This window comes from Tachysurus fulvidraco, chromosome 6, assembly GCF_022655615.1.
Source record: "Tachysurus fulvidraco isolate hzauxx_2018 chromosome 6, HZAU_PFXX_2.0, whole genome shotgun sequence".
Lineage (NCBI taxonomy): Eukaryota > Metazoa > Chordata > Actinopteri > Siluriformes > Bagridae > Tachysurus > Tachysurus fulvidraco.
Window position 1 is genome coordinate 4,692,272 of NC_062523.1, and position 144,179 is coordinate 4,836,450.

A 144,179-nucleotide genomic window follows, 5' to 3' on the forward strand; every position below is an offset into this window, starting at 1 on the left:
TCCCACCGGGGTTGTCCTCCCCGTGCCTCTGGGGTTTCCTCCGGGTACTCTGGTTTCCTCCCCTGGTCCAAAGACATGCATGTTGGCATCTCTGGAAAATTGCCTGTAGTGTGTGTGGTTGCGTGAGTAAATGAAAGTGTATGTGTGTGCCCTGCAATGGAGTGTCCAGGGTGTATCCTGCCTTGATGCCTGAGATAGGCACAGGCTCCCCGTGACCCAAGTAGTTCGGATAAAGTGGTAGAAAGTGAGTGAGTGAGAGAGAGTAATTTCATATGTTTTTCTTATCAAGCCATTTCATTTTCATTCTTTTATATGGCACAAGAAAAATGTACTTTGTAAAAAATGAGATTACATTGGAGTGACGTGACTTAGAGGCGCTGTCGTGTCTGACTCTCTCAGTTCTACATGTTACTGAAGATAATCAGACAGACTGTTGGTGAGAGGATGTGTGTGTGATCCCGTGTCTTTTATTTATTAAACTGCAGACGTGATTCACTAAAGAGCTTGGAGTCGGTGTGTCATTTGTGGTGCTGGGTGAAATCCGCTACAAATTTGGTGCTGTGACCCGGATTTCAAAAGATCAGCCATTGCAGATCGCCGGTGGAGACCATCACTGACACCTTCTTCGACAAGATCTTTGGAAAATAGATAAGCAGTACAATTTAAAACATGGACAATCGTAGTTTTGCACACATTAGAACACACAAGACATTGCCAGATGCAAATGTAGGAAATAGTGATGTTACCCCTGTGATTACTGTTCCAATGTTACAGAGGACTTCTACTGGGTTGGGGCAGGGTGTTCTGTTGAATAGTATGTTAGAGCAGAGCATGATATCTAGCCCGATAGACTGATGGGCCTAAAGATGTTGTAAGAACATGCATTCATAACAATCCCCTGATTAATGTGACTAGAGACCCACATATTACTGTATCTTCTCTATTTTGAGACAACACTTCGTAGATGCAGTTTCTTCCACTACTCCTCAGAGAGATTTTTATGAGACCTTGCCCAGACGGTCAGAGAGTGGCTTAGATTACTGGATCAGACTTAATAAGGCTGTAGACCTGGCAAATGAGTGCCTAAAAAGACAAGGAAAAAGAGTTGAAGAACCTGGTCATGAGGTTACAATGATGTTTGTACGGCACTGTCCAGAACCGACCTTGTACTCAGCCCTTTGAAGTAAACCACTAGAGACCTGGACTGCTAATGAAGTGCAAGCACTGATAGATAGTCATCATATGGATAAGCAATCAGCCAATGTGGAGAGAGCACAAAGGGTTGAAGAGAAGCCTTCTGGCGCTTGGTGTATGACACAGCAGCAGGTTACCAACAGTAGTCAGTCCGGTGGGCTTGATTCAGCTCTCCTTGGTAGGGCAGTGTCTCTTCTAGAGCAGCTTATCATCTCACAGAAGGAAATCGTGTCTAAAGCAGAGCATGTAAAAAAAACATCTGGAGAGGCAAGTTTACATTCAGGCACCTGTAGAGTTTGTAAGGCTTCTGATCAAACAACAAAGACACACTGCTTTGAAGAGGGCCTGTGTTTCAAATGTTACAAGACTGGGCACAGAGAATTTGAATGTCCCAAATGAAAGCCAATGAAACCAGAAACAATCAGAGGTTCCTCTGATCCTGAGTGCCCTTTAAACTATTTCAAGTTCCAATACTAGTTGAGGGACAAGTAGAACTCAAAGCCCTTATAGACAGTGGATCTTTAACCTGTACATTGAGTGAAGCAGCTGAACGCAGGTGAGAAAACCCACAACACAAGTACTCACTGGATGCGGAGGCAGCAAGGCTAAGACAAAATGTACCTATGAACTAAATGTAGATCTGCTTGGATTAGTTGTCCCAGGCCAAGATGATGACATAATCGTAGGCTCAAATGTTTTAAGACATGTGATGCAAGAAGCAAAGAGAACAAATTGGTACTGGGAGAATATTTCTCAGCCTGTTAAGGAAAACAGTCATGATCCCCTTCTCAGTCTGTTTTCCAATGTGGACCGTTGGCATGGAGATAAGATCCCAAAAAGGGTTGGCATTGTGATGTTAAAACAATATGTGACACTGGAGCCACAGCATGAGCATCTGATATTGTGAAGGCTAAAAGAAGAGGTTCCTCTGTCTGTTGGGAGTACAATAATGGTAGAGTCCTCAGCTTCTCATTCTGAAGGTGATAAACATGCTGGACCACCATATCGTACTTAGTCGGAATGCGAAGATTGTTCAAGTGCATCCGTGTCTTGCCCTTGAAGAGTTACGGCTAACAGGGGACATAAAGCATGAATCAAGAGGGGTCCCTCAGAATGTCCATAAAGAAAGTGAGATATTGCAACAGACTTCAGAGTTAAGTTGAGAGAGTTGGGACTGAATGAAATCGATATTAACTCCTGTGAAGTTAATGATTTCTGGAAAAGACAATTGGTGGACCTCATTGTGGAGTATGAGAGCACTTTCTCCCGTGATAAACTGGACTGTGGTGAGGTCAAAAACACTATCCACAGGATACACCTAAAAGCCTTTCCGCCTTCCCTATAAGAGAGTCCCGCCAGCTCAATACCAGAAATTAAGACAGACACTAAATGAAATGGAGGAGTGCAGCATCATCCGGAAGTCCAACAGCAAATGGGCCTCACCTTTAGTTTTAATCTGGAAACCCTCTGGAGAATTACGAGTGTGTACAGACTTCAGGTGGCTCAACCAAAGAACCAAAAAAGATGCATACCCACTGCCCCACCAAGCTGATGCTCTTGCGTCCTTGGGGGGAAACTGTTATTTCAGTATCATGGATTTAACATCGGGTTATTATAATAACCCAATCCATGAAGAAGATTGTAAATACACAGCATGCACCACCCCGGTAGGGCTATATGAATACAACCGGATGGCTCAGGGCTTGTGCAACAGTCCAGCGATGTTCTCTCGCATGATTACTGCAATCTTCGGGGACCAGAACTTTCTATCCCTCCTTTGTTACTTAGATGACTTGCTGGTGTTTGGAAAAACTGAGAAGGAGGCACTCGACCGCCTTGAAATGGTGTTTTCTCGGCTCAAAGGCCACAACCTCAAATTGTCCCCAATGAAATGTTACTTTCTGAAGAAAACTGTCAAGTTCTTGGGACATATTGTATCGGAAAGTGGCATCACAACTGATCTGGCAAAAGTGTCTGCAATCAGTGAGCTCAGCGTGGTGGAGCTGATGGAAGAAGATGGTAAGATTCCATCACCCACAAAAATCAAATATTTTCTTGGGATGGCAAACTATTATTCACAAGTTTTTCATCATTAGCCAAACCTCTGTATAAACTGACGCTGGACAAAAGATCAAAGGTGGAAAAGTTGGCCCCAGAGCTGTCAAACCCAAGCATCTAAAACCTGAGGACTGGACTGCAGTGTGTGATTTAGCTGTGGAAAAAATTAAACATGCACTTGGTAACACAGTTACTTTGGCTCATCCAGACTTTCAGAGACCTTTCTTGTCCACTGATGCATCTACGGTTCTGAATCAAACACCAGAGGGAGAGAAAAAAACCAAGACCATCGGCCTTTGCGAGTAAATCCCTGTCAAGGGCTCAGTCCCGTACCCCGCCCATAGAGTGGAATTCTATGCTTTAAAATGGGCAGTTTGTGATAAATTTGCCCATTGGCTGAAGTTGACTAAGTTCACGGTATTAACAGACAACAATCCTCTGACATATATTATGTCAAAACCAAGGTTAAATGCCTGTGAACAAAAATGGGTGTCGAAGTTAGTGCCCTTCGATTTTGACCTGAGATACATACCTGGCACCCAGAATGTTCCCGCTGATCTGTTAAGTCGACGCCCTTTTGCAAAAACTCTAGAAGTTTGTGAAGCTCTTAACCTCTTACGGACCTCCGCCTATATCCATTGTCCATCAAAAAGTGGTACAGCTCCCACATACTTTGACACAGAGGGGTGAGCCTGATCTCATTTGAAAGAAGAGATTCTCTAGTTTCAGAAACTAGTTTCAGATTGATTCTCGGCCTTACTGGCACAAAGTTACAGGGGTTTGAATGCAGATTTTCCTGTCCGCCTGGGTTGTTTTTCTGATAAACTGATTAATCTTATTTTTCTGGAACATGTTAGGGACAAACCAACAACTGTCAGTCATAGCCACATGTCTTGGCTTTCACCAAAAAAAATTCAAGTCAAAAGACCCAAAAATGGATTTTATATGAATATTTTTCTACGGCCCTGGTCGTCGGGTGCAGCGTTTTTGTGTACTTGTTTACTATATAACTTTGAAATAAAAGGCTGCAGGCTCAGTCTGACAAGCCATAAATAAGCCTAGACTCTCTCTCTATCACTCTGGTGTGAAAACAGGCCTGTAACTTGACACCCTGAGCTGTGAGAGGGACAAAAGGTCAGGGATTACGCAAGAATTCTTCTGCGCATCCAGTTCACGCAGACACAGGCAAAGAATGTAAAGCATGTCGCATACCGTTGGAATCGTCTGCTTATTGGCTAAACGGCTGTATAGGTCCCGGCCCATTTCATTGCTATTGGAAGGAGTAATTGTCAGTCAAACGCGGGTTCCCAAAAAATGAGGTCATGCCACCATTGGCTTCCCAGCCGTCTATCTCTGTTATACAAGCACCGATTGGCTCAAATGAGGGCTTATTTGATTCGTTAGGACCTGGGCTATAAATATGACGTAGGCTTTGAATTTTTGAATATCCCAATTAGGAGTTAGAGCGGCAAAACTAGATGATAGCACACTTCTGTTTCCAGTTTTCAGAACACTAACGGAATATTTGCGGCGCGACCAGAGTGTTTTGGATTAAAAGGTTTACAGATTTCAATTCCTTGGACCTGTGTGGATTTTTGTGGATTATTTGTGTTGGAATATATTACCCCAGTGAAGAAAGAGATGCGTCTAAAGGTAAGGGAAAAACCGGTCTAGCACCACCTAGGTCAGTTTTGTCCGAAATTTTTTTCTAATTGTATGAAGGCTGTGAATCATATTGTGCTTTGTGTGTGGGCTTAAAAAATTAATGAGAGTATAAACTTTACTAGGTAAATAGGTTTTTTTTGTGTTTTTGGAGGATTTGATGCTTTAAAGTTGAATTGAAGCACAATATGATTCACAGCCTTCATCCCTGTGTGTCAAAGTATGTGGGAGCTGTACCACTTTTTGTTGGACAATGGATATAGGCGGAGGTCCGTAAGAGGTTAATGGTAAAGCTCAACTTGTAACATCTGAAGCAGTTCAAGAAGCTTTCCAGTTGTCAGTGAATGTACTCCATCAGACATGTGAGAATAGTGTTCAAAGTGTTGAAGCTGGGAGTTTGCACCATATTGAAAACGAGGGAGTGAAAGCTATTTTAGAGTCCTCCCTTGACTGGGAATTTACCAGACCGGTTTGTGGTGCTCAGCTTTCCCACTGCACTCACAGTTTAATTCAAGGATGTGTGGACGCACTCCCTGTCTTTTCACTGGAGGAAATACGGGTGAAACAGAGAACAGATTCCACTCTTGCACATTCATTCATTCATTCATTTTCTACCGCTTATCCAAACTTCTCGGGTCATGGGGAGCCTGTGCCTATCTCAGGCGTCATCGGGCATCGAGGCAGGATACACCCTGGATGGAGTGCCAACCCATCGCAGACTCTTGCACATGTTATATTCTTTATTGACAGGAAAAGGAGACCATCATGAAGAGAGAGACAAAGAGACCGCATCAGTACTGAGAATACTGAAACATTGGGAAAAACTAGTGATCAGAGATTGTGTTCTGTATCGCAGGTCCAAAGATAGGGTAGGAAAAGTCAGGTACCAGCTATTACTTCCTCCTTCACTTTGAATTGCTGCTCTGAAATTAACTCACGATGACGCCGGTCATCAAGGGCAAAGTAGGACTCTTCACTTAGTATGGCAGAGGTTTTTTTGGACTGGAATGGACACAGATGTCAAAAAGTATGTTTCACACTGTAAACGCTGTGTCGTGGGAAAGACTCTGAAGTCCATCAAGACGAGCGCACCATTAGAACTTGTGTGTATCAATTTCTGGTCTGCAAAAGAGAGACATGGAGAGAATGTTGATGTTCTCATAATAACGGACCATTTTATGAAATTGGCCCATGCGTTCCCCTGCCCGAATCAAACGGCAAAAGAGGTGGCTCAGAAGCTGTGGAATCAGTTTTTCTGTCTATATGGCTTTCCGCAAAGAATACATTTTGACAAAGGAGCCGATTTAGAAAGCAGACTGATTGCTGAGTTGCTACAGGGTTCTGGTGTCCGTAAGTCCCATACTACACCCTATCACCCAATGGGTAATGGGCAAACCGAAAGATTCAACCGTACTCTTGCGAACATGATACGTTCTTTGCCTCCACAATCAAAAGAGAGATGGCCCCAAGTGATACAGACAATCAAATTTTCATATTATTGCACCACTCCTGAAACTACAGGGTTTTGTACACTTCTACTTGATGTTTGGCAGGGTACCGAGGCTGCCTGTAGATATCATGTTTGGAAATGCCCTGAAAAATGATGAAATGCAGACTTACGATGAGTATGTGGACCGTCTTCAGAAAGATTTCAGAGAAGCTGTAAAAATTGCTCAGGAAAGTACAACTGAAGCCCAAAGGAAGTAGGCGAGAGAGTATAACAAGAGATCCAGAGGTGTGGCTTTAGAAATCGGAGACCGTGTGCTTCTGGTAAACAAAAAAGAGCGAGGAAAAGGAAAGTTAGCTGATATGTGGGACTCTGTGGTTCATGTGATGACTTGGAAAGACCCAACAGTGCACATCTATAGGGTAGAAGAAACAGCTACAAAGAAAAGTAGAGTTGTTCACCGAAACTTTCTCTTACCCGTCAACTTCCTTCCCTTGGAGAAACCGGAATCCAACACTACAGTGTTCTCCACAATCTCTGAGGAAGGAACACATGAGGTGAAAGACCAAAAGAGAGCACAAGTCTCTGTTCAGTTCTGAAAGAGGATCTAGGAGTGGCAGAATTGCCACTTGGATATTGGAGAGCCGAGGCCCAAAAGAATGTCATCCTTTAAAGACACATTCTGTTCAGGGACAAAGCACTAGACAAGCCACAGAGATTGACACATTGGCTTCAGCAGATCACACAAGAGATCATGACCTTTCAGTAGTAAATGGGGGAAGCAACCACAGTGAGTTTTCTTGTGGCAGTTGTGATATTGATGTGAGTCTAAATGGCCAGAATACAGATGGGAGCAGTGTGACTAATTCAGACTCACCTGGAATGAGTATTGATGAAGAAATGGTTGAAGAGTCTGTGACCAGTCAAAGTGTTCAAACAGAACTGAATACTGTCCAGAGTAGAGCCAGTTCTGAAAGCAGATCAGACAGTAGATGTACTGTTCTCCTTGCATCTACCAATGCAATTTAACAGCCAGCGAAACTCCATCCATAAAGTACAGACGAGTCAGAATTCATCTTAGTCTTTGCCTTTTAATAAGATGCCAGGTACATTATGAATTAAGAGTAAAACTGCAACAAACAACAAATAAACAACAATCAGAAAAATCAACTAATGACTAATTAGCATTCATGCAAATATATCTGAAAATATCAATCATTAAATCAATGTCATCAGTTTTCTTAAATGGGATTATCAAATAACCAAGAAATTAACAACAAATGCAAATACTGTCTCATACAGAAGTTATCTTATCAAAATAGATTAAGATTAGCACATTGAAAACCGTCAAACAAAGGCTAGGCTAATAGCTAAAGCCGTCATTACAAAATCAAAGCTCCGAATAAACTGATCACAAATATATGAAAATATGTATCATTAAGTATTATATAAAGAAGAATTAACTTACAGATGATACTTTTACAAACACAAAACAAAGGATGGCATCTGAAGATCAAGAATCTGACGGCACGGGAAATATGACTAGGGGGCACCAAAACTACATAACTACACATACAATATAAACGACAAGTAAACTTGGAGCAGGACACTCCCCGCCAGACATCCTAAGGATGTCTCATTTAAGTCTTAATTTTCGTTAGACAACAGAAGAATAACCTCTGTAATTGGTCTAAGATACTTTACATCCTTTTCAGATCCACTTTTGGTAAGTTTCAACTGAACTTTGCGTACTCTCCCATCAGTGCTTGGAAAAACTTTGGACACAAGAGCCATAGGCCACTCGTTTCGAGGGCTCAGATAGTCTTTAAGAAGTACGAGATCACCTTCTTTAATGTCAGGTTGAGTACTAATCCACTTGCGACGACTTTGTAGTGTTGGGAGATACTCGCGTTTCCAGCGATACCAAAAGTTGTCAGCGAGGCTCTGCACCTGCTTCCACTGTTGCCTGAACATGTCACTACCTGAGAAATTTCCAGGAGATGGAGGAACACCGACCTTCTGTGTCAGAAGCATTGCAGGAGTTAGAATGAGAGGTGAGTCAGGGTCTGAGGAAATTGGAAATAAGGGCCTTGCATTAATTTTTGCAGAAATTTCAGCCATGAAAGTGCATAAGACTTCATGTGAAAGGGGACGAGATCTGTACTGCAGCAACATTGAGTCCAGAATCCTCTTTACTACACCTATCAAACAGTGCTCACTTGGGGTGAAGGATGAACCTCTGAATCTGTCTCTGGATTCACCAGCTCAAAGGTCTCTTTCAAGATTAGCTCACTTTCCAAAAGTCTATAAAGAAAGTCTGGTCCTGTCAACCACATGGAATCTGTAAGAAGAGAAGCTAGAACAGACCTGGATGCACAGTCGGCTGAATTGTGCTCGGTAGGCACATAATGCCATTGCTCAGGATTTGATGATTGCCTGATTCTTTGAACGCGATTGTGCACATACACATAGAACCTCCTACTTTCATTGTGTATGTAACCCAATACAACTTTGCTGTCACAGAAAAACTTTACAGAGTCTGGTTCGAAATCAATCTCGTCCAAAATTAGATCTAATATCTCAACAGCTAATACAGCTGCACAAAGTTCCAATCTAGGAATTGTAGGTTCGTCTGGAGGTGTCAATTTAGCTTTACCCAAGACGAAACCAATGTTGATCTGTCCATCTTCATAGATTGTCTTAAGATATGCTACTGCTCCAATAGCCTTGAAGGGGGCATCTGAAAATATGCACAGCTCCGTACATTTTGCCTTGGAGAGTGACTTCAAGCTATATGTCCTTCGAACATGAATTCTTTCCAGATCTTGCAATGAATTTCTCCACATTTCCCACTCCCTGCATTTCTCTTCAGGGAGGGGCTCATCCCAGTTTTCTATTCCTTTTGATAGCTCTCTTAACAAGGATCGTCCTTGAATTGTGACAGGTGCTGCAAAGCCCAAAGGGTCATACAAGCTGTTAACAGTGGAGAGAATGCCACGACGAGTCAGAGGTTTGCTGTTGTCTGGTGAGTGAAATGTAAAGGTGTCCATTGATATTTCCCAGTTCAGGCCAAGACTATGTTGAGCTGGTACGGTTTCATCTCCAAAATCAAGATCTTTGACACCTTTAGCGCAGTCTTCGGGTGGAAAGGCTGACAAGACTAATGGGCTGTTTGACATTATCTTGTGGAGCCTTAAATTCGATTCTGCCAGGGATGCTTGTGTCCTGCGAAGTAAATCAACAGCTTCAGCAGCAGTTGGAAATGACCTCAGACCGTCATCCACATAAAAATCTCTCTTCACAAAGTTGTAGGTGTCGGTTCCATGCATAAGCTCTCCTTCTTTGGCAGCCCGATGAAGTCTGTAAATCTCCACTGCTGGGGAGGGGCTATTTCCGAACACATGGACTTTCATCCTACATTCAATCACATCCTTTTCGAGATCGTGGTCACGGAACCACAGGAACCTCAAATAGTCTCTGTGATCTTCTCTCACTGTGAAACAGTGGAACATTTGCTGTATATCGGCAGTCACGGCAACAGGCTCCTTTCAGAACCGGATCAGCACACCTAACAAACTGTTGTTCAAGTCTGGTCCTGTCAAAAGGACGCTATTCAGTGAGAGACCCTGATATTGAGCGCTGGAATCAAACACCACTCTAATTTGGTAAGGCTTTTTTGGGTGATAAACCCCAAAGTATGGTAAATACCAGCGTTCCTGGTCAATGCTTAGAGGAGCAGCATACTCTGCATGATCGTTTTCAAACAACCTTTGCATGAAGTCTGTGAACTGCTGATTCATCTCTGGTCTTTTCAGCAAAGTCCGACGAAGAGAGTAGAGACGAGTAAGAGCATGCTCTCTGTTATTGGGAAGAAGAGGTCTAGGGTGTCTGAAGGGGAGAGGACCCACCCAGCTATTGTCACTATCTCTAAAGAACTCGTTGTCCATAATGTCCAGGAAGATATCAACAGACAGAGCAGGCTTGTCATCATCCCTTGTGTGCTTGAACACCGAACAGCCAAGGAGATTTTCTTTGCTTGCACATGCACCCTTGTAGACATGAGGGATACCTTGTGCTTCAGCTGTGAGACATAAGCTATCTTTCAGATGATTCTTTGCCGAGCCATCTAATAAGCAGGTCCAGCTCTTCACCGGCTGTCAGTCCCAAACCCTCTGTGGCTCCAACAGTGGCTGATTTCCATGCTCTAAAACTCTCAGGTCTGTCATCAAACTTCACGAGACTTGTATTTACAAGCTCACGACATGCTAAATGTTTTGCTAAGTCTAACATACCTGAGGATTCTGGCTGGTGAAACGGAACTGAATGTGGCCATGCTGGGATAAGTGTCCTCGAAGAGAAACATGATGCATGAGGATTATATGTTTCTTGTTTAACTTCATCTCTAAATGACTGATCAAGTGGCTGAGATGGCAGTTCAGTGAAGGCATCCTGTTCACGATTCGTTTTATTGAGACTATGAGCAGAACAGTTGGGGTCTGAGGTCTCAGGGTATAGTTTGTTGCTGTAATTCGAATTCTGAATGTCTGTTTCTTTTGGCTTATTTAGTTCCACCCCACTTTTCATCTCAACTTAGTCTTTGGTGCGCTCCACTTTGCTATGTGAAGACACAGAGAAGCTAGCACTTGAAATATTGTCCTCAATTGATGCTACAGCTGCTTCTAACACTTCTGCCGGGCCAAAGCAGCAGATTGTTCTCTTTCATGTTGGAGTACCTCCAAATCTGCCTCCATTCTGGCTTTGTCCAGTTTGTGGGACATTTCTAATTTAATCTTGTCCAGTTTGATTGCATTTTCTTTCTTTACAAACAATACACAAGTTTGTGCCGCTTCTGCTTGAGCCCGTGCAGTGGCTGCTGCCATGCTGGCTGACATTCTTGATGACCGCGATGATCGTGATGAATGAGAGCGTTTTGAGCCTGCCTCAGAAGCCCGTCTACTGTGCTCATGGTTTCCTCTGCGTCTTCCTCTGCAGAGGCTGTAAGCTTCTTGTCGTGGTTCATGGTACAATTGTGACTACAATCTTCTGCCATGTAACTTGATTTGCTTGTAGGATTATCATCTTTTTACTGTACTGTTCTCCTTGCATCTACCAATGCAATTTAACAGCCAGCCAAACTCCATCCATAAAGTACAGACGAGTCAGGATTCATCTTAGTCTTTGCCTTTTAATAAGATGCCAGGTACATTATGAATTAAGAGTAAAACTGCAACAAACAACAAATAAACAACAATCAGAAAAATCAACTAATGACTAATTAGCATTCATGCAAATATATCTGAAAATATCAATCATTAAATCAATGTCATCAGTTTTCTTAAATGGGATTATCAAATAACCAAGAAATTAACAACAAATGCAAATACTGTCTCATACAGAAGTTATCTTATCAAAATAGATTAAGATTAGCACATTGAAAACCGTCAAACAAAGGCTAGGCTAATAGCTAAAGCCGTCATTACAAAAATCAAAGCTCCGAATAAACTGATCACAAATATATGAAAATATGTATCATTAAGTATTATACAAAGAAGAATTAACTTACAGATGATGCTTTTACAAACACAAAACAAAGGATGGCATCTGAAGATCAAGGATCTGACGGCACGGGAAATATGACCACTTATTTTTTCTGGAGAACTGCAACTAGGGGGCACCAAAACTACATAACTACACATACAATATAAACGACAAGTAAACTTGGAGCAGAACAGTAGACACAAGTTTAAAGTCCCAAGTAGTAAAACTTGAGCCACAAAGAAACTGTCCCCAAGAAAAGTAATTGTGTCAGACACGGTTTTGAAACCAAATGAAGGGATTGTGAAGACTAGATTTTGAGTGTATGAGCATGGTAATAAGTGAGCTACATCATACGGATCCATTAGCAGAATTGCTCAGAATCCTTTCCAGTCTTGTTGGATGTTAAATTTCGTTTTATAATGTTGAAAAGTGTTCTGAATAATGTCAAAGAGTAAGCATGTAAAACTTTAAGAGCATTTGAGAAGTTTATTGAGGGATGTATGGTTGTATGTATAAGGGCATATTTCTTCCAAGCAAGGTTTATTACTATTCATTTGAATGACTGAAGTCTGGATATCCCCTTTAAAATGAAATTATCTCACATACAGCCTTAAAGTTTGCTGAAATTTGGGAGGGGAGAGTGCAATGTTCTGGGTTTTGTGTTCCAGCAAACTTTAGTGTCTTTTATTTTGAAACAGATTTCATTTGAAGGTATTTAATTATTTTTGTAATTTCATATGTTTTTCTTATCAATCTCTCTCATCTCATTGTTATTCTTTTATATGGCACAAGAAAAATGTACTTTGTAAAAAATGAGTTTACGGGCGATTCTTCAACTAGGGGCACTTTTAGCCTTGTGAAGTTAGATTCTTAGATCATCTTTTCTCTTCTTATATACAATTCAATTCAATTCAAATTTATTTGTACAGCACTTTTAACAATGGACATTGTATCAAAGCAGCTTTACAGAACATAAGAAATATTGCAAAAAGTACAAAAACGTTTATACAAAGATTCAACATTAATATTATACTTATACTATATATAAATATTTAAATAAGTATGCAGGCAGTTCTTTTTCATTTGTTGTGATGTAGCTGAGTCAGTGCTTCACTGAAAGTGAATTTTGAAGGTGCTAAAACTTTCAGCTGCATACAGCAAAATTTTTAGCATGCGGCATGAGCTATGGTACCACACCCAAATGACAAGTAAATAAATGTTCTCATGTTTGTTCCTGTAATGGATAATTCACAGAGAATACACAAAGTCAAAAATAAATGGGTTTAAATAAATATTGTTATGTGACAAAAACAAAGCATAATAACTTACTAAAAATGTATAATTTATATAAAAATTTATAATTGTTGAAAATATCTCTCCTTGATCTTTCTTTTTTTTTTAACAGTATAACTCCACCCCTAAGTACTTAGGTTAAAAACGTCAGGGAGACAAAGGTCTTTTGATGTCTTTAAATGCTGTTTCAAATCTTATTTCAAATCTTATATCAAATTTTATTTATCACATACAAATACATACAGAGTACGACAAGCAGTGAAATGTCACTTTTTACATCTGTTCGGGATTTAAGCATAGAGAGATGGAATTAAGAATAAAAATATAACCAAAAGGTAGATAAATAAAAATTATAAACTATATAAAATACATGAAAATATATGTGAAAATATATGTATATACATAAATGAGTATGTTGGATATTGGCAGTACAAATTAAAATGATTTAGTGATTGTCCTTAAAGTGTAAATGGTTACCCCAAGGTTTGCGAGCTGTGGCTGAAGGGGCGATCAGATTGTTATGCAGGGATAGTGCAAGATCAAGATCTGGAGATGAATCACCTGGGATGAGGCATCCAGAAATTGTACCAGCTCCGATCATCTGAGTCTGGTTCCTCTCAAGGTTTCTTCCATTCAATGGAGTTTTTCCTTGCCACTGCTGCCTGAGTCAGACTTGCTCATTGGGTAAAAATACAAGCACATTTAAATATATCTAATATTGATCTTGAATTTTGTATTATATTATCTTTATATTATTCTTTATAAAAACCTTTTGTTCTATGTTTTTGTTCTGTAAATCTGGCTATACAAATAAAATTGAATTGAATTGAATTGAATGATCATCAGTTCAGTTATGTTAGGATTGAGCTTTAATTGATGAGCAGTCATCCATGACAATATTTCTGCCAGACATGCTGAGATCTGATCAGAAGCTGTGGTATCTATGGGTGGGAAAGAGAAGGTAATTTGTGCATCATCAGCATAGCAGTAGTAACAGAACCCATGTGAGGAAATAACTTATCCAAGGGAGTGAGTATATAACGTGAAAAGAAGAAGGCCAAGTACTGAACCCTGTGGGACACCAGTGGAGAGTCTGCGAGGTGAAATGTTGCTCCCCTCGATGTTACCAGATGTGACCGTCCTTCCAGGTAGGAAGCAAACCATTCCCAAGTTGATCCGCAAATCCAAAGACTCCTAAGGGTGGACAAGACAGCCTTGTGGTTGAAAATATCAAACGCTGCTGAAAGGTCTAGAGGTATAAGGACTACAGTTTGGCTGATCTAGCAATATGTAGATTCTCAGAGACATCCAAATTTGCTGTCTCTGTGGAATGAGCTTCTTTAAAGCCAACTGGTTGGGATCTTGGAGGTTGTTCTGTGAGAGATAGACAGACATTCATTCATTCATTTTCTACAGCTTATCCAAACTACCTCGGGTAATGGGGAGCCTGTGCATCATCGGGCATCAAGGCAGGGCACACACACACTCTCATTTACTCATGCAATCACACACTACAGACAATTTTCCAGAGATGCCAATCAACCTACCATGCATGTCCTTGGACCGGGGGAGGAAACCGGAGTACCCGGAGGAAACCCCTGAGGCACGTGAAGTGATACCGTACGGTAGCCACTGATTTCTGATTGATCCAGAGCAGGTTTATTTAGGATGGGAATATCCCTTGCTCTTTTGAAAATAGTTGATACCTGACCAGATGCTATGCATCTATTGATGATAGACCTATTGCTTTCCTAACAGAGGAAGCTGAATGGTTTTGAGGGTGCTAAAAAATTTCATGAACATCAAAATTTTCAGCTGTGGTATCATACCAAATGACAATTAAATAAATGTTAATTTAAGACAAAATGTCTGTTGATTACAATATTATACTGTGGTTATATAAAATTACACCAGATCCTGGGTGATTTTTCATTCATTCATTCATTTTCTACCGCTTATCCGAACTTCTCGGGTCACGGGGAGCCTGTGCTTATCTCAGGGCATCAAGGCAGGATACACCCTGGATGGAGTGCCAACCCATCGCAGGGCACACACACTCTCATTCACGCACGCAATCACACACTACGGACAATTTTCCAGAGATGCCAATCAACCTACCATGCATGTCTTTGGACCAGAGAGGAAACCGGAGTACCTGGAGGAAACCCCCGAGGCACGGGGAGAACATGCAAACTCCACACACACAAGGCAAAGGCGGGAATCGAACCCCCAACCCTGAGGCGAACGTGCTAACCACTAAGCCACCGTGCCCCCAGGTGATTTTTCAACTTTTGTCAATTAATTTTCTAAAGCAACAGCATGAAGATAAACCTTACACTAACTCTTAAATGATGGGTTATAATTAATGTACTTATTCTAAGGCATGATCATTCCTATTATGGATCATTGACAGGAGAATCTGCAAATCCTTAAAATAAGTGACAAAAATATTGTCAAATGACAAAAACAGATGACAGAATTGTTTAAATTCTGTAATTATTGACAATATCTCTTGTCCATTAAAATCTAACCACTAAAAAAGTGATTTTCTTGCTGTATTACCTCTGCAACAGAGTTTTTAGGGTAACAGTACTCTTGCTGTATAGCCTAGTGAACCAAAATAATTTCAAATTACAGCATTTGGCAGACCCCCTTATCTAGAACACCAGTACCGGGAATGTAACAAAATCATTTGATTTTTCAGGAAGAGAAAGATCTTTTGATGCTATATGTGGTGTACCCTCAACTTCCTTATTTGAGCACAGAGGGGGATTTTCTGAGCTGTAGGCTGCACTGAAGATTGTAGAGACCTACACGTTAAGAACATATTGCAGCAGCAGAGTCTTTACAGAAGAATGAATAATTCAGTTTCCTCAAACAACACAGATGTCTATGAAAATATCCGTGTGACTGAATATGCTACAAAAACGCAGGAGACCAAAAGCAATAAAGGAACTTCAGGTAATCTCACACACACATTTAAACACAGACTACTTCACCCAATTTAAATAAATATTGTGTCCTATGTAAATAATACATACAGTATGTATAACATTCTGGCTTTAGAACACAACACCTCAGGACACAGAGGTTACAGACTGGGTGTGGTGTGTCTGCTGGTGATGCTTGTTCTCATGCTGGTTGCCATCGCAATGCTGTGGGTCAAGCTGACTACAGAAAGGGACAGGATACAGACCAGTTACAACAACATGACTAATCAGAGAGACCTGTTAGTGACCAGTTACAACAATGTTACTGCTGAGAAGGATCAGTTAGAGATCAGATACAAAAAATTGGCTGAAGAAAGAGACCAGTTTCAGAGGAAGACTGATGAACTCCAGAAGAAGATTTCTCAAAACAGTATGCCATTTTTTTGTACAAGGATAATATGTATTAATAATAAGCAACAGGGTCCAAAAGCCAATGGTCCAGGGTTCATTAGACTGATTTAAATGTAAAGCTCACTGTAAATTATGGGTTAAAAAAAGTTCAGTAACAATGCAGATCTTTTATGAAGGTGCTTGTGCTTTTATCCGTTCTCTGTACAGTGAGGGACATTAACACACCAGGATGGAAATACTTCAGCTCTAGTATTTACTTCATTTCTACTGAGAAGAAAAGCTGGAGTGAGAGCAGACATGACTGTATGAGAAGAGGGGCAGATCTGGTGATCATAAACAGCAGAGAGGAACAGGTAAAGGAAAGAAGAATATGAAGAGACAAATAAACATTTGAGACAGAATTTTAAATTCTATGCAGGCTTAGATCTTTTTTGACAGATTGAATCATTTGTTTACATAATGTATAATATCCTAGAACATTTATAAAACCCTAAACAATATATAATAAAATACAACCTGAGATCAAAGATATAATGACAGGTTTCAATGTTTTTTTGTTTGAATTCATTCAGTCTAAAAATATACTTGAATACAGTCAGACATCGGATGGTGATTACATGTGTGAGGATTATACATAAATTCTTCAATTATAATATAATACTGTGAAGACTTTCCATGAAACTTTCCATTTTGTTCTGAAGTCTGAACAGTGAACAAAACATTCTGAGAATGTGATCCCTCTTAAATTTCTGTCTAAATCAACAGTGCAGTAATTTCCGACCAATCAGATTGGATAAATCAAGAGTATAAAAGGGTTTATAACATTTTTCACAACAGTTTAATTGTCTTTCTGTGCAGGGATTCAGTGTGTGCATGGATGGTGTGTTTCTTGGAATGTTGAATTAGTTGTTATTCCTCACCAGGACTTTGTTGAGGTGTGGAGAAGAGGTGAAGGTGCTTGGATCGGTGCAAATGACAGGGACATTGAGGGGGTCTGGAAATGGGTGGATGGCACAGCAGTGTCCAATGGGTAAGAGATCACTAAAATCTACACTGGTCAGCAAGTTCACTGAGAGGTTTTGTTACCAAGGATTATTACAACATCACTGTTGGCTGATGCTGTCGGCTGTTTATTAAAGACGTTGCATTATCTAGTTGTTAAGATGATACACAAATCTAATGTTAACTGCATGCATTGATACAATGATCTTCTGGCAGATGTCCTTTTATTGCACCTGGTAATTTAACCTGCTACTAATTCAGAGAAATGTATTGTTTAATCATGTTACCCAAATTCTCTATGTGTTTTTATTATAATGTTGTTTGTGAGTCTGAGATTTCAGTCCATTTACTCAGATCCAACTGAGGTGTTTAGATAATTTTTTTTTTATTACAACCAATTGTTAGATTTTTAGGTTTCATGTTGACATATCTTCTTCTTCTTCTTCTTCTTCTTCTTCTTCTTCTTCTTCTTCTTCTTCTTCTTCTTCTTCTTACTATTGCTGTTTGATTTCTTTGAAGGTTTTGGAGTAATGGGGAACCCAACAACAAAGGTGATGAGGACTGTGCTGTATCTGGCTATCGGGCTGAACCTGTACCAAATTGGGTTGATGTTCACTGTAGTAATGAGTATATCTGGATCTGTGAGAAAAGAGTTAACAGCTGAAATGTTTTATATTAATATTTTTTGTTTGATTTGACCAATATATTGTCAGGGAGAGAAAATAAATCCGCAAAAGAAATTGTAAAGAAACTGTAACTTGATCAGGGTTTTTGTTTTTTTGACTTTCACTGATGTTGTAATTTTGTTGATTTTGTCCTGAGTGTCCATGTTTGAGCCAAAGGTCTTTCTACTTACTATTAATCTAGGGGGCGAATACTTATCCAGTGCAACCAAATTTTTCTTCCTTTGTGCAAACCAAAATGTTTTATTTTTAATTAACTTTAATTATCTTTTCCAATAAAAATACAGCTTTTATGCAACCTCTTTAATTAGAAGTATTGTTTTTTTTCTAATGATAAATATCCCAATGAAGCTTAAAAATATAGAGATGTTCAGAAAGCGCATGGGTCACTCCCATCATCATACTTGGGATAAATAGATAAGAAGAGTTTTTTTAGTTGGCTTTTAAATGAACATACCCTTAGCTTAAGAGACGAGCCGAGAGCAGGCCATCCTCTAAAGCAGGGGTATTCAATTAAAATTCAAAGAGGTCTAGTTACTAAAATTTCCTCCCAGCAAAGGTCTGAATCTTATATTGTCACTTAAAATAGTGTACCCTCATGTTAATAAAATCAATAAAACACATACATTTCTATATAATTTATTGTTAAATTTCAAGGGTCCACCATTTGGTGATGCCCGCTCTAAAGCATCCTCTTCTGCCATTCAGGATAGTGTGAGGAGTTTACCAGTGAAATCTTTTCTCTTATATTCAATTCATTTCAATCCAAATTTCTTTGTACAGCACTTTTAACAATGGATATTGTATCAAAGCAGCTTTACAGAACATAAGAAATATTGCAAAAATACAAAAAAGTTAACATTATACAAGGATTTATACAAAGATTCAACATTAATATTGTACTTATATACTATATATAAATATTTAAATAAGTATGCATGCAGTTCGTTTTCATTTGTTGTGCTGTAGCTAAGTCAGTGCTTCACAGACACAGGAAACTATACATGTTTGAAGGTGCTAATATTTTTAGCTTGTGGCATGAGCTATGGTACCACAACTACAGTAAATGACACGTAAATAAATGCAGGGCTGTTAAGTGTCACGCATTGAGAGTGACAGTCACTCATTTTGGTCCTTTCTCACGCTCTGCCTCCACACATTGTATTTCTCACACAGAAAAACATTTTGACTATTTATCATATATTTAATATGCCGCAGCACCCAATATGTATCTGTCCGCACCGCTGTCTCTATGGAACCGGGCAGGAATCAAGTGCATCTCCCCTGAAGTTCTTAGTCGAGCCTGACACTTACTGTATCAGCCAATCAAAAAAAGAGGCTACACAATAGCCAATCAGAAAATAGCACTATCTGGGTAACATTTAACGCAACAACTAATGAAATAAAAAACAAACATATTCATTAGAGAGGGTATTTTTGATGTTCGGTTTGAACAAAACCTCAACACGAAACAGCTTGTCTCTGGACAGGACATTGTCCTCGATCATGACTCTAAAAATGGCTGGGCTTGAGCTGATTTAAATGGGAGCAACATTACAAATGATAAAGGAGTCTAAAAAGGCAACAAATATTTACAATAAACAACACCAGTCATAATCTCTCTCTCGCTCTCTCTCGCTCTCTTTCACAAACACACACACACACTCAAATTAATAAATGGAAATTGAACAAATACTTTGTATTTGGTTAAAATGTGAAATCTGGTCAGTGATCCTAGTGAAACTTTTTTTTTATAATTAAAAAATTATAATTGTTGAAAATATCTCTTCTTGATCTTTCTTTGTTATTTCTTAAACAGTATAACCCAACCCCTAACTACTTAGAAAAACGTCAGGAGACGAAGGTCTTTTGATGTCTTTAAATGCTGTTTCAAATCAAATCAACTTTTATTTGGCACATACAAATACATACAGAGTACGACATGCAGTGAAATGCTTTTTACAGTTTTTTTTTTTTTTTCAGTCCATTTACTCAGATCCAACTGAGGTGTTTAGATAATTTTTTTTTTATTACAACCAATTGTTAGATTTTTAGGTTTCATGTTGACATATCTTCTTCTTCTTCCTCTTCTTCTTCTTCTTCTTCTTCTTCTTCTTCTTCTTCTTCTTCTTCTTCTTCTTCTTCTTACTATTGCTGTTTGATTTCTTTGAAGGTTTTGGAGTAATGGGGAAATACGTCCGGAGGTTTTGGAGTAATGGGGAAATGGAGTAATACGTCTGTCCAGTATTCAAGCGTAGAAAGGTTAAGGATGAAATTAAGGATGAAAATAAAACCAAAAGGAGGTAGATAAATAAAAAGTATAAACTATATAAAATACATAAAAATAAATATATACATAATATGAATACATGAATATATGAATATATACATAGTATATAGGTGTCTACCAGTTGTATGGGTGCTCTTTGTCTTATGTAGCATTGCAGCAGGCCTTTTTCTCTAGAGGGCAGCAGGAGCGGGAGACCCTATTGGAATTTTCCCTCTCCCTGATGGGCCTCCTAGAGAAAGTGAAGCGCAGGCACCCCATGCCATACCAAATGCAGAAGTTCTGTTACGTGATCAGTTTGTCGAGCATGTTCTGGATATTAGTCTTCGCTGTGAGCAGAAGGTATTTCTCAAGTGAGATTGTTGGGAAAAATCTTGCTACGTGCTCTTCTTATATGAACTATTACAATTGATGTCGTAGGACATATGGGGGTAGGCCAGATGTTGTAATAGTGTTGGGCTATATGAGTTTTATATATATATATATATATATATATATATATATATATATATATATATATATATATATATATATATATATATATATAATACTAGACACTTGAGACAAGTGTTAACAGAGATAAGGTGGTTTATTGGGTTTATTGAAGTTATAAAACTCAGTACTCAGAACTTGCTGACTCTGAGAATCTGAGAAAAACAAGAAAAAGGGAACCTGTCTTTAGGAGAGAACAGAGGAACTAAGGCTTAAAAATAAAAATGCATGTGCAGGCCCAGTCTCTACAAACAAGACAGACTGAGATCATAAGTCTTGCAAACTTAAGTTTAGTCAGCATAAACAGACCTCCACATATATACAAAACAATATTATAAAATTCAAAGCTTAGCTTAGTAATAGTGCAGTACACTTATACTAATCAAACAAAACGTAATCATAAGTCAAATACCACTAATATATGATCCAGTTGATTCTGAACCAGAAGGTTATTTTAATCAAAACCCATAATCCTAACCTATGATCATAAACTTATGTCATAATCATATTCTAAATCAGAACTTCTATAACATAGGTGATAGCATATCTTCATCGATCACTTTATATGTAGGGAGAGATGGGATTGATATAGTATATGTATGTGTGTGCGAATATCTCATACATAGGTTTATGTGTATGTCATGGTTATCGTATTCACACACACACACACACACACACATATATATATATATTGTATCAATTATAGTGTAACAGTAAAGTTTGGTTTAGATAAATTGTTTGTTAAATAGTTAATGTAAATAGTTAATTTTATAGTAAATACTTAAATAGTTCATTTAAATAGTATTCAATATTCGGCTAAAACTCTAAAAGTGCGATTCACCCTGCGATGTGTCCACTCGGAGTCGGGCTCTGAGTTCCGACAAGATCAATGACAGCAACTGTTAGTTCCCATGCTTCTTCGACAGGTTCTATGGTGCAGGAGCAGATTAGCTCTATTGATCTGTCAGTTTTGTCAGGGGAAGATCAAGCTCGGGTTCAGGCCCTGCTTCAGAAGTACCAGTTTGTGTTTGCAGCTCATGATGCAGATTTGGGGTGTACTAATCTCCTGTCACACGATATTCCCCTCTTAGATAATGCCCCTGTCTGACAACGTTATAGGCGGATACCCCCCTCAGTTGCAGTCCTTATGCCTCTCCCATTGTTTTGGTTAAAAAGAAAGATGTTAGTCTACGAATGTGTGTAGACTATCATCAACTGAACTCCAAAACTAGGAAGGACTCTTTCCCTTTGCCTTGCATCGATGAGTCGTTGGATGCCTTGGCAGGGGCCTGCTGGTTTTCCACTATGGATTTGGCCAGTGGATACAATCAGGTCACTGTCACAGAGGTTGACCGGCCTAAGATTGCTTTTTGGTGGATGCCAGTTACAGTGGGTTAGGGGCAGTTCTTTCCCAAGAACAAGGAGGTAAGGTGCGGCCTATCGCCTATGCTAGCCGCAGACTTAGGCCCACTGAGCGCAATATGTCCAACTATAGCTCGATGAAATTAGAGTTTCTGGTGCTCAAGTGGGCCATGACTGAGAAATTTCGGGATTATTTGCTAGGACATAAATGCGTGGTCTTTACTGACAACAACCCTCTCAGTCACTTAAAGACAGCAAAACTTGGGGCAACTGAGCAGCGCTGGGCAGCGCAACTTGCTGCCTTTGATTTTGAGGTGAAATATCGCTCCGGCAGAAGTAACAGAAATGCAGATGCCCTGTCGAGGCAGCACCCAACGGACCATAGCGTGGTGGACAGTTTGCTTTCTGGTACTGAAATTCCCCTCTCTGTTAAGCAAGCTGGAGGGGTGGAGTCCATCTTTCAAGCGACACAAGCTGTGGTTACTGTTTTGCCAAGTCACTCTGCAACAGATTTAAGTATGCTGCAAAAAGCAGACCGAGTTATTGAGGAGGTTTGGTCATGTTGGAAGAAAAAGGCATATCCTGGCGTGGAAGAACGTAGACGGTTGTACAAGCCTAGTTTAATCTTGCTCCGTCAGTGGGATCGCTTGGTAGAGAGGGATGGGTTGCTCTACGGCCGTGTGTTCCGCTCTGATGGGGGTGAGGAGGTCCTCCAGTTGGTTTTGCCTGCTGTCTTAAAATCTGAGGTTCTGACACAGCTTCATCAAGAGCATGGGCACCAGGGTATTGACCGCACCACAGAGCTGGTACATCAGCGATGTGACTGGCCAGGTATGTCCACTGAGATAATGCAGTGGTGTCAAGAGTGCAAAAAGTGTCAGTCCGCTAAAACTGTACAGCCCATTGCACGTAGTTTTATGGGCCATTTAATGGCCTCAAGGCCAAATGTAATACTGGCAATTGATTTTACTGTGCTTGAGCCTTCTCTTGCAGGGTTGGAAAATATTCTGGTCATGACTGATGTTTTTACAAAATACACTCTGGCTATTCCTACTCGGGACCAACTGGCTGAGACAGTGGCCTAGGTGCTTGTTGTGGAGTGGTTTTATAAGTTTGGGGACCCTGGTCGGATTCATTCCGATCAGGGTCGCAATTTTGAGTCCTCCCTTATTCTGCAGCTCTGTAACCTGTACAAGGTTGAAAAGTCTCGCACTACTCCGTATCATCCAGCTGGCAACGGCCAGTGTGAGCATTTTAATAGAACTCTGCATAAAGTCCTCTGCACTTTGCCCATTTCTAGGAAGAGGGACTGGGTGTCCTGTCTCCCTCAGGTGCTCTTCTTTTATAACACCACTCTACATCAAGCGACTGGGGAGTCTCCACATTTTTTAATGTTTGGACAAGAATCATGGCTCCCAGTTGACTTCCTGCTGGGTAGGGTACAGGAGACCATGTTGGGTAATACCCAAGAGTGGGTTCTGGTGCATTAAAGGAGGCTCCATGTTGCGTTTGAGGGTGCACGTGAGATGTTGAAGACTGCTGCAGAACGACGTAAGTTCAATCATGATCAGCACGTTCGGTCTACTCCACTGGAGGAGGGGCAGTTGGTTTACCTCCGTGAGCTTGGCATGAGGGGTCGCCATAAGATCCAGGACCTGTGGAGCCCTGTGGTGTACCAAGTGCTGAAGGCACCTAATGAGGTTGGTGCTGTTTATACGATTGCCTCAGTTGATGAACTGGGTAAGGTAAAGCATGTACATCGTTCGCTGTTAAAAAGTTGTGTATATATATATATATATATATATATATATATATATATATATATATATATATATATATATATATATATATATATAGTGTGTGTGTGTGTATGTATGTATAAAGCTATGTAAATGATAGGAATATCCAGAATGTTTTTCTTTGTTAAAAAGTGAATTGCAATTCTCTAGAAAATTGTCTTGGTCTTTATTTAACTATGAATATGCACTAGGAAATGTGATATGTAACAAATGGGTTTTGTTGTGGTCTTGCTGGGATTATACTAGCATCCAAAAGACAACATATGTTAACCAGCACACCAGCATCCCAGGCTGGTCAGCCAGCACACAGGCATCCCAGGCTGGTCAGCCAGCACACCAGCATCCCAGGCTGGACGGCCAGCACACCAGCATCCCAGGCTGGACGGCCAGCACACCAGCATCCCAGGCTGGTCGGCCAGCACACCGGCAACCAGCACCTAATGCTGGACCAGCATACCACCATCCCAAGCTGGACCCAGCATGCAAAACATACCTTATGCTGGATCAGCAATGCTGTTTTTTTTTAGCAGGGACATATTGTTTTTTTTCTGTTTTGTGTACTCTGTGCAGGAGCTGTAGGCCAAAAGGCCGAGAGGCCTGACTTTCCTTCACTTTTCAAGTGTGTTTCTGTGCACCGTGTGCTGTGTGACCACCGACAGAAATACACTGAGCACTGAGAGTGAGTTTGTTGTGATTGTGCACATGCATGGTGTGGATATTTAAAACTATTTCTGTTTCAGCCTGGGGGTCACGGTGGCTTAGTGGTTAGCACGTTTGCCTCACACCTCCAGGGTTGGGGGTTCGATTCCTGCCTCCGCCTTGTGTGTGCGGAGTTTGCATGTTCTCCCCGTGCCTCGGGGGTTTCCTCCGGGTACTCCGGTTTCCTCCCCCGGTCCAACGAATGCATAGTGGGTTTTTAAGATTTCACTGCAAGAAACATAATCATTCAAGTTTACAGTCAAAATAAGCAATATTAATCTTATCAATTCTATTATAAGAGAATACATGAACATAAGAAAAAGGAAAGCAATTCAGAGTTCTCCAGAACTTCTGAAAATAAAATCATCTAATCATGCCATTGCACAGGCAGGGCAACGGTCACAAAGTTCTTATCTTTTAATCTTAGTGTGAAGTTTGGAAACCAGTTCAGTTCCCCTTTGTTATCTTTGCTGTTCCTAATTTCAGGTGTGTGTGTGTATTGATAAAGAATGTTCAAAGTTCATTTTTGTTATTCACAACATTTTTCTACAGTATTACAGTTTGTTGGCTGAGAACCAGTATTGGAGCCTAGAAAACTTCCTGTAACTCCATCCTGTACCTGCCAGCATCAACACTGAGTGCCTTATCTGCCATTTAGAGTTTTTGTAGACTTTATTGTAAGGAAGCAAATGCTAAAAATGACCCTAGTTTTCAGTTCACCTTGCACCCTGATGCTCCACTTAAAGCAGACAAACTACCATGGAGATCAAACAGACAAAGAGAAATATCAGTGCACAAAACCAATGTGGTTCCCGGCTCCAATACAGACATACAAACAGCAGACTTTGATAAACTCTGCCCACCCCACAAAAAAGCTTATCCTCTCCCAAAATGTACAAGGTTTCACATGAAATCACCGAATGAAAGGAAGGCATTCCTAAAAGAGAACATTTGCTTCAAATGCTGTGCCTCATCTACGCACATGGTGAAGTATTGCGAAATCAAAGTTCAGTGTTCTGAGTGTGGCAATGAAAAACATTGAAAAACATCCACCCTGGTTCAGCCCCATGGCAAAAAGTCACTGAAGCAGCAGCAGAGCACAGTGGGGAGCCAAACACAGCTGAGCCAGAAGAGATAACCTACAAATGCACTCGGGTTTGTGGTGAAAGTGAGGCAGGTAGATCATGCTCTAAATTTTGTCTCATAAAAGTATACCTGCAGGCAGTCCATACAAAGCAGTATGACTCTATGCCATTCATGATGAACAGAGTAAGAGGTCATTGGTCCACCCAGAGTTTTTTAAGTTTTTTAATAACTGTGGCCCTAGCTCCCCCTTACTCACTAAGAACATGTGCAATTATCAAAGAGACTATGAGTAGGAGAGCCACTTGTTACTTAGTGGAAGATTTAGATGGTACAGTGCACATCCCACAGCCTAGCCTTGGATGTAAAAATATTAAAAATGACAGAGCGGAGATACCCACACCTAGTGTAGCCACCCATCGCAATCATCTAAAGTCTGTGGCTCATTTCATGCCCCAGTTGGACACTAACACTCAAATACTCATACTGTAATCCTTGTTTGGGACATCGTGAAAGTTCACAAAGTCCACAAGCAGATAAGTGGCCCTCATAACACACCCTACACACAGAAATTGGACCTGGGGTGGATCATAAAAGCAAACGTGTGACAGCACCACATGTGAGCCTGACCAGGGTGTAATGTGTTCAAACAAACCAGACTTGACAATTACATCCCAGCGTCCATTCAGGACAATGCTTTTTAAAAATCATGACCAAAGGACTAACAAGAGACAAAGACAGTAACAGGACAGCTGCATTACCATTCAAATCACCATGAGAAAAACTGCCAAACAATAGGCCACAAACACAAAACCGCCTCTTGTCTGCAACTTTGAAAAGAAAAGGACATGAAAGAACATTTTATCACTTTCATGGACAAAATATGAAAAAATAGACATGCAGAAATCACCCCTCCAATAAAAAAGGAAGAGGAATGTTGGTATTTGCACCGGTGTATACCATCCCAGAAAACCCAAACATATTAGGGTCATCTTTGACAGCAGCACAGAGTACAAGGCCATATCATTTGAATGACATGATATCAACCGAACCAGATCATAACAACTCACTGCTCAGAGTGCTTATACTATTCTTCAGAAAGGTAGCACTTGCCCTCACAGCAGACATTGAACCGTTTTATTGTTTCAGTGTTTGAGAAGAAGACAGGAATTACTTGTGCTTCTTGTGGTTCTGCAACAGTCACATTTCCAAAGACATTGTAGAATACAGAATGACCGTTCACATCTTTGGGAATCTCGAGCGGTTGCTATATACGGCTTACATCATTCTGTCCTACAATATGAACCAGATTGAGATCCAGATGTCAAGCAGTTTATCACATGCGTCTTTTATGTGGACGACGGGCACATATCCCTTCCTACTGTCAAAAAGTCCATTTTGCAAATAACCCGTGACCCTCTTAAGACTGCATAAAATCGCAACCAACAGAACGGAAGTCTTGAAAGCTTTCCCATCCCATAGCTACGCAAAAGACCTAAAAGACAAACTTAGAAGCCTACTCAGTCACACAAAGTTATGTTTCAGTTAATTCAAATGGTTTAGCTAGAGCTCACAAAGTTATCATAAGGATTAGAATTATCATTAGCATGGCATCACTTTCTATAACTGATTATACATCAGGACATTGAAAAGCTTTAAACACACACAGGATTAAAACACACACCATTCAACAAATACTGAGCTTATCCAGGTTATTCCAGGTACTCTGATTGTTACAGCAAAATACCTGATGTTAGCATTTTAGTTTTTCTACCTGATGTTAGCATTTTAGATTCATGCAATCGAAAGTCAAGTTACATCACCAAAAACACGATAAACTCATAACTTATACATCACTGAAGTAACTCAGAACTCAGTATAAAATACTAGCTGATGTTAGCATTTGTCTGATATTTCATTCATAACAAGAAAAAACTAAAATGTGAGAATGTTTTACCACATTAAAAAAAAACATAAAAAAAAACATGAGGAAAAGAGAGGTTTTCTTTTTTTTATTGTGTACTAAGAAAATTAAACACAAAACAAAGAATCATGGGAATCAAAATAAAAGAAAATTCTAATATTTTCGAAAATATACCGGATCACTTTAACACCATGGAGATAAAATACAGTTACAGTAGATAAGAAAATAACGTTGCTGTTTAACTAAAACCAACACTGTCGGATCTTTTCCACCTGTTCCACATGTACCCTGAAACTGCCTGGAAATTTTGTAACACATCACAAAGGTATTATTTTATTAAACATAATAAAATAAAACTTTCATTTAAAGAGAAAAAAATAATCATTCACCATTTTCATAATTCACTTTTAAAGAATTCCTAAATGTGATTAAATCTAAAACAAACAATCTTTTAAATCTTAAAGACTGAAATAAAAGATTTTATTAAAGACTTATCTGAAATAAAATAATTAAACCTATTAGACCCCCTAATCAGTTTAGCTTTAAACATTAAATTAGATTTCAGCACCACCAAGTAGCTGTGTGCAAAAGTTTGTGCACCTTTAGAACACAATGAAGGAAACAAAAACGTTAAAAAAAATTATGGATTACACAAAAGTCACAGAAAATGCTCAGTGTGTCTGTTCAAATATTAATAATTAAGAAATAAAACATTTGTTTTTAACATTTGTTTGTGTGAAAATAATGTGTCATGGATTGTTTTTATGCCACAGCTGTAAATGTTTTTTTGTTTATTTTATAAAAGAACACTTCATACTTCATTTTCCTACAGTGAATGTTGCGGTAGCTATAAACAGTCATTCCATCTACAGCCTCTACTGTACAAAATTCTACAAACCAACAAAAAAATGCAGCTTGTCACGTTAGTGAGAAGTCACTGTTACTATAGAAACGATAGTGTATTAAAGCAAAATGAAGGTCAACACATTTTGACCATTTAGAATGTAGAACTAAAGTGTATTTGATACTTGTTAATATGTTGTTGCATGTATGTGTTAGCTCTTTCAAATGTTATGTTACATTCAGATAGTCATTTAGCTACTCTACTGAAGTCAGATAGTCAGATAGCTAGCGCTAGCTAACAGCTTTTCGACGCTGCACTTGTGCTAAAGCTGCTTAATAAACTAAAACATCTTATTTACTCAGTAAAATGCCAAGGATTAAACACTCACTTCAGATTAAAAGGAAACATGCCCAGAGTTACATCCATCCAATGTAAGGTTAAACGTAAACCGTTTGTAACATTCAAGGCCCGTAGGCAGGAGGTAGCGATCTTTTTAGAGGTAGAACAGCACCATAAATTCACGGTGCGATAAATCGTCCGACCCACTACACCGGTTCTGACTGTTTAAACAGAAGGAAATTAAGTGTGAGGTTTAAAGAGATTATGGTTTAATGTGGCTTTTTGAAAAGCAGCACCGATACTTAGACTTATCTCTTTATCTCTTTACAAATTAAGCACAGATGTTCTTCCAAAATCCTTTAGCATATTCAGAGATGCTACCATTACTGAAAAACATATCAACACTCCTAAAAGCTTATTGTCTTTCTAAACCCCTCTTTTACCCCGACTAGAGGAATGTTTCACATGGCTCCCACGTGGGGCCAGACATGAAGAGTGCGAAACGATGCAGTGTTCGAATGTTAGAGATAGTTGCTTAGCAACCTACACCCATTCAGAACCTGAACAGTGCTTTTTATCAGGTGATTTGTACAATCACAGAAACTGCAAAGTTTGAGGGAAAAACAGAAAAGTTTAAAGAAGGTTAATCCAGGGTTACTACGTAAATACTTTTTTTTTACCATCTTGGTAAAAGCGTATGTTAATATTAGGTGTGTGCTGGATCTGGAGGGTGAGAAAGTAGAGTAGAATGTTTAATTCATCAGGAGACAATTAGAAAAAAGAAAAAACAAAGAAGCAAACATTTAGTGTGTGATACTTAACAATATTTTCTTGACAATCACAGGCTTGTTAATCTGCAGGTCAATGTTGACCTAGATCGGGGTCTCCAATCTTATCAAAGGGCTGGTGTGGGTGCAGGTTTTCATTCCAACCAAGCAGAAGCCACACCAGAGTCTACTAAAAGCCAAGAACAGCTGATTAAACAGGTGGAATCAGGTGTGGCTTCTGCTTGGTTGGATTGAAAACCTGCACCCACACCGGCCCTTTGGAGACCGCTGACCTAGATGAAAGTAAGTAGATCTATCACATCCTGTGTCCTTTCCCCTTGGGTGAATTTGACCAGCGTTCGAGTGATGAATTCGCTGGAAATGTTAAGAATCATCGATTTTTTTATGTCACCATAGAAATGGGTTCTGACTAAGGCTAAAGCATAAATGTTGGCACCTCTGGATATTAAAAAGAAAACAATGATGACGACGGTGTATCTGTTTCAGACGATCACAGTATAAAGTCTTATGTGTCGATCTCCATTAGTTTCCTGAACATTCTCTGACCTCCTCACTCCTTTTTGCTCTTCAGAGTCCTTCTGAAGCACTTCCTGAAACAGAACATGCAAGTTTTGACGGAGATAAAAACAACAGTGGTGAGAACAAGCAGGAGGAAGCCGAAGACGTCGAGACTGTGGTACTGAACCCAGTTGAGTTGCTGAGCAGCCGGGCTCAGGTGCTGGGCTCCTCCGTGTCTCATTACGAATTCACTCCAGAATGCAGCCAAATCCAGCGGCTCGATTGGCCGGTCTTTATGGATCATAGACAGCTTTGTTATCTTCTCTTTATAGCTGTGAATCAAAAACAGTGTAGTCTTCATCATTATGAAGCACAGCAATGACTGTTTCATATAAAAAACCTCTGAGTCGTGTTGCTATGGGAAAAATAATCATCTGGAAGAGAATCTCTCTCTTATCTCTCTATCTTTAAGTTAATAAGACAAATAAATGCAGCTAGTCATGTTACAGAAGAAACTGCTGTTACTATAGAAACAAAAAAAAATACTAGATGGAGAGCATCAATACAAACACCCTCTCTCCAATCAGATTCAAGAAATAAAGTGCGTATCATTAAATAAAAGCATATCAGGATAATTAGTAGCATGTGGCTGCGTGTGCATCTGTCCAACTGATCTTTTAGCTGAAGTCGGGTAGTTAGCTAGTTAGCAACTTGGTAAAAAACGCAACCCATCAAAGAGTGTAAACTCCTCTGTCCTTTAGATAGGTTACAGATTTACCTCTGATGTAACAAAGCCATGATGCTGGAGACTGCTTCCATACTTTAAAAAAAACATACTTTTACAGGACCATGTCTAAGATTACACACGTTTATATAATTTTAATCCACCGTGTTCCAGATGTTACAATGTTTTCTGTCATTACCTCTTGTCGTTGAGAACTTTCCTGATTGCTATCAGCAGGTTCTCTGTGATCAGGTCGTACATGTTCAGTCTCTCAGCAACTCCACGCACCACCATGCGGTTAACGTTGTCTCTCTGATCTCCAAACAGTGGGATCATCACCATGGGAACGGCATTACAGATTCCCTCGTAGATCCCGTGAGATCCTCCGTGTGTGATGAACACCTTGGCTTTGGGGTGTGCTGTTTAACAGAAAAAAAACAGACCAGAAAAAACTTTACTTTATAGAGCAAAACAGGAAGCAGATAAATATTTATGAATAAGCTGAATAGCAATATTTACAAAAATGTCATTTTTCATGTTTTCTTTTTTTTTTTTTTACAGAGTATTACAGGATTAAACTAAGCCCTGATTTAGAGCTTTAATCAATTTCTCTTGAATTATTCACTAATTTCTTTGTAGTAAATATTTAGGAGTGGTGATGTGGGCAACATGGCTGTGTCTGTTTCTCTTAATAAATGAATTAATGATCAGATTTATTACTTCAATATCACTAATAATTATTTTTAAACATGTAAAACTTTCGAAACAGAGATATACTGTTAGAGATCTACAGGGTTTGACCTTAACATCACTGGAAACTTACACTCAGTAATAAAATAGAGGGGGTTATTTGTATGTGTGTGTGTCTGTGTGTGTGTGTTTGTGTGTGTGTGTGTGTGTGTGTGTGTGAGTGAGAGAGAGAGAGAGAGAGAGAGAGAGAGAGAGAGAGATAAGTGTGTGTTTTATGAGTGTTTTGTGTGTGAGGTTTTGCGTGTGTATGTTGGGGGGTTGTGTGTGTGATAGGTGTGTATGAGCATTTGCTGTGTGTATGTTGGGGGGTTGTGTGTGTGTTTTCTGTGTGTGTGTGTTAAATTGGTTTGTATATGATATCTGTGTGTGTGGTTTATAAGTGTTCTATATGTTTCTGTGTACATGTGGGATGGGTTGTATGTTGTGGGATGGTGTGTAAATGTTGTGTGTGTGTTATATGTGGTGTGTGTGTAAATGTGTTTGTTGAGTTGTGTGTGTGTGTGTGTGTAGACTTGTTTGTGTGTGTGTGTGTGTGTGGGGGGGGCACATGCATATAAACAAACCTAAGAGGTCATTCTGTGGAAGCCATTTTAACAGTTTGACGTTTTCAGGAACATCTTTAGGAATGACTCCAATGTATCGCCACAGAACCTGAAAATCAAATCAAATCATCATCATCATCCTCATCCTCATCAGCAGCAGTGAGTCCGCTTCATTACACCGAACACTTGTTGATTATTTTCCTATAACTACACAACAGGAAGCGTGTTGTTTTGTTTGTTTTTAAGTGTAATGTTTCCACCACAAGTGTGATGATGTAGAAGATGTATTTCCTCCTCACCCTCTGAGGAATCTGTCTGAAAGCCTTGAAAAACTCTTGGGTTTTGGACTCTGGCAGCTCAGACACGAAGGTTCCCAAAGTGAACACGATGAAGCCGTGATCTCCAGAGCCGTCCACGAACTCCTCCAGATCCTGCACAGGAAACACAAATCAGTGTAACTTTCATCAGCTGAGGGTCAAGATCATCAACCTCACTGTCAGGATCACACGGGTCTCATCACAGACCACTGCCACGTGTTCCTGTAAGCTCAGGAGAGGAAAGTAATAAATAAATAAATACATAAATAATATTCATGTCCTTGCTTTTAAACATTATCGCTTCTACAGTAACAGGAATAACGTGTTGAGTAACGGGGTGAGTAATGAGGTGAGTAACAAGGTGAGTAACTGGGGTGAATAATGTGTTGAGTAATGGGGTGAGTAACGAGGTGAGTAATGGGGTGAGTAACGTGGTGAGTAACGGGGTGAGTAACAAGGTGAGTAACAAGATGAGTAACGGGGTGAGTAACGGGGTGAGTAACAAGGTGAGTAACTGGGGTGAATAATGTGTTGAGTAATGGGGTGAGTAACGAGGTGAGTAATGGGGTGAGTAACGTGGTGAGTAACGGGGTGAGTAACAAGGTGAGTAATGAGGTGAGTAATGAGGTGAGTAACGGGGTGAGTAACGGGGTGAGTAACAAGGTGAGTAACTGGGGTGAATAATGTGTTGAGTAATGGGGTGAGTAACGTGGTGAGTAATGGGGTGAGTAACAAGGTGAGTAACAAGGTGAGTAATGAGGTGAGTAACAAGGTGAGTAACGGGGTGAGTAACGGGGTGAGTAATGGGTTGAATAACCGGGTGAGTAATGGGGTGAGTAACTGTGTGAGTAACGGGGTGAGTAACGTGTTGAGTAACGGGGGGAGTAAGAGGGGGAGTAACGTGGTGAATAATGGGTTGAGTAACGGGGTGAATAACGGGTTGAGTAACGGGGTGAATAATGTGTTGAGTAATGGGGTGAGTAACGAGGTGAGTAATGAGGTAAGTAACGGGGTGAATAACTGGGTGAGTAACGAGGTGAGTAACGGGGTGAGTAATGGGGTGAATAACCGGGTGAGTAACGGGGTGAGTAATGGGGTGAGTAACGGGGTGAGTAACCGGGTGAGTAACCGGGTGAGTAACGTGTTGAGTGATGTTTGAGCAGCGGTGTGAGTAACGTGGTGAGTAACGGTGAGTAACGGGGTGAGTAACAGGGTGAGTAACGGGGTGAGTAACCGGGTGAGTAACGTGTTGAGTGATGTGTTGAGCAGCGGTGTGAGTAACGTGGTGAGTAACGGGGTGAGTAACGGGGTGAGTAACGGGGTGAGTAACAGGGTGAGTAGCGGGGTGAGTAACCGGGTGAGTACCCGGGTGAGTAACGTGTTGAGTGATGTGTTGACAGCGGTGTGAGTAACGGGGTGAGTAACGTGGTGAGTAACAGAGTGAGTAACGGGGTGAGTAACGGGGTGAGTAACGGGGTGAGTAACGGGGTGAGTGAACTGATTTATAGTAATTCAGTCTGCGTTTATTTGTCTTCTATCAGCTTAACAAACTGCTGATAAACACACAAGCGCTCCCTGGTTACCTGTGTAAAGGTCAGGAGGAGAAAACTGCATAATCCTGATTATATCACAGAACTCACATGTACAAACTGTATCTACACCTCAGATATAACACCAGAGACCTGATCAGATCTCTTTCATATCCTCATTACATCATTTAACTCTCTGTATAACAGTCATCTGAGACAGTCAGGTTTATCAACTAGCTCATGATTATTAAACCTTGTTGTGTTTAGGTTTTAGGTGTTAATCGCTTTTTTATCCTTTTCTAGTAAGAGATTAGCTGAGCAACGTAGCAAAGAACAGAATCATAATAATTAATAGGTTTAAACTAGGTTTAAAAATCACAGATTTCTATTTTTATAAGTAATGAAATCAGACTAAATTCAAGCTATTTGAACTTTTGCATTCAGGTATCTGATTTTTTTATCATGATCTCCCACACACACACACACACACACACACACACACACACACACACACACACACACACACACGTTCAGAATCAGATTACTTTGACAATTTAACCTTCACCCTGATTTTTTACTGATGGTTTACTGAAAGTTTAAATGTTATCAGGAGATTTCAAGCTCAGAGTGATTCAGCAACAGTGACTCCTGCTTCATGTGGCATGAATCCTATAACTCTCTCTCTCTCTCTCTCTCTCTCTCTCTCTCTCTCTCGACTCTGATAGCTCATCAGGTGTTGATTAATTCTCTCTAACAGCAGCTCTGACTGTAGCGCTGGTTTATATGAACGCACTCGCTCTGATACCTTATCATTTCCATAACAACAGCATAATAGCAGAAACGGGTACAATGGTGCTACAGGTGAACAGAAATAAACAAAACTTGACATTATAAACCTCAACTGTAAGAATAAATAGATAAAAAGTATGTGATGTTTTGTTCTTAATAAATACACAGTTGTGATCAGTATGGGTTTGCTGTGGAGTGTAACAGAGGAATAAAGCACTTAGTTATGTTTTGTTATATTTTACAAAAATAATGTTGCTAAAATGTATGATTTCTTGTTCAAGTAGATGAAGCAGGTTAAGAGGATGAATTCATACCAAACACTAGCTAAAGTTTGGTCAAACTGGTGAACAGGAAAACAAAAGCAGTGCTATAGCAGGATCAAATATGTCAGTTTTGTGAAGAAAATCATTTAAAGTCAAATGGTACTAAAAAAAAAGTGAAATTGATCGTAGCTCACCGCAGGAAGTGGTTTCCTGTTGGCACAATTGATGCCCCCAATTGTCACCATGTTGGGCATTCCAGGTCTCGGGTGCTCAAAGGTGAAGTCAAATCGATTAAGCCAGATGGCAGCATGTGCGAGAACATCTCTATATGAAACATCCTTCTTCAGATATCTGCTGGTAAGTTCGTCAAAGCTGGAATAAATCACTTTGCAGAGGATTCCCTCGAGGCCCGTCATGAGCACGTTCTTGACCCTTTGAGAAAACGTCATGACATCTGTGTTGTCTGTGAAAAGACGAGGGACGTAGGACGGAGGCGACGGACACTGAGTGGCATCCAGGTCCAATCCGCAGGGGAGTCCACGCAGGAAATAAACCACAGGGAGAGAGAAGGCCTCGCTGATGATGGGGCCACACGGCAGGAAGGGATCAGTGAGCATGAGATCGAAGCGTTTTTCACGCAGCTCCTGCATCAGAGCCTCGTCATATAGCAGCGACTCACATCCTTTCACCTGCATGTTCGTGAAGCTGAGAAGCCCATTGATGTTCTCATACAGGTCAGAGAACGCCGGAGCTTTTATGATGCGCTCCTGCAGCATTTTCATGCTGCCATCCAGTTCAGCTTTGGTGTACGGAACCTTAAAGCTCTGAGTCGTGTATTTGTCAGAGCCCTGGATCAAAACACTGGTATCAGGAACCAGAACCACCATTTTGTGTCCTCTACGAGACAATTCTTCCACCAGGATCTTCATACTTAACCAGTGGCTTCCATCCACGGGCATCACCAGGACCTTCCCTCCTTCCACCGGACCTAAAAAGCTGCAGAGAAAAAGCTGCAGCCATAAAGAAGCTACAAGAAGACAAGGAACCTTCAGCATAGTGTGTTTCAAAGGTTTCTGACTCAGTCTAGAAGAAAGTGTAGAAGAATGTACAAAAAAATCAACAGGCTTGTGAGAAGAACAAGCTCAGAACTCAAGTGTTTAACATTCTTACTGAAGCTTTCACAGGCACAACAGGAAATATGAGACTCTGGGATAAAGGAGGGGCCTCGTGGGGGGAGTACGTGGATGCGTGCCTGTGTGTTTGTGTATGTGGTTGCGTGCAAAGAGTGTTCGTGTGAGTGTGTGTGTGTGTGTGTGGTTGCGTGCAAAGAGTGTGCGTGTTTGTGTGGTTGCGTGCAAAGAGTGTGTGTGTGTGTGTGTGTGTGTGTGTGTGTGTGTGTGTGTGTGTGTGCGCGCGCGCGCGCGTGTGTGGTTGCGTGCAAAGAGTGCGTGTGTGTGGTTGCGTGCAAAGAGTGTGTATGTGTGTGTGTGTGTGGTTGCGTGCAAAGAGTGTGTGTGTGCGTGTGTGTGGTCTCACATTACGGGCTGTAATCCAGTGGTCTAACGTTACAAAGTCCACAAAGTGTTAAAGATTTTCAAAGCGTGTTTGAGGCATTGACACAAAAACACACAGGACTTCAGTCTCCATTCAAAACTGCTCACTTATTCTTCTCCTTCTCTTCACCAGATCTCTGAACTAATGATTACATGGATTTTATTCCTACTGTGTAAACAAAACAACACTCAGGCTGCTCAGGGATCTCTTTTTTCCCTTTAGGGTGCGGGGAGGAAAAGCATTACCTCACATTTCCTGCTGTGTGGACAGGAAAAGGGAAAAAAAGGGAAAGAAATGAAAAGAAAACGAGGCGTTCAGCTTAGATCCAGACTGAATAAATAATAAACATATAAATCTGTACTAGTTTAAACTGCACCAACTTCACTGACTGATAAGAATCTTTTTATCATTAGTAATGTCATGTCTCACTCCACAGTGGTGTGAATATGAAGCTCATATGAAAGTATAAGATTCGGTGTAAACACGTCTAAAACACACTGAAAGAACAACAGAGATTTAATATAAAATAAACCTGAAAAACAGAGATTTAATATAGAAATAAACCCGGTTTATTTTAGAACAGACACAACATCAGATGCTTCTTTATACTGAGAGAAAACATCGCATCCAAAGTGGACAGGTGAAGGTCAGAAAAAGAAAAAGGTGATATATAGATTTTTTTTCTCATCTTTAACTTTGTTTAATATTTTAAAATATCTTCAACAAGTTTTAGAGACTTTTAAAGAGCTTTTATTTTTGCATTAACAGTAAGGAAGTTTACCTTGTGGTATAATAATAATAATAATAATAATAATAATAATAATAATAATAATAATAATAATAATAATAATAAATCAGTTGTAGTGGTGGTGGTAAAGAGGATTTTAACTGTAGTGCTGATTTCAGCCACAAGGTAGTGCTGTTCACACATTAAATATAACGCGGCCGAGTATCAACAAATATATTAACAACAAATCGGTAACTAATGTATTTTAAAATACTTTTTTTTTTTTTTACTATTTACTGAAATGTTAATTAAAGTGTTTATTTCTAATCTTGTTGAATTGATTTTTAGGATTTTTTTGTCAACTGTAAAAAATTAATATTAAGAAACTGGTTAATGATCTTTTATTAATTTATATATTAACATCTACAGGGTCACATTAACACTACAGTCACATTAACACTAAAGAGTCACATTAACATCTACATAGTAACATTAACACTATGTTTACATTACCATTACATTGTCACATTAACATATTCAGAGTCACATTAATATCTTCAGAGTCACTTTAACACTACAAGGTCACATTAACACTACAAGGTCACATTAACACTATGTTTACATTAACACTACAAGGTCACATTAACACTACAGAGTCACACTAACACTACAGGGTGGCATTAACACTACAGGGTCACATTAACACTATGTTCACATTAACACTACAGAGTCACATTAACACTACAGTCACATTAACATCTACAGTCACATTAACGTCTACAGAGTCACATTAACATCTACGAAGGCACATTAACACTACAGTCACATTAACAATACAGAATCCCATTAACACTACAGTCACATTAACACTACAGAATCACATTAAAACTACAGAATCACATTAACACTACAGTCACATTAACATCGACAGAGTGACATTAACACTACAGTCACATTAACATCTACAGAGTCACATTAACATCTACAGAGTCCCATTAACAGTACAGTCCCATTAACATCTACAGAGTCACATTAACATTGACAGAGTGACATTAACACTACAGTCACATTAACATATACAGTCACATTAACATCTACAGAGTCACATCAACACTACAGAGTCATATTAACATGTACAGTCACATTAACACTACAGTCACATTAACACTAAGTTCACATTAACACTAGTCACATTACATATACAGAGTCACATTAACACTACAGTCACATTAACACTACAGTCACATTAACACTACAGAGTCACATTAACATCTACAGAGTCACATTAACACTACAGAATCGCATTAACCCTACAAAGTCGCATTAACATCTACAATCACATTAACATCTACAGTGTCACATTGCCAACTACAGAGTCACATTAACACCTACAAAGTCACATTAATACTTCCAAAGTCACATTAACACTACAGTCAAATTAACATCTACAGAGTCACTAACACTACAGAGTCACATTAACATCTACGGAGTCACATCAACACTACAGTCACCTTAACACCTCCAAAGTCACACTAACACTACGGAGTCACATAACCACCTACTGAGTCACATTTGTTTTGTGGCTGTTCTGTAACATTAAATGTAACTATAAATGGATAAAATCTATGATGTTGAATATATTTGTATTGTAGTGGTTGATCTCAGGGAGTTTTTCACCTCCCTCTTGCTCATTAGGGATAGGGATAGACATATAGTTATTATAAGTTAATCTTTTTAAATTAATTTTAAACTTTAATTGTATATATTAATTTATTTATTTTAGTCCTTATTTCTTCTTCTTCCTCTTCTTCTTCTTCTTCTTCTTCTTCTTCTTCTTCTTCTTCTTCTTATTATTATTATTATTATTATTATTATTATTATTATTAATAATAATAATAATAATAATAATAATAACTCATTTCTTTTTCTCTCTCTTCTGTTCCTATACTTCTGTAGAGCTGCTTTGAGACAATGGGAAATTGTTAAAAGCGCTATACAAATAAATTGAATTGAAAATTGAATTGAGTTGATTAACACAGCTCTATAAGTCACAGGAGATGCTGAAATAAGAAACAAATTAAACCGTAGCTCTCTAACATTTTTTTTCACACTCACTTTTTTATTTCTTCCTCAGACAGTCAGAGTGTGGGACAGAAGCATCAAGTCCAATCTGGCAACCTGGGATGGAGGTTTGTAAAGAGTTAAACGCTTGAACAGAGCTGCTGAGCTCCAAATCTGCTGTGTGAGTGAGAAGACTTCACAGAGGAAAGCTTGCAGCTCTCCACCGAGCACCACGGAGCTCTAGCAGCACATGATGGCACGTTTTCACCTCTGACTCCTTCAGGAACAGTGAAGAGAACTCACATTACATCATCTCACATCACCTCCACAGCACTCTGTAACAAAATGCCACCACGCTGAAACTCAGTCAGCTGACTGAAGACAGACTCACTGTCCCGGGGTTTTACTCTTGCTCATCATCGCTAATTCTTCAGGTTTATTTCTTTCTTTTTCTTCAGAGGAACCAGTGTGAGGGATCAGGAACTCTTCTTTCACATCTTCACTGCTCTGAAGGTGAGGTCTGCTTTACACTACACCTGATACAGAAGATAGGAATTAGTGTTTCTTCTATTATTATTTATAAAAAAAAAACAAAAAAAAAACAAAAAACAATATTTTATGTTTTCTTTATCTTATACGCAACATTGTAGTAAAGCTCCAGTGACTTTATTTCAACATTTGACCTGATCTCACCTTCTCACATCACTTTACATGTAAATGGTCTTTTTCTGCGCTACAGAGTGCTACAGAGCTTTAAAATATTATTTAGTATTTTTTTCTGTGTGAGTGTAAAGTCATATATTTTAACCCTAAATCCATTTTGTCCACCAAAAATGAGTCGGTTCATTTTTAGCTCTGTTTATTTCTGGACATTTTCATTATTTCATTTGAAATCCACAGTATGCTTAAAAATAATAATAATAAAAAATAAATAAATAAATAAAAATTAAAAAAGACACAAATATTAAAGAATTTCTTTTTTCTGGGTTTTATTTATGGTTTACTTTTACTTTTCTTTTTTGATGCCCTTTTTATTTTGTTTTATAAGACAATATAAAAGAATATTAATTTTATTTATTTATTTATTTATTTATTTGTTTGTTTGTTTGTTTGTTTGTTTGTTTGTTTGTTTGTTTTTACTTATAAGAGATGTTTCATTTAGTAATTATGTCTTTTATTTTTAATTTGCAGTGTTGTGTGTTTTTCTATCTCATGTTATATCCCATCACTGGAATAAACAAAAACTTTTTTTTGTTATTTGTCTTCCTGTAGATATTTCAGTGTCTTGGTTGTTTCACAAAATTATAAAATTTAATAAATTACATAAGTCATATTTCCTGGGGGAAAAAATGTATGCTAGATGAAGCAACATAATAATTTTGTGAATTCTTCTACATTTGAAAGCTTTAATTCTTTGAGATCTGCCTTTGTTTGGATTAGTTGATGGATTGTTGGCTCTTGGAGTTGATTTTCTTGCTTTGCTCTGAAATGTTGCCGTACGCTGAGCCGCTAAACATGTTGATGTCATAAGGAATCAACCAGCAGGAAGTCAAAGCTTTTACATGTTTCTTTCACAAAAATGTCAGTGCTTTAATAATATGACACTATTTATATTTAACTAATGTGTATTTATTTAAATATTTATTTATTCACCCAATTCATTGATTTCATGTTACTTAATGTTCCACTTTTTTTTCCAATGTCCTTTTTTTCTCAGATTTTTCTCTAATTTAAAGTGTTTAAAGTTCAGAAGTGTTTTTTTTTTTTTCAGAAAAAAAAACATCCGTATTGGAGAAAGTGTGTTTTATTTAGTTTTTACGTCAAAAAATTCCATCTCAATGCCTGAAATATCATTTTCCATTTTTTATTTATTTTCCACTAAATCTTGTTATATTTGTTCCTGCAGTGATTACACACATTTTAAACGATGTACGTCTGCGTCCAAGCGTGTTGTCAGTGTTAGTTGTGTTCGGCTCGAAGATTTATGTTGATAATGATCCGGTCAGTTAAGGGTTAATGTGATGTAGTTGTTTTAATGCTAATGCTGATTATTGTTATCTTTAATCTTTCCTGTTTCACTCTTTTAAAGTACATTACTTTAGAAATGCTGTTTCACAAATGACAAATACACAATTCAGGTGTGTGTGCTCAGTGTGTGTGTGTGTGTGTGTGTGTGTGTGTGTGTGTGTGTGTGTAGTCAGTGCTTTATGTTTTAACTCATCATACAAATACACAAATGTCAACACTTTCAGGAATGTGAATCGTTCCCATGGACTGTGTTTGTGTATTAAATTGCTTCAACATTTTTCCAGCTTGTGCAGTAGTGTGTTATTGTTTTAATGCTTTTTCTTAGTCTAGATTCTTTCCTACATTCAGTTAAATACCGGCACTCTTTTCCCATGCAGGTTCTTCCAGTAATGGCGTTTCCCAGTGGCTGTGTAAGAAATCTGGATTTTCTCCTCCTTGTCTGAGACTCTGGAGAAAAACAAAAGCATCCAAAATGCGAAAACTCCAAACCATCTTGCTGCTGCTGTGTTTGCATAAGGTGAGAGCGTTGTGAGGATTTCTGCAGTTAAATTTAATCAAGGCGGGTTTTTATTAACGTTATGTCTCGATATGGAATAACATTTTTTTTCATTGATTTATGGCTTGTAATGTGACACAATGATGATTAGTTGAAAAATATGAAATATATGTGAAATATCACTTTACAGATCCAAACGATAATTAGCGTGTAATTAGACGGACAGTTATGGTGGATCGTAGTCTCAGTCCAGTTGAAAGACCTTGGTTTTATTGGAGCATGCAGCGAGGACGATGCCACGGTCTAAATTAACACGCAGAATGCAATTAAATTTCTTAATTGTATCTAAATGAAGCATGTCACACTGAGTTTAATGGTGGCAGGGGTAACAAAGAGCCCTTTTTCACACAGCAAACTGGGCATTTTTTACTTAGACATTGTTTGAAAGGCAGAAATATATCTATTTATTCAATCATTTACTGTTTTTTATATTGAACGATCATGCACACTCTAAATAATGGACAGTTTTCTACACTTTTACATCTTTTGTACTTTGTAGGTAATTCTTCAAACACTCTTAAATTTGTCCTCCAAATTCATTTTGTACTCCTAAAGAACCATCTTCATTTATCTTCCATTCGCTTCATCATCATCATCATCATCATCATCATCATCATCATCATCATCATCATCATCATCATCATCCTGGAATCTAAAGGGACTATTATTATCCATTTCTTCTAATCTGAAAGATCCATCCTCACTCACAAACCCGGGGGTTCATCATTTTCCTTATACCACAATATTGGCGGAACCACTCTCATCTCCTTCTCACAGTACTGGAGGAACCACCCTCATCCCGTCCCACAATCTGAAGAGTCTATCCTCATTTCTCTCTCACTATCAAAAGAGTCTTTCCTCATTCATTCTCTCGCTATCTGAAAATTCTATCCTCATTCCTCTCTCAGACCCTGAAGAAACTATCCTTATCCCTCTCTCACAATCTGAAGAGTCTAACCTTATATGTCTTTCACATCTTAAAGGATCCATTCTCATCTTTCTGACAAAATCCCTCTCTCTGGTTCATCCCCTCATTTACACTATCCTCATCCCATTTTTTACAGTCCACTGGAATTGTCCTCATGACCTTCGAGGACAAAACCACCCTGAACTCATTTTCTACACATTAAAGGGGCAATAATTATCCATGATAATGGGTAACCCTTGAAGGGACTGTCCTTATAGCTATTTCACAAGTGTAAGGAAAAGTTCTGGTTCCACATCTCTACTAAACTCACAAATAACAATTCTTCTGCTTCTTGTATACTGACAACCGACCATCCCAGATCAACAGACACAATACAGCCAGATCTTCCTTGTCTCAGACACCAGTGGGACTACCGCCATACCTAACATACACTAAAGGGACCTGTCCTCATTCATCTTTCACATTCAGAAGGGTCTGTCTACTTGTCTTGTCTTGCTGGATCCATCCTCCAGCTACTTTGATAATTTGAATGGTCTATTGTTAACCCTTGCTACTGCACCATTTAAAGGCTTCATTCTAATGCCACACTTGTACTATAAAATACTTTACCCATATCCTCTGGCACACTCAAAGACCACCCATATCTCTCTCTTACTCTCTGCAGGGTCCCATCATTATCTCTCATCACAATAATGATGGATCGCCCACATCCCTTTTTCTCCACCTAAGGAGCCCATCCTCATCTCTCTCTTCTGATGCTCTTTCCTCTCTCGCAATATAAAGGCTACATCCATATATTTCTCTAATAAGCTGAAGTTCTCCTCCTCATCATTACTCTTTCACAGTCTGATTTTGTCTATCCTTATTTCATTTTTCTCCACCAAACGCTGTGAGGATGCTACCTTCAAAGGGACCATTCTCATACCTCTTTCACCCTCAAAGTGGCTGTGCAAATCTCTCTTTCTCACTTTGAAGGGACCATCCTCAGTTCATTTCCCTACCACACTTTTTCCTTCCTTTTCTTTCCTTACTCACAACAGAACATCCCCACTCATCACTTAGACTGTACTGGGACCATATTTATACTTCAAATCTACTCTAAATGGATCATCATCCTTCTTCAAAAAGGATCATACTCATTCCTGTCTCACAATCTAAAGGGTCCATCCTCATCCCTCGTTCACAATCTGCAAAGTCCATCCTTATCCCTCGCTCACAATCTGAAAGGTCCATCCTCATCCCTCGCTCTCAACCTGAAAGGTCCATCCTCATCCCTCGCTCTCAACCTGAAAGGTCCATCCTCATCCCTCGCTCTCAACCTGAAAGGTCCATCCTCATCCCACGCTCACAATCTGAAAGGTCCATCCTCATCCCTTGCTCTCAGTCTGAAAGGTCCATCCTCATCCCTCGCTCTCAACCTGAAAGGTCCATCCTTATCCCACGCTCACAATCTGAAGGGTCCATCCTCATCCCTCGCTCTCAACCTGAAAGGTCCATCCTCATCCCTTGCTCTCAGTCTGAAGGGTCCATCCTCATCCCTCACTCTCAACCTGAAAGGTCCATCCTCATCCCACGCTCACAATCTGAAGGGTCCATCCTCATCCCTCACTCTCAACCTGAAAGGTCCATCCTCATCCCTCACTCTCAACCTGAAAGGTCCATCCTCATTCCTCTCTTGCAATATAAAGAGTTCTTCCTCATCTCTCTCTCACTCTAAAGCTTGTATACTTATTCCTTTTTTCTATGCACCAAAATCTTCTTTCAAAAGGATTATCCTCATGCCTCTTTCACACTTGAAGGGACTGTCCTCATCCCACTTTTGCTCTCTTATTGAACCATCCTCATTTCACTCCCTTACCACACTCACCATCCTTCTTCCACATTCTTCCCCTATGCAGACAACAAACCATCTTTATCCCTCCCTCCCTCACACTCCAGTGTGTCCTTCTCCTCCCTATTCCGTGTCACCTTTATCCCTCACCAAAGGGACCAACCGTTCTGATGTTTCTTCCACACTCAGAAGAGCCATCCAAATCCCTTTTCCACAGTCTTAAAGGAATCATCCATTGCTTCATTCCACGGTCCAAACAGATCATCCTCTTGCCTCTTCTATACTCACAAGGAACCATCTTCATTCCTCTTTCACACTCCAAAGAGACCTCTGTCCTTATTATTCCACTTATTCTCCAAGGGGACTTCCAGCTGGCCATTATTTCTGTATGGATCCTGCAGGGGACACACACATCTGCTCAGATACACAAATACATACACACCCTGATACACTGATGCATGTACATACGTACACACAGCCACACACACACACACACACACACACACACACACACACACACACACACACACACACACACACACACACACACACACACACTCATTTACATACACAAATATACTGTTTACTTTTGCAAACAGATAAATGTCATGTTAAATAGATATTAATCAAATGTAATAGCCCCCAGGTGGTCCAGCGGCAGGATCCTGCTCTCTCATAGCCGCGGCTCGGGTTAGATTCCCAGGGAGCTAAGCCAATCACTGAAGAGTTAACTCTCCCCCGAACAGGGAGCAGCCGAAAGAAGAAAAAAACATTAAATACATGTTATAAATCGCTGCTATATTTGACTGTATTTTGTGAGATTTTTGATCTGGAGCACATTATGGTCATGTAAACCTGCATGATTTCTGTTTGCACTCTTTCGCTAAGATATAAAGCTCCACCTCTGATGATTATACACACACACACACACACACACACACACACACACACACACACACACACACACACACACACACACACAAACACACACATGTGCTGTACATTTTACCAGCGTAATAAATAGTCCAGTGTCAGGATTAAAAGGAGTGGTTTAATCTCACAGCTCTCATAACGCCGGCCTGATTGATTAGTTTTCTTTTTTCCAGGAAGCTTATGTCAACAAGGGGAAAAAATAAACCTAATCCTTCTTCGGAGCGTGCCAGCCTTGTAAGGTTTTCCCGCCATGCCACTTTATCATGGCGCTGAATTCCAGAGCTGCTGGGCGCCGATAAGAGGCTCACTGCTTTTCACACTCTCGTCCCGCTGGACAATGCGATGCTTGTGTGTATTCTTCAGACTCGGAGCGTTTCCATCAAAAAGCGCTCTCGCTGGATTTGCCTTTTTTGTGAAACAAACTCAAAACCTACAGACTGAAGCCAAGGAGCATGACAAGAAAAAACAGAGGAAAGGAAACAGGAGTAAAATTGTTAAAAGTGTTAGCATGAGCCCACACACTCTTCTGGGAAAGATTACACAAGGATTTAAGAGAGTGGTAAACGTGTGCATGCTGTTCTACACTGGCATTATCAGCGCTAAGCTTTGTACACCAATGATGTGTATCTGGTCCTATATTGAGGTCATTTTGTGTTGCCAGAGGCTTCGATAATCCCTCATAAACGATGTTGGGTGCAACATTTGCTGTCTCATACAGTACATTGATGCTTTACAGCCTGAGGTTATACTGTAAGTTTGCTCTTCATCAGACACCTTTCACTTTCCCATCCCAAGACATCCTGCTTTTCCTTTCCCATCATGTATCCACTCATAATTCCACTCTGATCTGTTTCTTACAGCAGAAGTTCCTGGCTGTTGGGGTTTCGTTGTGTTTTGATATTAGCTTGCTAATAAACTGTTAGCTTTATACTTATGCTAGTGCACACGTGATGTTCATGTGATAAGTACATTATAAACTCTTTGTCAGTGTTGGAAGATGTTCCTTCATTAATAAAGTCTAAAACAAGGTTTGTAGCCTCCGAACTTATACAGAAACTGCTTAGGTTTAAAAACAAAGTGGAGTAAAAATGGCTTTTTAGCTCATGAGCTTGAAGAAAACGTTCACGAGTCATCAGAACTTATCTTTTAAAATGACAACATTTATTCTGACACACTAAGACCAACACCAACACCACTAACACCATGTCAACATCAACACCACCACCATCGTCAACATCAATAACACCACCCTATCACCAACATCTACACTAGCATCAACACTAACACCATCAACATCACCACTAGGACCAACCCGAACACTAACACCAGCACCAACACCACCACTAACACCAACGTCTACAACAACTAACACCAGCACCAACATCAACACAAACACCAACACTAACACCAAAAACAACACCACCACCAACACCATCATCAACATCAATAACACCACCCCTATCACCAACATGTACACTAGCATCAACACTAACACCATCAACATCACCACTAGGACCAACCCGAACACTAACACCAACATCAACGCCAAAACTAAAACAAACACCAACACCACCACCATCGTCAACATCAATAACACCCCCTATCACCAACATCTACACTAGCATCAACACTAACACCATCAACATCACCACTAGGACCAACCCGAACACTAACACCAGCACCAACACCACCACTAACACCAATGTTTACAACAACTATCACTAACACCAGCACCAACATCAACACCACCACCAACACCATCGTCAACATCAATAACACCACCCCTAACACCAACATCTACACTAGCATCAACACTAACAAGATCAACACAACCACTAGGACCAACCCGAACACTAACACCAACATCAACGCTAACACTAACACCAACACCAGCACCAACACCACCACTAACGCCAATGTCTACAACAACTAACACTAACACCAGCACCAACACCACCACTAATATTAAAACCAACACCAGCATCAACACTAACTCCAACACCAACACTAAAACCAACGTCAACATCAATACCACCACTAGCACACTAACATCAGCACCACAACTAAGACCAACCGTAACACTAACATCACCACCACTAATACTAACACCAACACCATGCACACCAACACTAACACCACCACTAACACCTAAGTCAACACCAGCATCAACACCAACACACCACTAACACTAACACAATCATCATCAACAACAACATCTTGACTCAACAACTAACAACACCAACACTAACACCAGAGCCAGAGCAGGTAAAGGCAGCTGAACTTAATGATAATGAACATCACTAATAAATATGGCAAACTTTAACATCGCATGTTAGTGTTGACATTTAGAAATGTTTTGTTGTTCTGTTTGTTCAGTGTTGTTTACTGCATTGTACTGTTTAGCTTAAAGTAGCTTTGTGTTCACATTTGGACGTGCCTGAATGTTCAGTTCATGTTGAATGCACTTTATTAGTTGCTAGGTAACCAGGTTTTATTACCTATTACCAGGTTTTTTCTTAACCTGAGATTAGTTAAAATATATTTCCTAAACCAAGCATTCTGGGTTCTGTTCTGTCACACAGTCTTGGTACATAGATATAAATAATATATAATAGTGCATTGCTAATGAAACTCTATAGTAACACTCCTAACAGAAATATGCCAACAAACTAAAATTCTACAACGTTTTATTATTTTAAAGTTAAAAAGTTGTCTGTAAAATCCAGTGAGCTGCAGATGATTCTTCAGAATAAACACTATTTACACAATAAAACAGATTACACGAGCGGTTCTCATGTGAGCGCCGTGTCTGAGCCTGGAGTACACGACTCTTCTCCCTTTTACCTTCTAAATCTGATTCATTCTATATTTCACACACAGCAGGAAATATTCCTCACCGCATTGATCTCGGTGTCTAAAAGCGTGTCACTGTCAATGACCTTCATCTCCGTTAATATGAAATCGATACGTATAACACCTGATTGATGACCTGAAAGGCGTCTGAGGAGCTGAAATGGACACAGCACAGTTATAAATCTGTAGCAAAAATACAGCTACGGTGTGTCGGGTCAGGTGGGTCATATGATCAGGCTGAGAGCATTGTGGGATTGTTTAACGTTGCTAACGATGCTTATTAGAATGTTAATAACTATTGTTGTGATAGCTGCAGAATTGGGGTAGGGAAAATCTTTGGGGATTAACATTTACTCCTTTAGTGCTTAATAAAACAAAATCCTGATAAAAATGTTTATTAGTAAATTGAGTGTTGAGAGGGAATAATACTAATCTGGCAACCTCAATTTTAGTCACACTTACAATGTAAACTGTCATCAATTATCAGTGCAGTGCTTCTACTCCCGTCTCACAAAGAGCGATATTCCTGTAGTGCTCAGCTCACCCTGAGTGTGTGTGTGTGTGTGTGTGTGTGTGTGTGTGTGTGTGTGTGTGTGTGTGTGTGTGTGTGTGTGTGTGTGTGTGTGTGTGTGTTTGTGTGTGTGTGTGTGTGTGTGTGTGTGTGGTGTGTGGTGTGTGTGTGTGTGTGTGTGTGTGTGTGTGTGTGTGTGTGTGTGTGTGTGTGTGTGTGTAGAGGCTGATAAGACCAAAGCATCTTTCCTCCTTAATTAGATCTCCAGCACTCGTAACTGGAGGAGCAGGAGTGGAGATAACAGTGGAATAAATGCTGCATGCTTTCCTTAATCATCTGCTGTCTTCTGGACATAATCATCATCTCTTTTTCCACACGTCTCCTCCATTCACACCTCGTTCCTTTCTTACACACACTCTCTCACACACTCAGTCCTCAAGCGCTGGTCCTCACACTAGAAAGTGTCTTCCTCCCGATGTTCTGCAACAGAAACACACACTGACGCTTCACACTCTTTCAGAACAAGCAAATTCTAATTATACTCCAAAATGTGATGCGAAAAGGTCCAGAAATATCAGAGACTCATCTGTGGAGTCATTTGAACATTTTTTTTTAAAACACCTGAAATCTGCTTTCATACTTTTATGTTTATTTATTAATTTATTATTATTATTTCTGATTTTTTTCTAACACACACACACATCTCTATAGGACGCTTTTTTTGTTTTTGTTTTTGTTTTTCCATCTCAGTTCAATTTCATTTCAGAAACACGTTAAGTGACACAAAAGCTTTTTCACCTCTAGAGTGATGAGGTCACAAGTGTGGGGGAAAAACAAACGCTGAGTGCTTGACAGCAGGAGTTCTAACAACTGGACAGTTCAGATGTACCAGATATTTCATAGAAAACGTTTCTGGCTATTAAACTGTTGTATGGTATTGGGAACAGATTCAGAGATCTCCATATCCATCTAATCATTGCTTAGGAATCAATGATGTCATCAAATATCCTCGTCTTTTTTCCCTGTCGTATCGTGAGGAGATCCAGTGTCATGGTGAAATATGGAATATTCAGTGGTTCCGAGAGATAATATTCGCCGTCTTAAGAGCTCTTAACCCTGAGTTCTCGTCATTCTAATCCCCACTTTAACCTCATTTAGAAGCCAAACAAGATAATCCAGGATTCTGTTTAGTCTGAGTTTCGTGAAAAGCCTTTTATTGTGGCACCTCATGTTCATCGCTATCGTTTAATGTCGTTTTGTTGAAACGGAAATTGTATCGTAGCAACATGGAGTCTGCAGCAGTGTCACATCACAGTCCCAATCTTACTGAATCCTATTGTAGCGGATCCGGTGGTTTCAGCAGATATCGTGTGCTAGATGAGAAAAAAATTCTCAAGATGGCCGACGCTATCCGGCGTCTTATATCTCTTTTAAATTAGCTTTAAATAATTTATACATTCACGGTTATTCTGCTAAAGCCACCGTAGCTGAAAAACAGCTTCTACTCCCTGTTAGTAAAAGAAATGGCGCTAGTGTTCATATGAGATGATATGAAACTTTAATTCAAACATTTATACACTACTGCATAGTGTAAATGTATAGTGTGTGGGATGTCATTTTTGACACAGCCATCACATATAAAAGTTAAAGAAATAATAAATAAAATAAATACAAATGTTCATGTAGGTCTCGAACCTGATGAAACATCTGCCGTGATGTTCTCGACCCTTCAGATCCAGAGTCATTTTATATATCAATGTATATATCAATTTATATATTGATATCAATTTATATATTTTATACATCACCTGGAGTCGGGGACTTTCTTTTCCGCTGCATCGTCACATTTCTGGCGGCTGTTATTCTGTCTAAGAGCGAGTCAAACACCTCAGCCACAGATCTTAGTAATGGGATTATGGAGGTGTTGACGTGCTGATAGCTTCAACCTGCTGAGTGAGGATAGAGCTGGAACATCACACACACACACACACACACACACACACACACACACACACACACACACACACACACACACACACACACACACACACAAGCCTTCAGCATACAGCCTTTGTTAACTGGTTGTCACACGCAGTATAATCACGTCAGATCCTCCGAAGCTCAGCACTTTAACATGCAGTTATTTAACGACCCCACAAGCAGGTTCTCACTCTGATTGTTAACACACCGAGACACGATTCTCAGACACTGTGCTCATAAATCGTTCCTCTGTCCTCACTGCACCCTCACAGAGATCCAGCAGGGCGATATACGTGATAAACCTGGACAGAGTATTAAATAGAAAAAAAATCATCATTTGACTGTTAATATATTTAGATGAATTCCAAAATGAATGGACAGCGTCTGCTCCTTTTATAAAGTGTCATGGACACGCTGTGAGGTCTGTGGGTGTGTTTGTGTGACACGCCTCAGGTGTGTGATGTCCCTGTGTCATGCTATAGGTTGATCCGTGTTGGGTTTCATGATAGGAATGATTTAAAGGGAAGAGTTTCTCAGCTGAGTTTCTAGCAGGAATAAAGTTTCAGAAATAATCCGATTTCATTCAGTTTCAATCACACAGAACTTTTAATAACGGAGATTTTCACGACAAATGATTCGGATGCAGATTTAGAGCTATGCAGAAAAAACTCATAATGGAAGTTTAATGCAGTAATCACACATGCCTCACAGTCATCATCATCATCATCATCATCATCATCACTAGGATCATCATCATCATCATCATCATTGTTGTTGGGGTTTAAGTTGTCATTATCATCATCGGTGTTGTCAACATTTACATTCACCATCATCATCACTAGGATCATCATCATCATCATCATCATCATCATCATTGTTGTTGGGGTTTAAGTTGTCATTATCATCATCGGTGTTGTCAACATTTGCATTCACCATCATCATCACTAGGATCATCATCATCATCATCATCATCATCATCATCACTAGGATCATCATCAGCATCATCATCGTTGTTGTTGGGTTTAAGTTGTCATTATCATCATCGGTGTTGTCAACATTTACATTCACCATCATCATCATCATCATCATCATCACTTGGATCATCATCATCATCATCATCATCATCATCATTGTTGTTGGGGTTTAAGTTGTCATTATCATCATTGGTGTTGTCAACATTTACATTCCCCATCATCATCATCATCATCATCATCATCATCATCATCATCATCATCATCATCATCATCTAGTGTTGGCAGCATGACAAAGCCACACAGGCAGACAGCAGTGTTATTGACTGTATTCAGTGGAATGATTAATAAATTAATTTAAGTCGAGCAAAAGTGTGTGTATGTTTGTGTGTGTGTGTGTTTGTGTGTGTGTGTGTGTGTGTGTGTGTGTGTGTGTGTGTGTGTGTGTGTGTGTGTGTGTGTGTGTGTGTGTGTGTGTGATCTGAGCGAAACACTGAGAACTGCACAATGAAGTGTGTCATGTAAATGTCAGAAGTCTTTATAATAACAGCAGCAGCTCTCAGGTAACAAATCTGTCTGTGTTCAAAAAATCAAATCTTCACAGGACTCTTCCTCACCTCACTGAGAGGTATTTAACGCTTCAGCTCATGTGTGTTAGTTGCTGTTTCTGCCCTGAAACACTACAACAGGACTATTTTTATTTGTTGAGCAATCGCGTTAGTTGGTAAGTTGATGCTCGGTTACTGTAAGTGTCTAGTGACGGGGCGTGACTCAGGTGCTGCTGCTTCATTACAATGTTCTCTGAGTTCTTCTCCCATCATGACGGGGCGTGACTCAGGTGCTGCTGCTTCATTACAATGTTCTCTGAGTTCTTCTCCCATCATGACGGGGCGTGACTCAGGTGCTGCTGCTTCATTACAATGTTCTCTGAGTTCTTCTCCCATCATGACGGGGCGTGACTCAGGTGCTGCTGCTTCATTACAATGTTCTCCATAATGAAGAGGAAATTTTATCTGATGGTAAATATTACAGCTGTAAAATGTAAAGAGGGATCGAGGGATGATGGGACAGAGCAATCATCGTTAAGTAGTGAAAGCTACAGGAGGGTTAATGGTGTGTCAGCTGGGACTTCTTACACACTCACTCTCACACACACACACACACACACACACACACACACACACACACACTGCAGTCCACTGAGCTCAGTCGGTGTGTCAGGCCGCTGATGATGAGTGATGATGATGGTTTTGGTGCGTGATCCTTCTCTCAGCCGTCAAAGCTCCAATTAATTACTGACGCCTCGTTTTCCTCGTGTTCCTCCGACACCTGAACCTCATCCCAATCCCACTGCTGAAAGAACATGGCCTCCAATACAGACATGAGTGAGAGAGAGAGACACAGAGAGAGAGAGAGAGAGAGAGAGAGAGAGAGAGAGAGAGAGAGACACAGAGAGAGAGAGAGAGAGAGAGAGAGAGAGAGAGAGAGAGAGAGAGAGAGAGAGAGAGAATGAGTGCAGTATGAATGAGGAAATAAGCATAAGAGAAGGTGAGAGGTGTTAGTCATTGAAAATTTTGAACCCAGTAATAAATTCATGTTTATTTCAATTTGGGGACGAGTGCAGGGACATGGACAAGAGCGGAGATGAAGATCCTGATTCTAAAGAGCTTCTGATTAATGACCATCAAAAATGAAGGAAAAAGTGTGAACATTGCTTCTGAATGTAGCAGTCGCACCAATTGCAGGTGATGTTTATGATGGTGTTGATGAGGATGGTCTTGATGATGATGATGTTAATGATGATGGTGATGATGATAATAATGATGATGAATGGTGATGATGATGATGATGAATATGATGATGATGTTTCCAGAGCATTTGCTAATCACAAGCCGCTCTCTCTTCACTTGTGTAAATAGTGAACATGGGAATGATTTAAGGCCCAGTGAGTATTATGGGATGTCCAGGACAACATGGCTCCAGTCCCGCAGTTCAGCTGTGCGACACAAGGAAGTACAAACACTTTCAGCGTCATAGGAGGTTTATTGTGCAGTTCCACATCAAATCAATCTGTATTAAAATAATAAAAATAAAGTCACAGAAAGTGAGTGTGTCCTAATCACATGGCATCTAGCATGTTAGTTACGTTAGCCTCGTTGTCGATTTGTGTAGGGACAGTAGGGACATGTCAGGGAACTATAACAACAACACAACATATAGCAATATCCAGGGTACACTGAATTGTCCCTAACGATTAATTTATAGTTATATATAACCACTGATGCCCATCTGTGTCTTGCATTTTTTTTTACTTATTACTTATTTTATTTTGTATTTATTTAATCTAAGAATCTTTTAAATTAGATTAAACAATCGTGTTCTGTAGTCTGCAGCCATATTCTATTGTTTAAAGCGCCAAAGCTCTGTGTTTCGAGACGAGACGTTAATGATTATACAGGCTACTGGTAATACCGGGGCGAGCCGGCACACTGTCCTGTCACCGCTGGTACATTTACAGGGTTCTATAAAAAAAAATCTGTATTCAGTCAATGAGATATAGATGTTCTGCAGAAGTTAGAGGAAACTGACTGGAGAAGTGAGTGACACTGGTGATCAGTATTCACAACTGAACAGGGACAATCTAAAAGTCCAGCTAGCCATGTTTCGCTCCAGAAACACTTTTAGATCTAGTAATGAATTTATCTATCATATTCTCATTCTGATGTTGAAGCTGGCTGATATCCTTAGAGGAATGTTTGGTCAAGTTTGTATGGCTATTTGTATAGTGCTTTACAGTATGGAAACAGAAGAGAGAGAAAAAAAATAAATAAATATAATAATAATAATAATAATAATAATAATAATAATAATAATAATAATAATAATAATAATAATAATAATAATAATAGGGGGGCATGGTGGCTTAGTGGTTAGCACGTTCTCCAGGGTTGGGGGTTCGATTCCCGCCTCCGCCTTGTGTGTGTGGAGTTTGCATGTTCTCTCTGTGACTCGGGGGTTTCCTCCGAGAACTCCGGTTTACTCCCCCGGTCCAAAGACATGCATGGTAGGTTGATTGGCATCTCTGGAAAATTGTCCGTAGTGTGTGAGTGTGTGAGTGAATGAGAGTGTGTGTGTGCCCTGCGATGGGTTGGCACTCCGTCCAGGGTGTATCCTGCCTCGATGCCCGATGACGCCTGAGATAGGCACAGGCTCCCCGTGACTCAAGAAGTTCGGATAAGCGGTAGAAAATGAATGAATGAATGAATGAATGAATAATAATAATACGAAGAAGAAAAATAAGGATTCAAATTAATTTAAAAAAGAAAAATGTTAAGTATGATTGTAATCAGGTGATGGACAATGTAAATTATGTGCAAAGTGCAGACAGGGACTCCAGCAGGACTAGCTATGACAGCATAACTAAAAGACGAGGGCCAGAAGGTGTGACAGACATGAGGGCTTCCTGGGATGTAAAGCATCCCACCACTCCACAGTCTGCAAACCTGAGCGACTTGCGAGGGTGGTAAGCCGACAGCATCCAGACATCTCAGTTCACCAAACATTCTGTGCCCATGAACTCTCCAGATCTGCTCCTTTACCTAAGGAAAGCTATTCATAAAAGGCTAAACTAAACAAATGTGTTTTTAGCCTGGACTTAAACACTGACACTGTGTCTGAGTCCCAAACACAAATTGGAAGTCTGTTCCATAACTGTGGGACTCTGTGATAAAAAGCTCTGTCCCCTGCTGTCAGCTTTTTGTACTTGATATACTACCAAACCGTTGTCAGGTTGCTTTTAACCGTCCGAGTGATGCTGAGAGAAGTCTTAGTGCTCTCCGAAGACTAATATCATGGCTCAGAACAACGATGACACAAGTGAGACTGAACAGTATCGCTGTGTGTCATGTCCACCAGGATAAACTGGATAAAACTGATGTGAAGCCAATATGCCAGCAGTTTATTTCTGATAATGACAGAAGTAGACATTTTCTTTCTGGAGCAGATCTGGAGGAAATGTTTTGTACTTTCCCTGCCAGAATCCTTACTGGCATCAGAAAAGTATAATAGAGCTGCTGCTGTTATCATAAAGACTTCTGACATTTACATTACACACTTGAAAGTGACGTGACATACCGCTAAGTACGGTGACCCATACTCAGAATTCATTCTCTGCAGTTAACCATCCAAAGTGCACACACACAGCACCGAACACAAACACACACACACACACACACACACACACACACACACACACACACACACACACACACACACACACACACACACCGTGAACACACACCTGGAGCAGTGGCCAGCCATTTAGTGTATGCTGCGGTGCCCGGGGTGCAGTTGGGGGGGGTCGGTGCCTTGCTCGAGGGTACGTCAGTCGTATTGCCGGCCCGAGACTCGAACCCACAAGCTTAGGGTTAGGAGTCAAACTCTCTAACCATTAGGGCACGACTTCATTATGCAAAAATAAGTACGTTTACATAGACCTATTGTATATTAGTTGTTTTTGACCTGTGTAACTTTAATAAACAATGTTATGACACTAAAATATTATTTTAAATAATAAATAAATAATACATAATAAACTTTTGTACTTTTGTGACAATGCGGCTCTGCAGACCTACTTTATTTATGTCCCCACCAATGTCAAAATCAAACTTACGCCCTTGCGTAGCTCACAACCCAAACACGTGCTGACGGACAAAACATTCTTTAAACAATAAGAATTTCCCATCATGAGGCAAACACTCTTACAGGAAGTCAGCGGAGAGAAAGACAAGAAGTGAGAGAAATGAGAGAGTCCGAGAGAAATGGTGCTGATCTGATCACAGAACACAGATTGTAGCTGGAGGGTGAAATAAAACAAACTGCACTGAGAACACATCCTTCTGTCAGCCCAAGGGACCTCACCCACTTATAATAACTGCCTCCTGGGCTTGGACAGGGTGCCATGACTTCTCGCATCGAGGCTGTAAAATAACCTGTCTACATGAGCTACAGATTTACAGAACGTATACCGATAAGTTACCTGTAGAGCTTATAAAGAATGTTCCAATTATTCGAGACTGTATAATTAAATATATTAAAGTTCTGTTAAATATTAAAGTTCTGTTAAATTTTCACTTTCATACTGTTAAATACAGCAGTGCAGAGTTTGGGTTGCCAGATCACACAAATGATCTCATTAATGATATTTCATAATCATTATGATTTACACAATTATTCAGGAGAAATCAAGCCAAAAGTGCGTTTGGATTCGGATGGGAAAATCTCTCTTTCTCTCTCTCTCTCTCTCTCTCTCTCTCTCTCTCTCTCTCTCTCTCTCTCTCTCTCTCTCTCTCTCTCACATGCAGACGCAAACACACACACAATCTCTCTTTCTCTCTCTCTCTCTCTCTCTCTCTCACACACACACACACACACACACACACACACACACACACACACTTTCTATCTCTCACACACACACACTCTCTCTCCCTCTCGTTCTCTCTCTCTCTTTCACACACACACACACACACACACACACACACACACACACACACACACACACACACACACACACACTTTCTATCTCTCTCAAGTACACACACAGACACACAGTGAGAGAGAGAGAGAGAGAGAGAGAGAGAGAGAGAGAGAGAGAGAGAGAGAGAGAGAGAGAGAGAGAGAGAGTGTGTTGCCTAGAGCTGGAATCCTGCAGTTTCTATTATAATCTGTGATATTAAAATACTGTCTGAGACTGAATTCCAGACAATACACACCTCTAGTCTCTATATCAGAATCTGAGAAAACCCGTTAACCTGGCAAAACATAAACAAACAAACAAACAAATAAATAAATAAATAGTATTCGTAGAACACATGATTTTTCTGAATGTAATGAATTTATTAATAAATATTTGGTTACATTTCTACACTTCAGGTTCATTTGTAACCTGCTGTTCATTTATTTAAATTTAATTTATGTATTTAATTTTTTAAAACAAATTTCCTGTAGTTTAAAATGATATATAAATTATTTGTAACAATATTAAATTAAAATCCTGTGCTATGTGCAGGCATTTTTCTGTGATAAAAGTAAAATTTAAATAAAATATATTTTTTAAATAAATACAGTCTCTATACGTATAATCATTATACTGAACTAATTATTTTCAAGTTAATTACACAAGTTAATTAACAGATATAAACAAGCTTAAACAATCTGCACCACCTGAGAGTGATGAGCTCCTCACACAGTCCTCCCAGTTCTCTGATCATTAGTTTGGTCAGGATCGTGCTTGCGCAGTGGAAATGTCATGAGCTGGGATTTTTTTTGCTGAAAATTTCAAGGTTATTGTTGAAATGTTCTCTGATTTGAGGAAAGTCGAATCCGCCCGAAGCCCAGCGCTGCAGATTAACTAAAGCCGTCTTAATTAATCTTTCTTGCTGTTCTCCTCTAACAGACCTTGCCGAGCTTTACCTTTTTATCCAAACAAGCTGCGTCAGTGTGTGTGTGTGTGTGTGTGTGTGTGTGTGTGTGTGTGTGTGTGTGTGTGTGTGTGTGTGTGTGTGTGTGTGTGTGTGTGTTTTAACAAAAACTTTGGTTTCTCTCTCTTTCTCTCTCTCTCACACACACACACACACACACACACACACACACACACACACACACACACACACACACACACACACACACACAGATACCTTTGTGCTCACCTTTGTGACAAGGTGAGAGAGTTTTCTTTCCCTCTCCTCTCACCACGCTGTGTCAACTGGGAACTAAAGACTGGCACAGAGACTCGAGGGATTCTGCAGCATTTGACAGACGTATTCAGAAATTCCCGACACGCCAGAGTAACATAACACCCCATCTGTATGCTGATGGCTCCGGTCACAATTCCTCGCCTTACAGCAACATCAGCACCACTCAGCTGGGGCAATTAATATAATCCAAGCACAGGACCCCGAGTGTACACAAACACACACAGCAGAAATGTAAATCGAGTCAAATTCAGACAGATACGTTGTGGAAAGGTGAGATGTTTAAAGGTAAACTATAGAAATCTGTGAATAAATATTAATATGGAGACACACAGTTATTGCATAACCAAATATGAAGTGGTATTTATTTAAAGACAATCTGTTCCAATACTTTTACTATAACAACTATATTTTAGGTGATTTATACTAAAAGCACACTGATCGAAGGAGTTTAACACGTCTGGAGGCAAATATGAGGAAATGAATCAAAATAAATAATTAAATGGATAAATTCCAATCAAAATCTCTGGGTGGGGGGATGGGGGGATGGGCGTGTCTTGTGCTAGTGTAGGAGCTCTGTGTGTTTTTCCACCGTCCTTTATTCCATCAGTATGAAACAGTAAAATGATTTTTATCTCCCACCAGACACATCAGATGTGAAGGTGGTGTAGCTCCAAATAAATAAATAAACAGAAACACAGCGTCGTCTAGTCGACCCTACACCGTCACGTGTATCAGGTGTCTCTCACGCCGTCTCCTGTAATGTAAAGCACCTCAACATCACGACTTCCTGTTTCAAATCACGTCTCTCCGGCCCCCGGTTCTAACGTTAGAAACAGAAAAGTGTTAACATTTTCATTATCTTCTCTCTCTCTCTTTATTTCCACAAACACGCTGTGATAATTCGGTTGCGTGTTTGAACTGATAAACGACGCGACCCTTCAGTTCATCGATTTCACATTAAACACAGAGCTCTCAATTTCCCGGGTCATTATGGTCTGTTCGCATCACTTGTGCAGGTGTGTGTGTGTGAGGTGAACAAGCTTTCTGATATAAAACCACAACATATAAACGAATACAGGCTTGCACACACACTCGTACACACACATGGTATATGCTAACGTTTTGTTATCTTGCTTCTGCAGAGCTCTGCCCTGTTCCGATGATTTTACAGGGTAATGTTTGCGACGAGCGGACGGCTTTGCAGACTGAATTCGCATATGACTCAATTAAGCTTACAGCAAAATGTGTAATTAGCGAAGCACTGTGTGTGTGTGTGTGTGTGTGTGTGTGTGTGTGTGTGTGTGTGTGTGTGTGTGTGTGTGTGTGTGTGTGTGTGTGTGTGTGTTTTCAAACAGCCCTACTTAAAGCTTTCACATCTGCCGCAGCAAATGATCCCCTCCGCTGTGCCTTAGGACGACAGCCGCTGCTAATTACCAATAAAACTAAGTTTGGATTATTTCTACAAATTATTAAGACTTTATCTTAAGTGGACCAGAACTTGACGTCCCAAAGCAAAAAAAGAAAGAAAAAAAAAGAAAAAGAACAGAAAGAAATGGTGATTTGGTGTGTGGGATGGCTGCGGCTCGGCGGCGGGGATTATGATCCGACTATTTGTGTTTTGCAGACTTTCTGTAATGAGTTTTGAGGCAGTTATTCACACAGTGAGGAATATTGAAATCCGGGAAAGATTCGTTCTTAAGGAAAGAATTTCAGCTAGCAATGTTTCCTAATGTATTACGTATGAATTATTATACAGGTAATAAACATTCATATGTTTCTGATTAGCTGGCTGATTGGATCAGGATGATGTCGTGTAGATCCGGTGATGAATTTCGTGCTGTTCAATCAGACTCTTTCCAGATTTCGGAAATTTTCAGTCACACTGACTTTCCTTATTTGTTTAAAATCTGGACACTTTGCAGAATTTAGCCACATCCTCAAATCTCAGTGAAAGGCAAGAAAGTCTTCCACTAACACAGCATATCCACCACGGCACATAAGTATTAGTAACTCAACAACAGATCGTCTGTACCCGAGGCACAACCTCGTTCTCAAAAACCAGAAATAACAGAACTTTATTTAAACTTCTTGTTATTTCTTTCTTGAATGTTGAGTAACTTGAGTCAGCAGGGGCATGAAACACTTGAGTGATTGTACTTCTAATCAAAATCTTTACTTTAACTCTTAACTCCTTGCATTTTTATGTCGTCTCCTAGAAATCTCTCTCGCTGTGGGTTCTGGAGCATTTGGTTCGAACATCGACTCAAATTCTTAAGTGTAGAAACAAAACCGTATTGTTTTCGTCAGCCAAATATAGTTAAATAGTTCTTTTTTCCCTTAAGTATAAACATATCTGAAGCCACCCGTTTCCTGTTCTAGATGTGTGCTGATTTCATATCACTCCTTTAGAAGAGAATACAAAATATTGAGCTAAGGTTTGCTATAGCAGCATATCAGAAAATAACAACCTTCTTTGTGTTTTTTATTTTTTATTATTTTGAGTCTTATTTTGATTCGTTATTTTTGAAAAAGTCTTTTTCTACCACAAAACCTGAAGGCTGGGTTTTCCTTCTCCGTACCCTTTATTATGTTAATTTCATGCTTGATTCAAAAATAAATAGCTTCTTCTGGGAGTTCATGCTCTAACGCTTGCTGTGTCTTGTTTTTTCTTTTCTTTCTCTTTCTGTGAAGGTCACATGCAGGCGTCTGCAGATTCCCGAGCTGGGCATTATGGACTGGGGAGAGAGCGATAACGAGGGCAACCATTCCCCCAAAGGACCAAGCAGTCGCATGCCAAACCCTCTGCGCTTGTTCTCCAGAGGATATCGTGCTCTCAAGAGCAGCATGAGACAGATGACATATTTGGAAAAAATGGAGGACTCGTGGGACTGGTTATCTAACCAGACAGCTGTTGGGGAAGTGCAAAGCAGGACTAAACGCAGACCCATTGTGAAGACGGGAAAGTTCAAGAAAATGTTTGGCTGGGGTGATTTCAACTCCAACATCAAAACCGTTAAGTTGAACCTCTTGATCACCGGGAAGATCGTGGACCACGGAAACGGGACCTTCAGCGTCTACTTCCGACACAACTCTACCGGCTCAGGGAACGTCTCGGTGAGTTTGGTTCCTCCATCCAAAGTGGTGGAGTTTGAAATGACACAGCAGAGCACAATGGAAACCAAGGACACTAAATCCTTCAACTGTCGAGTCGAGTACGAAAAAACGGACCGGAACAAGAAATCTGGGATGTGTGGCTTAGACATGTCGAAAACGTGTTACCAGGAGCAGACGCAGAGTCACGTCTCGTGGCTGTGCTCCAAACCATTTAAGGTCATATGTATCTATATCTCTTTTAACAGCACCGACTATAAACTGGTGCAGAAAATATGTCCTGACTATAATTACCACAGTGAGACTCCGTACGCCTCCACAGGATAATCTCAGAACCTGAATGAGACTCGAACCTACCTGGGTCAAACACACAGCCCAGACCAGACCAGATCAGACCCATTTCTCACAACCAAACCATCTCCTGGATCACAACTACTGTACAGCTCCTCCACGGTGTAAAGCCTCACCCCAAACCTGACAGGTCTATCACTTCAATCCTGTGTGTTTACCTGGAATCCAGATCATGGTCCAAAAACACAAACAATCTTGGCCCAAACTCACAGGCTGACACGCTCCTTACTTTGACCCAAAATCAGCTCAAATTTTTTTCCGTATTTCAAAAAACAAACTCTGATCAAACGTGGAAGTACTCGCTCCTCACCTCAGCCCGAATCGTCTTTCAGCCCAAACTTACTGTCATGACTTTATCAAAACATCTCAAAGACCAATCTGACCCAAACTCATGGACAATCCCAGCCCAAACTTTAAGTTTCTCAGACAGCAGTGTTATGTAAACCCCTGGGGTGTGTCGGTCCTAAGCTTTCCTGAAAACTCTTCTGAGGAAACCAAACTTCTTCCACAGTTTCTGGCCCAAACTGACTCGCCCTGCAGCGATGAGCTCCTCCACATGTTCTGCATATTTAATGCCAATTAAAAAGCAGTCCAGATGTTCCACATCAGGCAACACCGTTAGCATTTGCTTCGGACAAAAGTCTGTTTTTCACGGGAGTGAAACGGTGGACACGTCCTGTGATCTAATTAAGTTTGAGATTTGTTTACATCCAAGGCGTCATGTGAAACACCGAGGCGCTTCCTCGGGACTATAAAGAGCCTCCCAGCTACAGAGGACAAAACACACATGGAATATAAATAGAACTGTTTAGGTCTGTATGTGTCTGTGTAAGTGTTCTAACCCTATCAGTACTTCTGATTCTCATTGTAGTGATGTCGTAATTCACACCAACACGTGACATTGTTGGCGAAGCTGTCAGGATTAGCATTGTGATCTGGATCAAGCATCTTTCAGGGGGAAAAAAAAAAAAAGTAAAAAACAAAACTCCAGGTTGCCCCACGAGAGCTCTATTCATCGGACAGGTTGGTTTAGTGAATCTGGCAGCCAATTAACGACACTTTGTCATGGTCTTGCCACAGTGCTCCGCATTTCCAGGCTCTAATTATCATTAATTACACTGGGAAATTTCACTCGCTCATGCTAAATGAAGGGACTGAAGCCAAAAAATGAAATTTAACCTGTCAGTCATGTCAGCAGTCTGGGAGAAAAAGAAAAAAATAGAAATAAGTTTCAAACTTACAAACAACACCCGCTTTTCTCCTCTGGAGTTTCTCTTCTCTTTTCTTCTCTGAAGATCTGTTATTTACCAGAAAACCAAGTACCACAATCGCTACACAACAATTCAGTTCATGTTGTTTAGAGCAGGGAATCAAACCGGTTATTTAGAAATCATTAAAATTTCAGAGACGTTCATGTATGCTGAAGAGCTAGAACCTCACATGCACAGTATAATCATCATATACTCATCTGGAATTTATTTTAAACGCTTTTGAAATTTCTCATTTTATTGTGATTACACGAGCAATGAAACACTCAAACTTCAAATTCACCCAACCAAAAATTTAGATTTGGAAATTTGCAGCCGAAAAACAATTAACGAAAAAAAAATAAATAAAAAAATTCTGTTTTACATAATATTCTACTTCCCCTGGTGTGTTTTTAGTGAGTTATTTACAACGGAGCTGTACTTTTCTTTAACTTGTACTGAAATTTCTATTCCTTCTCCTAGTCTAGATATAACGAGGATCTTTACCTCATTTTGGTGTGGACTGTAAAAGAAATCGATACGGATTCAGCCTCGATATGGACTTCCTCTTACTGCAGTATTATTTTCTGAGACGTTCCTCCTGTACCGTCTGATTTCTCTGTAAAAAAATAAAAATGTCATCGATGTTCATGTAGATGTTCGGGTGCCGTTACGACGAATCAAATTCCTATGCGTTGTGTTTGTTTTTAATACCATCACAAACAGGACAGATATCATGACTGCATTCATGATGATGATGATGATGATGATGATGATGATGATTTACTCCACAGGCTCCTCAGCAAGCTAAAGAAAATAAAATCTTCCTCTGTGTGCACACACACTGTTAATTGCTCTTGTTGTCTCAGGATTTTTGAAATGTATTATTCTGAACCTCAGACTGAAAACTGCTGAAAAATCATCTTCAGTTCAGCAAATTTCTAAAACGTTTTTAAGATTAAGACCTAATTCATTTTTCGGATCATTTAGCAACAACTTTGTGCTCATATGTGACGAGACAAGAAATCATATGTTTAAAAAAAGAGTTTTAATACTTTTTTCTTTTTTGTGTTAAGAGAATTCCCTTTCTGATGAGATCTGGACTCTGATTGGTCAGAATCTGTTAAAATCTAGATTACTGCAGATGCATGACGCACACTTTGAGGATTTATTTTTTTTTTTTTAAACTCTGTAAACGTTGACGTGCATTTTTTCTTAAAGTACGCACGTGTTTATGTGTCGAGTGTGGAAGGAGTCTTCAGTGCCAGTTTTCCACATGTTCAGGACAGAGGAATTTATTCTTCTTTGCGATTTCTCAGGAACATGACAAGCTGTTCTACTAGGAGAAATAACTTCACTGTATTCAAAAAGAGATTTTTTTTTTGTATTTATAACCTGTTAAATATTTGTTAATTATTTTTAACTAATAGCAACACCAGTCTTTTAAAAGTGACCTTCCATCCAGGAGGAAGTGACGGCGTATTAACAGAGTGAATCAGTGGAGGTGGAAATGCACTGAAAATTTTAACACACATTTATCTTCAGATAAACAGATAGTCAATAACTTACAGGACTTAATAAACAAGTAAATAAATAAATCCTGCTTCCTATGGTGAGATACTGTACAAGACGTAACAACCAGCTGTTTACAGACAAAATATTTTAAGACACAGATTTTTCACCTAATTTACATAATAATAATAATAATAATAATAATAATAATAATAATAATAATAATAATAAAATTATTATTATATTCATTGACCTTTTCTCTGGACCATTAATCTGAATAATTGTGCCATTTAGCAGCTTATAATAAAAGAGGTGTAATGATAAATAGAGCATTTGTTTCTGGTCTTCGTGAAAAACACAGAAAACTTTTATTCATCAAATATCTTATGAAGTAATTTATAAATCAATATTACATCTGCTCTGGAGTAAATCTGCTCTTTCCACCCCAACGCCCATGATGTACTGGTCCTGTATTGGTTCTGACCGATGCAGTGCTGTGGTTCCTTCATTATAATCTATTTCCTGCTGGAATAAATGCTCTCTCATGCTCAAACCCTTAGGCCAAAAAAAAAAAAAAAAGAAAAAAGAAAAAAGCAGGGCTGAGGTTTCTAGCAGCTTCCCTCATGAGGCTGTATTTCCTCACTGGCTGTAAAAGTGGAGAGCAGTGTGCTGATAGGGAGACGCTCCGAGGGAAACGAGTGTCTCGTATCTGGGATTAGTGCCTGCTGTTCGCTTTAATCAGCCCTGGCATTAGGGAGCACATGAAAGCGCCGTGTTTTAATAGAGCAAAGTGCTGCAGCTGTAGTGCTAATTCAGGACCAAAGGAAACATGGAAACACACACACACACACACAAATTTACACACTGCTTTTATTCAGGATTAATGAGAATACGTTACATTCCTGCAGTCGACTTTCATTTTTTTTCACTTATATAAAAAGCCAATATTTTTATACTAATGAACTAATTGCACTGATCATAAAACTTCTTAATTGGATTTTTTTTTTAAAGAAAATAGAAGTGAATAAGATATTCAGGCTGGAAACTATGCCTTACAGGAGTTTGATAATGCTCTGATGACCAAATGGAGGGTTTGGTAATGAGAAAACATTTCTACAGTTCTGTGAATCTCCGGTATCTACTCAGTAATTTACTCACTCTTAATATGAGCAACAGAGTTAGCAAAGAGGGGGGAAAATCAGATCCTTTGTTCCACCGATAATCTTCAGCACTATGAGCCGGTGTGAAATAAATGCCGGTCAGATAAATAAGTTTCCTGATCTGTCACGATGAACCTAGACACCTGAAGTCATCAGTTCTGTAGTCCAGACCAGCAGCATGTTAAAGAAAATGATCCAATTTGTGAAAATGTGTAGCAGTTTAAAATCAGGTAACAAATCATTGTAATGTTGCTATAAATGAGTGCTGAGTAGAAAACGGGAGTCGGAGAGATGACAAAACTTGGTTTATGATCAGGGATGAGTGAACTGGCTAGACTATCAGAGTCGGGTGTATGTGAGACAGCTAGTCTACAAGAGATAGGTGGATGTGAGACGGCTTGATGATGAGACAGGTGGATGTGAGACAGGTGGAGGTGAGAAAGGTGGATGATAAAATTCATCTATACAAGAGTCCACTGAAGATGGCCTGATGACTATGTGCTGGATGATGAGCGAGTCTGTTGGATGAGACTCGGCCAAACACCACTAGGCTACAAGAATCGGCTGGACGTGCGTCAGCTGGAAAAAAGCCTCCAAGATAAAGGCTTCTATGTGAATGAGCCAGCGGAGAACCTGCAAACTGGGAAAAACCAAGATCTCTAAGCTAGAGTCTAAATGCGAGTGAGCTAGATACCAGACAGACAGATAAATAATGTCAATGAACCCAGAACCTTTCCATCAGAATCGAGGAAGCAAGCGCGGCTCTGAATAAGAATCATTTTAAAAACACAATTTATGCCGAAAAAAACTTTTTTAATGAGAACACACAAACAGTTCTTAAACAGAACAAATCAATCAACATAACATTAAACATCATACAGATGCCTCCAAGTGAAATATACCAAAACATGACATAACTCTCCAACACACAGTGTGATGATGTCAGCGTCCGACTCTCAGCGGCGTGATCGGAGTACGAGCTCTCACACGAAGGAAGCTGAAATCTGACTGGTAAAGGACAAGAGAGGCTGATCAGAGGAAGGAAAACTTTAGAGATCTGGCTTTTAAAGCCTGCTTTCATCTTCCTCGGGATAACTTTAATCATTCGAAGTTCTGGCACAGTTTAACCAGGAGACGTGTGAATATTATTAGAGACGTGTGAGCAAAAACACTACAGGCTTAAACCCACCGACATTAAGACGTTATTCAGGCAATAAACCGTAAAAACGCTCATTAAAGTGTTAGCTGATAAAAACTTGTTTGCAATGCTGTAAATAACCAGTAAATTAACTGATGCTAACTGTAATAAAAAATTATATATTTTACTGAAATTACATGAAACAAAAAGGAATATTAATAGAAATCATCATCCAACTGGAGGCGGAAAAAAAGTGCACGTCTACGCCAAGAAAGGTGTGTTCTTACGGGCTGACAGAGAGAGGGGGGGGGGTGCTCATTATTGTAGCCTTCATTAAAGGAAACTCCAACGATTTTCAAATAATACACCAATTATTATTCCACAGGAAGCTGATCAGAGTTCTTTAGGTAACAAAAAGTAAATAATGCTGGAAGATTTTAGATACACACAGTAACTAATGATAAAAGGTGCTCAGGACTCTCTTTAGAGTCTCCTCTATGATACAGGTCCAGTACACATGTACTAAACGGTTGTGTTGTGAGCCAATACTTCAGCATTTAAACTGATACTTTCTCAGTTCAATGAAAATTAGATACAAAATGAGAGAAAGAAAGAAGCAGAATCGTGCAGTTAGCATGCAAATTAAACCACTGATTAGAGATGTGTATATAGATACTACTTGTACCATTGAAACAAACAAACAATCAAAAAAAAAAAAAAGAAACAAACACTGGCAGGCCACGGCCATAAACATCGACAAAAAAAGGTATTATTATTACTTTAAAAACCATTTAAAAGGAGGGTGCCAGAACTTATCGGACGACTCATATTTCTATATTGGTGGTGTTTCATCGCCACTGTGTGTTGGGTTACATATTAAATGTTCATTCAGTTTAAGACCGGTTTAATGAAAGAGGAGAACAAGTTAAAGCAATAGCCTGGCTGAAAATACTTCAAGATACACTCGTGTACATCATCTATAACTTTTAGCCCTCGTTTCTCTCACAGTGTAACGTCACGCCACGTCCGAGTAACGCGAGTGTAGAGGAGCACAGATAATACCTCTTTTACACATCTCCAACGTCCCCCTCAAAAAAAAAAAAAAAAACATTAAAGTATTTACATTTTCAAATATAAGTCAAGTCCTTTACATAGAAATAGTGCCATCAATATGGGGCATGATCTGTTTCACTGATCATCTCAAATGTCTAGTCACGAAAACGGGCCAAACATTTATATAACATCACAATGTTATCTGCTTTAAACAAACCTTTTACACATCATATCAAAACAGCTGGACCCAGGGAACTAGTGCAAAAGGCGAGGAGGAGAAGAAACCAACGGAACGAAGAAACGGCCCGGGCTGTTTGGGATGAGGCAGGCACGAGAAGGGGAGGGGGGGGGGGGAGAAAGATAGAGAGAGAGATAAAGAGAGAGGGAGGGCAAGAAATGTGGAAAATAAAGCTCTGAGACTGAACATATTGTGTGGGAACAGTTATAATTGTTATAGCTTTTCCTCTCACACGCTCATCTCTGGATTTAGATCAAGTGTCAAAAAGAGAAAGTGTGTGTGTGTGTGTGTGTCAGAGAGAGAAATTTGGAAAAAAGTCACGAGATAAGTAAGAAGGTGTGTGTGTGTGTGTGTAAAAGAAAAAGAAAGGATAAGGGAAATGGTTAAAATAAACAGAAGTGAAAGGCTGTAAGCCTAAAGGCAATCAAGTGAGAATGAAAGAGAAGAAAAGACAAAGAGTGATTAAGGAAGAAACGAAAGTGAGTGAGCGAGAGAGAGAGATGAATGAAAATGAATAAAGTAAAAAGGAGACTGATGAGACTGAAAAGAAAGAGAGAGATGAATGGATAAATTTAAAATGAGAAGACAGAGGTAAAGTAAGACAAACTGAGGTAAAAAAAAAAAGGGAGAACGTGAGGAAAACAAATGTAAATGGATGATGGAGAGAGAGAAAAAGAAAAGATAAGGATAAAGTGAGGGAGATGAGGAAATAATACAGACGGAGAAAGAAAGAAAGACGATGGGGTGAAAAAAAAAAAAGAATCAAGAGTGAGAGTGAAGTGATGCATCAGTGAGAGCAGTAAGAGTTCATGTTGTCTCAATTCCTTCCCCGAGCTGAAACAGAAAGAAAGAAAGAGAGAGAGTGAGTGAGAGTGAGAGAGAGAGAAAGAGATCAGAACTGTTTGAGCCTCTTCCTGGGCAAGCCGAACGGAGGGCACTGAGCCGAGGCGAGAGCGCGGAAAGCTTCGGCCACTAAGTGAGGATGAGACTGGATCATTGCCTTCCAGCCCGGAGTCTCCATTATATCTGCAGAGTGACTGAGACACAAAGAGCACAAAGACATCAGAGTTTTAACACCACACACACTCCAAATCGATGCAGGGCTTTAATCTAACACTCAGTCGAGAGACAGAGACAGATTAAGAGTGACTGCTTAATAAACGCACTGCTGTAAAAACCACAAAACTCTCCTGATTGGAGTTTTTAATTAAAGTCCAAACAGCAGATAGTGATTTTCACTCACAGCAATAATCCTAAAGCGTCACCAACAATCAGCTGATTGGCCAATGTCACTGTGATTGACAGGGAGAGAGAGTGAGAAGGCTCCGCCCTCCCTCACATCACACAGCAGCATTGTTGAGATTTCTGCTAACTCTGGTATGGCGAGATCTTTTCTGTGCCTTTCAGCTGCTCCCTGTTCGGGGTCACCACAGAGGATCAGCTGCTTGGAGTATTTGATTTGGAGCAGGTTTTATACTAGATGCCCTTCTGACACAACCCCCTCATGTTACCCAGGCTGGGGGTCGAACTGATCCCTCAGTAGCTGGGTTAGTTCCCTATCAAACCCAGGCCGCAGTGACGAGAGCACAGAATGCTGTTCTGCTTCTGCACGACTAAGGCACCTGCAATTAAAGGTGGGGTCTCTGTTGTTTGAGAAATGCTTCAGAAATCTGCTTTGGGCCGCCAAAAAACAAAACAAAAACAAAACTAACATGTAGCCAATGAGCAGAAAGGGGCGTGTCTTGTCTATATGCAGCGGAGAAAGCGGAAAAAGGCAAGAAGTAGGACGTGTTAATATAGGATCAGCTTTCCAGCGCTGGAGAGAAATGAAGGTCTTCCGCATGAAACGGAGCTAAACCTTTCACGGTACAACACAGTACTACAAAAACACAACTGTATTACCATAGTATTACTCATTGAACACATTTGGGTTAGGGGCGTGTTTGTTTCGGTGATTTCAAATGTCAACATTGGTTTTCAAACAACGTAGACCCCACCTTTAAATACTCTGATTATAAACAGCTGATTTTATGCTAATTATGTCTCCAGAACCTTCAGTTTAAAGGACTCTTAATGCAACACTATTCAACACTGTGATCCCACTTTGAACAGATAAAATAGAATAAAGCTTAAATTCCTCACGTCAACAAGGCTGCCGGCTTTTTTCTTCTTCTGCGCGGACCCGGTGTTCGGAGTAGGGGCGGAATTCAGAGTGGGTTGTGTTAGGTGTCAGAAGGTGAGCTGTGTAAACGTATGGGAGTGTGTGTGTATGATTCTGAAGGCTGGAAAGCCGTCATGAACACGAGAATGATGACATCGGCACTATAAGCGGACTTCGTGGAGAAGAAATAAAACAATGAGAAGTGTGCGTTTGGGGTGTTTTCAATATTCCTGAACTGTTTCTGAAAGTCTATTAACATCATAAATTCTGAGATACGGAGAAAACTAGCAGAGACGGAAGAGGTTTTAGCAGCCAGAACCCAAAACAATGAATTCTAATGCAGCTCGCTGGTGCTGATAAGAGCTTGTTATTAATCTTCTCTCTCTCTCTCTCTCTCTCTCTCTCCATTCCCACCCCACCCCCTTCTCTCTCTCTCTCTCCCTTTCTCTCTCGGGCTAATTACATACTTGCTATTCCAGTATTTTCCATCCTTGCACCCCAGCTGTCGGAGAACGCTGCACCTACAGAAGAGATAAAAAAGAAAAAAACAGAGCTAGCTAACATTCAGAGTGTGTAAACAGGGATGGCAGCAGTGATTTATCATCGAGAGCCGCGGTTCAGCGGCGCGTGTTTTTTTTTTTTCTTGCCTGTTGATAAAATCGATGGCTTGAGCTTTGAGCTGCTCGGCGCTGTGCAGGTCGGCGAGGATGAGCGTGTCGGCTACGTTCTCCACACACAGACTGCTGCACAGAGACTCCTCACACATCACCTTTAAACGCTCCAGAGCGTACTATACACACACACACACACACACACACACACACACACAGACGCACAATTTACAGCTCTGTCAAGACGACTACTTTTCTTCACAAACCTGGGATGAACTTCTGTCCCGTACAGATGTTTATAAAATCACAGCGTCTACAACACGAAGCTAACAGTTACATTATGGAATATTTTTATTGAGCTGAAATAATCAGAATGAATCCCAACAAAACAAAAACATTTATTTTCTGTCAATTCTAAATGTCACCATACAAGTGAGAGGGGAAAATTCTTATTAAATTTTACTGTCAGAAAGATAACGCATAAAAAGATCTTAGAGAAAAAGGTCCTGACAGATGAACGTAGCTAAAGTGGTGTCTGGGCCATTTTTTTAATAAACGCTGCATACGGCGTTTCGTGACGGACACGAAGATCATTTAAAGTATTATTGTGTAGAAGAATTTAGTGTATAGATGCAGCATGCTACACCTTTTTCCCTTTAAATCAGGTGACTATCAGACACGTTTATCTCGGATTAATAAGGTCTTATTTTTCCATTCATCAAGTTGTGAGATTTTATTATAGTATGTGAAAAACTGCTGGAATTTTAATGCAGCTACTTCGTTTAAAGTTCAATTGTTACTACAAATAGTAAACACTAAAGCATAAAGAAGCATAAATTCCAATCAGATGCCTTTCTGCTCACACACAAACAGGACTAGGAGGCAGGAAGGCTAAAAATATCGATATAAATAATATAGTGGTATTAAATTATATGGATATATACATTATACATTTAATTTGTAACTTTGTAGTTTTTATTCTAAATTTGTTATATTTCCCTGAAGCTGCTTCCACTGTCCACTGTTAAAAGCAGGAGACTAAAATAAAACTAGAATAGAATACAATGTAAGTTGAACAGAACTGTTTCCTGGAGCGAGATCAGAATGTTTCGTGAAGAACGTTTCTGAGCCACAGAACTGATCCCTGTACCAGGACTAATACCCCTTTTCCACCAAAAAGAACCGGGTGCTGGTTCAGAGCTAGTGCTGGTGCAAAGTTGGTTCCACTGGCGAACCTTCTAAGAACCGGTTTGCCTTTCCATCGGTCAGAGCGCCGTCACAGAGCCGAGTCTGACGTCACTGTATACGTGTCACGTTACACAGCGCCACTCCCAGCCCCTGACACAAGCGGTTCGTAAGTCTAGACCAGCAACGTTTTGGTGCTACTTTAGAACCACTTTTCCTGGTTCAGAGCCGGTGCTTTGGCTGTCGAAGAAAGAAAGAACTGGTTCTAAATTAGGCTCCGAACCTGCACTCAAACTGCCTCGGAGGAAAAGGGGCATAAATGGTGCACTGGGGTTTGATCTATTAAGCTTTATCATAAACAACACAAATGAACACAAGCCAAATAACTGCACAAATTTAAACATTTATAAAATTGTAAATATATGGACTACATATTGGGTCATCTGTAACTGATGTGCTCTCCTCCACCTTGTCCAGAGGTAACACCATGTAAACTAGAAGTCTGGAAGGTTCCAGTAATGTTAGCTAACATGAGACATGAATTTACAGAAGATTGGATAGAATGTAAACGATCGTGAGCAGTGAAGTCAGTGATGCTGAATCAGTAGCTGCATACAGTTTAATCGCAGGTAAAATATTAGTTCAGGTCAAATCTGTCAGTTCATAACTTTTTGATATGATGAAAGACAAGACCATGCCGCTTCATCGCTTACTTTATCAGCTGCTGCCAACAAACTGTCGGCCATTTTCTCCAGATTCGGTGCTTTCCCCGTGTATATAAACCCCATCATTTCTTTGAAGACATCTGGCTCGACGTCGCTGATGTCCACCCGGTTCTGTGTGAGATGAAATAAAGAGAAAGTAAGTACTGACACAACAGCTACAGAAACCGTCTAGTAATCACAGTGAAAGCGTACCTTCTTGCTCTCCTCCATCTCGTGCTCAAACATGGCATTGAACACCGGAGATCTCGCTGTCAAGAAAGCAATACATCCATCAGACTTATATTAGAAATGGCTAAAAACATGGATTATTTTATTTTATTTATCCCACCCGTTTTTTTTTTTTTTTTTACTGTGACCCGTGATTAAGAAGAAGATTTGGTGGTGGTAAAATATAGTGGTGTTGTTGATGTGGAGGTTGCACTTTGATGAGCTGGTGTTTCAAATATCTCTGAAACCGATGGACCAAACTCACACACATCTAGTGGACCAATCCACACAAGATCCAAGTTGACCAATTAGCTGAAGATTGTAGATGCCAAGCGACTTTATCGATATGTGAAAGACACTGAGGGACCAGAACGGCTGAGAACTCAGAGGACCAATCTGGTAGAGAGTTTAAAGGTCCGACCCACCAAATATCTTGAGGAACCGATCCAGGTGATGATCATGGAGACCAACGTGACAAGAACAGGGGAAGACGCTGCACTAGATCTGCACTAGATCTGTAGATGAATACTCATATAATTTTGTAGGACCAATCCACCCGAGTTCTGGTGGACCAATCTGCCTGAGATGTTGATGGACCAATGTGCTCAGGATATGGGAGATCAAAATACTCATAATATTTCAAGGTGATTGGTCCAACAGATTATAAGGCATTCCACCTGTTATCTACAGTACGAGACTGTTCTGTCCGATACCTGGTTGGACCAGTCCAGCTGAGATCTGGGGGAGCAATCTGGACCAAACCTCAACCTAAGATGTTGGAGGCACAATTCAACCAGGCCCTTAGATGTTTAAACCCATGATCTTGAGGAATCAAAATGCCTGAAATCATACAGGACCAGTTTTCTTGAGATCTGATCTAATAATATATCTGAAATGGGACCTGAAATCTGGTGTCCTGATCTGTGTGAGATCTTAAGGCATTGAACAGAGCTTACATTTATGGAATCTAAGCCATTGTAGGAGCTCAGATCTGTGATCAGTTGGAGAATGAGGATAGGTGTAATTCTTTACCTGCCAGGATGGATTTGTGGGCCTTGAACTCCTGCCCCCCAACACACAGTGTACAGTCAGTGAAGCGTGAACACTCCCACAGGTTTCCCAGATCATCTGACAGTTGGCACTCAGGAACTTTCAGCACGTTTGTGTTCGACTGACCTGAGATATTTACAGAGTCCTGCACTACACTCACCTGGACCAGAGGAAAACAGAAAGAGGAGATCAGGAGTGAAGCCTGAGTGCAACAGCAAACATAAATTAATGCGTTTTGAATGAGTGAAGATATTCGGCAGAAAAGAGAACGATGCACTTTTAACCGCAGTAAGCAAGATTTTCACTCAACATTTATAACATTTATAAAGATGCAAAAGATTAGAGGAGCTTAGCAGGCGGGCAGTGAGTCGAAATCCTAAATAATTACAGGAAAATGATCAGGAAGACCCACAGAGAACACGGAGTCGTACTGCCCAGAGCTGAAGAGATACAGAAACAATTCTCACTCGCACGCACTCTCGCACACGCGCTCTCTCACACACACACACACACACACACACACACACACACACACACACACACACACACACACACACACACACACACACACACACACACTCCCATGCATGATACAAAGGTAACTTAAAAAATATTCACTTCAGAATAGTACATAAGATTTTTATGAATGTTTTGGGGGATTCTATTTGTACTTTATTGTGTTAATGTGCATAAAACCACGTGAAAGGAAACACCGGTGTTTATAAGTGAGGAGCTGTGTAGAACATGTCCAATACGGTGACAAGTCATTTCAAAAAGGGCATTTTTATAATCTCACTCAAACTATCTGTGTTGTATTCTACTCTGCTCTTCCGCCATGTTTGGGTTTCTGTGGCTGAACCCCGTCTAGATGTTCCAGTGGTCAGATCATCTGATCCGCTAGCTAGAAAGCACAAGGAGTAAATCTGAGAAGTGGGTTTAGTATGGGCGAGTGGAAGGTTTAAAAGAAGAAAACAATTCCTGTGTGACGTAATTGTTGAGTTCTCTCTCTTAAGTCTCTCTTTCTTACAGTCACTAATTAATCTGAAGTAGATAAGCATGAATCCTGTAATTCCAGGAGCAGAAAGGTGGCAACATTTCTCTTAGCTATTAATAACCATAACAACTAACACCAGTGGATTACAATCCAACGTCCTGACATCTATTTTTATAGACATAAAATATGATTTTTAGCTTATTATACCTTTAAATGACTGAAACAGAGCTGCGTGAGAAAGAAAACCGGCAACGGTTTAACAGTCACAGTGTTTCTCACTTCTCTACCTCGAAAGCCGTCCAATTAACAATGGAAAACAGCCCATCTGCAATTTGCATCTAATTTGCTTTATTAAATTGCCAATTTCCCAGCAAACGTTGAACCTTGTTGAAGATCCCAACGGGACTTGCAGACTCTTTCTGTCTCTCTCCAGACAATATCCTCTTAATTATCTGCAAAACACTATAAACTGCTCTCTCTTTTTTCTCTCATCGATTGCTTTGCTATAAGATTGTGCGTATGCTCGGTGCTCGTGAAGGGAGGCAGGATCTCTGTAAGACGCCCGACGCAACCTGACCGCTTACACGAGAAACTCTGAAAGGCACAGCCGCCTCGACTCGCTCAGTCTAATGGATTCTGGGAGATTTTTTTGAGTTTCCCGATCATAAAGTGTTAAACTGTTAGGACTAATTATTTAAAAAAAATCTCAAAAAGGATGAGAGGATCGTTTATTTGCTAGCGACATGATAAAGCGATCGTGGCACTTTTAAAGCAGAGTAATTCTGGATTCTGATTGGTCAGAATACAAAGGTGTGGTTAATCCCCTATAACAGCCTGGTTTATATTAAAGCGCTTGTTCTAATACGATATCGTTTCTTATCGTTTCCAGCTTGTTCACAGGGACTTGTATGGTGGACGCTGCACATAATCGTGTGATGTGATGATGTGCTGAAGTTTTCTGTAAGAAGACGTTTCTGTATCGTTTATGGAAGGAGTCTCCGGTGTCAGTCATCGGGACACTTTGTGGTTTCTCTTTAACACGACGATGTGCAAAAGTAGGAGCTGGTGAGAGGAGGACTGCTTTATAAATGCTGTAAGGTAAGTGACAAAAGGAAATAACTCGTCTCACAAACATTAAACCTAATTATAAACGGATACAAGGTTTTTAGAACAGCCGGAATATGTGGTCTAAGAGTAAGAAATCCTGACTGTACTAAACTCCACTTCATCACAACGTCATATTACTCAGAGAGGAAGCTACGCTTGTAACGTGACTCACTCCCTTTTAGGGGCTTTTTACACCTGGTCACTTCATACGTTTTCTGTGATCCGATATCTATCCGATGGTAAAAAGACCAGGTCTAAATGTCCTCCGGAACGTTTTCGAGACGGATATAGATCCGATCGCACAAACCCCTTCAGGAGGCGGTCTGGGACGCATTTCAGATGAAACTGGACAGGTGTAAATGAATGTGGTTGTTCAAGCCACATACGTCAGCGCTATACTCCTCCCAAACGGAAGTACGTCACTCGCACGTGATCTTTCACCCAGGCGTCTCCTTGGGTCTTAAAACACGCTGCTGCCGCCAGCGAAAATGCAGCAAACAGTAAACGCTGTTTTTTGTAGCATAACCGTAGTAACAAGTTTTTTGTCTTCTTTTTGATCACATTCTGAAAACCGCGTACACCAAAGTGTGTTCCATTTCAATTACCCCGGAAATGAGGTCAAATATATTTGCATTTTGGGCGGGAGTAGAAAGATCGGATCGATATCCGATTCGCCGAGACAGTTTTAACAAATCAGATAGCTATCGGATCAGAGAAAACACATGAAGTGACCAGGTGTAAAAAGGCCCGTAGAGACGGTAAGGTTGCTCACAGTGCATTATGAGTAGCACACAGAGTACCGAAAATACGATACTAACATCTGGAAATAACGAGGCCTGTGTTCATTTTTTTTTAATTAGAAATGATTTTCCCACAGGGTTTATCACTCTACCTCACAGAACAGAGTGAGCTTGTCGTCTGGAAGAAGGCCGTTAGCTTCATCGAGGAGAAAATCTCTTCTAATAAACTTTTTGAAGCCCCAGTCTTTGCCTTGAACAAATCGATAGGCTCTTTGGCTTTCTGTAAAGGGGCAGAGGAAAAAATGTAAATTTTAATTAGACACTTAATAGTTAATGGCTGTGTGATTTGTTTAGCCAGTGAGAGTCTTACTCGCTTTCCTGTACGTTATTCAGCAGAATGACTATGAAGAAATCATGCTAGGCTACAAGTTTTCAAATTGAAAAGAAAAAAAGAAAAGGTAGAAAACAGGCATAAAAGCTTGTTTCTGGTCAAAATCTCCATCCTGCACAGTTCTTCACTAAAGAGCTAATTAATTAGGAAAGTGCACACATTATGAGATAAAATGTTCCTGTTCAGTTTACAGCAGCTGATAGGGAGCAAAAACATTTCTAATACTCAGAAGAGTGTAAGACGCTAAATAACCGAGGTTAGAGTGAAGTAGGGCTGGGCGATATGGCCTAAAATAAAAATACCAGATTTTTTCACGAAAGATCCGATTTATGATTTAAATCGATATTCCTTCTCCTCTTCCACAGTATATATTGGCACCATATCTTTAGCAATATACATTGCGACTGCCTCCGTGATCGTTTTCTAACGGCCCCCGTCTCATCATACTGGATACAGTTTGTAAATGTTTCTAAGAAGGTAGGTTGTGTTTTGGCGGGTGTGCTTGTGCTGCCGCGGTCTTTTTCATTTCGCAGGGCGCGACATCTCTCCCACTCGACAGCATGCCTCTGCTGCAGTAAATTAGTCGTACTGCTACCTTTGCTAGCAACAGACCTTAAACACACTCTGCAGCGGGGTGTTGCTTTTTCTGCGTCTGACGCCGCAAAACCGAACCAATTCCATATGACGGATGACACTGTATCCTGCCTCGATGCCCGATGACGCCTGAGATAGGCACAGACTCCCCGTGACCCGAGGTAGTTCGGATAAGCGGTACAAAATGAGTGAGAGAGAGAGAGATGACACTGTGCCTTTCTTGGGAACGAGTTCTTCCCTGCTCGCCGCCATGTTGTTTGTGTATCTCTATGGCAAACGTGCGGGGGGAGGGCTGAGCCCACGTCAGTGGAAACTACAGGAGCGTCAGTGGATGTTAAAGAGAAACCGATTTTCATTCAAACAAGTCGACGTAAACTACAAATTCGAGTAAATTGATAAAATCGATTTATCGCCCAGCCCTACAGTGAAGAATAAAAACACCTGAACAATACATGTGATAATACATGTAAATATACACGCTAAAGGAGTGATGGAAGTAAATCTAATGAGGAATAAACAGCACTGTTTACTGCAGAAGTGGTTCGTACCCATAGCTTTAGTCTCCTCTTGCTTAGCGTTGAGTAAAGAAAACTTAAACTTTGCACGCACTTCACTTTTTGGACAGCTCACCAGGAGAAGATACAGTGACAGGTAGTCTTTACTTTCATCATCGAGTCCTTTTGGGTTTACTCTGAGGCACCTGGAACAAATACAACACAAATACATAACAAACACCTGAGTGCATTATTCATGTTATGTGTTTAATCTACAGTTTCATTCAGATTCTGTTCAACCTTACATTTGATGTATTAGATTTTATGGATATGTGAATAGAAACAGTCTCACCATTTCATCTTGTCGCTGGGACCTGAAGAGAAGGTGGAGCTTTTCAGTACTTCACCCATCTCTTCTCGACAGAAACTGAAGTTATTAATGGTCCACATGTAGGAAAATTTCACTACTTTTACCTGCACACACACACATTCATTTACACGGACAAGGTCATTGGATTATTGTCGTGAACTTAGACCCTTATATCGGAGACCTAGTGCACTATGCAGAGTGAGCATATGTAGTGAACAAGGAGCCAGGACTCTGGTGGAGGCTCAATTTGTTCTTGAGAATTAAACAGTGTTCTATTGGAGATCTGGTGCAATACCTGGGTCATGTTATATGTACTGAACACATTAAGGGCCTTTTTACACCTGGTCACTTCATGTGTTCATTGTTAAAACTGTTCCCTTTACATTAGGCCACATAAATGCGTATCAATCCTATCTTTCTACTCCCACCCAAAATGCTAACATGCTTTGGTGTATGCGGTTTTCAGAATGCAATCAAAAATAAGACGAATAAACTTGTTCCGATGGTTACGCTACAAAAAACAGCATTTACTGTGGCGGCAGCAGTGCATTTTGGGCATGTTCACACTGCAAGTCTTAATGCTAAATTCAGATATTTTGCTCTGATCTGATTTTTTTGTTTGGCTGTTCACATTACCTTTTAAAATGTGGCCTATATCAGATACCAGTGTGAACTGTTTGCTGTTTCGAACTGACCTGCATGCGCAAACAAACAATAACAAATGACGTCACATGCAGAAAAGTTGTCGAGGTTATGGAGGAAGTATTGTATCATCTGGTGCAAGCAAACATATCATGTAATGCTATAATGTGATGTATTCAATGCAAACATTATGAGCTGGTTCACGTAACCACTTCATATAACACTCTTAACACAACACTCTTAACACACGTTACCAGTCGTTGTGACGAATGTGACACCAACCACACGTTGTGACGAATGTCGATGTAGATTGACATAAAAGTCGCATCAAATCCGCCTTGGTTGTTCACACTGCGGCCACATTGGAAAAAATCAGATTTGGGTCTGATTCAGGACCACATATGGAGGTGGCCCAAACCTGATTTGAAAAAATCGGATCTGGGCCAGATTTGAGTGTTCACACTACTCCTGAAGAAGTCTGATCTGGTCACGTGACCCCAAAAAAATCGTATTTGGTCCACTTTTACCTGCAGTGTGAACGTGGCCTTTAATGAATCTTTTCCACCGGAAAGAACCGGGTGCTGGTGCAGAGCTAGTGCTGGTGCTGGTTCAAAGTTGATTCCACTGGCGAACCTTCTAAGAACCGGTTTGTCTTTCCACCGGCTAGAGAGCCGTCACAGCGCCGAGTGTGACGTCATTGTATACGTGTCACGTGTCCCAGCAACGTTAGCGCAGCAGCGGCAAACACAAACACATCAACAATGGCGGATGTTGCTTTACTGTTAATGCTCATGGCTTTGCGAACCTACATTGGCATACAAACGCGGCGAATAAAACGTGTACGTGCGGCTCCGGAGGTTGTAATCGATAAAGTACATAACGTTATTTTACCGTTAACACAGAAAAAAATTTAGCCTTAGCATGTAGCTACCTACTATCATGTATGCTGATAATGTATCATATCGCAGTAAAGTAAAAGTGTATTAAACATTAATATACTTAAGGTACATAAGGTACATTATTAAATGCACTAACAGTAGCCCCGCCCCCAGCTCCTGACGCAAGCGGTTCTTAAGTCTAGACCAGCAACGTTTTGGTGCTACTTAAGAACCACTTTTCCTGGTTCGGAGCTGGTGCTTTGGTGGTCGAAACAGAAAGAACTGGCTCTAAATTAGGCTCTGGCTCCGAACCAGCACTCGAACTGCCTCGGTGGAAAAGGGGCATAAGACCCAAGATCACCTGCGAGTGACGTACTTCCGTTTGGGAAGAGTATAGCACTGACGTATGTGGCTTGAACAACCACATTCATTTACACCTGTCCAGTTTCATCTGAAATACGTCACAGACCACCTCCTGAAGTGGTTTGTACCATCGGATTTATATCTGTCTCAAAAACGTTTCGGAGGGCATTTAGACCTGGTCTTTTTACCATCAGATAGCTATCGTATCACAGAAAAGTTAAATTGTGAAAAAAGTGTTAAATAGGGTTCCACTGGGTATCTAGTGCCCTACCTAGGTTATTTTGTGCCATATGGACTGAGAATATGTATTCAAAAATTAGGGACTACAAATCTTTCTAAATGTTATGTCTGAGTATCAGACCTACTATTGGTGTAATAATTGAGTACAATTTTGTGTGCCTATTAAATATCACTGGTTAGTTATCTAGTGCACTAGGATGTGATGTGCCCTATGAAGTCGTGTAAAAACTGACAAATAATTAAGAAATGTACTTGTGTCTGAGTATTAAATACTGTTCCATTAGAGATCTACTGACCTACCTAGGTTATGTAGTGAATCTCAGTTAATAGATTGGGAATCTAGTGAACACCGTTCAGGTCTAGTCACTCAAAATATTTTTCTCTTTCACAATGAAACCTGAATTTATTCAGCTGTACTGATTTCTTTTCCTCTATCTGCTCACCTGTGTGTAGCACCAGCTCTCGGCCACAGGGCCACTGCTCATCTCTCCCTGAGAAGGAGGTGGAGGAGGAGGAGGAGGGGGAGGAGGAGGAGTAAGGACGCGTGACATTTGACCTTCCTCTTTCTGGACGCGAAGCCCCACGGCCGGCGAAATCTCACCACTTGACCTTTGTGTGGACAAAGACATCAACATCAAGGCTTAGAGAGAACAAATGGCTGCAATCTCTCTCTCTCATTCCTGCACATCCTGATCCTCTGAAAATATCAGTGCGAAGACCTCGACATCAGGAAGTCATTATGTGTGTGAATGTGGGACAAAGTTGAACTATTAGAGAAGAGCAATCTATCAGGCGGAGAAAGAGGAAAGGGGAAAGGACGAGAATGGCACAGGAGAACCTGCTGTACTGAATAAACAAGGATCACCCTGATTTATATGGACCTTTCTAGAATAAACTGGAATAAAAGAGTAAAAAGGGCATCGATTAAACCCATTAACCCTGTAAACAATAGAGCGGCTTCTTTTTCAGCTTCAGCACGAGGTCGAGAGGCCTGGCGATAAAACACTGCAGTACAGACATCGTTTCACACACTGCTGAAATTTTTTATATTATTTTATTATTAGCTTTTTATAAACACAGGCTTTAAAGACCTTTTTTTATAATAAAGAGATTAAAATGTGCAAAAGCACAGAGGACTGCTGTGTGTGTGTCAGTTGAAGCTACACAACTGATGCCATAACCTTATACTGTATATTCACTTATATATTTCTTTCTTTAATTATTTGTGTAGTTTGTTAGATAAACTAGGTATTTATCTCATTATTTAATTTGATTAAAGAGTTTTTTTAGTCAAGCTTAAAACGTATTTATTCATTTTAAATTTTAGACTTTAATTCCACCATATTTCTATTCTATATTCTATCATTTTATAGTTTTAAAGTTAACTGATGCTTTAGCTTTTTTTTTTATTTACTTATGTTTACGTATGTATTTACTTACATACGTACTATTTTATTTATGTATTTTTTTAGACCTATTTGTTTTAGGCTTTACTCTATATGAATCTTTTGAATTTTTCCCCCCATTTATATTATAAATCAACCAGTAGTTAATATTTATTTTATCACACAAATGTTTTATCCAGAAATTATTTCTTAATTCAGTCACTCATTTAATAATTTAATAACATTTAGTTTACATTTTAGTCAAGTACAACATTTATTTATCTGCTTCACCTGGTTTATTAACAAGCACATTATTTATGAAACTATGTAAATAAATTAGTGTTGTATATTTTCTTTTGATGACAGTGGTGCAGGTACATGTTTTGTTTTTAAGATAAAGGGACTTTCTGTAAATTAGTAGTGCGGTGTTTGTGCTAAACGGCATGTCTGTACAGGTCTAACACAGGCCCACGCTCGCCTCCGTCAGCACCACACAGACCCAAGCTGCTTCATCCCATCCTGTGATGAAGTTCCACGGAAGATATTAAAGAAAATTCCTCTCGTTTTAATAGTACTTATTTAGCATTTGAGAAAGAGGAAGAGACAGAGAGAGAGAGAGAGAGAGAGAGAGAGAGAGAGAATATCAACAGTGAGTTTTCCCAGAGGGAAGAGGAGGAACCTGCATTCAGATCAAAGTAGGTCCAGAGTGGAACAGACAGCTACAGCTGGTTTTTCAAATTATTTAAGAGTAGATCTGAGAAGTTCAGATTGGATTTTACACTCCACTCCACACCGGAGGATAACGGTCTAAAAACAGAGCACCTGTCATCTCATCACACATTACAGGAGCATCAGCATGGCCTGGAGATGTTGTCAGGTCCATCATCACTCATCTACACTGGTCCATATTTACAGTACTGTGGTGAAACTCACCCTGAGTTGATGAAAACCTCTCTCTTTCATGCTAATGATGAGGTTTACAGGACCATCCCTGGAACTCTGCCTTTGTCCCAACCTGAGGGAGAACACCAGATGGAAACAGAACAAACAAGATGTTTGTGAACAGAACAGGAGTAGCTCAGGAAGCAGACCCGGCCTAAACCAGGTTAGAAGTGATTCAGATGATCATACGGGTTGTTTTTAGTTTGTAGATCTCATTATAGCCGACGTTTCTTTGTTTGTTGTACAAGTTACTTCATGTCTCCTGCCTTTTCTTCATAGATATTCTCTAGTGTTTCTAAGCTTTTGGTTACTTAGTCCAAATTAAACCTACATATCCCTGTATATAAACCATGTATTTGAGGTCTTTATGTGATACCCATGTTAAAGTCTTCCCCTGACTGAGATTCCTGATAATCCAGTGATAGTCCAAACACGTCCTGGCTGATCAAGACCATACAAAACAGTAGAAATGTCCATCTGAAACGTTTTACAGTACAAACAAAGCATGGAAGATGAGATTTAAATCATCTGATTAATAAACTGCTTACATTTGATACCGCTGACTATTCACCCACATAATAAAGTCGATAGATTAAAATATATTTCACAATAAAATCTAATAAATTAGTTAAATTAATTATTATGTAATTATTAATTCATTTTGCTTTCTGGCTTAGATAAAAACATTAAATAAATACATTACATCATCATAACAAGGAACATAACTTTATATTATAATATTTAAATTATATTCATTATAAATATTATATATATAAATTACTGCCATAAATTACCTTCATTATATTTGAGCTATATAAAAGTAGCAATTATTTAATATATATTATTAACAAAAACAAAATTATATTTATATAATCTATTATTATTATTATTATTATTAATATAAACAAACTGTAATTTAAAAGTACAGTATATAAATAAATATATATATTAATTTAAAAGTGAGATTTATTTATTTATTTATTTATTTATTTTTCCACTTATCAAGCAAAAGACAACAAAGTGAGCTAACAAACGACCAAAACAAGCTAAGCTAAGCTAAGCTAACACAACATCCTTAAACTAATAACATTAAAGAAAAAGTCCTCGGACACAGTAACAAACCTTTCTCCGACTTGCCCATCATTTCAGCGCAGACTATTAAAAAAATCCTGGAGTTGTCAAAACTTTTGGTGCCCGAAATTCCCGAGTTTAATCCGTTAATCAGTCAGTTAGCATGTTAGCTAGTTTCATCCCAAACAGACTGAGGTTGAAGCGGAGCTGTTCGGCGCATGCGCGTTAGCTTATCGGTGCGCATGCGCCGAACAGCTCCGCTTCAACCTCAGTCTGTTTGGGATGAAACTAGCTAACATGCTACTTAAAGGGGCCCTTATAATCGACAGTTTTTCTTTTATTATTATTTATTATTTATTACTCTTATTACTCTTATTATTATTATTATTATTATTATTATTATTATTATTATTATTATTATTATTATTATTATTATTGTTGTTGTATTTGTTATATTATTATTATTATTATTATTATTATTAGTAGTAGTAGTAGTAGTAGTAGTATTATGCAAAATCTATATTTTTCAGCTCGTTTTTACACATGGAATATTTTTAATGTAATTATTTTTTAAAGCTTAATAAAATCTAATGTTTTTGTATCTACAGTTTATATTTAACAAACAAATAATCATGTATAGCAACATCAATTATAAAAATAATAAAATAACATTATTAACTAATTAGTTGTAGCAGTCATAGTAGTTTTAGGTTAAAGGTTTAAATAGATATAAATATCTAGATATAATAAAATTTCCAGCAGACATTTTAGATTCAGAGCCAGCAACATCACATCAGACATCTAAAACCAGGGAGTGATACAGGACACCTTCCTTCTCCGTGGAGAGAAAGCATGTATGTTGTAGCGCTCGACATCAAAGGAGGTTTGATAAAGTGTGACATCATGGACTTTGTTCCAAACTTTACTTCAAAGCAGCCGTCAGGACGCTCGTTCACCTCTCGAGCGGATCAATCCGGCCAGAGCTCAGAATCTTATTTTACCTCCTCAGAGCCTGAAGGTTCTTATCTCAGCCAATTTCTGTTTCATTTTCATCTAGAACCTGGCTCATGGTTGTGTAAACAAGCTGCACCACTACTCTAACGAAGTCAAAACCTTGTTGGTGTCTATAAAATCATCTCTTTAGATGGTTCACATGGTCAGATGGATTACTATAACTATACAGTGGCTTCCAGAATTATTCACTGCTCTCCTCTGAACTTTTCCCAGGTTCTGCCTTATCATCTTCAATAAGTCTAATAAGTTAATTTTTTCTTTCTTTCGACTGCTCTATGTTCAGGGTCACCACAGCAGATCACATAGATCGCATATTAGATTCGATTAAGGTTTTATGTCGGATGCTTTTCCTGTCACAAGCCGCCCATTTTGGCTTGGATATCAGCCTGCCCGAGAATGGAACCCAGGCCGTGGCAAAGATATCTTTCCTCTGGACCACCAGGAGGTCAAGGCTAATAAGTGTATAAATAACATATACATAAAAATAATATATAATATATATATTTTGCTCTTATATTTTCATATTTAACTGCAACTACATTTGGCCGCACTGTCATAATAACAACCAAATCATTTACAAAAAGAAGAAGCAAAAAAACCCCAAAATGTACAAAAACCCACACGTGCTAAACACACTGCTCATATCTTGTGAACATCATCCACACAGTGAAGCACAGTGGTGGCAGCATCATGTCGAAGATCATATCAATAAATAAAGCCAGCTGATATCTACTGTGTGCAATTAAAGTGTCATGTGATCAAATAAAAGTAGGAAATTAAAATAACAGGAACATAAAGACGAAGAGTGATTAAAAGAAAAAAAGATAAAAAAAAATAAAAATAAATCTGAGAAATGTTTCTGGGAACAGTATTATTTTATAACGGGGTTGATTATAGAAAAAAATAAATAAAACTGTCAGATACCGTAGTGGAATTTGGTGAAACTGGATGCAAGTATACAGTAGTGAGTGTTTATTGTTGCAAAATACAAACAAATAAATTAAAATTGTGAAGCAAAATTAGGTGACATTAAAAAGGAAAATCCAGATATCAAGAAACCAGAGAGAGAGAGAGAGAGAGAGAGAGAGAGAGAGAGAGAGAGAGAGAGAGAGAGAGAGAGAGAAAGAGAGGAGAAACAACATGATATTTATGGATTGGTAAGAATGCACTGAACACTGAGTGAGTGTGTGTGTGTGTGTGTGTGTGTGTGTGTGTGTGTGTGTGTGTGTGTGTGTGTGTGTGTGTGTGTGTGTGACAAAGTATGTCTATGTGCATGCTTGTGTGTGTGTGTGTGTGTGTGTGTGTGTGTGTGTGTGTGTGTGTGTGTGTGTGTGTGTGTGTGTGTGTGTGCTTTATTGTTTGTACTTTACTTCAGGATGTTTTTTACAGGAAAATAATCGTGTGTTAGTAACACTATCTCTGTTTTCCTGTAACAGAACCACACAGGGTGTTTAATACTTACAGAACAATACAGTTATGCTAGCTGCAGTATTTAGCCGTATAGGCGTCGTAATGCCCTGTGCTAGTTATCTATACAATGAGACTGTACACACACAGGGGTTATATTCCACACCAGGTCTCCTGCAGGTTTCTCAGTGACTTGAGCCTTGTTCTGATGTGAAACATAAAGAAGCTCTGGCTAAGCTACGCTAAAACAAAGCTGTGCTATTACACCCTGTGGGCCTGTGATAACCGATTCCCATTCACTCCAGCATGAAAGTGCACACACAGCTGAGATTGGAAATCTACTCTGTGTTCACACACGGCCTTTTCACGGCTAACGTGGCACCATAAAAACAGTTTGGCTCGGATATTTAAGAACAATCTTCACTGCAAGAGGCGGTTATGGTCCACTGAGCATGCTGAAATAATTCCTTGATGCCAAAAGCGTTAAACAACCGATCCTTTTAATGCCAATTTACACACAATCACACTGGAGCTGGAGACATTACAGCCTGAAGAATGATAAAAGACAGTGTTTTTGTAAATATGATGTAACAGTCTAATCAAAGTGAAATTCAGACATGCGCACTGAACACTCTCTCTGCCCATATTGACAAGACACGCCCCTTTCGGCTCATTGGCTACACGTTTGTTTTGATTTTTGTTTAGTTTGTCATCCCGATCTGTGATGAACACACTGCTCAATAGCTTGTGAAAAGCATCCACCCTGTGAATCATGGGGGTGGTGGCATCATGCTGAAAGATATGCCGAAGAGGAAAAAAGTGTGTAAATGTAGCTGTTTAATCACTTTCTGTTGTCATGCAAAGGAAATCCAGATCTACTTACAATTAAATAATTAAACACACTAATCTACAATAATCCACACACACACATACACACTGTCCAATCAATCAATCAATCAATCAATCAATCAATCAATCAATCAATCAATCATACTGAGAAAACACTCCACCTTTAATGATGATTTTTGTGAATGAAGCAGAAATGTTAAACATTTGAGAATTTCTGTGCTGTACAGTAAATGTTATTAGGGACCGAGTCATAAAGTCATCTCTTTAATCACTGGTTTAATTAAGTTTTGTGTGCAGAATTAGGCATTAATTAGATGTTAATACTTTATGGTGTTGTTCTTGTTCTCTCTTTCTCTCGCTCTTAATATAGACTCATTCCTGGACAGCAGCACAGACATTTCCTGTCACGATCTCTGAACTCTTTGTTCCTGTTAGTGTAATTACTGTGTACTGTATAAAAACCTTCAGGACTGATCAAAGTGTGAAATTTAGATCAAGACATGCTGCTAGTTTTAATGAAACTTCAGAGTCCTTGTTGTAATTTAACCACAACTCAAACAGCAGTTTCTTAATTCCTCTCCTTGACAGCTCCTATATGTCCGTTTGACATTTTCTGGGCTTTATTTTGTGATCCTTCGGGACGATCCGAGACGAAGCAATACCAATAATACGTCTGATATTACCTCCACGACGAGGCTCATATTCCACTAAAATATTTTCAGCATCAGTTTTTGACAGTGAAGTCGCCCAAATAGGAGAAACGTCTAAAATCCCTGACAGCCGTGGCAGCACGAGGGTTATCACAGAGCTGGAGATATTATTTATGACATCCAGCGAATGGCCTGAGGAGAGAACGTAAAGAAACACCTGATGACAGCGGGGAATAAGACCGGCGTGACCAGCTGACCCTGGCGTGACCCAATCAGAACACTGAGGGACTGCAGCTGATGAAAAAGAGACTCGCAGACAGATGTTTCATCAACGTGAGCTCGACACAGAGCATGTTATAAACTCAGTTTAATACATAATGTCAGAGCTGCAGGTCTTTCTCTCACACCTCTGAGTCCTATAGGCAGAATGAGCGTGATCTCACACACACACACACACACACACACACACACACACACACACAGACACACACACACAATAACAACACAGTATTTAAATATACACAGAGCTGCTGAGTTCTGATTGGTCAGAAGGTGTTGATTACTTCTCTTTAAGTTGCGCAGGTTTACATTAGCATTAACATTAGCATTAATGTGTTAACAATGTTCATTGTGATAAAAAATAAAAATTGTGACTTCACATGACATTAAATTAATGATTAATATTGTAAATTTTAAAAGTTTTTGAAAACATTTTTTGTCTTAAGTCAAAAATAATGTCTCAAAAGTTATTCAGAATTACATTTTAAACGTTGTGTTTTTATTTTTAAAAGCCTTAAACTTTATTAAAGTTTCTTAGTTATTTATATTGATGACTTTGTAAATAACTTTTATTATGAAAATGTAAATAATTATTAATAATAATAATAAATTATAAACATTCAACAATACTTATAATGTTAATACTACTACTAATAATATTAATTATTATTATTATTATTATTATTATTATTATTATTATTATTATTATTATTATTATTTATAATTTTCAAACATTCTATACATTTTTTTCTCTAGAGACTGTAATTTTTAAGAATTACAAATTTTCCAATTTATTCAAATTTATCTAATTAATTTTGAAATAAGACCAAAGTTATTCAAATTTCTAACTTTGAATATTAGGAATTTTATCAAGTATTATATATTATAAAGTTATTTGTCATTTTAAAGTCATAAAGCTCAGTAGGTCAAACTAGGTAACATAAGTGAGGATACAGTGATGATAAGTTCAAGTCTAATTACTTCAAAGTTAAGCCAAGCTCCATCCTTTAATGAGATAAAAAATAAAGGTGTTCCTCCCCTCTCTCTCTCTCTCTCTCTCTCTCTCTCTCTCTCTCTCTCTCTCTCTCTCTCTCTCACACACACACACACACACACACACACACACACACACACACACACACACACACACACACACACACACACACAAACAAGTCTAATCGCTTTAAATGCTGTGTAGAGTGTGTACTCTTATAATCCACTGCATGAGGATCAGCAGCTAAAATGCAGGATCACCACACACACACACACACACACACACACACACACACACACACACACACACACACACACACACACACACACACACATATCAGGTGTACAGTATGTTCTGATTGCCCAGCTGTTTATGCACAATCCTGTCTCTGGGAGATGCCTTGTAATGCTCTAGGTATCTCTGGTTTAACACGACTGTGTGTGTGTGTGTGTGTGTGTGTGTGTGTGTGTGTGTGTGTGTGTGTGTGTGTGTGTGCGGGATGAAACTCACCCTGCTGTTATGTGATTATGCGCTTATATGTGAATCCCCAGGGTTTGGCTTTGATTTAATTCTGAAGGTTTTTAGTGTAAATACATTGATATAATACATTGAGCTTCTTCTGAACTTTAAAATGTTTTCAATCCAACTGCTGACGCACGCTAACATTAGCTGTTTTAGCTAGTTAGCTAGTTAGCTAGTTACCTAGTTACCTAGCTCACACTCAAGGGATTCTCTAGAGACGGTATAATTGATTGGCCTTGAGATGGTTACATGCCATTTAGAATATTTTACTATATTCTGACTGCAGTTATTGATAGATCACTGAATAACTCATCACCTACTTTCTCCTGTCATCCTTCTTCCTTCAGGTGTTTAGTAACTCCTCCCATCCTTTAGGTGTTCATTAACTCCTCCCATCCTTCAGGTGTTTAGTAACTCCTCCCATCCTTTAGGTGTTCAGTAACTCCTCCCATCCTTCAGGTGTTTAGTAACTCCATCCATCCTTCATCCGTCAGGTGTTTAGTAACTCCTCCAATCTTTCAGGTGTTTAGTAACTCCTCCCATCCTTCACATGTTTAGTAACTCCTCCCATCCTTCAGGTGTTTAGTAACTTCTTCCATGCTTTAGGTGTTTAGAAACTCCACCCATCCTTCAGATGTTTAGTAACTCCACCATCCTTCATCTTTCGGTTATTTAGTAATTCCTTCAATCATTTAGGTGTTCAGTAACTCCTCCCATCCTTCAGTTTTCAGGTGTTCAGTAAGTCCACCAATCCTTCAGGTGTTTAGTAACTCCTCCAATCTTTCAGGTGTTGAGTAACTCCTCCCATCCTTCAGGTGTTCTGTAACTCCTCCTATCCTTCAGATGTTTAGTAAATAATCCTCTGCTTCATGTGTATAGTAACTCCTCCCATCCTTCAGTTGTTTAGTAATTCCACCCATCCTTCAGGTGTTTAGTAACTCCTCCCATCCTTCAGGTGTTCTGTAACTCCTCCTATCTTGAGTTAGAAGTTAGACTTCATGCAGACTTTGGTAAGTGTTTACAAATCCAATTTAAAGTCCAAGGTGTTTCCCAGGTGAAGTTTTGCAGATTCAAGTCTTATCCTTGACCTCTCTGACTTTGTCTTAATGTTGTTTACTGTGTAAATCTTTTTGTAGTAACTTGATATTATCATAATGATGAGATTCCTGTCCATTTGTGTTCGAATTGGTCTGACGATCTGTTTTATTTGATTATTTCCCTTTCTCCTTTGAATTCTTTTACTCTAGCCTTTTCTCTTGACTGATATGCTAATATGTTAGCATGCGTATTTGCTGTGTCATTTTCAGGGTAAAATAAAGTTGAATAAATTAAAAAAAATATATTAAATTGTAATGACTTCCTCAGCCCTCGGTGGGGCACTATTTATAATAAAGTGTAGAAAGAAATGCACTTCTAAACACCAACATGGAATAAACTGGTTTACTGAAACTAACTGATGTCACGATCTGAGTCTTTAACCAGAGAAATGAAAAGTTTGTTGTCACATGACCAACATCTGTCATGTCTCTCTCTCTAACTCTCTCCCTTTCTCTAACTCTCTCTCTCAGAGTTGAGTGCCCTTGTTTTGGATTACGACAGGGCCGGTTATGTACCCTAAGGAACATGAACAGATGCTTTACTGCCGAGATGTCCGTCGACAATTACGCTCATTCTTCATCGCTCATTTCACACAGAGCGAAATGGCGCCGTTATTAATCGAGCCACTTCATATGGAAATGAGAGACTAATTTTACCAGCATGGGCTGTTTCTGAGTCTGGCTGATTTTAACACACACACACACCCACACCCACACACACACACACACACACACACACACACACACACACAGACACACACACCAACACACACATATACACTCATTCTAACTTCATAAAATTAAATAGAGAATCTAGTGTTATTCATTAAGATGTATTAGCTGAACATTAAAGGGAAGTAAGTTTACAGGTGTTCATCACTTACACAGATTTATTACAGAGCAGCTGATTAATTACTGCTTTGGGAATTTGATCTGCTCAAAGCATTTCAGTATCTGCCATGGCCATGTGCTCATCACTGGTATATGCAGTATAACATTTAATATTATACAACATGCACAAGGGAAAATACAAAGCACCTTAGGAACCTAGAACACAAACAAATTAAGGTATTGGAACGTTAGGTTTGAGAAATGTTGAACCTCACCATAGAAACAGCTAAAGTGAACATACTGTAGACTACTGAATCTATTAGCTCCTGGGAACATAATGTTCCAGGAACAAAGCAACTGGGACTACAGGACCCTGAAAGGAAAGCATCTGTAACTTCAGGTAAAATAGCTATATAACAGTTAATTGTGAACCATAGTACAGGTCCTGAGTACCTAAGGCTTGGGGTATATGGGTATATAGACAGTGGTGGCCCAGTGGTTAATTCTCTGGGTTACTGATTGGAAGGTTGGAAGTTCATGCCCTTAATCATCTCTGCTCCAGGGGTGCAGAATCCTGGCAATTCTAGCATAAAGTCATGTCATGTCTTTGATTGTCATTTCCACCACATATAGCCGACACAGTTATATAGTGAATGAAATAACTTCCATACAGGACCCTGGTGTTACACAAAACAACACAGAGATAAAGACTACAAAGTAAGTTAACCTAGCCAAATAAAGTGCATAGTGTACAACCTAGTGCAAACAGTGTGAGACAAAACAATGCGAGACAAGAGACGCAGACATAAAATACATAACAAAAAAGTATGCATGCTTCTTTGTAAACGCTCTTGCAAAGAAATTAATTTAAGTTCTTCAATCAATTTTATGAATTCAGATTATTTGCTACAGCAAAGTGACATATAAAGACTTTCATCTTCTGAAAGTATGACCCTGTAAAGGCAAGGAGGAACACCGCCATACTGTAGCTCTACAGAATGAGGTTCAGCCAGCCACTGGTGTACTTTTTCCTAACCAAACTATCAGAAACTGACTCCATAATAGTGTGGCATGAGGGCCCGACATCATCTGTTGTAGCTGTGCTCACAACCCAACACTGTACAGCTCAACTGCCTTTTGTCAGAAAACACCAAAATTGGCGAGTCACTTCAGGGTAGAGAACAGATCCACACTGAGCTCATATGACAGACATGAAAGAGTCTAGAGATGCAGTGCGTGATGCAGTGATGACTGGCCCTCACTTTTGCCGACCTGAATCCAACTGAGAACATCTGTGACAATATGTACTAAAACATCCAAAGCCACCAAGTATCACCACAGATTGTTCGCGAGCACTCTGAAACCCTGATCCAGGTCTATGAGTTAATCCGCATATAGGCCAATTATTTTTTCTGCTCTTTTTTGCCGTTCCAAACCAGATGGTGATGGATGTGCACAGGACAGATTCAATGACTGCAGAGTAGAACTGCATCAACTCCTGTGGCAGACCAGACTTCCTTAATTGACATAGAAAGTACATCATCTGGGCCTTTTTGATAATGGAGTTTATGTTGCACTCCTATTTCAGGTCTTGGGAAATGGTAGTGCCCAGAAACTTGAAGGTCTCCACAGATGACACGGGGCTGTTGGATATTGTCAGGGGGAGTAGTGTTGGGGGGTCTTTTCTAAAGTCCACTATCATCTACACAGATTTGAGGGTGTTTAGCTCAGGCTGTTCTGACTGCACCATAGCACCAGCCGCTTCACCTCCTGCTGGTATGCAGACTCATCGCCATCTTGGATGAGACTGATGAGCGTAGTATCATCTGCAAATTTCAGGAGATTAACAGTTGGGTCACTTGAAGTGCCGTCATTGGTATACAGGGAGAATAGCACTGGGGAGAGGACCCACCCCCCGGAGCAAAATTGCTGATAGACCCAAAGAAATATAAGGACTGGAGCATGTAGGGCTCCTGGAAATGTGAGACCATCAATATGCAGGTCTGTCCAAAACTTTAGGTTTTTAAATTATTTACCTTTTAGATAATTATATATTGTGTAGGTCCCTCTTGTGCCACCAAAACTGCTCTAAGCCATGGAGACTAGGACTCCACAAAACCTCTGAAGGCGTGGTGTGGTATCTTGCACCAAGACGTTGTAACAGAAAAATGTTGTGAATAACAAAAATGAACATTGAACATGCTTTACCAATACACACAGACCTGAAATAAGGAACAGCAAAGATAACAAAGGGGGACTGAACTGTTTTCCAAACTGCACACTAAGCTTAAAAGATAAGAACTTTGCAGATATATGGGAAATGACAGTGTGATCGTTGCCCTGCCTGTGAAATGACATGATTAGAGGTTGACAAGATCAGTGGAAGACGCCATACGGACACATAATTATGAATCTTTAGTCCAGCATCTTGTATAAATAGAGAACTGCTTTACAAACCAACTAACTCACTCTGTTCAGACTTAGGCCAGGACAGACTGACTTCACAGTTGCAAGTGTATTGAATAAATAAGTTTAATATTTCACAGGTCTCTGCTGCGTTCTTCTCTGCAACTTAGGAAAGAGTTCACTTGAACTATTATTTCTGATTAATAGAATAGAATTTCCACCACAACGTTAACAGCAGATCCTTTAAGTCTGTAAGTTGTGAGGTGGAGCCTCCATGGATCAGACTTGCTTGTCGACCCAGTCATCAAGACATAACAATGTGGCTGTCAAGAACGGTGAATGAACCATATTCAAAGATTCAAAGATTCAAAGTGTTTATTGTCATATGCACAGACAGAAAGCATGTTTCCCTGCACAATGAAATTCTTACTTTGCTGTCCACACTAAATGTCATACAGTAAAGTAAAAAGTAAAAATAAAAATGTGCAGAGTAGACTACTTTATTAGGAAAAAAGAGACAAGGCAGACAAATCCAATAGAGCAAGGAAAAAACAAGCAAGGAATCAAAACCAAAATTGCAGTCAGCGTATAAAAAGGGTTCGACAATAGGCACAAGGTCATACATGAGAGAAAAACAACAAAAGCAAAAACACACAGCTGGTACACAGAAAAGTCTGACGATACTTCACGTCTGTTTAACGGTGTGACATGGTAATATTGGAAGTAAAACCCGGAAGTGAACTCTGTGACCTGTAAGGCTCAGAATTCTTCCGAGGGTTCAATCTGGCGATCGGGAGTCGAGCCTGTGTGCATTGTTGTGACAGCGGCCCTTGTTAAAGTCACTCAACTTCCAACATATCAACTGACGGTCTAATGATCACACCCGCGGACAGGTGCCACTGTCACTGGCTGATTGGTGTAGAGCTAATGGAACATATAGATCTTGGAATATAAAAGAGGGAAAAAATATTGACCTTGTAAACCTCATTATGTTTCCTAAAACCAGATTTAATAAATACTGAGTCATTATGTGCTTCACTAGATGCATTATTTTCGTTAGGTTCTTGTACATGTTCAGCTGTTAATCTCATGTCCAATAGTATTAGAAGACAGTAGTTCTTCAACAGCAGCAGCTGAGCATTCAGAACTCTGTGGTGAAGGAATCTACTTCATTCCTTAAGCTCTGAGCGACAGGTAGCACCTTTTTCTTCCCGTCTGCTGATCACTGAGCTCTGACACGCTCCTGTCTACTGGTTTCTCTCTAATCTCAAGCTTTGACAGAGTTGCATCGGGACCATATTTTTTACAAGTGTTTAAATCCGCAGTTTCACCCAGAGGGAGAGCAACAGAAGAAGCTTAAATCGTGCTGTAATCCACCATGCAGTTAATCACTGGATGCTAATGGGAGATTAGCTGTGTTAGCTATCTTATACAGGGTGCAGTATGAAAACATCTTCCTCTGTGATGTTTTTTTCTGTTTTCTCCTTTGGATTACACCTTCATTTGGCATGTGCTAGAATTACATATTCATCAAGCTAATTCAACATTTTTAATCACGTGTTAGTTCTCTTTGCTAATATCCTAGTAGAATATGCAGTCCAAACTGCAATGTAATTTGTAATACTACTTATATCTATGGTTGTAGGTTTCAAGAAAGGTTTTGCAGTTATAATCAAAAAGCTACATCACATTTTATGAAACTAGCATATGCAGTTAGTTCTCCTGACTTAGAGTGATAGTTACTTTGTTCAGCAGACAAATTGAGTTTAGTAGCAAAAATAGCTAAAAAAAAAACAGCAGCTAGTTATGCTAGTTGTCTTTATCAGTAAAGTAAACAATAGTTTCATTGTGTTTATAGAAGCAATAGAATTTCTGCTTAAAGGTGGGGTCTCCGTTGTTTGAGAAATGCTTCAGAAAACTGCGTTGGGCCGCTAAACAAAACAAAAACAAAACTAACGCGTAGCCAATGAGCAGAAAGGGGCGTGTCTTGTCAATATGGGCGGAGAGATTGTTTAGTGCGCATGTGTGACATTAGCAGAAAGCGGTTTTAACATTGATATGGAGGATAAAAACAAAGAAAAAAAGCTAAGAAAGGCTTACGATAAGGCAAGAAATAGGATCTTCCGTGTGAAACGGAGATAAACCTTTCACGGTACAACACACAGTTGTAACAGTAACACATTTGTATTACCATAGTATTACTCATTGAGTTCATTTATTGATAAAAATATACCCTCGGTCAGCTGCCCCAACAGGTTCCGCCATAATAGTTGTCTGGGATGTACTTGGGTTATACTTGTCTGGTGTATGTGTGGGGCGGAGCTATCAAAACAGGGGTGGGACCCATTTGAGTTAGGGGCGTGTTTGTTTTGGTGATTTCAAATATCAACATTGGCTTTCAGACAACGGAGACCGCACCTTTAATGTCAAGCTCACAAATAAGTTTCCTGTGTGAAAAAAATATGTGGTGATACAGAAATGAACACAAACACAAATTATTATGTTTTTCAGGGATATTTGGGACACATTTAAAATATTTCAGCTTATAATCGCTGCATTTACTGTTCGTGTCTTCACAGAAATTGAGATGAGTCAAATGAGGATCGTGTTGGATTTCGTATTGGATTTTCTCTCCTCGTCCACCGTGTCTTTACTGTGAGAGAAAGATTACTGATGGAGGAGATAGATAAAGAGACAGAGGGAGAGAAAGTGAGAGAGAGAGAGAGAGAGAGAGAGAGAGAGAGAGAGAGTCCAGATTAATACAGCTCATCTCTGTCAGATTTTCAGTCTTGGTGTGTTTAACATACAGCGATGGGGGATGATGTTATTTCTCACAGAAAACACACCCAATCACGTCCTTCTACACGTTCTCCAGTTTAACAGTGTTCAGTTTTGCTAGCAAAGAAAAAAAATCCTACCTTGATTGTTTTTTTTTATTCAGGCTTAGCTGCAAGTGTGTTTAAATAAAGTGTTGTAGATTAGTGGTGTTATTCAAACCTGGCTTAAGTGCCCTCTTAAAAACAACGGACAAAAGCAGTGTTTAAACATGACAGGAGAGAGAATCGTGTGTTTATTCTCTACTTTACACTCAAAACAGACATCTGAGCTGTTCAGAGTCAGACATGCGCCATTTTAAACATCTTATTTGTAGTCGTTAGCTGATCACTCATGCTAAAGAATTACAAGTTTTTTTTTGAGTTGTTAGTCTTTAGTTTAGTAGTTTTTATAACTGAATCCTCACATACTACACCACGATGTCTGTAAGGTCGCTAATCAGACATTAATGCTTTCTGTCTGAGTGGCAATTTTAAATAGGTAAATAAATAAATAAATAAATAAATGTCTGAATGCGTGTGTCGTAGCAGTGACCCGATCACACACACGCCCTTCTCTGGGTTTTACAGACAGGTGCGCCTCTGCCCGATGCAAATTAAATTGCGGGCTAATTTCATTTTGATTAATGCAGATGCCGTCCTTTTGGCCCATGTTTGCTACCTGGAGCCTATTTAGCGTAAATTAGCGAGGCCATTTGGAGCTCTTTCTCGCCTCATGTGTCGACTGGGGCCTGGAAATGAGCCGCACTCACTAAAGCCTTTAATTGCCTTCTGTGCAAACATTCCTTCTGCACTTTATCAAGCAGCCGAGATCCTGGACGTTCTGCCTGTGTGTGTGTGTGTGTGTGTGTGTGTGTGTGTGTGTGTGTGTGTGTGTGAGAGAGAGAGAGAGAGAGAGAGTGAGAGAGAAAGAGTGGAAGATTAATTAGAATCTGACTCTTTATCAACAAATCTCTCTAATAATCTAAGTTTTCCTCACAACATGTAATAACACATGTATAAACATGTAATAACAGATTTACATCATCATAAGTAATATTGTTACTGTTATTGTTACACAACAGCCAGTTGTGTTTATGTGGATCGTGTGCCATACACGTCCCTGTGAATGAGCTGTTGCTATAGAAACCTATCAGACAGTAACCTATCGGAACGAGTGCGTTAATATAAACCAGCGCTCATGTCAGAGCTGCTGTTCTGGAGAATTAATCAACACCTCTATACAAGCAGGTTCCACACATCGCGTTCAGCATGTCTTCAGCTTCAGAGCTTCAGAGCTCCTGCCATCATCCATTAGAAACGTCGCTTCTAATCTTTAATGGCTTTCCCCCACGCCGCTCACGTCCCATTACACTCGTTTTCTTCTGCATCCCTTCATCCGATAGACATCTCGACGGGGGACACGTGGACGAGGCGATAATTAAAGAGGTGGCATTTACTCCCACTCTCTTTCTCTCCCTCCCGTACACACACACACACACACACACACACACACAGTCTCTCTTTCTCAGAGATCTGAATCTGCAATTACCTTTCAGAAAATAGCGTTGTCAGGACAGGGCCGGCGTTAATAATGGCCTCCATCTCTCTGGTCTGCAATCGTTTCTACTGAAGCTGCACTTTGATTGTTTATTGGTTCGGCTCGGGTTATCGGCTCAACGCCGGAGCAGAGATGGGAGGAAAAAACAAGAAAAAGAGGACGAGTGTGAGAAGCAATGTTTATTTCATGTTCGGTGTGATGCACGGCATGATGCTCTGTTCAGGAGAAAACCCTGTGACGCTATTGGATGATGGAGAGCAAAAAAATTATTTCAGTGTTTTATGTCAATCATTTTTAAAAAAGATTGTCTTTCCTTGCTTGAACAAAGAATGAATGAATGAATAAATGAATGGATGAATAAGTGAATGAATGAAAGAAATAAAGGGTGGTGTCTATTTGCTAGAATGTTTACAGTACTCCAGTTTTTAAGTAAGCATATAAACAAATCTGAGGTAAATTCCTGCTAAAAACAAAATCCGGTTCCTTGAGGTTCTCTATAGAACACTGGGGTTCTGTATTTGTCCAAAAGAACCTTTTTTAAAGATGGTTCTATGTAGACCCTATGGAGAGTCATGAAGCTTTGCTAATAAAATGGTAAAAGAACCGAAAGACCGCATCAGTTGAAATGGGTGCAATTACTTTTGGAGTTTCATCTTTGTGTACATAACGAGAGAAGGGTTGAAGCGAATGGACTGTGAATTAAAGGAAATATCAAAGAGTTGATTTAATTTGTGAAATTCAATAATCAAAACCAGAGACAATTAACACACAACACAATGTAGAAATACTTTTGTATTTTTAAATGTACACAATGACACTACTACTACAAATAATAACAATAATAATAATAATAATAATAATAATAATAATAATAATAATAATAATAATAATGGATGGCTTGGACAATTCCCTATCAGAACACTAGAGGGCATTCAGTATGGTTTGTTTATGTCCTGTCCCATGTACTTTTGTTTGTTTTGTGTCCTCTGTGTGTTGCCCCACCTGATCCTTATCCCATTCCCTGTTCCTTTGCACACCTAATGTTCCCCTAATGTTTCACTAATTACCTTCCCTGTTTATACCTGCTGTCTTGTGTGTGTTTTGTGTTGAGTCCTTATCTCTTTCTATCTGGATTTGTCTCTGTTTTATGGATTTGGATTTTTCCCTAGCGTTTCCCGTGTCTTTGTGACATCACGGCCTGCATCACTGACCTGGAGCCACCGAAGGGAGGGAGCGCCTGAGTACTGAGTATCATTGGGGTCAAGGTGCACTCCTTGGGTTGTTATTTGAATTAGGACAATGCACATTAATCAACAAATCAGCAATGAGCATCAGTGTAAATATGCCGGAGTTAGCACAATAGCTAAATTTCATCCGTTGTACTAAGGCAGGTATCATAAAACACAAAATACAAATTACTTACAAACATAACAACATGCATGTAGACATATTTACACAGAACAACAAAGACTAAGTACAGTAAACAGCAGTCACATAGAAGTTAAAAGGCCACTGTGAACAGACATCCAATGAGAAAATGATTTAGATATGGGTTCATTGCTGGTTTGAAATCAGCCATTAGCATCATTACAGGCTGTTGGTTTAGTTATTTTATTAAGAAAACCCATGTCTGCCTTCTATTCCTGCATGTGAATAGTCTGAATTTTGAACTAGGATCCATAGAGGCACACTGGCTTCTTCTCAATGAAGCTTTCACAATAGTTCTATATACAATAAAGATCCTTTTTATGGTTCCTAAGAACCTTTAACATCCATGGAATTATGAAGGTGTTCTTATTGGCACTAGGAACAATGGGGTTGTTTTGAACTTTTGCTAAAAGGTTCTTCGGGGAACCAAAAATGGTTCTTCTCATTGTAAAAACTCTTATTTGGTTCATCCTGAAGCTTTAATTTGATAGAATCGTGTTAGGATTTGTGTAAAACCGTTCAAACATGATTGAGATTAAACACATGTATGGAAAATATACCTTTATATTAATAATCTATTTTAATAAAGGTGAAGAGAGAATAAAGTGCCTGAGGTGAGGGAATGACTGAATTTATAGCTGCCACAATGTAAGTGACAACTGGAACTGAGTCTGTTGTTATCAGATACAAATATAATGTGTTCTTTTGTCTTTTTAATACCATGTGAAACTCGGATCCCGAGTCTGATCACCAGGAACCTTCCTCATTTAAATACCAATTTAACCGGCAAAGTTGTGACTCTGAACTCAAGCTGTATTTTTTTTAATGAGTATTTTAATATAAAGGTATATTAAAAGGTATATTAAACAGCAAATAAAAAGTATGTAACACTTGTGTGACATGAATCATATCCGTCCGATACCGAAGAGAGATTTTACTTATTTCGATCACATCACAAGCTCCTGAAGAGAGACTTCTGTAATCTATACACTAATCTAATACCTGTATAATTGTGGGCGGAGTCAAAGTGAAAGACACTTTGACACATTCTGAAGCCTGTGATTGGTTCAGGTGACTGAAATGTTAATGATTTACAAAACGCACTTAAAGCATGTTTAATGCTGATATTCCGCTCGCCTTTGATGTTCAATCAATTTTGGTGTTTTTGAGTTTCGTTAAGCTCGAGCTTCACCCTTCATTACACACTAACTGGCAAGTGGATACACCAGAGAGAGAGAGAGAGAGAGAGAGAGAGAGAGAGAGAGAGAGAGAGAGAGAGAGATTGTGTAGTTATTTATCCTAATTGCACAGATGATACAGAATCAGATACCACGAAGCAGCTGATCTAACACTCGGTGCTGAGTGATTATAAAGATCAGCTTTTACAAACCTAAATGTGCTACAGTTCAACATGAGAGTACCTAATAATTATCTTCTTCAACGATATTGTCAGTGAGAGCAGTGATTATCAGGGTAAAAAAAAACACAACTATTTATTAAAAAATACATAAATAGCGCAAACAGAAAACTAAGGAACACTACACAGGTACGTGACACGGCAAGAAATAAGATACTGAAACTGAACAAACAGACTCGACGACAAGGACTCCGCGATGCAACCTACAACATGGCAGGAATAAATAGACATGGTAATTACAGGTGTGTGGAGGCGGGAGGGAATTAAGGGTAAGGTGGCAAACACACGTGAACACAGAACACATGGCACATGCTGTAGGAACGCCCCCTAATGTCCCAGAAGGGAATGTCCAAGCTTAACCCTGACACACAGTCACCAATTAATCTAATTAGTCTACTTTCACAATTCTAATATACAACACACTGTACAGACACACAAACACACAGATTTGTGGTAAAGTGTAAACAGTGTTTGGATTCTAAACTGTGTGCCTGTAAGAGGAAATGTCTCTAATGTAGGAATATAATCAGTCCCAGGCCTGGAGGCTCACATGTGCCATGAGATCGTGTGTGTGTGTGTGTGTGTGTGTGTGTGTGTGTGAGAGAGAGAGAGAGAGAGAGAGAGAGAGAGAGAGAGAGAGAGAGAGAGGATCCAGAACCTGTAGGTGAAGGAGTTTGGAAGCTTCAGTTAAGGAACAATGAGGAAGTTTTACAGACTATTTAAGAAAAAGAGGGACGTTTTATTATTATTATTATTATTATTATTATTATTATTATTATTATTATTATTATTATTATTATTATTATTACTGTATTTATATGATTTGATCATTTGTGTTACTCTGTGAACCTGAACACACCACATTCTAAAATATCACCTCTGTGGAAGAGACACTCGTTAATAGGTTTAATTAGGGGGCCAAGCACCGAACATCCAGGAGCTGTACTTGATGATGATGATGATGATGATTAATCAGCTCACGGTGGTGTCTACTAGCTCACATGCTTTGTATGAAGTTTCTTATAAAAGATAATTACATTTTACATATTACAGATAAACAATAAAAATAAAATAGAAAGCATGTTACACTGAAATCTCCTCATCATCTTGTGGCATTATTTTCTGACCAGCATTTATGATGATTTCTGACCTCTGTTCATTAAGAGCTGAATGCAGTGTTAGACACAGTGTGATGTTTCAGTGCATGTTTGCATTTAAAGACTTTTTTTAAATCCAACACAATGTGCTGCAACAACATTACCACTTGTGACGTCGCCATAGCAACACTAATATAACGGTATCTTGAAGACATGTGATTCGCTGCAGAGGTTATAAACGTGCTCAAGGTTAAAATCCGCGATGTAGAAGATTCAACGACAAAGAAAAGAGGATAAAGAAAAAAAAAACAGCATGCATAAGCAGAACAACCACATGAAAGGAAGAACGAGCGAACGAGAATCTGACGATCTGACTGTATGAAAGTGTCGAGTATCTTTTCATCTGTCTGTGTGTGTTTTTGCTGATGTGCGCTGTAATCGTGGATGTTATGGCTGTGACACCCCTCACCATTATGTCCATGCAAAATACTCTATTCTGATTGGCTGATAGAATCACGCTCCTCCGTAGTCATTCGACTGATCGCCATAATTACATAGAGATGATTAAATTAGATGCTCAGCGAGGTTCGTAATTAAAAGTAACACAATTAAAATGAGATGTAACCATATCAACAATAACAATGATAACGCTAACCTGTTGACCTGTGGGGTTTTTCTAGAACAGCAGCTCCTACAGTAGAGCAGGTTTATATTCATTCGCTCTTTCGAATACCTTTTGGTTTCTATAGCAACAGCTTGTTCACCGAGCAGGGGACGGGAGTTCACCATTCTGTGATCATGGAAAACGAAAGCAAAATCAGTCAAACTCTGTAATTCGGGTCGAGACCTGTCATGTTGTGTCACAACACCTGTACCTGTATATGTATTCTGTACATACTGTATGTGTCTCACTGGGAGGAGTTTAACCCGTTTTCCCCAGTACTCTGTGTTCCAGTAAACCAGTGGAACAAGAAGTGAGTTCAGGGACGTTTTCTCTCAGGATAAAGAAGCGTCTGATATTGTGTCTGTGAGTCTGATCTAAAATAAATCAGGATTTTATTGTTCTTTCAGTGGGTTTTAGACGTGTGTTTGTCCCTCTGTTGATGATCTTACACTGAATTTTAGTGCTGAAGATAAATCTGAGCTGCTTTTTAGATGAACAAACACTTGGAGCATCTCAGAGAGCAGAAATTGGTTTGATATCAACATTTACTCTGAAGTTACAAACATTTGTGTGTTTTTTTTGTTTTTCTGAATCTTTTTTCTGAATATTTTACCTCAGGTATTGTAGAGAAAAACAGAAATAGTGATGAAACATTACAAATTCTTAAAGTCCTGAGTGTCTACTTTCATATGAGCTTCATATTAACACCACTGTGGAGTGAGACGTGAGGAAGACGTTCAGTCATCGACATGGACACGAGACAAACAGAAGGAATGACATTATTTAGATTGTAAACAGAAGGTTATCTATTATTACCTTTACATTTTTACTGAACTCTTTTTACACCACGCTCCAGTCTCTGCATGGCCTTTTCCTAAAGACTCAGTCGTTTCCTCTTCATGCAATTTTACTAAAGCTACAAGATTAGATTACTGTTGTTGACGCTTATAGTCATCCATCCACTGAGTTTATATTTCTTACGTAATTTATTACAGCGATTAACACACACGCATACACACGCAAACACACACACAGACACGCTTGAGGAACTCTGTACTCTGTGGGTCGATGAAGCGGTTAATTGTTTCCAGACGCTGGAGTGTGTTTTCTTCAGCGTAGTCGATGACAGACTTCAGACTCGCCGTGTCGTGTTCGCTTGATGTAACGATTCTCCAGCAGAGCAAGTGTTTCACGCCACACTACATTCACCTAAATCTACAGTTTAAACCCACTCACCGTTCAGGATCTTGTTGAAAATGCACTGTGTAGAACATTTTGTGTACTCCTGTCCCAGAAGCTCCGCCTCCTAGAAGCCTGTTTCCTGTTTTATTCCTCTTCCACCACTGCAATCTACCAATCATTAATGTATTTATTCAAAAATGACACATATTTTGTATCCGTGTTGCATCTATATTTCAAAGCTACTGTGCCGTTTTCAATTTTTTTAACCCAAAAATGTGTGAAACTTCCCAATCTGGCAACACTGGCATTTACAAACTTTACATGATGACAAACATTTTAGGAAAGAATCTTCAACTGTGAGACATTATAAATGTTATAAATCTTAAACTTTAAACTTGAAGTTTTTTTTTACTTACAGGTTAAACATTAAAAGTATCGTAAAGTGTAAACATGTACATTTTTCCTCTTTATTCTACTCTTTTTATTCCAACCCTTTTCCTGTCGTCGCTGTTTCCTCACATATTTTTCTTCCTCTCAGATGTTCTTAGATGTTCTCCTGCATCACAGTCACTTCTATCCTTCGCTGGTTATTTGTTTTGCTGCTTATTGATTTTGGATTATCTTATCTTTGTCTTTTTTCTGCTTGATCTCTGACAATGATTTATGGACTGAGTTCACTAATGATCAGCCATCATGTAGGTTCCTCTTGTGCCACAAGAACAGCTCTGATTTTCTGATGTACTAATTACTGCATACCTGAACACCACACAAGAGACGTTCTGACCCAGTCGTCTAGACGTCACGGTGCGGCTCTTGTTAAAGTCACTCAGATTTTTACACTCAGGATTTAATGTTCTGGCTGATCAGCGTAATTATAACATACAGATGATATTATACTATACATTGCAGTAGTTTTGCTATAAAATGTAAAAATGTGATCCAAGGCCGTTAAACACAACAATTCTACACAGTGCACAGTGAATACAACAAGAGGCTAGTAAAAAAAAAAAAAAAAAAAAACTGAGAGTGGAAATTCCATCATGGCGGCTTGTCAAAAATAAAATGAATACACTGTTCTTTTTTGGAGCATCCTGGAAGATCCACAAAACTCGGCTAATGGTGACACAACAACAACATCCGTCTTCCTGTCAGACCGTATTGACGTAACATTACTGCGAGCAAATTGTTTTGTGTTGTGAAGTGTGTCTCAGAGATACCTTTAACAGCCAGGTCGGTTTTTTTTCTTGAGCTAAAGAATTTTAACCTACACACACACACAATTCCAGTTCACTGAACTTCTGTGTGATTACAGCTGGTATCTGAAATCTATACATTTTAATTCTTTCAAAAGGCACGTTATCGTTTTTCTGCTCTAACGAACCTGATTTAACTCACGTAGTGTTCAGGAGGTTAAACCGGGTGTGTATGTGTGTGTTAAACCACATAGCTATTGAATTCTTCATTCTGGTTCAGAAAGTTTTGATTAATTACAAAAAAACAAGCAAACATGCTGGATTAACACGCTCGTTCAAACACGTTGTGGTTTCTATAGTAACGGCTAGAGTCGTACAGCGACATGGGGTATGAACGTGTGTACTGTAAGTGCTGATGTGATTAATGGAAAGAGACTCCAGTGTCAGAGATCTGTGAGTATAAATATATAAACAGTATGATGTGTTAACATTTAATAAATAAAATATGAATAGTCTTAGTCGATAAGTCGTTTAGTCCTTAATTAGTGTGAGAGAGTGTAAAATGTGTGTGTGAGAGAGAGACTTTTGTGATTGTTTGCTAGTTGCTAGTCATGCAGAAACGACGTGAGTGTTTACTCTCGTATAAAATATACAGACCAAGAAAAAGAAAATAATATATGTTCTGTCCATCTGTTGTTCTTTGTGCTAATCAGTCAATAGCTCAGAATCAATCTGACGTGAAATCATGTACGAATTAAAAGTTGCATTTTTCATTTGCTGTCTCCAAAGGTCAGCATTCATCTCTTCGATAAACATTAGCTGACCCCGAGCCCCGCGCCGTCCACGCAGCAGAGGAGCGGTAATAGGAAAGTGTTTTAATTTCCTCCTGACATTAAGATGTTTGTGCCTCATAGGCGTGGAGTGTGAGCGTGGTTTAGAGTGTATTCATGTACGTTAGTGTGTGTAAGTGTTCGATCACACTGCAGGAACAAAACGCTGTCTCAGAAGCCTGCTTTACGGTATGAAATGAAGCAAGAATTAAAGGTGGGGCTGGTTTTGTGATTTGTGAGTTTGATCCTGACTTGTGCACAGGAGTGAACATAAATAGCACTGGATGAGTCCTACTCGAGTCCTACAAGTTACTAATCTGACATTTGGAATAATGAGGAAAACAGATCAGACAGGAAGGAAACTATTAATCACTTGTTAGTGAACATATACAGAAAAATCAAAAACAGTGTGGCATGTGGGCATACAGGCCGTGGTGTTAGATTAGATCAGAGTCTGATGTTTGGATTAAAGGACTGAAAACTGTGATTTTTTTTGTAGAACTGAATAGAGCTTAATCAGAGGTCTTAACCCCCACCTCAGGTGTTTTTCGACCCTACCTTTACCCTGGGTAGAGAAAAGTTTCACACAGCTTTTACAGTGACAAATGTATAGTGTGTGGCAGCAGACACTCGATCAAAAACTGATCAGGTGACAACCAGGACGAAGCTGAACAACGCTGAATTAAACTTCTGTGTAGATAGAGTCAGGAGGCAAGATAACAAAGAACATCTGGTCTTCTACATGGTAAAGTTAAAAAAGCAATGTAGTGGAAATTTCTAATCAAGATGTTCATAAAGCTTTGTTCTTCTATGCTTGTACCCTGTGTGCGTCATGACCAGAGACATTGTCATCAGTAGGTTTTGTTAAGATTATGACAAGGGCAGTAGGGACTCGGGATGAGTTGTCCATAAACAATGTCCTATAAGTCCTCTAGAAGACCTTGGCCTGGTCAGATTAGCTTGATCAGGAGATTCATGATGTAATGTTGACGTAATGTTATTCTTGGATTCTGTCTATAAAAACCTTGATGTAATCAATGATCTTGGCCCTTCATCTCTCATGCTACATGTGGAGTGTTGGGTCCTGCTGCACAGCCGAGCACAATAAATTGTATAACCTTTTTTACTCTTGCTCGTGTCTACCAGTGTTATACTTTATTCTTTAAATCTCTCGAACCTCAGAACTTCCACAACAGCAAAGAAGATGATGGAGCTGTGAAAGATAACAGAACCTGCTCGAGTGCACAACCACAAAGCTGAACTGTTCTCCTCACTGATGTGAAAGTGTGAGACGAGCGGTTATTTAAAGCGAACACATGCTGGATTAATCCAATCATGGTCACTGATACACAAATATGCAAATAATCCAGTGTTTAGGATTGTTTAGTGTGAAACTTCAGGTTATGAAGATCCAAGATTCAGTGTTAACCCCAGGGAAAGTATGAGCAGTTTGAAACCTCTAGCTACTGTACATAAACCCAGGATTCTGTTTAACCAGCGTTTACTAGGACCCAGGAGAAATATGTATCATGAGTAGTTCTAAAAAGGTCTTAACATTGTGAAAGATGTGATGCTACATGCAATGTATGAGTAGTCCTGATCATACCTCTTTGTTCTCGAGTCTCTCCCTGTCCCACTGCTGGGATTAATCATCAATCTGCTGGTATGCCGATGACTCTCTTCTGATGACATCCAGACCTACAGTCCAACAGGATTAGAGATCAGCGTCTCCATCTCGACCTTCAGAAAAGAAAAAAAATCAGGAAAAAAAAGTGAAATCGGGAAGTCCTTTAGCTTCAACACAGCACCATTTTCAATGAAATCTCTGGATTAGCAATCCTTGAACAGATAACCTTCACAACCCACACTAGCTCAGTAGAAGGACTGTAGGATCTCCTGACCGTTTAGATTTGTTCTGTATACTCAGGAACATCAGCCCCTTGACCTTCATTCACAGTCATTAGCAACAAGAGCTCACTCATCGACCTCACTCATCTCTCCCACAGGAAATGGTACTGGTACAGGAAATGAACCACAAATTAAACTGCACACTAATCACAGCATCGTAGGCAGATATGTCTGTTAGCGTAGCAAGCTAACTGTACTAGCTATGTATGTAATGGATGTATTTAATCTCTTCTACTTTCTTACAGGTTTTCTTTTTCTTCCTGTATCTATACACATTTAATGAGAGAATGGAATGTAGCTGACAGGATAAGATAAGTCTAATTATCCATCCATTTTAGGTCAAAATTAGAAGTAAGAAATAAACTGTGAGCAGGGGATTTAAGCGACATTAGACCACACATAATGTAGGATCTGGAGCATCATTGAAGCTAACGATAAAAATGTGTTTTCACTTCATCACAGCATCAAATGTCACTTCACAATCAGTAAAATCGCAGCCCCTTATACAGTATAAATGAATGGTCACATGTTTGTCACTTCTATATATGTAAATGAAGGGATACGTGTTTTAATAATCTTAATAGCCATGGTGAAGTGCCAAGACTTGGTGATTTTGCCACCATTTTGTATTCAGTCTTAAACCAGACTCTTCTTCTCTGGTTTCCCGATGTGGAAAAAGTCTGCTTCATTTTCTCTGAGATTAGCTCACAACATTTAACACAATGATGCAGTTTCTCTCTGATGCAAAAACAACCACAATGTGTGTGTGTGTGTGTGTGTGTGTGTGTATGGTTCGGAGTTCCACGTCAGCAGAGAAAGAGTACATTTATGCACTAGCGTCTATTAGCATTTTGATTGTCCCATTAGTGAAAATGAGAGCTTCTGTCTTTGGTAATTAATTGCCTCATTTCATGAATGTTGCCGTTGTTTATTTTAGTCCCGACACGCATTTAGCGAACCCTTCAATTAATTTGTTAATAGAAATGTAAAGACCGATCAAATTAACCTCTTTTCCACTACATTACGCTCTCTGATTAAAAACAAACTGCATGATAGACACACTGACACGTTTACACTCACACTGCACAAATAAAGTTCATTATATTCTGAATGAAATTGATGTTTTCAGTTTCAGAAATACAATGACAGTCACTTAGTCATTCAGTCATCTAGTTACTCAGTCATTCCATCTCTCACTCTTTCAGTCAGTCATTCTTTCAGTCAGCCAGTGATTCAGTTATTAATCAATCATTCAGTCAGTCAGTCAGTCAGTCAGTCAGTCAGTCATTTAGTCACTCACTCAGTAATGCATTCAGTCATTCCATCATTTAGTCATACAGTCAATAACTCAGTCATTCGCTCAGTTAGGCACTCAGAACTTAATTTGACAGCTAGACACTCATTTGGTCACTCGTGCCCCTTTTCTACCGAGGCAGTTTGAGTGCTGGTTCGGAGCCTAATTTATTCAATTCAATTCAATTCAAGTTTATTTGTATAGCGCTTTTTACAATAGACATTGTCTCAAAGCAGCTTTACAGAACATAAACATAAAGCAGAAGGTAAACATAATTAATGATAAAGGAAATAACGAATAATAAAAGTAAAAGAATTGACAGAATAAAAATTCTAGATTATTATTAGATATAAATAGTTCACAATGTGTATGTATTTATCCCCCTATGAGCAAGTCTGAGGTGACTCAGGCAGCAGTGGCAAGGAAAAACTCCCTTAAATTGGTAAAGGAAGAAACCTTGAGAGGAACCGGACTCAAGGGGGAACCCATCCTCATATGGGTGACACTGGGGGTGTGATTGTAATATACAGTCAAACAAATGGTGCATTGGTGTGAGGTTTAAGGACTTCTGATCTTCTGAGTACCACAGAGTCTAACTGGAGATGTCTCAGGATTCTTAGAGTCGGCCTCGGCTCAGCGGATGTCCAAAGGCTTCGTCCCACAGAGGACGGTGGGAGCTGGTACAGTGTCTGGATGCCTCGGGATGGGTACAAAGAGAAAAGCAGTGGAAAGGGATTAACATATCTGCCGTTCATAAAAATGTGCTGGTCTGATGTACTGGTGCATGATATTATGGGATGTATTATGTGTACGCCTGACTGAAGAGATGAGTTTTTAATCTACATTTAAACTGGGAAAGTGTGTCTGAGCCCCGAACACTATCAGGAAGACTATTCCAAAGTTTGGGAGCTAAATAAGAAAATGCTCTACCACCTTTAGTAGACTTAGATATTCTGGGAACTACCAAAAGTCCTGAGTTTTGTGATCTCAGAGAGCGTGAAGGATTGTAACGTGTTAGCAGACTAGTTAGATACATGGGAGCTAAACCATTAAGAGCCTTGTACGTAAGTAGCAGCAGTTTGTAGTCAATTCTATACCTAACAGGTAGCCAGTGTAGAGATGATAAAATTTAGAACCAGTTCTTTCTTTTTTGACAGCCAGAGCATCAGCTCTGAACCAGGAAAAGTGGTGCATCAGGGGCTGTGGGCGGGGCTACTGTTAGCGCATTTGATAATGTGCCTTAAGTATACCAATGTCTAATATACTTTTACTTTACTGCAATATGATCAATTATCAGCACACATGATAGTAGGTAGCTACATGCTAAGGCTAACTTTTTTCTATGTTAACATACACGTTGGATTCGCCACGTTTGGATGCCAATGTAGGTTCACAAAGCCATGAGCATTAACAGTAAAGCAACATCCGCCATTGTTGATGATGTGTTTGCCGCTGCTGTGCTAACGTTGCTGTGTAACGTGACACGTATACAGTGACATCAGACTCGGCTCTGTGACGGCTCTCTAACCGATGGAAAAGCAAACCGGTTCTTAGAAGGTTCACCAGTGGAACCAACTTTGAACCAGCACCAGCACCAGAGGTGGGTAGAGTAGCCAAAAATTGTACTCAAGTAAAAGTACTGTTACTTCAGAATAATATGACTCAAGTAAAAGTAAAAAGTAGACATCCAAAGAATTACTTGAATAAGAGTAAAAAAGTACTTGGTGAAAAAACTACTCAAGTACTGAGTAACTGTTTTAACACAAAACAACAATCAGACAGACAAAAATACAAAATAATCTTTAGGCAAGTTATGGCTCATCCAATCAATAAAATAAATTAAAATTATATATTAAAAAATAGCATAAATTAAAATAATTCAAGTAAATTCAAGTACTTAATAAATATAATAAATAAAATAATAAATAATAAATAAATACGCACAAGTAACACAAATTTCCAAACCTTTATACTTTTTTTACCAGGCAGAACTAGAACGAGGCAGCCCATAAATTATCATAAACTGTGTGTGTGTGTCTCCAGTGACAGAACAACAGAAGGAATCACACACACACACATTTCATACCAGGCATGCTGAACAGAAAACTGCACACCGGTCAACGTAAAATGTGTGTGCGTGTGTGAAAACATGCAGAAACAAACTATTTCACCAAAAAAATCACTCAATGACGTCACTATTAAACTTCACCGTCTGCATTGCCGACGGTTTGTGTTGCTAACTAACTCGTCCCGCCACTGAGATTGAGTATGGTAACGTGACGAGACTGCACAACCACGTTTGATTGGTGAAACACAGTCACGTGGTAGAGCCTTAGCGGAAGTTTCTCTCTCTGTGTCAAAATAAAACATTAAAATTAATGCTTAGAATACCAAAGAGGTAAAAAGAAAAGTAACGAGCTCATTGCACCTAATGTAGCGGAGTAAGAGTACCGTTTCTTCTTCACAAATCTACTCAAGTAAAAGTAAAAAGTATAGTGATTTAAAACTACTCCTAGAAGTATAATTTTTTTAAAAACTTACTCATGTAAATGTAACGGAGTAAATGTAACTCGTCACTACCCACCTCTGACCAGCACTAGCTCTGAACCAGCGCCCGGTTCTTTTTGGTGGAAAAGGGGTATTAGTCAGTCATTCAGTCATTCAGTCATTTAACCACTAGGTCATTAGTCATTCAGTCATATAGTCATTCACTCCCTCAGTCCTTATTTGAAGCTTTGTGTCCTCTAGTTTTTTTTAATGAAAACCTTTTTATAAATGCTGCATTTCATTGAAAATGTTCACGTAAACTTTTGTCCTTTCTTTTCACCTCTTAATTAGCAGCAGATTTCCCACAGCGATTTATAGCAAAGTGTTTTTTAGTTTATTCTTCACTCCAATGTGATCAGTGTGAGAGTGTACTGGGGGCATGTGAGATTTAAAGTGGTGTAACACGTGTGAACGAGAGGAATTTGGCAATAATACTGTGTTCACATCATGTTGGAATTACGGTAATTACGAGCTTCCGACATGTAAAAGCAGCTCTCGTCCATGCTGAACTCATAATGACCAGTTAGCAGCACTGAAACGCTCTGACTGGACAATGTGGAGCGTCACATTATACGCAAACAAGGTTTTAGAACTGTTCCACCATTAGAGGCAGTGAGGATTTAACCTTTTCTGTGATCTAAAGAGTCCTGCTTGTGTTTCTAATATAACTGAGATCATATAGCATACATTATGGTGTAGTACAGGTCTCTTATCTGTATCAGTGTTAGAGCTATACAGTTAAGGGCTTTGGGATAGAGTTAAGGGGTTAAGATTATACACTTAAGGGGTTAAGGGTTAAATGGTTAAGCGGATAAAGATAGGATATACAGTTAAGGGGTTAGGGTTAAATGGTTAAGGAGATAGGGATAGGACTTTATAGTTAAGGGCTTAGAGATATACGGCTATTGAGATATATGGTTAACGGATAAGGCATAAGGCTATACAGTTAAGGGGTTAAGGACAGTGTTATACAGTTAAGGGGTTATGGCAGGAACATCCAGTGTTATCTGCAAAGTGCTGGTGTGGGTGCATTTTTTTATTCCAACCAAGCAGAAGCTACACCTGAAAGCCAAGATCAGCTGATTAAACAGGTGGAATCAGGTGCGGCTCCTGCTAGATTAGAATGAAAACCTGCACCCACACTGGCCCATTGTAGAGAAGATTGGACGGCTGGGTTAAGGATTAGGTTACACAGTTAAGGGGTTAGGGCTATAGGGTTAAGGGGATAGAGCAGGGGAGTCAAACTCAAATTCACTGTGGGCCAGAATATAAAACTGAGATAAAGTCACGGGCCAAACTGAATATTTATTGAAAAATTAACTGCAACTGATATGTAATGTTCAACCTTTTTCATGTGGAAACAAACTTTAGTTTTGCTTAAATACAGGATTTGGAACAACCAGAGCTTGATATTACAAACATATAAGAAATTAAATTCGAAATAAAAGACACATCAGTGGTGTTCATTTCACAAACTTTGACCATACACTTTTTGACAAACTCTCCCTCATTAAAGGGCAGATTTTGCAATCTCTGCTGCCACAATAAAGCTTTACAGCCTTTACAGCAGCTTCACTTTTTATTTTGCTTTCATGAATATAGTCTGCCGGGAAACCAGACTTTTTTTCATCTCCTCCACCTTCTGGAGCTTCCGCTTTATGTCCAGGTCCTTATACTTCTCATAATGTTTTCCTGTCATAGCGTCTTCATATGTTCTATTCTTTCGTTACAGACACGTTAGCTCCGTTAGCACACAAGACAAACAGGTCTGTCCTTTATATTCGTGAACAGATAATCTGCCTCCCTCCTGTCTTGAAAGCTCCTATTGTCCACCTTTCGTTTTGGCCATTTTAGTGGAGGGTGGAATTAACTTGCCCGATGTGACTGTAACATGGTTGTTAACGACTGTCAACAGAGAATGAGGGGCTCTTGCTGTTCGTGACTACGCGTCAATAACGTGGCAAGGCATTCTGGGATTTGTAGTATTAGCGGAGCATGCGGCTAGCCAGCTGTAATGCACATTTGATATGATCTCGTGGGCCAAATAAAATTACACCAGAGTTTGGCACAGGGTCAGAGTTTGACACCCCTGGGTTAGAGCTATACGGGTAAGGGGAAAGGGCTATATGGTAATGGGGTTAGGAAAAAGGTTATACACTTAAGAGGTTATAGATACTGCTATACAATAAATAGTCAATGGAAATACCTTTCAAATCAAATAAAATTTTATTTGCCACATACACATACATGCAGTGAAATGCTTTTTGAATCTGTCCGCTATTCAAACATTAGGGATGAAAAGTATAACCAAAAGGAGGTATATAAATAAAAAAGTATGAACTAATATATATATATATATATATATATATATATATATATATATATATATATATATATATATATATATATATAAGGTGTATAAAGTGGCACTGTGCTGTGCAAGTCCAGAGTTAAAGTGACAGTCCGGTGTTTAGGTGTCGAGCACATTAAACATTTTTTCTTTTAATTTATTGAATTCCAATAAAAACATCTATGAAGAAGAATTGTATGTGGAATTGATATGGATGAATCGCCTGCTTTTAACTTTCTCTGTGTTAGTTGTTCCAACAGGAAGGTAATGATCCTGAACACATAATATATCACTACAGACAAGACCTGAGAGGGGGTGGGGGATGATAGAAGGCACTGGGAACACTGGAGCAGGCTGTTAAATGCTGTATTATTAATAATAAAGCACTTATTATGATGTAAAACATATGCTAACGAGCACATTTAGCAGGAATTCAAACTGTTATCTGCCGAACTGAAAGTCCACCGAAGTCTGAAATTCATCATAAAGACCATGAAAGATAATTCCAGAAATAATAAAGAAGGTTTTCTGGCTGACTGAGGAGGCGTATCATTAAAGAAATGATCCAGACTCTGCCAGGACAGCACTAACCCAACACTCTCACCATCACTGCTAAAATACTGCTTTTTGGTTCAGTTCTTTTTCAGTGTGAAGCCCTTAAATGTGTCCACTCTGTAGTGGTTGATATACGAGCCAAGGCCAGCGTCAGAACTGAGACGCACCGCCGGAACAATGCTCAGATCCATCACGCTGTCGCCTCATATTAATGATGAGGTCATGATTTTGAGGGTCATGCTGGCTGATATTTACGACGGTCAAAGAGAGAGAGAGAGAGAGAGAGAGAGAGAGAGAGAGAGAGAGAGAGAGAGAGATTCTGTCTGAAACAAAACATTTTACCTAACTCTGGGTTTTATTCTGCACAATTTGTTCTTGCTAAGGTTTGAAAAGTACAGTATAAAAAGGTTTGAATAAAACACTCCACGTCTCCATGTTGTGAAGTTACAGTAAAATAATCACTAATGACATGCTGTGATGAAGCAGATGTGTGAGTTGATGAGTTTATAACAGCACAAACCCAATACAGTAATTTTAACTGTTTATTTATTTATTTATTTATTTGTTTGTTTGTTTATTTATTTATTTATTTTTAATAATGTTTGTGAAGTAAAGCTTTTATTTTTTCCACTTTCTTTTACAGTGATATTATCACACAACAAAAATTCTGCCTTAATCCTAAACCCAAACCCTAAACCTTAAAAGTAACTATAAAGCTGCACTCGCACTGACTCATTGTGGAGAAGATTAGGGGGTTAGGGATATACAGTTACATGGTTAAGGGGTTAGGGATATACAGTTACATGGTTAGGGGGTTAGGGATATACAGTTACATGGTTAAGGGGTTAGGGATATACAGTTACATGGTTATGGCTATTTGGTTAAGGGGTTAGGGATATAGAGGTTAAGGGGTTAGGGATATACAATTACACAGTTAAGGGGTTAGGGATATAGAGTTAAGTGGTCAAGGGGTTAGGGATATACAATTAAATGGTTACGGATAAACGGTTATGGGGTTAGGGATATACAGTTAAGAATTTAGTGCTAAATGGTTATGGGATAAGGGCAATACGGTTAAGGGGTTAGGGTAATACTGTTATGGAGTTAGAAATAGGGTTATACAGTTAAAGGGTTTAGTGCTTTATGGTTAAGGGGTTAGGGTTTTACAGATATACAAACCATAAACCCTAACAGTAACTGTATACCCTAACCCCTACCCCTAACCCCTTACCCACTCCATCATTAGCTTTAGATTAGATGTATAATCATTTGAGACCTGCTCAGTGGGGATGTTGAAGGTTATCTATCTCGCCGGTTTTTGGACTCAGATGTTGGAGTTGGTCAAATCCTCTCGTTTTCTCACTCTGTGTTTTCTGTGAAGGAGACAGTGCTGTTGAAATGATGGAGTGTGGGTCTGTGGGCAGCTGCTGCACATAAACGCCATTTATGAGTGTGATAAGAAGAGTAAGGATTGAACGAGGGAACACCGAGACAGTACATCATCACCACTCTGTGCTGATTCAACACTGAACATTTATAGAGTGGAATTATTTTAATAGCCTCTCTCACACACACACACACACACACACACACACACACACACACACACACACACACACACACAGTGCTTTATTCCTTACTCAATCTAAAGGTGCAGTATTAAGGATAATTGGCTCAGCTCAGAGGAACACCAGCAACAGACTTTCAAGTGTACTTTCATCTGGATCAATTCTGGGATCACTTCTGAGATCACTTTTGATCTGTCCTGACCATCTGTGAACTGGAAGCTCAGTGGTAAAGATGTTCTGATCATGAGGTTGTGAGTTTGAATCTTGGGAACATCAACCTGCCACTGCTGAGCTCTTGAGCAAAGCTATTATTCCTCAACTGCTCAGTTGTATTGAAGAGATAAAAATGTAAGTTGCACTGGATGAGAAGGTTTGCCAAATGAATGGAATATCATAATGGAATATATAGAAATCAGATAACTGACACAAACTCTTCACCTGATGATTCAGCTGTGTACTGGTGGTGGGAAAAATTTCCAGAAGTAGTCATCTCTTCACTTCTGACCTTCTTTGTAAGTGACTAGAAGTTGTTGTGAGTAGAAACTGTTTGTGTAAATATTAGAGGGTCAGAATGATCTGGACATGAGATGGTGAGATGAAAGTTTCAGAATAAGCTTAGACAGACCAGGAAAGGTTCTCCTGACCTGGAGATTGTAATGTAGGCAGTGACTGAAAATGGTTTCATTTCTTCAGTTTGGTGTTTATTCATGAATATATATATACTGTGTAAAAAATAATCAAGGCCCATTTCACGAGCACAAACAAACTGTGAACTTTTTTACTCTTGTCCATGAACAAGCTTTGATCAGACTCTCCAGGATTTTGCATTTTTTTGTGGTTGTTTCCAACAGGACGATAGATAAGAGAATCGTAGATAATGGTAGCTCAGTGGTTAAGGTGTTGAACTGATCAGAAGGTTGTGAGTTCCAATCCCAGGTCCACCACTCTGCCACTGCTGGGCCCTCAAGCAAGGCCTTTAACCCTCAATTGCTCAGTTGTATAAAATAAGATAAAGTCACTCTGCAAAATGCCAGAAATATAAATTTAGATGTGGCTGAAAGCATGTTCTGACATCACAAGGCACAACTCAGATCAAATCTCCAGAAAATCTGAATCATTTAGAAAAAAATTTGTTCCTACAAACACCACAGAGTTTACTCGATTTGAATTTTTTTTCTGTGATTATAAAGCCACCACATTCTGGGGGGACTGATTTAACCTTTAGTTTCTTGTTAGCGACACTTTTGGCTAAAAAAAAAATTGTAATTCAAATTTTTTATGTTTATATTTTATAAAATTTGCTTAAAATATAATTAAGATAAAAAAAAAAGTATCTGTTCTGTCTCAACGAGTCTGAATCAGTGTGAAAATGATCGTGTTGGTTTGTTTGCTATGATGTTTAGTTCATTTTGGAATCACATTGTTTAGGGACTAAATAATTAGTCTGGACCTCAACAATCACTATAAACAAACAATGAACTTTATTAACTTAAATATCTGACAATAAAAAACACAACAGATTTTGACTTGTAGTCTTTTTTTTCCTCAAAAAAGAGAACTAGCATTCAGACACAAGATGGGAAAAATAAGTGCAGCCTGTAATTCATTAAGATAAAAGATCCACATTTAGCAACAAGAAATTAAACTGGAAGTGTGTTATTCTGGAGAAAAGTTTGCTTTATAGCATTGCTTCAGTTCACTGATGATGAGAAACACCTTTAGGAAGATAATGTAGAACATTCATTCATTCATTCATTCATTCGTTCATTTTCTACCGCTTATCCGAACTTCTTCTCAGGCGTCATCGGGCATCGAGGCAGGATACACCCTGGACGGAGTGCCAACCCATCGCAGGGCACACACACACACTCTCATTCACTCACACACTACGGACAATTTTCCAGAGATGCCAATCAACCTACCATGCATGTCTTTGGACCGGGGGAGGAAACCGGAGTACCCGGAGGAAACCCCCCGAGGCACGGGGAGAACATGCAAACTCCACACACACAAGGCGGAAACGGGAATCGAACCCCCAACCCTGGAGGTGTGATGCGAACGTGCTAACCACTAAGCCACCGTGCCCCCTAATATAGAACATTTAAAAAACAGTTAAAGTTAGATGTATTTATTTCGGTGGTTTTCTTGTGTGATTTAGTTTTAAATCCTTACCCATGTCTGGACTTGGTTTCTTTCCTGTTCTGGCTGATCGTTAATTGACTAATGATTTCAGCCATTTAAAAATCACATTATCTAATCAGATCTCCGGAATGTCAGAGCTGATCACGAATTAAGTCTTAAGTGAACCTCCGGAGGTGAGACGTGACACTGTGCTGTGGGAGACGCTTGACCTTACAGGAGGATGTCCGAACGTCTCTGGGAAATGTCTCAGGGTTGTTGCGGGGAAACAGGAGGATGAAACCGGTGATATTTACTCAGTCTGGAGGACTGCATTTATTATACAGACAGCAGAGTGTCAGCAGAGGTGAGATATGGGGAATTGTTATTCTTTTCCAGAGGTTAGTGCACAAACAAAATATTCGTACACGTCCGTTTTCCTGCGTTATCGTCCTCTATAATAATGGGATTTCTGTATCTGTGCTGCTAAAGAGCAGAATGTAAACCATCCTCTCAGCTTGATCAGAGCAGCCCAGGGGTTTCAGACACCAGAGAAATCAAGTGCTCTTCTCTATATAAACCACTCACAGCCGAGAAGGGGGGGGGGGGCAAATATGTCTGCGATCGCTCGAGGAAGAGATATGGAGAGAGACAGAGAGCTGGAATGAAAGAAGTGAGGCTCAATATGGCTGGAGGAAAGAAAGAGTCAGAGAAAGAAAGAGTGAGTGAAGGATGTTCTGCCTCATTTAATCTACTGTCCTAGAGTAGTGCGCTCACTGAGGAGAATAAAGAGCGAGGGAGAGAACTAAGGAGAGCTGGCAGAAGAGAGAGAGAGAATTGAAGCCATCATGAACTCAGACAGAGACAAATCACAAGAGGCTAAAGAACAGACTTGCCCGATATCAGCATGTCTGCTTAGAGAGAGAGAGAGAGAGAGAGAGAGAGAGGGAGAGTCGATCTTCTCAGGCTGATGAGATAATTTTTCTAATTAACCTTAAGAACAGCACTCAGTGTCCTGCTGCTGGTCTGTAGAGCAGAAAGAAGAGAGAAGTTCACTCACTGTTCCACCCTGTGTTTTTTTTCTTGAGGATCTGAGAACTGAAACAACACACACACACACACACACACACACACACACACACACACACACACACACACAAACATAAAACAAGCAACATGTTTACACATTACGTTAAGACGTAAATCCCTGTATGCTTTTCACACTAATTCATGCACAGGTGACATCATCCATCTGACGTCAACCTGCAGACACCAGAAGAGGAGGAAAAGCAATAGAATCAATGAGAACTAGGAACATACTGTAGAGAAGATTAACAGAAGGATGAAAGTGAAAGACATCAAACTATTTTTTTTTTTATCAAAATCAGGAAAACAGGCAGAAGTTGGAATGTGCAGAAATAGAGAACACGGTAGAACTAGGACAAAAAACAACAACTGGAAAATGGAAGATTTCTTTCCTCTCTTTCTCACACATGGATACAGAGCACTGACGTACGTAGGAGACGCCTTCTGTAAATTAAATAAACATCACATTAGAAAAAACTTCACCAAAGAACGGGTCCATAACCACCAAGCTGTGGATCGTTTGTTACTGGGCTGCACAAAATGAATACCTAAATATAATAACAAGAAATTAAACCTAAGCTAAACCCTTAGCTCTAAACCCTTAGCCTAAACCTTAAACTCTAACTCAAAACCCATATAAACCCTAACCCTAAACTCAAACTCTGAACCCTTGTAACTCTGAGGGGTTCAGAAATTTGACCTGTACTGAAACACACCTTCACAAAACAAATGAGCTTTTACAACAATTTTATTTTTTATATGCATGTGCCCCAAGTCAATGAATAAACCTGAAAGTGAGTGTTGGCTTTTTGTTTTTAAATGAGTCAGTGAGTAGTAAATTAGCGTTAGAATGCCCAGCTTTCTGATAAGTGAGGATGAAGATGGGATGAGATGAGCTTGAAATCCACAAGGTTATTTGAGTGCGATGCGATGTTTTAAATCCCATGATCCACATAAACCCAGAAAGCATAAACCCAACCCTAACCTTAACCCCTGACCATAACCCCTAACACTGAACTCAAAACTCTAAACCCTAACCCAAATACCGAACCCTTAAACTTAAAAACCTTAAACTAATCTCTGAACTTGCAGGACCTAAAAACACCAAGTGTAAAAATTAGCAGAAGTGAAGATGCTTCCAGCGATCAAATGATCCTTGTTGAAAGCGTCTTCCTCAAGTACATTTCTGGAAGGAGAACAAGTGAGAACAGACACCTTTAATCGGGTTCTTGGAGAAGTAGGAGAGAAGGTAGCAGAAGAAATTCTATGAATGAATTCTAAGAGAAACATACTGAAAAGAAAGCTGTTGAAAGAAAAGAAGTGTAGAGAAAAGTGACTGGGAAATTATCTAGAAGAAATAGACAGGAGAACAGGAACAAGGAGGCCTCTTTAGGACCCTGTGACAGACAGAGCAGGAGTAGACCACATCCTAATTATCACTGACCTGGTTAATGCTTCTACTGCATCTAGAATCCATCCACTACAGAGTCCACTACTAAAAATGGTAAAAAAATAGTGAAGATGAGGCAGTCGACTCTGACACGAAGCAGGACTCTTCTTGAGAGCAGGAAGGATGTTCTGCTCTCAAATCACCACAAGGACATGCGAGCAACGACCATAACCATGTACATGACAGAAAAATCATGACAGTCCATATCCATGAAGACCAAACCAAGAAGAAGCTTAAGGATGCTGAAGAGGGCATTCACTAAAATTCGTAAATTGGGAGTGTTTCTGGAGGTCTTAGAAAAACGCCCTCTTTCCAAAAAAAAAAAGAGCATTCCTACGATGGATAATGAAGGACAAAACAGTCATACAGGTAGATTTTATATTTTATATCTATTATGCTTTATTATCTTACGGTTAAGAAGGACATGGTGGCTTAGGGGTTAGCAAGTTTGCCTCACACCTCCAGGGTTGGGGGCTCGATTCCCACCTCCGCCTTGTGTGTGTGGAGTTTGCATGTTCTCCCTGTGCCTCGGGGGTTTCCTCCGGGTACTCCGGTTTCCTCTCCCGGTCCAAAGACATACATGGTAGGTTGATTGGCATCTCTGAAAAATTGTCCATAGTGTGTGAGTGTGTGAGTGAATGAGAGTGTGTGTGTGCCCTGTGATGAGTTGGCACTCCGTCCAGGGTGTATCCTGCCTCGATGCCTGATGACGCCTGACGCCTGACACCCGAGAAGTTCAGATAAGCCGTAGAAAATTAATGGACGAATCTTACAGTTAAGCTACTTTCGAAAACAAATAAACAACCAAAAACTATGGTAAGGGTTAGGGTTAGATTATAAAATAGGCCACACCTGCCCGATGACGCAATATCACGCAATAAGTGCACCGTTTGTCAAGACCAAAGTCCAAAGTAGGAATAAATAAATGTAAACAGAAATGAAGTAACCAGCCACGACAGCATCCACATTCATGTCCACGTCCACATCCATGTCAGCATCCATGTCCAGCGCACTGCACTCTGATGTGTGTCAGGGTTTTTTAAATGATGTAGTGATGATCAAGTTTGAGGGCATTATGATTTAATCAAAGTTCATTCATCTCACCATTGCATATCAGCATCTCCAAAGCTTGTACCTCTCTTGCTCTGGGCTACACCCAGCTATTTTTTTTTCTGTCCTCCATCTGAATTTAAATTTAAATGTAAAAACCCTTTAAAACAATGTGCCTGGTGATTAAAAGTGGCATGCTTGATGACAGCACCGAGACTCCAAGTGTTTTTAAGGTTAACACCGGAGGAGTGCCGACTCTCAGAGCTGCTATTTCACACGCTATTAAAGCAAGGGCACTGATGCACGAGTGAAGTCTGGAGGAAAAAATAGAAAAAAACACACCATGACATTTCCAAATCTCTCGAAAACCCCCAAGCATTCTGCACCGGTTTACGAGGCGAGGATTAGCGGCCGTTTTTTAGCTGGCTATTTCTGGAGGAGAGCGATTTTCCTACTGATGTGCCATGTTGAGTGTGCATATTGGCTCATGCATCACCTGACTCGAGGAGCTGACAAAACACACCGATAACACTGAGAGAGAGAGAGAGAGAGAGAGAGAGAGAGAGAGAGAGAGAGAGAGCAAGAAACGCACCATTTATAATAAAAGAAAACATGCTTAGCCATTTAGCTAGCAACATTGCATTAGTATTAAGATTTCATGGAGCTTAATCACGTTGGCCGTGACAGTTTAGATCAGTGTGCACTATAGACGAAACACAGCACGGCCATTAGGGGTAGAATAAATGGCTCCATGTGACCATTACAGGAAGAAAATCATCAGAGCTGCTAATGCTAACGACGTCCGGGCTCTGAAATATCACTCGTGTTTTAATTCCACTGTTCATTCACAGCGTTCAGGAACCTGAGATTAATGTGACTACAAATAAATATCGAGTCCAAATCAGTGACAGAGAGAGAGAGAGAGAGAGAGAGAGAGAGAGAGAGAGAGAGAGAGATGGGGGAGGGGGGAGCTTAACTCTGTTGTTGTCTGTTGTAAGGTTTTCAGAATTTATTTTATTAATAATGTTTTATAATGAACCTGAGACAGAAATAAATAAATAATTCATTTGTTTAAAATAAATAAACAAAGAAACAAACAAATTAAATAATCAATTAATTAATTAATGAAGAAGAAGAAGAAGAAGAAGAAGAAGAAGAAGGAAAAACAGAAAAGGTGAGTGTTGTGTCAGTGTTGTTTGGGTGAATGTTGTGCGAGTGTTTTGTGAGTGTAGTGTCAGTATTGTATACAGTAGGTCAGTGCTGTTACTACGCTGTATCCCGAGAGTGAGAGAGTGACAGTGTAAAGTGAGAGTGTCAGAGAGTGTCTATGAGAGAGCGATACTGAGAAAGGGCGAGAGTGAGAGAGAGAAAGAGGGAGAGAGTGAGAAAGAGAGTGAGAGAGAGTGCGAGTGTGAGAGCAAGATGCTGCTGAGGCGTCAGATTTAGTGACTTGTTACTCATCAGCCTGAAACAGTGAAGTTATTGTGTCATGTTTTATCACACACACACACACACACACACACACACACACACACACACACTTAATTAATTAATTAAATATTAAGGGTATGTTTAAACTGGTAAATCAATCAATCAATCAATCAATCAATAAATTTACAAAGAGGGTATGAAAAACAAGAAAAAAAGGTTCTACATGGTGTGTATTGTGATTATATTAATGCTTGTGGGGCAGGTAAGGGGGTGGAGTCAGTGACAGAAAGAAGATGGGGCAGAATGGGGCAGGTGAGGGGGTGGAGACAGCAACAAAGAAAGGGGCAAGGAAAAGGGGTTTTAAAATGACTAATAAACAGTGGCACATTCATGAGGAAACAAGTCTCTCTCTCTCTCTCTCTCTCTCTCTCTCTCTCTCTCTTTCTTTCTCCCCTCGTACTCCCCCCTCGCACTCCCCCTTCCTCTCTCTCTCTCTCTCTCGTCAGTGTGACTCTCAGGAAGTGATGTGTGCTAAATGAAAAGGCCGACCCGAGGGAGCTTTATTAGATGTTATTAAAGCTGAGACGTGGCTCCTGAGAGCCTTTGCTTTAAATAGCTTGTTCACATCGAAATCTAATTTCTTCACAATTCTACTTCAAAGGAGAATAAAGGCTTTTAATATCGCAGAACACAATCTGATTAATGCAACAAAAGATGTATCGTAACGTCATAACACAATCCACATCAGATCTAGAGAGGAACCAGAGCTCAGAAAGACCTTTTATAGGCATCATCATGAAAATAAATAGAGTGAAGACATAATGATTAAAGGAGTCTATTGATATTAACGTCATTTAATGTGTGCTGATTTATCTGGATGATGAATGCTTTATTTCTTATGAGAGTCTGAGGAGAAACTCATAACTCCACCACTAACTCCACCCCAACATGAACTCTAACTCCACCCCAACATGAACTCTAACTCCACCTCAACATGAACTCTAACTCCACCTCAACATGAACTCTAACTCCACCCCAACATGAACTCTAACTCCACCCCAACATGAACTCTAACCCCAGCTCAACATGAACTCTAACTCCACCTCAACATGAACTCTAACTCCACCCCAACATGAACTCTAACTCCACCCCAACATGAACTCTAACCCCAGCTCAACATGAACTCTAACTCCACCTCAACATGAACTCTAACTCCACCCCAACATGAACTCTAACTCCACCCCAACATGAACTCTAACCCCACCGCAACGTGAACTCTAACTCCACCCCAACATGAACTCTAAAACCACCCCAACATGAACTCTAACTCCACCCCAACATGAACTCTAACCCCACCTCAACATGAACTCTAACTCCACCCCAACATGAACTCTAACCCCACCGCAACGTGAACTCTAACTCCACCCCAACATGAACTCTAAAACCACCCCAACATGAACTCTAACCCCACCTCAACGTGAACTCTAACTCCACCCCAACATGAACTCTAAAACCACCTCAACATGAACTCTAACTCCACCCCAACATGAACTCTAACCCCACCGCAACGTGAACTCTAACTCCACCCCAACATGAACTCTAAAACCACCTCAACATGAACTCTAACTCCACCCCAACATGAACTCTAACTCCACCCCAACATGAACTCTAACCCCACCTCAACATGAACTCTAACTCCACCCCAACATGAACTCTAACCCCACCACAACGTGAACTCTAACTCCACCCCAACATGAACTCTAAAACCACCCCAACATGAACTCTAACCCCACCTCAACGTCAACTCTAACTCCACCCCAACATGAACTCTAAAACCACCTCAACATGAACTCTAACTCCACCCCAACATGAACTCTAACTCCACCCCAACATGAACTCTAACCCCACCTCAACATGAACTCTAACTCCACCCCAACATGAACTCTAACCCCACCGCAACGTGAACTCTAACTCCACCCCAACATGAACTCTAAAACCACCTCAACATGAACTCTAACTCAACCCCAACATGAACTCTAACTCCACCCCAACATGAACTCTAACTCCACCCCAACATGAACTCTAACCCCACCTCAACGTGAACTCTAACTCCACCCCAACATGAACTCTAACTCCACCCCAACATGAACTCTAACTCCACCCCAATATGAACTCTAACTGCACCATTAACTCCACCCCAACATGAACTCTAACTCTAACTAAGGGTTAGAGTTCATTGTGGGGGTGGAGTTAGTGGTGGGGTTAGAGTTCATGTTGGGGTGGAGTTAATGGTGCAGTTAGAGTTCATATTGGGGTGGAGTTAGAGTTCATGTTGGGGTGGAGTTAGAGTTCATGTTGGGGTGGAGTTAGAGTTCACGTTGAGGTGGGGTTAGAGTTCATGTTGGGGTGGAGTTAGAGTTCATGTTGAGGTGGTTTTAGAGTTCATGTTGGGGTGGAGTTAGTGGTGGAGTTAGAGTTCATGTTGGGGTGGAGTTAGAGTTCATGTTGGGGTTGGGTTTGAGGTCATGTTGGGGTGGAGTTAGAGTTTATTTTGTGGTAGGGTTAGAGTTCATGTTGGGGTGGAGTTAGAGTTCATGTTGTGGTAGGGTTAGAGTTCATATTGGGGTGGAGTTAGAGTTCATGTTGGGGTGGAGTTAGAGTTGATGTTGTGGTAGGGTTAGAGTTCATGTTGGGGTGGAGTTAGTGGTGGAATTAGAGTTCATGTTGGGGTGGAGTTAGTGGTGGGGTAAGAGTTCATGTTGGGGTGGAGTTAATGGTGCAGTTAGAGTTCATATTGGGGTGGAGTTAGAGTTCATGTTGCGGTAGGGTTAGAGTTCATGTTGGGGTGGAGTTAGAGTTCATGTTGGGGTGGAGTTAGAGTTCATGTTGAGGTGGGGTTAGAGTTCATGTTGGAGTGGAGTTAGAGTTCATGTTGGGGTGGGGTTTGAGGTCATGTTGGGCTGGGGTTTGAGGTCATGTTGGGGTGGAGTTAGAGTTCATGTTGGGGTGGAGTTAGTGGTGGAGTTAGAGTTCATGTTGGGTTGGAGTTAGTGGTGGAGTTAGAGTTCATGTTGGGTTGGAGTTAGTGGTGGAGTTAGAGTTCATGTTGGGGTGGAGTTAGAGTTCATGTTGCGGTAGGGTTAGAGTTCATGTTGGGGTGGAGTTAGAGTTCATGTTGGGGTGGAGATAGAGTTCATGTTGGGGTGGAGTTAGTGGTGGATTTAGAGTTCATGTTGGGGTGGAGTTAGAGTTCATGTTGGGGTGGAGTTAGAGTTCATGTTGGGGTGGAGTTAGAGTTCATGTTGTGGTAGGGTTAGAGTTCCTGTTGGGGTAGGTTTAGAGTTCATGTTGGGCTTCAACCCCAACATGAACTCCACCCCAACACGAACTCAAACTCCACCCCAACATGAACTCTAACTCCACCCCTAACTCCACCCCAACATGAGCTCTAACTCCACTCCAACATGAACTCTAACCACCATTAACCCCACCCCAACATGAACTCTAATTCCACCCCTAACTCCACCCCAACATGAACTCTAACTCCACCCATAACTCCACCCCAACATGAACTCTAATTCCACCAGTAACTCCACCGCAACATGAACTCTAACTCCACCCGTAAATTCACCCCATTCCTACCTCCTAAAATCTTTTTATACAAAATAATTCCCCCAACCACACACCTTACTAACTCATAACCCCAAAGCATTTCCCATCTCCACCTACAGATCTTTAGAAGCTTCATTAAACCATTTGTTCTGTCTTAATCCAGGTAGAAAAGTCAAAGAAACTTTTGGAGCTCTAGATGCTGTAATGGTTTCTGGAGAGGTTCTGGAGAGGTTTTGTTGTAGGTTTCCAGATGGAACCCGTCCCCAAGAAGCACAAAACCCCAGTGGGCTTCTAGATTTCCTCATTTTTTGATCGGTGTAGTTTCTTAGCTTTCTCTAAGAGTTCTCGCTGCAACCCTCTCTGCTGCAGGTTCTCGTTCATGAACCATTTAGGCTTCTAGATTTGACTTTTTGTACCCAATTTAACAGACATTTTTGAACCTATGCATTTCTACATGACCAAACCTCCTTTTTCCTCCGTGTGACTTGTTAGTTTAACATTAAATAGGTGTAATGAAGCAGAGTTACTTTTCTCTTACCACACAGGAGTTCATTATTTTCTCTAACAGCAGATTCTCATGTATTTTATTTCTCTTAAACCACAATACCACTGATTCCTGATTTATAAAATCCATCATACTCATTTCATTTATTATTTTATAGTTACATTTAGTGTAATTTGCGGTCCTGTTCTCAGTACATTATATCAGCCATAAACTTTCCCTCAGGTGTCTCTCCTTTCTTTTTTATGGAGACTCCTTTCATACACATTACATAAACATCTCTATACATCTCCTTGTTAAGCTGTTGATGTTGCACGTCTGCACCGTGTGACTAAGCGATGTGATGTGATGTGATGACGAATTAGAATATTCAAAAGCGATCTAAATATAAAGAACAAAGTGAGAGGAAATGTTTTTTTTTTACATAAAGATCTTCTATCTGCGTCCTTCTTTTAACTTTGCTCTATTTTGTTCATCTGTGATGATTCTTCAGATTTTTCTCTGGAATAAGCAGGAGAAACCAGGGTGAGAGTGAACAAGGGCAGAGTTTTAATGGAGCAGAGTTAAGGAGGCCCTGTAGCTCATGAACAGCTGACGCTGGCTCTCAATTAAGCGAACTCACACACAGACGTGCCGCTTCTCCTCAGGAGTTTGGCCTGAAGCCCTCGTTAATTAGCGACAGCACCCCTCCATATCGCATGCTCACACACACACACACACACACACACACACACACACATACACACGCACAGCTTAAATGGCTCAAAAACATCCTTCTTAAAAAAAAGTTTCTCCACGAACACGGAACGAAAAGCCTGAAGTATTTCTGCCGAAAACAATAAACGTCTTCATCCATCAGGAGATAAATTAGCTGAACATCGATCATGTCCTGAATTGGGTCAATTATTAAAATAAGAAGATTCCCGCTTCGATGAAAGCCGTGTACACTTTAATAAAAACAGTGAGCCGTGAAATATCATTAACAAACCGTACATCACGCCTATCTACAGTAATCTCCTCATTCATTCTGCACTCTCCTAACAATCCCCGCTTCACACCGATGTCACTCTAGATTAATGAGCTCGTCCGAGATCATCTCGATTACGGCTCCGTCGACCCGCTGCGCTCCATCATCTCGCTTTCTTTTCAAAACCACTGCAGAATTTCACAACTTTTTCTCTCAGTCGATGCGATTTTAACTTTTTACGCCCTGTTCAGGTCAGACTCATCAGCTGGATGTGAAATTCAGTTCATTTAAATTTCAGTCATTAATGTGGTCTGTGTCTTTTGTGTCATTCCTCTAAAGAAGCTCTATGTCATTTATTCCTTCTCACCCAGGAGAACTTGATCTAAAGTTCACTAATATACTTACTAGTTAATATACTTACTAATAATAATCCGACAGACAGACAGAGGTAGTCAGGCTGGGAATATATGAGTTAAACAGACAGACAGACAGATAGACACATGGACAGGCTATTAGGCTTATATACAGATAGATAAACAGGCAGGCAGACAGATGGACAGATGGACAGACTATTAGGCTTATATACAGATAGATAAACAGGCAGGCAGACAGATGGACAGACAAATAAACAGACAAATAATCATAACTACAGACAGACCGGCAGACTGATGCAACTGATAGAAAGGAAGACAAACATATAGAGATACATACTGATCAACAGGCAAATACAGACAGACATGGACAGACAGTAAGACAGACAAGTAATCAGACAGACAAACAGAACACTGGCAGTTAAACAGACAGACAGATAAACAGACAGACAGAATGATACATAATGATACAGACAGACGGACAGATATTTAAGCACACAGAGAGACAGACAGACCAACAGACAGTCAGAAAGATAAACATATAAACAGAGATAAACAGACAGGCAGACAGAAAAATATACAGTATAGAGAGATAAACAGACAGACAGAATGATATATAAACAGACAGACAGACAGATATTTAAGCACACAGAGAGACAGACAGACCAACAGGCAGTCAGAAAGATAAACATATAAACAGAGAGATAAACAGACAGACAGACAGAAAGACAGACAGATATTTAAACACACAGAGAGACAGACAGACCAACAGACAGGCAGAAAGCTGGAAGTTGAACAGACAGCCAGATAAACATATAAACAGAGAGATAAACAGACAGACAGACAAACTGGTGGATGTTAGCAGTGTCCCTGAGCCTGAGCAGAGACAGTTTGGGTTGAAGTGAGCATAAATAAAGTTTGGCCCCGTGTCAGTGTTCCATGGAGGGTTAATCCGTGAGCAGGACATCAATCAGAGGCCTTGAGCTGAACATGGAGCTGCTAAACTGCTAAAGGTTCAACATGAAATATGACTCCAACCCTGCAGCCATTTTTAAAGGTCGTGAAACCGAGTTTGGTCATTAAACGCTCTGTGATGCATCGAGACGGACGCTTCACGTCCGGGCTGAGCCTCAGACATGATGGAGTGATGGAGGAGAAGGAGAAGAGAAAGTGAGTGAAGAACAGAGGAGAATCACTGATGTTAGCATTGGGACATTTGTTAAAAAGACAGAAACGTGTGCTGGGTTTAGGACATGATGAGCGTGTCTTAACAGCAGGGTGAGGGGTTTGATGGAGAAAGCTTGTTCAACATGGGGTTTAGATAAATCACAGCAGGAAGAGCAGGAACAGCGACAGACAGATGAACAGATCATGTAATAAAAGTCTGGAGTAAATCTAAGACTTTTTTTATTTGTTCACAATTTTTAATTACTTTGAGGGAAACTGACACTGAAAACAACTGTAGACATGAGTCTCTCTCTCTCTCTCTCTCTCTCTCTCTCTCTCTCTCTCTCTCACACAGCTTAAATCCTACACATGCACACATTCGTGGACACACACACACACACACACACACACACACACGCAGACACACAGAATAATTTTTACATCTTCACAGTCCTCAACATAAATAATCAGTCTGCAATTAGCAGAAATTGGATTCTAACAGTTTGTGCCATGATGTGTAACAGGACTATGTGTGTGTGTGTGTGTGTGTGTGTGTGTGTGTGTGTGTGTGTGTGTGTGTGTGTGTGTGTGCATGTGTGTTTGAACCGCATTCATCACATTACACACCAGACCCATGTCTCGCTCTCTCTCTCTCTCTCTCTCTCTCTCTCTCTCTCTCTCTCTCTCTCTCTCTTTCTCTCACACACACACACACACACACACACACACACACACACACACACACACACACACACAGAGTGTGGTGTGAATTATGATAAGATGTGATTTAATCAGAGCAGAAAGTGGACACTTCATTGTCATAGTGATGAAGCTTGGGTCTAAAGTGATGAGGATGTTCAGGACCTCTTCTGGCCAGTGTGTGTGTGTGTGTGTGTGTGTGTGTGTGTGTGTGTGTGTGTGTGTGTGTGTGTGTGTGTGCGTGTGTGTGAGAGAGAGAGCGAGACATGGGCCTGGTGTGTAATGTGTTAGATGTTGAAACATTAAACTACAGCTCCATCTGCTGTTCACATGTGAGTATGTGTGTGTGTGTGTGTGTGTGTGTGTGTGTGTGTGTGTGTGTGTGTGTGTGCAGACATACAGTAATAAGCTAGTGACTCACTACAGTGTCTCCACTGTATAGTGTGGATCCTTCAGTAGATCTGAGATCAGCTTCACTACTGATTCTCCAGGATTAATTTTGCTCAGGTTCAGATTTCGATTTGATTTCATCTTTGAGCTTTTCAGCAGCTGAATGCCACAGACTTTCAAGAAGATTTGTGAAAAAGTGTGTTTTTTTGCCCTGTGCTGTGGCTCATTGTCCTGCTGGGACATTTCTTTTGCAGATGTCAATTAAAACTGCTCCAGTCAGCCAAAAAATTATTCCAGTGTGGTTTCATCCCTGTTGCCTGTAACAGTAATAATCTTTGTGGTTCCTCCTACTGAAACACATTCCCAGTGTGATGCTACCACCACCGAGCTTCATCTCATATGACCTTTCTCAAAAGTGACCTTGCACAGACACTGAACTGAGAAGAGGTCATGAGGTTGTGAAGGTTTGTACAGGCTCTTCTATTTCAGCTAGCAAACTTCTTCAGTGTTGTAGCAGCGATACCTTTGATTGGAATCCAGCCTGGTCTTGGTGATGATGTCTCAACACCTAAACACTGCTCAACAGGGTACGTTGGACTCAACTTCAGAGAAACTCCCAGAGACAGAGATGGTGAACAAATAGACTGTCTTTACCAGAATGTCTTCATCTAGTGACCAAAGTCTCTTTAGTCCTATGTCCTTACATCCTGACACCTTCCTGCCTGATCGCTCCATCTGGCCTGATCTTTGTGTCTGCTTGTTCCATTATTCTTTATACACTTTGTTATAAGAGATCTCACAGTGCTCCTAGAATGGTTCAGAGGTTTTATCTCAAAGCTTCACAGAAAGTTCTTTGGTCTTCATGACAGCAGGACTGATCCGATCTAAACTGTGAGAATTCTGTAGAAGCAAATTATGCTACACTAATACAACAACAAAAAAAGGTCATCTCCTGCCAGAATTCATCTGGTTTTCTTCCAAAGACAAAGACGTTGATGCTGTCAGTAATAAGAAAATAAGGAAATGTTCTGTTAACGTACATGTACATTACGACTCGGTGTTAAAACTCGACTGATGAAGAAATTAAAAACTTTTGTAGCTGTTAAATAAGTTTGTGCTGATTAATGTGTTATCTGATATCTGAAGTGTCTGATGAATCTGTCTGTCATTAGAAGGGAGTTTGTAATGGGATTTCTGCTTGAAGGCTCCTGAGATGGTCTACAAGTGTCAACTCATGTGTGGTGTTTAACTGCCATCTACTGGGCAAATCCTGTAAGAACTTTCTAAAACCTAAGAATCTGTTCTTGAGATAAAAACTCCCGTTGACTCCATTAAATTATATCCTAAAGAATTATTAATAATATCCACGTTAAAGACTGTTGAACAGCCACAAAAAAAGAAGAATATATTTATAATGAAAGTTTAAAAATGATTAGATAGATTTACTTTTCCAGCATCTAACATTCATCATGATTTATAATCCCACTGTCTGTGTTTATAATGACTCATAATCCCACTCAGTGTTCATAATGATTTATAATCCCACTCTATGTGTTTATAATGATTCATAATGCCTCTCTAGCTGTTTATATTGATTTTTAATCCCACTCGGTGTTTATAATGATTTATAATATCACTCTCAGTGTTTATAATGATTTATAATCCCACTGTCTGTGTTTATAATGACTCATAATACCACTCAGTGTTCATAATGATTTGTAATCCCACTCTATGTGTTTATAATGATTCATAATGCCTCTCTAGCTGTTTATATTGATTTTTAATCCCACTCGGTGTTTATAATGATTTATAATATCACTCTCAGTGTTTATAATGATTTATAATCCCACTCTCAGTGTTTATAATGATTTATAATCCCACTCTCTGGTGTTCATAATGATTTATAATCCCACTCTATGTGTTTATAATGATTCATAATGCCTCTCTAGCTGTTTATAATGTATTTTAATCCCACTTTCAATGTTTATAATGATTTATAATTTCACTCTCAGTGTTTATAATGATTTATAATCCCACTCTTTTGTGTTTATAATGATTTATAGTCCTACTCTCTGTGTTTATAATGATTTATAATCCCTCTCTCTGTGTTTATAATGATTAATAATCCCACTCTCACATACATAATCTCATAATCACATACACACACACACTGCATATAAGAGTGGACAACATGTCACCATTCTCTCTCACTGTTTATTTATTTATTTGTTTATTTATAAATCTCTCTCTCTCACACACACACACACACACACACACACACACACACACACACACACACACACACACTGTGTGGTTCTTTTGGTCAAAATTGGATATACCTGATCTTATGATCTTGTGATCTTTGGGAGAAACTATTCATCTTCAGATAATATGATCTATATTCCTTCCGTTTATGTATATGGAAGTCTTCTGTTGAACATGTTGGTTTGGATCCTGAATGAGAGAAAACAAGACATTAAATCATATACACAGTAAATCTGTGTGAGTGTGAATGATAGAGTTGAGAGGTGTGTGTGTGTGTGTGTGTGTGTGTGTGTGTGTGTGTGTGTGTATCCTTCACTAGATCACTGAGCAGCTTCTGTTCTGAGGATCCATGGTGATTATCTACCACATTCAGTTCTCTCAAGACTAATGAAGGTTTTTCCAGAGCTGAAGCCAGAGCAGCACAACCTACTGTATGTCTGAAATGCTGCAGTGCTCCAGCCTACAGAGAAAAAGATTTACATTTCCATTCATTTATTTATCCATCCATTTGTTCATTTTCAGTAATAAAAATGCTCAACACAAAAAATGTGCAAAGAAAAAAAATCCAAATAAAAAAATGCAAAAAATTAGGAAACAATTGTTAAGATATTGTTTAGAGAACCTTTATCTTGTGTTGAATCGAGAGCTTCATTGTAGAAATCACTCAGCGAGACCATTAGGGACCAGAAGGTATGGTGTTGATCAAATATGGGGTATTCTGTTTGCCTTCATGAAAGCCTCAATCTCTTCAGAGATCAACTGAGGTCCATTGTAGCTGACAAGCCGCTGGGGCAGACCAAAATGACTGAAGACTGAAAGAAGAACATCTATCCTTTTCTCATGTGAAATACTTTTCATTCTCTCAACCTCGGGCCATTTGCTGTAGGTGTCGACAAAAACTAAAAACATGTGGTCTTCCAACGGTCCAGTAAAATGGATGTGAACTCTTACCCAAGTCTCCTCAGGTCATCGTCATAGGTGTAGTGGAGCAGGTTGACGAGTATTTCTTAGTTTTTCACATGCACAACACGGTTTCAAGACTCACATGAACAATGCTGGGGCTGAGGTAATCCCAAAGGGTAGTCTCTGATACTAGTACATTTCCTTATGGGTCACAATGGTCAAGAGTTCCTGAAAGCTTGGGTCAATGTGCAACTGAAAATATGCCTAAAAAAGGTCTATTTTACTGAACGTTTGACTTCAGACCCAAAATGATCTTCAATGAGAGGTAAAGGATATTGTTCGATTGTCAGGTCTGGATTTATGGTCACATTAAAATCTCCACAAAATTTGAGGGACCTGTCTTTTTTTTATAACAGACATGATTAGTGTGACCCACTCACGCTCAGTTCTCTAGACTTCTACTACCAATCGCTCTTAAAAAAAAAAGCCAAAAGCCTTTTCTTTAATGGCGTTTCAAGCACTTTGGTGTACTTCCTGAGTTACTGTCAGTTTTACCATGATGTACTTCATCAAAGACATTTGAGTACTTGTCTAGAATGGCTTAGAGTTCCATGTTTTTTGGTGACCTGATGGACCTTTTGCCAGTCGAGCTTCATCTTTTCATGCCAAGACCTCCGTTACAAACCTGGATGGCATACAATAGACATACAATAGAAGTTTCCTTTTCTGCCTGTTTAATTAACCGTTATCTCAATTAGCTACATAACAGGAACAGTTTCAGCTGTATAAGTCTTCACGTAGGATATTGTCTTCCTCAGACTCAAAAATACTGGGTATTTTCTATTTGGTTCACATATTTTTAGATTAAAATTCTGCTGATTTTTCCTTTTATACTGTACCCAGCTTGTTTGTGTCTTTTTGTTCTTGCAGGTGCGTTTGATGTGACCACAATTTCTACAGTTCATGTCCTTATGCCAGCAGTCCACTGGCGGTAATATGGTTTATTTGAAATTGACTTTGTCTGTGAATCCTTATATACCTTTCAATTCTGGGAAAAAGTGATAAAAAAGTTTCATCAGACTGAGATTTTCCCCCTTTAACAGATTCATCACTCTAAAGGGAAGTGGAAACACGAAGAAGACGTCCTGATTTGCTTTTCCTTCAGCCCAGTGTAGAATAAACTTCTGCACAGAGACTGTTTTTCCAATTCCTGCATCTCCTTTAGTCAGTACAGTTCTGAGTAACTCGTCTTTAAAGAGGTTATTACATTTGATGAGTGTCTCCTGTGTTGCTGGGCTCCTGGACACTGTCTCAATCTGTCTCACCTCATGTTCGTTATTGATGTCTCCACTCCAACCCTCTGTGCGTGCGCAGCCACATGCACACACACAGAAGCGTACAAACATTTAGGGCATTTGGAGGTGGAGATGGGGTTTGAACTCACAACCTTTTGACCAACACATTACAGCAACACACACGCACATACACAAACACGGGCCTGCATTTACACACACATACAAACACACACAAACACACACAGTCATATATACAAACACATACAAACACACACATACAAAGACACAAACACAAACCCACTCTCAGACACACACAGAATCAGATACACACTCAGAATCTCTCTCTCTCTCTCTCTCTCTCTCTCTCTCTCACTCACACAAACACACACACACACACAAATACACACAGGTATACAGTATTTATGAGGATGCCAAGTGACACACACTTAGTAAACACACAATGACACACTTCCACACTGATGACAGTAACTTATGGCACCAGTTTACTATATTTTCATGAATGTAGTGCCCTTCCACTGTTCCATTAAACAGCGTGGGAGAAAAACAGGGCTACCAAAAATATTTTCTATTAATAAAATATAAAATTTCTTTTAAGTTCCATGATCTAATGTGACTCATTAAGCAAGCTAACTGTTTCAAAGCCATGTTTCACAAATCAAGAAATCCCATACATGAACCGGGACATACATCGGACCTTGTTCTTTCATGTGGCATACTGTACCATTGTTTAACAATCTGTGACAGTGTGTTTTCTGACCACATGCCTGTCTCCTTTGAGGCGGGCTACAGTAAAATCTCCTGTCCCTGTTTGGTCTGTAAGATTTTTAATGCTTCCACTGCTGATTGGTTCTCTGTTTCTTTTGAACAGCTTGATCTCCCACCTGACACCATTTTCTCTCATATACAGGACTTAACTACCTGGTTTGTGATCCGATTAAAAACTAAGCAGCCAAAAGTTAAATCTGAGCCCTGGTTCAATGATAGATCTCGGGCAGTCAGACAGGAGTGTCGCGAAGCTGAACGTACAGTAGGTGGAAGAAGGACAAACTGCAAGTGTCACTTCAAATATTGAAACAGTGTTGGCGTAATTATCACAACTCACGTGTGCTTTTCAATACAATAGACTCACAGCCTGCCTGATTTGAGGCCTTCTCTGAATTGTGTAATAACTTTCTTGAGTTTTTTGTGGATAAGGTCGGCACCACCAGGACACTAATCACTTCCCCTGTTACTGACCCCTCTGTATTTGTTGTGTTGTTTTTGACTGTTTTAAGAACTATGACACATTTAGAGGATGTGGTTTGCCACATTAACTCCTCAGGTTCTCCTTGGGATGCTATACCCCCTCATTTGTTTAAAGAGATTCCCTGGTATAGGGCATTTGGTTCTTTATATTGTTGACACTAGTTTATCCTCTGGTGTGGTTCCTACCGATTTTAAACATGCAGTAATACAACCACTTATCAAGAAACAGGTTCTTGATCACACTGTGCTAACAAATTTCAGGCCTATCTCTCGGCTGCCCTTCCTTTCTCAGGTTTAGGAAAAAATATATACACACAATTGAAATCTTTTTTGGATGAAGACGACATCCTGGAGTTTTTTCTGCCCAGGTTTTAAAACCCTGCATAGTACAGAGTTAAGGGTATTTAATGACATCCTCATGACGTCTGATGCTGGTGACTTTGTGATTCTCGTCCTATTAGATGTAACTGCTGCTTTTGTCATAGTCGACGACTACATTTTAACGTCACTTCTAGATTTTAACTTGTGGGTAAACTCACCCCATCATACATCACTGAATTGCCGCACTCCTACACTCATGCAGGCTCGCTTAGGTCAGCTGACCAAATGCTCCTTTATACCCGGAAATCAAGGAGGAAGCTCAGATGGAACCGTACCGTTGCTCTCGACCTCGGATGCTGTAATCTTATTAAAACTTATTAAGGTGATGTGATCAAGGCCCAGAGTCTTTGCCACTAAAACTGAGCAGTTGTGAATTTAGTAGAAAATTAAACATGCTGCTGGATTTTACAGTGAAATAAAGACCCTAACCCTTATATCACACACCCTAACCCCTATATAAATGCCCTAACCCCTATATCACATACTCTAACCCCTATATAAACACCCTAACCCCTATACAAACACCCTAACCCATATGTAAACGCCCTAACCCCTATATCACATACTCTAACCCCTATATAAACACCCTAACCCCTATACAAACACCCTAACCCATATGTAAACGCCCTAACCCCTATATCACATACTCTAACCCCTATATCACACACCCTAACCCATATATCACAGACTCTAACCCCTATATCACACGCCCTAACCCATATATCACAGACTCTAACCCCTATATCACACGCCCTAACCCCTATATCACAGACTCTAACCCCTATATCACACGCCCTAACCCCTATATTACAGACTCTAACCCCTATATCACACACCCTAACCCCTATATCACAGACTCTAACCCCTATATCACACACCCTAACCTGTATATTACAGACTCTAACCCCTATATCACACACCCTAACCTGTATATTACAGACTCTAACCCCTATATCACACACCCTAACCCGTATATTACAGACTCTAACACCTATATCACACACCCTAACCCGTATATTACAGACTCTAACCCCTATATCACAGACGCTAACCCCTATATCACAGACTCTAACCCCTATATCACACACCCTAACCCCTATATCACAGACTCTAACCCCTATATCACACACCCTAACCCCTATATTACAGACTCTAACCCCTATATCACACACCCTAACCCCTATATCACATACTCTAACCCCTATATCACACACCCTAACCCATATATCACAGACTCTAACCCCTATATCACACACCCTAACCCGTATATTACAGACTCTAACCCCTATATCACACACCCTAAGCTGTATATTACAGACTCTAAACCCTATATGTACTGTATGTTTAATATATGTTGTGTTAAATGCTAGTGGTGCAAGAAAGAGTGTGTGTAACCTTTATATTTATACAGCTTGTCCCCACTGTTGTTCCACTGAGTGTTCTCCACTCAGGTCTCAGGATGTTTGGTGTGCAGCTGTGTGAGGATTTCCAGATCTATCTTAGATCTGTAGATAGTGTGTTTGTCACAGGGTATTAAAAATAATAATATTATTAAAAATTATATTAATAATAATAAAAATGTTAGAAGAGAAAGAATAATATAAAATAATACGTTTTTATTTATTTTTGTAAATAGTAAGTGTATAATAGTGTATAGTAAGTGGGAATTAAAGTTGTGAGCGAGGAACCAAAGAAAAGTTGGCCCAAATGCCCCAAAGAATCTGGCAAGTCTTTAGATCTTTTGCTTCTTCAGCATTAACTAATTACTAATTTACATCCATTTAAAAAATCATATATTTGAATTCACAGAAATGTAAAAAATAAATGATTTCTTGTCACTTCGCAGCGTGCTAGAGCTGTTGCTGAGTGAACGTAATGTTCGGATTAAAAAATATAAAAGACATTGGACCTGATGTTTCCATCCCAATTTGATCTTCACATTTATAGATGTGGTAATGGACCAATCTGGCAACCTTGCGTGTGTCTGTAAGGAGATATGAGTTAAATCAGGTACATTAGTACCAGAAGATTAAAGGTCTAGGGTGTGTGTGTGTGTGTGTGTGTGTGTGTGTGTGTGTGTGTGTGTGTGTGTGTGTGTGTGTTTGTTTGTATACACATACGTTGTCAGGAGTTCTGAAAGTGTATTATGGATGAAGTCTATCATACGCTGCTGTTCAGAAACAGAAACTGCTCCAGAAACACTTTAAATGACTTCAGATATCTGGAGTAATCATCTACCGAACTTCTGTTCTGAATTATTATCCATCTTTCTCTGAAACACAGAGACATGATGAAGATCTTTTTAAACCAGGCCAGAATACATGGCTCGCCCCTCATACACGGATCCACATGAACCTCAGGACATTCTCACTTGCACAAGCACTGGATCATTAATATATAACAGAGTGAGATAACATCAGTGTTGTGAAAGTGAACTCCGTTTATCACGACTGCTAATCAGGTTGTTACTCTGTAGCATGTTGATACTCTGTTCCAGCAGGCGCTTGGAGAAGGTGGAAGAACTTGAGTGTCCTGCACAGAGCCCTGACTCTGACTTTGACTCAACCACACTGAACACATTTGGAAAGCCTTCTCAGCAGATTATTATAACAGTAAAGAGGAACAAATCAATATGAATGCTAATGACTGTGGAATAGATATATATTGTGTTCTGCTGTTAAAATAAGACGCTCCTAAACACTAGATGAAACACTACAGTGTCATTAACGTTTCATTATCACATGCCACAGCTTGAGTGCCTCTAATCTAGATTATTATTAAAGACAGATGTGCTGGATGTAAACACTGGCCCAGTGACATTCTGATCAAATGGACTGCTTTATAGTGAGTCCTGGACTGGTCTAAATTCTCTGAAGCCATCTACAGGAAGCGCCAGAGCCACCGAAGAGCCGCCTCTACTTTTTGAAGTCCTAACAGCTACCTTCAGCCCCAGCATGCAACAGGAAGCAGATACCAACAGACTGAACAAACTCGTCTGTAGGGCTGGTAATGCTATGAAGTTGGAGCTGGACTCTGTGAATGTAGTGACAGAAAAAATGATCTTGTCTAAGCTACTGACCATCTTACAGTAGACAACATCTTCCACCAGGTCCATGACGTCCTGGACAGATAGCCAGTCTCACGGCAGTTCGTGACATATTCACTGCACACAGAAACACAGAAGCCATGGATGCCTTTAGCCTCAGGAGTAATCCCCTGCTGCATACATGATTTATTTATTTATTTATTTATTTATTTAGTTAGTTAATCACTTTTCACAATACAGTGCCTTGCAAAAGTATTCATACCCACTGAACTTTTCCACATTTTGACATGTTACAACCACAAAGAAAAATGTATTGTATTGGGATTTTATGAAATAGACCGAAAAAAAAGTGCCACATAATTGTGAAGTGGAATGAAAATTATAAATGGTGTCCAATTTTTTATTTTTTTTTACCATGAGGAATATTAATTCTCTCTCTCTCTCTCTCTCTCTCTCTCTCTCTCTCTCTCTCTCTCTCTCTCTCTCTCTCAATGTATATGTGTGTGTGCATGTGTATGCATGCGTGTGTATGAGGGGTGTTAATGAACATTTATCTATAGGGACGTTTTTTGCTTTCTGGTGAAGTTACTGGATGATGGAGAACTGAAGTTTTAGTAAAATATTTCCTGCAACATATTACATGAAAAAGTAGAATATATTTCATTCAGATCCACAAAAGCCTCCATCTTTATGTGAGGGAAGATTCGACCACAAGAAAGAAAAAAATGTCGTACATTTTTTTCCATTTTAATAATCTGTATATAAATAAACTGCATGTGCTGCATCTTTAATGAAGTTATTTCCAGCTTGATGTTACAGAGTGATTGACTCAGTCCTTTAAACACAAAACAGTCTGTCATTATTCTGAAAAGTTTTTTTTTTTGATGCTGCTGCTTTTAAATTGGTTTATCCACAATTTTATTTATATGGGAGGATTTAAGTAGCATGTTTTCTAAAAATGAAGGGATTAAAATAAAGGTCTGTAGAGGACTGCTGATGCCAAAAAACTTTTTTTAATCCTTTGTTAAAAAAAGTGCAACACACACACAAAAAAAAAAAAACATGGAAAAGAAGATATGAGTAAAAATAAACTGACACACGGCTTTATTAAATTAAAAATATTTCCATCAGGACGAACTGAACCTGCCTTCTCACAGCTAGCCAGGTGATGGAGCAAGAGGGTCAATAAAGCATAACAAGGACCCACAGAGTAGAGGTCTTCACGGGTCCACTTAGATCCAACAACCTCGAGTCTTTTTCCAACCTCTCCTCTGTTTGCCAAGACCACTTGCGACATTTGGATGGCGACGTGTGGCTGGCGGTAAGCTAATTTTCAGTGAAACAGACCTGTCAATCAATTTTGAATCCACTCTGTAGCAGTTACTTTAGTGTAGAGTTATGCAACATTTGGGTCCAGTCGGGTTAAAAAAAAATTGCTGTCGGGTCGGACTCGGGTCAAATTTTTTCGGGTTTGTCTCAGGTCGGGTCTTTCTTAGAAAAAAAAATTATGCACGTAGGGTTCGGGTAAAAAGTGATCGGGTCACTTCGAGAAGACCTCTACCACAGAGCTCACATAAGTAGAGGTGTGTTTTTCTCCTCAGAGCAGTGAGCTGTAGGAGTTACAGATTTAACCATGGCAGTACATGTGTGTTTAGACAGTAGAGCTAATTTAAATGTTGATTTGACCTCACTTGCGGAACTCTGAGTTGATAAAAGTGTCTGCAGATGACACTTATGAGAACTTATGAGAACTTGTTATTTCTTGTTCTGCGTTGGTGTTGTCAAAAAAGATGAGTTTCTACCTCTAGTCAAATGCAGGATCATTTCAGGACATGATACAGTGAGACAGTGAGACAGTGATACAAATGTAGTGAAGCTAGCATACGTAACATGGCTATCATCATGGAAGAGACTGGAATGATTTTAGTTATTTATGACCTTAAAACAACCCAAAAATATAGTCAAATGGGAGCCAGCAGAATCCAGAACCTTTAATTATAAATGATCTGAAAATAAAATTGTGTAAAAAAAAATGACATTTAAGAATCATGTGAATAAATCTGTCTTAAAAATGTAACAGAAAATCCTCACACACACTCTTCACCCCCCAACCCCACAAACCCACACAAATCTCTCACACACACTCTTCACCCCCACACACTCTTCACCCCACACACAACCCCTCCACACACTCCACCCTCCTGCCATCTAGAAAGAGGTACCAAAGTATTCAGGACTCACAACCAGGGCCTCCTCTAAGTTTACAAGTATCCTCTTATAGATTAAATCCTTTTATTTACACAATAGTCAGTTACAGGCTACGGCAATATTTTATATCCTGTTGTTGTGTCACTCAGTTCTCTGTGTACTGTGTCAGCTATATATGAATGAAATGACAATGAAAGCTTCTTGACCTTTACAACTAAAATATATTGACGAGTTTATCTTAGTCAACTGCTGCCCTTTGACCGAGGTAGGAAAAAAGTGCAGCTGAAGGTTAAATACTGGTTAATTTTATGACTTTATGATTTTCCTTGTACAGAAATGTCTCATCCACTGCTTTTAATGCAAACACTATAGAAAAAAATCCCACTGTCCCAGAAAAAAAGTCAGGGATAGAAAATGTGGACTGAATAAAGATACTATGAATTAATAAATGGTGTCTCATTAAAGAACTCTTAAATGACATTCCCCAGGTTTTTGAGTGCATTTTCAGCCAAAACAGAGTTCTACCAAACTCTCTGGAGGAAGAAGGAAAGGATATGAGGTAGAGAAGGAAGAGCAGAGAAGAAACATAATGCTAAATTATTTACACGTTAATTCACA

The 144,179-nt window shown here is 39.6% G+C and overlaps 5 protein-coding genes and 1 long non-coding RNA gene across 8 annotated transcripts; 2 read left to right on the forward strand and 4 right to left on the reverse strand.

The window, feature by feature from the left end:
* Positions 1 to 8,472: 8,472 nt before the first annotated feature.
* LOC113653107 lies at positions 8,473 to 12,030 on the reverse strand. Its single transcript, XM_047814540.1, has 2 exons — positions 11,925 to 12,030; positions 8,473 to 11,585 (listed from the first exon to the last, which is right to left on the reverse strand). The coding sequence occupies exon 2, from the start codon at positions 9,871 to 9,873 to the stop codon at positions 8,566 to 8,568; it is 1,308 nt and encodes a 435-aa protein (XP_047670496.1). The 5' UTR covers positions 9,874 to 11,585; positions 11,925 to 12,030; the 3' UTR covers positions 8,473 to 8,565.
* A 3,913-nt stretch (positions 12,031 to 15,943) lies between these two features.
* On the forward strand, positions 15,944 to 18,525 carry LOC113640440 (CD209 antigen-like protein C). The gene is made up of 5 exons (XM_027142918.2): positions 15,944 to 16,153; positions 16,259 to 16,552; positions 16,741 to 16,886; positions 17,457 to 17,563; positions 18,055 to 18,525. The coding sequence occupies exons 1-5, from the start codon at positions 16,048 to 16,050 to the stop codon at positions 18,197 to 18,199; spliced, it is 798 nt and encodes a 265-aa protein (XP_026998719.2). The 5' UTR covers positions 15,944 to 16,047; the 3' UTR covers positions 18,200 to 18,525.
* A 9,412-nt stretch (positions 18,526 to 27,937) lies between these two features.
* LOC113653159 (UDP-glucuronosyltransferase) lies at positions 27,938 to 36,529 on the reverse strand. Its single transcript, XM_027162627.2, has 5 exons — positions 35,442 to 36,529; positions 32,649 to 32,780; positions 32,371 to 32,458; positions 31,257 to 31,476; positions 27,938 to 30,665 (listed from the first exon to the last, which is right to left on the reverse strand). The coding sequence occupies exons 1-5, from the start codon at positions 36,300 to 36,302 to the stop codon at positions 30,386 to 30,388; spliced, it is 1,581 nt and encodes a 526-aa protein (XP_027018428.1). The 5' UTR covers positions 36,303 to 36,529; the 3' UTR covers positions 27,938 to 30,385.
* A 3,040-nt stretch (positions 36,530 to 39,569) lies between these two features.
* Positions 39,570 to 64,498, forward strand: nxph2a (neurexophilin 2a). Its single transcript, XM_027162602.2, has 3 exons — positions 39,570 to 40,102; positions 41,995 to 42,134; positions 61,630 to 64,498. The coding sequence occupies exons 2-3, from the start codon at positions 42,090 to 42,092 to the stop codon at positions 62,374 to 62,376; spliced, it is 792 nt and encodes a 263-aa protein (XP_027018403.2). The 5' UTR covers positions 39,570 to 40,102; positions 41,995 to 42,089; the 3' UTR covers positions 62,377 to 64,498.
* LOC125141548 lies at positions 58,835 to 64,500 on the reverse strand. The gene is made up of 3 exons (XR_007140972.1): positions 64,362 to 64,500; positions 64,155 to 64,266; positions 58,835 to 59,758 (listed from the first exon to the last, which is right to left on the reverse strand). It is a non-coding gene; the product is annotated as an uncharacterized LOC125141548 (long non-coding RNA).
* Positions 64,501 to 67,111: 2,611 nt separating this feature from the next.
* spopla (speckle type BTB/POZ protein like a) lies at positions 67,112 to 85,128 on the reverse strand. 3 transcript variants are annotated; one of them, XR_003443040.2, is made up of 13 exons: positions 84,950 to 85,128; positions 83,819 to 83,900; positions 81,944 to 82,109; positions 79,360 to 79,481; positions 79,062 to 79,213; positions 77,681 to 77,808; positions 74,670 to 74,847; positions 73,623 to 73,678; positions 73,419 to 73,541; positions 71,557 to 71,699; positions 71,377 to 71,430; positions 68,728 to 69,785; positions 67,112 to 68,545 (listed from the first exon to the last, which is right to left on the reverse strand). XR_003443040.2 is itself a non-coding variant. In XM_027162601.2 (13 exons), exons 4-13 carry the CDS (start codon positions 82,049 to 82,051, stop codon positions 69,641 to 69,643), a joined length of 1,209 nt encoding a protein of 402 aa, XP_027018402.1. In that variant the 5' UTR covers positions 82,052 to 82,109; positions 83,819 to 83,900; positions 84,204 to 84,304; positions 84,950 to 85,128; the 3' UTR covers positions 67,112 to 69,640. The 3 variants fall into 3 exon arrangements, 2 of the variants coding, with proteins under 2 accessions (XP_027018402.1, XP_027018400.1); XM_027162601.2 differs by adding an exon at positions 84,204 to 84,304 and having other exon boundaries at positions 67,112 to 69,785; XM_027162599.2 differs by having other exon boundaries at positions 67,112 to 69,785.
* Positions 85,129 to 144,179: the final 59,051 nt, after the last annotated feature.

Coding starts and splice junctions, on each gene's coding strand:
- LOC113653159 (XM_027162627.2), bottom strand. CDS start 36,302: ATGCTGAAGGTTCCTTGTCTTCTTGTAGCTTCTTTATGGCTGCAGCTT. Junction 31,477..32,370: donor TCCACAGAATGACCTCTTAG/GTTTGTTTATAT, acceptor TCTGTTAAACAG/CACACCCCAAAGCCAAGGTG. Junction 30,666..31,256: donor AAAGTTCTCAACGACAAGAG/GTAATGACAGAA, acceptor TTTGATTCACAG/CTATAAAGAGAAGATAACAA.
- LOC113653107 (XM_047814540.1), bottom strand. CDS start 9,873: ATGTTCCACTGTTTCACAGTGAGAGAAGATCACAGAGACTATTTGAGG.
- spopla (XM_027162599.2), bottom strand. CDS start 82,051: ATGTCACGCGTCCTTACTCCTCCTCCTCCCCCTCCTCCTCCTCCTCCA. Junction 73,679..74,669: donor CCACAAATCCATCCTGGCAG/GTAAAGAATTAC, acceptor CTTTCTTGACAG/CGAGATCTCCGGTGTTCAAT. Junction 73,542..73,622: donor AGATGGAGGAGAGCAAGAAG/GTACGCTTTCAC, acceptor CATCTCACACAG/AACCGGGTGGACATCAGCGA.
- nxph2a (XM_027162602.2), top strand. CDS start 42,090: ATGCGAAAACTCCAAACCATCTTGCTGCTGCTGTGTTTGCATAAG. Junction 42,135..61,629: donor TGCTGCTGTGTTTGCATAAG/GTGAGAGCGTTG, acceptor CTTTCTGTGAAG/GTCACATGCAGGCGTCTGCA.
- LOC113640440 (XM_027142918.2), top strand. CDS start 16,048: ATGAATAATTCAGTTTCCTCAAACAACACAGATGTCTATGAAAATATC. Junction 16,154..16,258: donor AAGCAATAAAGGAACTTCAG/GTAATCTCACAC, acceptor TTCTGGCTTTAG/AACACAACACCTCAGGACAC. Junction 17,564..18,054: donor GGCACAGCAGTGTCCAATGG/GTAAGAGATCAC, acceptor ATTTCTTTGAAG/GTTTTGGAGTAATGGGGAAC.